This window comes from Osmerus eperlanus, chromosome 14 (assembly GCF_963692335.1).
Source record: "Osmerus eperlanus chromosome 14, fOsmEpe2.1, whole genome shotgun sequence".
Lineage (NCBI taxonomy): Eukaryota > Metazoa > Chordata > Actinopteri > Osmeriformes > Osmeridae > Osmerus > Osmerus eperlanus.
This window is the reverse complement of record NC_085031.1, coordinates 9502074-9637671: the sequence shown is the minus strand read 5'-3', so window position 1 is coordinate 9637671 and position 135598 is coordinate 9502074. Positions and strand designations below refer to the sequence as shown.

Below are 135598 nucleotides of genomic sequence, written 5' to 3'. Positions count from 1 at the left end.
GGAGGCGATCAGGGAATTAAGAGACGCAAAGCACTTCTCTGAAGCTGTGCGCAGAAAATACTGTCTAATATATCATTCAGTGATACAATTAGCATGGACTGTTTACTAATAAACAAAAGTTTTAAAGGCTGCATCTACTACTGCAGCTGTCGACCCTGATGCGTTTGGTTAGTAATAGAAAAAAAGGATAAGAGACAGGGGAAAGAGAAGTGAAAATCCTTGGAATGCTTCCAGATTGCCAATGAAGTGTAAAGCATTCTCCGAATATCAGCATATAAAGTATATATATACCTCAATAAGAGCAAAAGGGCTTAGACTAACTTAAAGAATTCAGGAATATAAACTCTTAGCCCATATGCTGAGTGTCTGGACTTAAACGGCTTAGTGGTGATTTATGAAGGAGCAGACATCATTTCTTTTCCTCACTACAGTGGTGCTGAAAGACAGTAAACAGATTACAGGGTCGGCTGTAAATCCAAACTCCCTCATTTATCTGTTCCTAATGTGTTTGACTGTTTTACTTGAAATACAACACAGATGTGTATATGCTTTGCGTCCATTCTAAGTTTGGTTGCATTTATTCTGAAACAACCTTTTTTTTCTCTTTTTTTTCCTAGGGAAACATACTTTCGCTGCGTGTACAGTATATGGTTGTGCTGATTTAAAACATGTATTCATGTTTCTCTAGATGCAATTCAGCCATTGGTTAAAATATTTTCAAACACAAAAGAAAAGGTACTTCCTCAATGCACTGTTGTACTGTGACTTCATGATGAGCAAATAAAACAACTAAAATGATCAACATAAAGGCTGTGGTCCTGTTCAAAAACCTTAACTCTTACCCCGTTTGAAAACAAAGACGATGTTAAGAGCCTTCAGTGCAACTGTGTTTATTTGAAAATCGGCAGGGATGTTTTGAGTTCGGCAGTATTTATATTCAGTATTGTGACACAAGACATTTCGCCAAGTTCTCCACTGATCTCCACAAGAGATCTGGCAAGCCGCAAAAATGCCCACAAAATAAACAGAACCAGACGGCACTGAAGACGACTCAAACTAATGTTTTGATGATTTTCACAATACAATGACGGTGGAAACTGTAATGAATATCATATACTACAAGGCAACACTACACTGTATTGCATAACACTGGATAATCATTATCTTGTTTGCATTTACATAAAGGTCTGGGTGCAAGCCCAGAGTCCACATTCTTAAAGGACAACAAACCATAACAAACCCTGGTTCAGTTTTATACAATTACATATAATCTAATTTAACATCATCCCAATGTTAAAAACTGGCAGTCCGACAATGTGTGTTTGTATTTTGGGAGACATGCAAGGCAAAGCATATTTTGGACTGCAAACGTTTTTGCATTTCTTTTTCAAAAAACAACCCGAGAAGGTACAGTATGCTGTTCTTTTGTGTCTCCTATGCTACATCTGTCTGCAGTTATCATTTCAGTTGAACAATGACAAATTACTCACACACTACAGCTGTTATGTCCAAAAATAGAATAAAGGGTCTGTAAGGTGAGAGCAATCAACTGTTAAAGACATAAAGATGCATGATCGGAAGGAGAAAAATACAGTATACTTAGGTACTAATCTACAAAGTAATGTTAGAACTTCACATATGATCATTGATTATCTGCTGTACTTCATGCACTGTCTCTTTGGTTAAAAGCATCAGCTAAACTAATACATGTAAATGTAATACAGCCCTTCTTGTCAAATATGATGCACCAGTTGCTGTTTTATAGTAATAAGATGCAGCATAGCATAACATATTTCAACACTGGTTTCAAAAAAGTTCCAGTACCAAAATGATTATGAAAGACTTTTCACCTTGACTGTCCACCCGTTCACCTCCCATCTCCATTGGTTGGCCAAGTAAACACAATTGAAGCCTTTACAGCATATGACTCAGCTGCTGAACCATGATACATTACAGAGTAGTGACAGAGAGAGCAAGACCACAACCCAGGATTTGTTTGAGAGCCAATGCATATTTCAATATATAGCGTTAGGGGATAGTCTAACATCGAAGCCAGGTTGGAGTACACAGCTGTCTTGAATTTGCCACATTGCTTCCCGTTCCAAGAGCACATCAGACCTGCATAACCATGAGCGTCGAGTCTGACGCAAGGCATTTGTTTTACAGTGTTCCTAACAAAAGGCACATTTGGAGGGAGGCTCATAAATCATTTTCCCTTTCTCTAAGATCCTCTAAGAACAACGTGGATTCAAGACAGCTAATATGTATTTCTGCTGATATATGCCTGGCTGCTCGGTTATGGCCTGGACTGAGAAAGCCAAATCACAGTAGACCCTACTGCCGGTGGAATTATCCAAAGGCATTATCCAGTTCATCCTCTTGCTACCTCTTGTAAATTGTTATCCACAATATTGCTACATTAACAGCTCTATCAGGTGAAAGTCAATGCAGCCTAAACAACCTCTTAGAATGACAGAGGGTCCCCAGGCCTTCTCACAAGTCTCTGTCCCAAACACTGTCCGTTGACTGACGGACGGATAAACTGACACAGCTATGGTGGATCTCGCACACAGAGGCTCCTCTGATTTCAACCTTTGGTCCCCTGACTGTTGAGTTATGTGCAGAGACTCGCAGCTGCTTGTTTGAGCAGAATCGCATGACACGGGAGATCCCGAGGCCAAGGACCCGCTGAAATCACAAACACGGAGCGACCCAGTCCAAACCCACCCGGCAGGCTCCCACTGACCTAGAACTGAGTCAATAAATAACGCACCTATCAGCGCCCTAAAATGCAGAACACACACAACCAAGCATGGCTTGCTGAGGACTGTTTATTAGCTTAATGAATCTATCTGATAAAGACTCAGACCTCTCCGGGCTTAGGTTCCTAAAGATATCGGGGGTTTTCTTCGAAGCGGAGCCATGTCAAATCGGCTGTGATTCTTTATTGGTTTTGGATCTACCAGGATACTGTGTTCAGATCAGTCATAAGACACTAAAAGGAATGGTTGGATGGCCGGGCGGTATGAGAGACGTGGCTGAAGGTTGACTAGAAATGCTGGACTTGGATGTCCGGCTTTGTTATTTCTCTAATGGTCCTTTACTGGTGGTTTTGGAGGCCCCACGCGGCCTATGCTATTATAGAGAATGTTCCAATTGAAAGTTGAGAATAAGCACATGTTAAAAAGGTTAATTTGATAGGAACAGTTTGAGACATGGCACCATGCGGTAACTGATAAACTTTCAACATTAACACCCCATTCATATTGAAGGTATTTGAACACCATAGCGAAGCCAAATGTGTGGGTAATGAGTCATTCTGTCATGTATTGCCAGAGAAAAAGACATACAATACCAACCACTGGGGCAAAAAAAAGGATTTACAGTCACTGATGGGGTTCACACCGTACAGAGAGTTCAGGACAAGTCTGTGAAGAGCTTCATTCTTTCAGAAAATGACGCATCATCACCTCACAAATGTGAGGAAACAGACCATTAATAGGAGAGATCTCAAGCCATGCGGCGTGAAACTCAAGTAGAGTGTTCAGTCCTCCAAGCTCACTTGGACACTGTTCATCCTGCCTTGGTCTGAAGCTTCCAGGGAAGACAGAGGCCAGCTCTTTGTGTCTTCCCTCTGACACTTACCTCACAGAGGTGAAGTTCAACATCTTAAGACCACCAAAACAATACAAGGAGGGTGTTAGGTACCAGATGAGGTGTCAGACATTGTCCATCAACCTAAAGCTACAATAATGGTGACAGCATATAGGACAGCTTAACCAGCGTCGCTACCTTCTGCCCTTTACAACATTGTTCTGTTAGCCAGGGGATGGTGGTTATAATCATCCTCCATTTGAAACGTAAAGTCTGGATCATATTAGGAGCTGATGAAAACCATTGTTTAACGTCAGGCCTTCTCTCCAATGCTGGGTCAAGGAAACACTCAGGGTGGCCATATGGAAAATGGGTTTGGGATAGAAGAATGCTAGATGGAACCAAAGTTACTCCTTCTATCCTGATCCCAACACAGTTCTTTTCTTTTAAGAGCAGGACTTCCAGTTTCTTACCAGCCATGAGCCTCCATGGGTAGAACAACAATAAAGGCTTATGGAGTGGTTCTACATGTGGTACCAATACGGTTGAGAAAAGTGGTGATTTACAACATTTTCCTTCTCACAGGAACCGTCTGTTGTAACTTTGTTAGTAGGAAAAACAAAGTCCAATATCTGTTGTGATTTGTTAGTGATTTATTTAGCACATAAAAAGGAATAAGTACCAAAGAACACAGATACTGTATATTTAGTCACAAATACTACATGCTCAGAACGGTTTTAAAATGTAGAAAAAAAAAATTCTGGACATAAGTCCAGTTTTCAATTACATATTGACATAATTCATTTTTCATTCATGATTTTTTTTTGTGTTAACTACAAACCATATTTACATAATTTCCAACTCATCAAAAAAACATAAATTCCTTTGAAATCGTACATCCTGTACAATAAAGTGCTGTTTCCAAAAATATCTTTCTGTAGTCCATAACCAGAGCACATCCACGTAGAGTTTACTCAAAAAGCCTTAGTTCTTTGCTGTGGCAGCCGACAATCACTTTTCAAATGGGTCTTGTTATAGGGGTATGTGCTTGTGGTTCACTCATGTATAGTACTCCATTTTTTTGCCCATTTCAAAGTTATAATGGACTGCGAAAGCGATGTGTTTCATTTTGGGAGCATACAATCCTGTTTATCTGAAATCTCTGCTGTAGTTCAGAGTTATGCAATAGTAGAGTTCAGGCTTTTCCAAATATTAGTTTTATTACAAAATGTGATTTATGAAATGTGCCATAATCTAATCTTTTACATAAAGGCTGTTGTGTATGCCACATTTATTTCCAATATTCTGCAGTTTTCACATATGACCCTACATTATGTAATGTCATTACCACAAGATAAAATACTTGCCAGGAGACTGGAGATATTTCTCAACTGTTCCAATGGACTGGAACAAATATGTTACACAAATGAAACTAGCTGTTGAATGCATGTTTTGTGTGCATGGCAGGTAATAGCTCCTTCCCCTTTTTACCAACACACGCAGTTTACACTTGAATTTCAGCTTCCAGGAGGCTGGCAGTGAGCGAGTCCAGTCTGACGCTGCCCAGCCCCGTCTCTGAGACCACCGGGGAGGCGTTCGGGGTCCTGAGGGTGAGCAGCGACAGGGAGGGGGAAAAACTAGGCGTCATCGCTGATGGAGTGAGCCCAGTGTTCCTGGCCAGGGGGGAGTAGGCATATTTAGGGTACGAGGGTCTCCTGCTGAGCGTGTGGGCACGTGAGGTCGGCTGTGGCATCCTGGGTGGCACCGCCCGGATGCCAGACTGGGCCACCCCTGTGATGAGAGGTGGGGGGTGCATGAGGCTGGGGACCTCGGCTGCCAGGCCTTCGTGGCCTCCCTGGAGCTCCTCATCGGGCAGGAGGCTAATGTCAGTGAAGACAGAGGCCATTGTCTGGTAGCTCGGTTCCCAGTCCAAGAGGTAGTCCCAGCTGTAGCTGCCTCTGAGCTGCTCCTCCGGACACAGCAGGGAGGTCATGGAACTGTCCACCGGTACTTGGCCCTTTGAGAGCTGCACATAGCCTCTTGTCCTCATGCCCTCCTCAATGTCCTTCACCCTGAGCACTCTGGGGAGCATGCCCTCGCCCCCGCCCTCTTCTCTGAAAGTGTGGAGGCTTTCTGAGCTCGCCGTGCCCATGTTAATGTTGCCGGGCATAGTTCCTTGTACCAAAACCGAAGGGCCCACATCTATGGAGTGGCAGGACAGCTGGTCAGAGTCTCTGGGCACAGCTGGGTCAGGGACCGTAAGCGTGGTCTCGCTCCGGTCAGAGTCTGCCCGTTCATGGCACGGATAGTTGTTGATCATCTTGATCTCTTGGTCCTCGGCAGTCTCACCTTCGGCAGAACCCCTACCGCTCGAGTTGGACTTCCTGTACAAGTTGGGCACCTCCCTCTTCGCCCGCATGTTCATTGGTCTAAGTTCGTGCAGGCCAATGACGTTGTGAGGCTGGCGGCCCGACCTGCCGAATGTTCCGCTGCCGTTGTTCAGATTGGCTGCGATTGCCGCTGCTTTTTTGATGGCGGCATCTTTGGTCTTGTATCTGAGTACAAGGGCCACAAAGCTGATGAGGATGAGGAGGAACATGGCCAGGGACACCGTCAGACTGATGGTCTGGATATCTAGTGGCACTCCTGTTTGAGCCTCAGCTGAGCTGGAGATGTTGATGGACACCAGAGAGGTGGTGGACCTGGAGTCCAGTCTGGGGCTGCTTGCAGATACCAGCACCTCCACCAGGTCTTCTCCGGCCAGACTGCCTCTCCTGCGGTAGACAGGCCCGGACGTGAAAATGGCGCCAGTTGTTTTGTTGATCGCAAAAAATGGCGAGGGGTCAATCAGGGAGTACTCCACCAGCCCGTCCAGCCCTCCGTCGTGGTCCATGGCCATCACGTAGCCGACCGTCTGCCCTGGTTTGGTGTTCCCCGGGAGGACAAAGCGGTAATGCCTCTGGGTGAAGACGGGGCTGAACTCGTCCATTCCCTTTACAGCCACCTGCACTCGGACCGTGGCCACCTTGTCGCCCTTGTCCCTGGCCTCAACCACAAAGCAGTACTCACTCTCACGCTCGTAGTCGAAAGTCTGTCTGGTGTGGATGTCGCCAGTGAGCGCGTCGATGGCGAACGCCTCCTTCCTGTCCGGGCTGCCGCTTCCGTAGTCCATGAAGCAGGACGAGAGGATGGAGTACGTGATCATGCCGTAGGGCCCTGCGTCGTTGTCCATTGCACGGACGGAGCAGGCCGGGGTGAAGGCTGGCAGGTTCTCCAGCACCGAGCAGTTGACCATGGGGAACATGAAGTAAGGCGAGTTGTCATTTTCGTCCAGAACCGTGACAAAGACCACTGTGAAGGCAACTTTGCGTTTACCAGAGTGGCCACCGTCTGAAGCCTGGACGGCCAGGGTGTATTTGGAGTCTTCTTCGTAGTCAAGGGGCTGACTGACCTCAAGGACACCGGTGTGAGGGTTGAGTCTGAGGTGACCTTTGCTGTTCCCCGAGATTATATCATAACGAACCACCCCATTGGTTCCTTGGTCAGCGTCATGGGCGGCCACCTGAACCAATCGTGTCCCCGAAGTGCTGCTCTCACTCACCTGGGCGTGGTAATCCGCATGTACAAACACGGGAGCATTATCGTTGACGTCAGTCACGTTCACAGAGACCACGACGGAGCTGTTCAGCGGTGGTGTGCCGTGGTCAGACACGGTAACGGTCACTGCATAGCTGTCTTTGGTCTCGTGGTCCAGCGGTTCACAAAGAACCAACCTCCCAACGGTCTTTTGCTGATTCTCCATCTGGACGGCACTGACCTCCATACAGAACCTCCTCTCATCATTACCGCCTGTAATCACATAATCCAGGTGGGTATTTTCGGGGGCCAGGTCTGCATCCTCTGCTGAGAGGGTCAGTAGTGTGGTGCCCACAGGGCTGTCCTCTGGGACAAATGTCGAGTAGGCGTCCTGTGTGAAGAGTGGGGCGTGGTCGTTGGTGTCCAGGACCTGGATGTCCATGGAGATGACGGTGGAACGAACGGGGTCTCCTCCGTCACTCGCCTCAATCAGGAGCTGGATCGTGTCGCCGTTGGTGACATATTTCATTGGTTTGTTAGTGAACACCGACCCTGAAGGAGAGATATGTTAGAAGTTAGAAGAAGCATAGAGTGTGAAATAAAATCAATCTTCTTGAATCTTCTTCAATGTGTTTATTGATAACTCGAAATGCATATCTTAAAAGAGGGAAGTTGTTATACACTACTTTGCCTTTTCTTACTGGCTATTGACCACAATACAAAGTCCTAACTATTACTTCACCATGCTTGAATATGCTTGATTATCTACACAAACTCTTAAACTTGTTACCTCTGTCTCATTAAATTGCTCAAGAGCGCCTCTTCCTGATCCACTGCTGTCACAGCTACAAAGAGAATCATCTGACTGTCGATAACCCACTCTTCACCTCTCCTACAGTTATGACAGACACACTTTCAGCGGAATACCCCTTTAAAGAAGAATCTCCAAGAAGATGGTGACCTTGAGACCTGAAAACAGTGTCCTTAGCTGTAGGATTCTTCAATTCCTGATGGGTTTGCATATGAGGCCTTGTATGCTAAATGACTAAATGTTGTATGGTTATATGAGCGTTAACCACTGACTGCAACTTTATTGGCATATTGTTCAAGATTCTTTTGAGAATGTATATTACAAAAATATGTTTGCTTATGATACAACTATGAACCAGAACTAATGTATTTAACTGGTCTTGAGTAAAACAATGCTTTGTTATGACTCCAAGTTATTAGCAAGCGAATGTGGGGTCTTTGGTTATACCAGTTTCTGGTTATATTGCAGTAACCTAGAAACATCCAAAAGATCCATGTGCACAGGGGATAGGAGACTCCAATAGCTCCAATATCAAATTTCTGGTTTCAGTTGGGATTAAGACGTGGCCGCTCATTTCAAATCTTGAAACAAACCCAAATTTCACTTCCCATTTGTTACCCTCACCACAAAACATGGCAAACACATTTCTCACATATTAAGCTCTGGCCCACGAACAAGACGCTGCAAATCATTTCTGAGTGAGAAAAAAAATCAGAACGGAGGGGGCTTTCCCAAATGCATTGGTCTGGGCCTCAACTCTAGTCTGGTTTTATTATTTATCTTCACTCATCATCATGCAGAGTGAGGACGTAACTCTGCCCTTCAAAGAGGAGACAAGAGGAGAGAGGTGGCTCCTTAGAAGACCTCTCTATCTATGATCCCTCATCCAACTCTCCCACTCAATCTTACCCTCTCTCACCCCCACCCCTCACCCTTCCGCACCTCACACATCCAGGCCTGTAAAAAGATAAACGATGAAGAAACAGAGAGCTACTGGCAGAGAGAGAGGATACTGGATCACCCCACTGGGCCTTGCAGAGCACAGTACATTTTCTGTTGGAGCAAGGGCCAAGCTCTTGGCCCAAACTGTAAAATAAGTTTAGCTACGCCAGAGAAATAGATTTTAAATGGGGGAATATAAAAGATGAATATGAAAATCAGACTGCCAGACAGTCTTAAGACCTCTGAACCTTGGAAAGCATGCAGAGATAACTCTGTCAATACTACATTTTTACAAACTGGCCCATATTAATTAAGTGGATCCCATTTCATAGCACTGCTAGGGGATTACAGCTATTATATTTGTTGTAGCTATACGCATTTGGACTTGGCCTTGAATGGTATATTTATAGGTTATTGCCTCTAAGGTTATTGCCTGTGCTGCTTCACACTTCAGGACAATACCTCATTTAAGCATACACATTTGTTAAAAGAAAACGATGAGTATTGATTTCTGTCTTGAGATGGACAAAGACAAGAGAACTGAGCTTTTGTCAACTGCATTCCTGTTTGTGAAAACTTTGTGACCAATCCGAATTGTGATGAATCTACGTTGCATAATGCTGTCTGTAACTCCTTCATGTGTCTAACCGTTGTCTGCGTGGATGTAGAATCCCTGTAGAGGAGATGACAGGAGCCTGTAGGTGACCTTGCCATTGAGCCCAGAGTCTCTGTCTGTAGCTGATACAGTCAGCACCAACGTTCTGGCAGAGGCCAGTTCAGGCAACTCCACCTGCAGGAGCAGACAGAAATATCATAACATTACTATTAAATATCTACTTTTAATGCAAAGCAACATCTTCAGAGAAACTAATATATATAATTCATATGATTAATAACATTGACGTTAGTATACCTGGTAGGATTCCTGAGAGAAGATGGGAGCATTGTCATTGACATCCAGCACTTGAACTTTGACCTCTCCTGTGGTCTTGTGGAGGGAGTCCGACGCCCAGACCCTCAGTGTGTGCTCCGTCTGCTCCTCGTGGTCCAGGGAGCGGGTCAGGGTCACGAGCCCCGTGTAGCGGTCGATGGCGAAGCTGCCATTGGTGGTGGAGTTGTCCGAGAAGCTGTAGGTGACGATGGAGTTGAGGTCTACATCATTGGCGCTCACCTGCATCACCATGTACCCAACCGGAAGATCTGAGGACAAGAACAACAAAAGTAAGAAGATCAAGATTGAATATTGTGTACGTGGATAACGATAAAAAGTTAAACAGATGGTAAAAATAAAAATATTTTTTTTAAATATTAGGACAAACAACAAAAACAGTGGGCATGCTGTCAACATACAGTGATCCATGTCAATTTTCAACACAGCTGAGAGCAGCTGCTGAGGGAGATTCATCAGAAGATTCCCAAATAGACTCCTTATTAATATTATCTGTGACAAAAAATAAGTGGGGCAACCGCTCAACCACAAACATGCAGCGCCTGGAGGAAAAGTTCTTACTCTCAGCCATGACCACAGGCTGCATGGGGGGGATGGCAGGACTGTTGTCGTTGACGTCCACCACCTGTACCCTCACAATGCTGGTGCCCGTGAGCGCAGGGCTCCCCCTGTCTGAGGCCTGCAGAACCAGCCTGAAACAAGATGGAGGAAGAACACGACAACATGGTACTCAGAAGAACATGACATGGTACTCAGAAGAACATGACATGGTACTCAGAAGAACATGACAACATGTAAGTCATACATGCCACATACCACAACAACCACATGTAAGCTGGACAGGACCAGTTTAAATACGTCATTCTTAAGACTGAACGGTAAGTGTTCCTACTTGTAGGACGATGTGATCTCACGGTCCAACACAGTATTGGTGGCGAGGATGCCGCGCACAGAGTCAATGATGAAGGCGTCGTTGTGGTTCCCAGACAGGATGGAGTATTCTACCTGGCTGTTTGTACTGCTGTCAGCGTCGGATGCCAACACCTGGAGGGGGGGGGGAGTGATTAGAAAGACCTTAGTGCCAATGTGACAGTCATGTCACATACTAGTACATCATTAGTATCAGATATATCAGCTCTGCTGGCCCCAGGCTGCCATGTTATCTGAGGATATTTCTCACTGTCTCAACAGGCATCAAAGCGAGGACATATACTTGTCATTCGTTGCCTAACCGGTCAACCCGAAAGCAAGTGACCTCTGACCTGCATGATGTAGGTGTTGTGGACCTGTCCCTCCCAGACGGCCGTTCGGTAGTAGCTCTGCTCAAATGCCGGGGCATTGTCGTTGGCGTCCTGCAGGTTGACCGTGACCCTGCAGTGGGCCGTCCTCAGGCCGCTGTCCCCCAGCACCACCAGCTCTGCTCGCCGGCTCTCCTCATAGTCCAGGATCTCCTGACTCACCGATATGTCACCTGGTAGGGAGGCAGGGGAGAAGCTTGATTCTTTTTTTTGTGTTGCTGTTGTCAGCAGTGGTTCCTTCAAACTGTTCCACCCCCAATGTAATGCTATTATTTGAGGACACTATGACTGTTTGTGTAAAATAAAAAAAAGACTACAAATTGGAATAATCGCTGGACTGTAATGTTGGACCAGCTGTGCCCACATCTCAGCATCACAGCAGAGTGAGGCTCTGTTGATAGCAGGCTGGAGCTGGCCTCTGTAAACACTGTTTACCTTGGACCGTGTATCGCCTGACGCCAGGTGTCATCTTGATATGACAATTGCTGACTGCTATATTTGGTGTGGAATATTGTCCAATTATAAAAATGGTGGAGAGAAGTGGAAAAGATGAGTGGCCGGGAGGAGAGAGCGAGGAAGAGAAGGAGAGAGACCAGAAAGATTTTGTGCAGGCCAAAGGGATTATGGAAGAATAGTCACCCTAATTGGAAATGAAGGAACAAAATACATTTTTGAAACAGGATCTAAGGGGTTGAAAAGCTAGGGGTTTAAGTCTGGATAGATGGATGGATGGATGAAGGGACGTTCTGTGTGTTCCTGGCATGAACATTTCTTTACGGACAAGTAAGAAAGAATTTTTGGAGTTCCTGCAAGCAATTAAGAAAAGAATGTTGGCTGATGGCAATGAGCACTGGAGTCTAGCTTGGAAAGCAGATAGACAGATATGTTGTCCAAGATGAGAGACAGATATGCTGTCCAAGATCAGAGAGAAATAGAGACATTTTGTTGAATCGGGCTGAATGGCTTCTGTCCACAATGTTTTTACCGGTGTGTCTGTTGATGACAAATGCTCCGTTTCTGTTGCCGCTGAAAATGCTGTACTCAACCCTTGAGCCCTCGTTAGTCTGGTCAAAAGCTTCCACCCTGACAACCCACGTGCCTAGAGACAAAGACAGGAATATGGAAAGAAGAGATTTCGATGATTGGTTAAATGGAGCAGGTCAATTACTGAGCAGATGATTCGATTGCGTGCAGGTGGAATGGGGATGGATGGGGCACTTTATACCAATTTGGCTGTTTTCCACAACAGTTGCCTGGTAGTCTTTCTGTGTGAACTGCAGTCCCTCCTCCTCTCCTTTCAGGTGGATGAGGACCAGGCAGGTGGAGGTCAGCGCTGGTTGTCCCTGGTCTTCCGCCAAAACCCGCAGCTTCGTCCCAGAGAAGCCCGCTCTGAGGGCCGTCTTCAACCAGATCCTCCCCGACGTCACGCCCACGTCAAAGACGTCAGAGTCCCCCGCGAGGCTGAACCGCACCGTTCCGTTCTCGCCCCGGTCGGTGTCCGTGGCGGTCACCGTGGCAACCGTGCGGTTGGCCACCGCCGTGTCGCCGCCGCCGATCCAAGCGTTGACGGGGTTGCGGCCGCAGACGGGCGTGTTGTCGTTCGTGTCCTCCACCAGGACGGTCACCGAGGTGGCCGAGCTCCGCGGGCCCCTAGCGCAGCCGTCCGTGGCCACAGCCCTGAGAACGTACTGGCCCCGGCTCTCCCGGTCCAGGGGCCTGGTGGTCCTGATCGCCCCCGTGGAGGCGTCCACAGAGAACACCCCCAGGGAGTCCTCCGCCAGGGAGTAGCTCACCTCACCATTGGGCCCTTCGTCAGGGTCCAGGGCGCTGAGCCGGAGGACCTCGGTCCCTGCCGGCAGTCCCTCGCTGACAGAGGCGCGGTAGCTCTTGCGGCCGAATGCGGGGCTGTGGTCGTTCTCGTCCAGGAGGAGGAGGTGGAGCTGGGTGGAGGCGCTGAGGGGGGAGGGCCCGGAGTCATGGGCCATGAGGATGAGGGTGTAGTTCACCCGCTCCTCCCGGTCCAGGACTCTAGTGGTGCTCACAGCTCCTGTGGTGGAGTGGATGCTGAAGCGGCCGTCATAGTCCTCACCTGAAGAGAGCACATGGAAAACTAGGAACACACAGAAACTCCAACTAACTAAATATAGGCTAATTACTTGATTAATCTTACATTCATCTTCACATCCTCAATCCACAGAAGTAAAATAACAAACACACACATACGCATAAAAGCATATATAACTAAATAGATATAATAATAATCATCTTTTCCAGTCCAGTTGGAACAACTCTCCTCACCTAGTATGGAGTAGCGTATACTTCCGTTGTCTCCCTGGTCGGGGTCGTAAGCCTGGGCGGTGTGAATGACCCCTGGGGGGAGGTTCTCAGGCAGGCTGATCTGGAAGGAGGACAGCATGAACTCTGGAGGGTTGTCGTTGTCGTCCTGCACCGAGCACATGACCACTGCCACACTGGAGAGGGGCTGAAGGGCGCTGTCCCGAGCCCGGACTGGAGCAGGGTGGGGAAGACAGCAAAGGCTTGGGTCAAATATTGGCAGGTTAAGTTTCCCAATGTATCTCCATTATTAGCTGCATTTCAGCTCAAGACACAGTTCAGTAACTGAACGGGCTCGATGCAGGGTTCTGTAGTTACCTAATCAGCACTAGCATTGAAATGCTTTGCGACAGCTTTGAATACTTATGTTCTTATTAATGACATTAAATGGAGGTCAGAGCATGGGCTTGTTCACTCAACATGTTCACCAACATTTAATCTTCACTGATATGAAAACGATTTTGCAGTTCTTTTTCCATATTTATCTGAGCTGGAAAATTGGCCTATTCTATTGGTATTTTGCAATCATCACTGCGTGATTCTGGCATCCCTTCAAAATATCTCAGCTTTCCTGCTAATATATTTTCTTATTAGATTTAATTGTTCATCATATTCCTGACTGTACAAATATCAGCATGGCCACATCTGTAAGCAGTTTATCACTAAATATTACAACATATTTTGGATGTAATTGTATTCGAATGTGGCAGACATGAAAAGACCCACTCTTGAGAAAAATTAAGCGGCACCGTCAATGGAACCTGCGTCTAGCTCCAGCGCTTAAAAGGTCTGGACTTTCCTTAACATAAATCAATCTGTGGAATAATGTTGTATTCATACCGAGAGTAGAGCCTTGAGTTCTTTATTCATCTGGCTGTGAAGCACATAGAGAGAGGGAGAGAGAGACAGAAATAGAGACTAGAGAGACAGAGAGAGAGAGAGACAGAAAGAGAGAGACAGAAAGAGAGAGAGAGAGAGAGAGAGAGAGAGAGAGAGAGAGAGAGAGAGAGAGAGAGAGAGAGAGAGAGAGAGAGAGAGAGAGAGAGAGAGAGAGAGCAATAGCTGAAAATGTTCAAAATGTTTTATGAAGCCCTATGGTGGAAACTGATGTGAGTGGCCGACCACTGACCTAAACGAGAGTTTGGACCAACAGGACTCTTGATCCAAGTTACGCTCGGTGGGCTTTTAAACAGGGCTTCAAGTCCACAGGCAAGCCAGTATGACCTAACCCCGTTCTACACAGCTTAGACTCTCTCTGTACCAGCAGTGTTACAGAGAGCTACCTCTAACTGCTCTATCAGACCGCCTTCTGCCTCCATGAATGGAAATGAACAGTGACCAGTCTTATCACCTGGTTATGAGAACACACACTCATGTTGAGCAATGTTTAGGTCACGTTTGGTGGGCCTAAGTAACTCATTCGCTTCATGATAATTAACTTTAAACTACCCGGAAAACTTTTTTAACCATCTGTCCTAGTTTAGTACACGACGTATGTTGTTGGTTGAAGACACATTGTTAGCGTCTGTGTGTTGCTGTGCTACCCCTCAGGGTGAAGTTTGAGTTGTTAGCAACGTGGTTTTTTTTCGGCGCGCTAACCTCTCAGGGTGAAGTGCTGCTGTTGCTCCCTGTCCAGGGGGTCGGTCGTGCTGATGAGGCCTGTGTGGGGGTTGATGGTGAAGAGCTCGTACCCCGGGCCGGGCAGCAGGCTGTACCACACCACGGCGTTTTCCTCTGGAGCCGAGAACACAGTCAGAAGTCAGGAGAAGCAGCAAGGAAGATTCTTTTATTCAACAGTTTAGTTTATCTGTTATCTTCCTATATAGAGCAGAGTCATGTTTTACAGGTACTGTGAAGACTGGAGGTAGTATTGTGCCTCCATGGTTTTACAGACAAACCTGGTCTAGACTCACCCATGGGTGAACTCTTCCAAGTCTTTCTTCCAAAATTACCGACATTAAGGTTCCCAATTTACTAGGATTCTAGTAGTACAGGGTAAGGCTTTGACAGCATCCCAGAAACATAGCCCCAGAGAGAAACAGAAAGAGTCATACGAGTGTTTCTGCAGGGCTTGGCACCCTCCTTGCATCTTATCGTCTCTCAGGGTCTTGAGAGTACGAAGTGCTTGTAATAAATAGGACATTGTTCAATAAACGGCAGGCATGCCCATAAAAATGATCCATTTCATATTAACAAACCCCAGAGGAGTCTGCGGACCTGTCGAGCTCACTGCCACGCCGCTCCCCCCCCCCAAAGAAACACTCATGCTTTCCATCAAAACCAATCAACTCCTTTCCACCCCCCAGTTTTAAACTGTGCAATATGACTGATGATAACCCAGGACATTCCACTTCGCTCCGGTTTTTCATCGTCCGTTTCGGCGGCGCGTTCATAAGAATTCCGTCTCAGTTTAGCACCTCATTAGGTCGGACCGTGGTTACGACCCCGTCTAGAGACGGGCCGCCTTATCTGATACTTAGATTGGAAACAGCGCTAAGAAATAAATCATTCCCAGATTACCAGTTGTCGCTCTTTCAAAAATGACAAGGGGTGGTGGGGTTGGCTGACCTTTACTGGAGTCTGGCTGTTCTGTGATCCAAGGCCGGAGTATCAACCAGCCACCCAGCCTTTCTGAAGTCCACATCTCCCCAGTTCCCCTCCTAGATCCACACTCTGCCCTCCTACCCATCCATGAATGCTTGGCTCCTCCAAAGCCTAAATTCAGTGGGCCTGCCTCAAGGCCCCTACCCTCTCAACACAAGGCATGTGTGTGTGTGTGTTTGCACGATCACAGGGGTGACGAAGCGCAGTGTGTTCACAGACAGACACGCAGACTGATATGTCTAATGTCCTTGACCTAGTCAAAACAACCCCCCCCCCTCCTCCAAACTCTGACAGGAGGTCAAGTGGCGGAGCGAAAAACGTCAAGCACCAGCCACTGAATGTCTCGCCACGTGGTTTACATCACGGCACACTTGCACCGGAAAATCCATCTCCACGGTAACTGTCAGGAGTGCAAGCAAACAATATGTGGACGACCCATGTTGGGCCTGCGTGATGTCACAGTCCAGGGATACATGGGAGAGACCAGCAGTACTGAAGAGGACAGAGGGACCATGTTGGGCGAGGATGGCGTCATGGAAAGATGTATTTCCAACACCAACAATTGCCACATCCAAATAACCCCTTATATTAGCCTAATAAACTGTAACTGTGTATGAGTGTGTGTGTGAGAGTGAGTGAGTGTGAGAGACAGAGAGTGAGAGAGAGACAGAGAGCAACACACCTCTCGCTCCAGGGATTTTCACTCATAAGCGAAACCGAATACCAAGATCAACATAATGACCATCTTCAGGGAGTGTCAGTCAAGCGGGGTGAGGGGGCTAATGATAATCAAATAACACAACGGCCCGTGGGAGGGACGCCCTGGTAACGCCACAAGTTCCGGACGAGCCGATCGGAGGAGACAGATGAAAACACGGGTTCTATTAACACAGATGGTACGGATTATGGGGAACATGTCGGAGGAGCGGACCTTCAAGAATGCTCCTGCAGGAGACAAGAGTTTGCTGTTATTGGACAGTTCTTAGCTCCCCCCTAAGAATGTTAAACTCCACAGACACCCAGAGCCCCCCCCCCCCTTCCCCGCCTCTAACATACACCACCTCCCTCCCTACCTCCAGGTGCCAGTGGCATTATAATATAGTAGAACTAAATTCAAACTGTCAATATTTGGACGAGAAACCAGCTTTCGGGGGGCCTCACAGCACGAGATGTGTTAAAATAAACAGACTTGGACGTGTGGATTTGCGAATGTTATTAAAGGTAGGGCGGAATGTAATTGGGTGGGATGTATGGTTGAACTAGCGTATGGAAAAGAAAACAAACACTACAAGCTGGATCAGGAAAGGGCAGCACAGGATTTAAATCAGTCTACTAATGGAAGGGGACAAAAGGAAGGATTGAACTTTGACCCATATGGCCAGTGAAGATCCACAGACACAGACCTACAGGGTGGGGCCCACAGAGAGATGTCAGTCCCAGTAATGGGTGATTGACAGGAGCGAAAAGTGCAAATCCTTCTCTGAGAAATGATTTCTGAGAAAGGGACAGGGAGTACAGCTTTTCAGATCAATTCAAACCAGCTCAACATTCTAACAGTCAGATTAACTTGCGTCAGATGATGGGGTCACTATAGGGATGACTAAAGCCAATCCTTGACTTCTGATTGCTGACTACTTACTATAGAGTTAATTACAATGACTACCTGAGTCGAATGGTGGAGAAAGTACAGAAAACATGTCAGCACTGCCATCTAGCGACTATTCTTAACAACTGCAGCAAATTATAAAACGGCTTGACATTGTAATCTATTGACACATGGGGATGATATACCTGAATCCATATCAACGGCCGAGACTCTGACCACCGGTTCCCCGGGCTCTCTGTTCTCAGCCACTGTGGCACTGTAGACCTCCTGTTGGAAGAGGGGGGCCTGGTCGTTCACATCCCCCACCTCCATAGTCAGCGTCTGGGCTGAGGACAGAGGAGGAAGACCATGGTCCTGCGCCTGGATGGTCAGGCTGTGGGAGATGTGCGACTCGTAGTCCAGAGGAGAGGCCAGGTACAGCAGTCCTGGAGAAGAGGAGAGAGTAGAGAGACAAGCAAGCTTGAGGGGACGTTTAGAACTTCCTCTAGCTAAAGGAGATATCTTACATCAATCAGTCCACAGTATTTCACATTCCACTTTGATAATATCGGACAGTAGAAAATCACTGCGGCCGTTTCATATGTTTTTTCATCAATATCAACATTCATAAATGATATGATTCATAATCATCTTTTTCAACCCGCCTACCTGTTCTCTCCTCTAAGGTAAAGAGGCCATCCTCGTTCCCAGCCACTACAGAGTAGGTGACCAGGCCACTGTTTCCCAGGTCCCCATCCACAGCCCGAACGTGATGCACCAGACTCCCCACCTGGGCGTCCTCCATCACCCGAGCCGTTTCTGAGGACACGAACGCCGGGCTCTCGTCGTTGACGTCCAGCAGGAACACCTGGGCCGTCACGGTGGTCCACTTCCGGTCGACCACTTTCTCAGCTTGGTCTGTGGCGGTGACCGTGAACGCGAAACTCTGGATGCTCTCGCGGTCCAAGGGGCCGGCCGTGCTCAGGGTACCGGTCAGAGGGTGGATGTGAAATGGAAGCGGTGTGGAGGACCCTGAACCCAGCTTGGGGTCAAGGTTCAGGGAGTAGCGGATGACACTGTTGGGTAGGCTCCCGTCACCGTCCTTAGCGTTGAATGTGAACACGGGTGTCCCGACCGGTGTGTCCTCCCTCACAGCGAACGTGATCACGTCGTCTTGGAACCAGGGCGTGTGGTCGTTGACGTCTTCCACAGTCACGCTGACGACCGCTGAGACGTTCACGCCCGAGGTCAGCCTCGTGTCTTCGGCCCGCACGACCAGGAAGTAGCCCACCGCGGCCTCGTAGTCGAGAGGCTGGTGAACATACAGGTCACCGGAAGAACTGTCGATTCCAAAGTGGAGGCTGCCATCACCCTCGGAGATGGAGTAGTGCATCCTCCCGTTGGCTGGGAGCTGGACAGAGCCAATCACAGAGCCAGGCTTGGTGTCCTCTCTCACAGAGAAGTGTCTAACACCCTGAAGGCCAGCACCATTGGACTGTCTTTCTGCAGCATTAACCTGTATGTTAAAAAACACATTTTAATCAACGTCTCCTCCATTCACAATTCAGAATATTTCTAATAATTGATTTCTAATAATTAATTAAAGTAATTAATAATAATGGGTTAACAGGACAGAGCACTTTATCACTTCCTGTTACCTGGAGGTGAATCACTTCCTGTTACCAGGGGGGGAATCAATTCCTGTTACCTGGAGGTGAATGAGTGCCCTCTCCTCCAGAGGGGTGTGGCCTCCGTCGTGGGCGACCACAGTGAGGGTGTAGTGCGTCTGACTGTTCTGGGAAAAGCGCCAGGTGGTTGTGATGTCTCCGCTCCCACTGTCAATCTCAAAGTGGCCCAGATCGTCCTCTACAAAATATACGAACAACACACACACGTGTTTACACAGTGTGGCCACACAAAGGAATGAGTCTATGCCAATAAGGAAAATATGCTCCTGTGTTTCATTATCCACTCTGCAGTGTCTGGTGTTACAGCAGGTATCTACAGGGTGGGTATATGTGCCTATAGTAGATACTGGCATTTACACACCAGATTTATCTGTTTTCTTCTTGCTTCTGTTACTTGGTTAGTAAACTGACAATTTCATGCCAGGCTGGAACATAAAAAAAAACCTCCCTCCCTCCCTCCTTCCCTCCCTCCCTCCGCCACACACACACTCCTCACACATGCAGCTCTCCTGGCACCAGAGGGATCTACTCCTGCATATGAACCCACCTGTGAGCAGAGAGAAGTGCACTGTCCCATTTTCTCCTGCATCCAGGTCTTTGGCAAATATGGAGGTGACCAAGGTACCAGCAGGTTGGCCAGCCCACACCTACAGAGACAGTCACAGACGTGGGGACTATGAGTGTGTATGACTTTTAGCAATTATATCAATCTGAGGTGAGTATGTGTATATGGAGATCTATATGTATATGTAACATGAGAACAAAGACTAGTTTACACAGACGAGAATAACAGAGGGAATGTTCCATAACCTGTATATCAAACTTCTATTATAGATGGAATGAATCAGTGCACTAGTGTAAAAAGACCTCTGCTGTAAGGGATGAAGTGAACAGGTGCATGAAGGCATGTAAGAACCTGGACGTTAAGCTCCTTGCCGGCAGGCATGTGGGTGAACTGCGGCGGGTTGTCGTTGACGTCCGTGACCAGGATGTGCACGGTGGCGGTGGCGTTGAGTCGAGGGTGACCCTGGTCCGTCACCATCACCTTCAGAGCATGCTGGCTCTGCTGCTCACGGTCCAGAGACACCCAGTTTATGATCTCACCTGTGGGCGTGTGTACGGCAGAAAGACATACACAGCCAAAGAAAGTGGCAGAGAGAGAAACAGACACACGGCCATTAATGGAAGATGCTTTCTTTTTTTTTCTTTTTACGTTGAACGCCCCGTGGAGTGTTCCAATGCTCACACAATTTCACAATAAAAGCTGTGGAAAACCATCTGTCATCTTCCCTGACCTGTCTTGGCATTGATGCGGAAGTGTTTCCCGTCGGACAGCAGGATGTAGGACAGCTGGGCGTTCTTCCTGGAGTCCTTATCCACCGCGTTGACTGTCCCGACCAGACCCTGAGGAGATGGACCCTCTTGGACGGAAAAAAAGTAGGCCTCATCGCTGAATACCGGGGTGTTGTCATTCTCATCCAGCACTAGCACAATGACCGTGGCTGTGGCTGTGCTGTTAGCCAACGGAGCCTCACTAGCACGGTTAGCTTCCTTAGCGGTGGCTAGCACTCTGAATCTAAACATGGGCTCCGTCTCGTAGTCCAGGCTTTTGGAGAGGTACAGCCAACCGCTGTCAGGGTGTACGCGGAAAGGAGGAGGGGGGAATCCCGCCTCTGGTTCCAGGAAGTAGGAGAGCGCATGCTTGGCGGCGTGCATGCTCCTCCCGCTCCTGTGGGCCCTCACCTGGATGACCCTGGCGTCTTTGTGGGTACCCTCTCCGATCTCCACCTGGTAGACCAATGTCTCGAACGTCACCGTGTCTTCTGTGGCGCTGCGGTCGATGTTGACCACAAGAGTCAAGGTTGAGGTGAGCGATGGCACTCCCCCGTCTTTAGCCAGGATCTCAAACGTGTACGTGGGCTGCATGTCCCGGGACAAGCTCCGGTTTAGAGACACCGTCCCCAGGTCGGCGTCTACAACGAATGCTCCGGTCCTGCTGTCGCCATCCGGTGGAATGCTGTAGCGCACCCTCCCGTTGGCGCCGCTGTCCAGGTCGTGGGCGTGAGCTATGAACAACACTGTGCCGGGCAGCGTGTTTTGCGAAACGGCAACCGCGTTGGCCGCCTTCGGAAAGACGGGGGCGTTGTCGTTGATGTCGGCCACTGTGACGTTGACTTGGGCGCTGCTGTACACGGGGGAGTTCCCAGAGTGGGTCTGGAGCACCAGCAGGGCGTAGGGTTGGGACTCGTGGTCCAGGGCCTGGCTGGTGCTGATCAGGCCAGACTCAGGGTCCACCCAGAACAGGCCCTGGGGGTCCCCGGACGAGATCCGGTAGGACAGGGACTCCACAGAGTCTAGGTGGGATGAGATAGAGAGTGTGTAAAACTGGATATTTACAGATGCAAGTGATTCAGTCCCATAATAAAAATGGTGACAGGTCAGTCAATTGCACAATGATGTGCAATTGTCAAAAATGGTCTACTAAGTATAAACAGAGGGTAGAAAACAAGAATATTGTACAAAGGCAATACACACACAAATGCACACACACACACAACTTAAGTAATTACAGCAGAGGGATACCCCACCTAATCCCTGACTTGTAGTGTGATGTGCTTTAGCTGTAACTACACACTAACACTTCATCAAGCAAGGAGCAGTGGGGGTACCAGGGGCTTAAGGGGGCTTGGCTCTCTTACTGAGGGGACATTGTTGATGTTTCACGGTCTTAAACAGAAGGGGTTAATCTGTTCATCGACAAGGTAACCTTAACTGACTGTCTAGTGCTGTGGATGGGCTTAGCCGTAGCAGGGGCGATACCGGGAGCGAGTGGCATTCTGCCATGTGGCCTCTGACGGTATAATCTGGAGAATACCCAACAGAATATCCGGGAGGTCTGAATTGATGGGGATTCCTACAGGGAAGTCTGCATGTTTTCCTTGTGCCTGTTCCGTGTGCTGCTCTGTATGTGAAGTTCCTTGAAGCTTGTAATACCTTAATAGCATTGGCCTCAAACAAAACACCTGCCTGCCAATACTAAACCTTATTGGCAGGTTTTTGTATAGCTGGAGTCTTGATAACATGTCCACTAATAGAAGTTAAAGCCGTTTTTAAAGAATATGTCAAAAAAACACAAGATGTAGGAAGTGCTTGTCACATGCAGTAACCGTCAAAGAAAAGCTCACATTGACGGATGGTTAAAATGCTAAAAGTTATGATTCTTCTAATCATTAATTAGTTTGATCTGTCAAATAAGAAGGTGTGGACTCGTGTTTGAGAGGACAAATAAGCTATGAGCTTCCACCTCAGGCCCAACAAGCCTGGTCACCTGTGTGCTATAGGAGACCAATCCCCATGATCCCGCCTTCTGGAGTACTTACAGTTTACCCTGCCTGCCTACATGACTCCAACTTCACCACAATGCCTGGCTTCCTGCTTGCCCTGCCCTCACATAACACCGCTAAGCCTGACCAGGATGTGGGCTAATAGTAAGACAGCTGACCTCCTGTCACTTACAAGATGACAACAGGCAAGATGTGTGCCGGGACCAGCTTGAGTGATTCAGCACACCTCAGGACACAACTAAAGCAATTAGATACGGTTAGGTAGACCACCCTCTGTGCTCAGTATACCACAGGTAGATGGTGACTCAGCCCATTTCAAACACTGTATTAGATCCGGTAGGCACACTCTGAAATCAGTTGAGTTACCATGTATTGTACTGGGTTGAATGTGTGTGTAGATGTGTGTGGTGTCAAACGCTCTCCAGCCTCCTGCAATAAGCTGTTATTCCTGTGCAAGTGCGTACTATATCTCGGGTTCAAACCCCACTCAGCTCAAGGAAGTAAGAGTTCCATCCTGCAACGCTTCACAGTGTATTGTAGGTTTGAGTCCCAAACCCTCTGCAGATTGTATGCACTGTTTGTAACTGGCATCAAAACGAATACATGCAAACTGTCTACGAGACTCACTGGCAGGGTTAAAGGCCTCCACGGTGCCCACCGAGGTGCCAGGAGGGGCGTCCTCGGGGATGGTGAAGGCGTAACGTGACCTCTGGAACACGGCGGGAGCCTGGGCACTGCTCAGGATGTTCACAGTGACCTCTGCGGGCCGCACAGCAGACAGGCCTTCGCCGTCGTGGGCAGTCATGACCAGCTTCACTGTGGCGGTGCCCAGGTGGGTGAGGGTGGAAGTCAGGTATACCACGCCTGGAAAGAAAACCCAAACTGTCTTGAATAAATCATGATTTATTGCATTAACTGTACCCCACTTGTCTTAAGTTAGTATAGGTCTTGTGTTAGGTTAGTATAGGTCTTGTGTTAGGTTAGTATAGGTCTTGTCTTAGGTTACCGGTAGTATAGGTCAATAAGGTTAGTATAGGTCACTATGTGGATTAGAGGTTTAGTATATTGTATACTTGTTGTATATTAGGTTGTTTATTATTATTTTATTTTATCATAGATATAATCTATGTTCTTAGTACTTATATGTTATGCTAGGTTGCTTGCGTTGTCTTGTCCCAAGAATTTCAGTGCCCAGTCTTCCCTTGTGTTGCTCTGTGCACCTGACAATAAAAAACTTGAAACTTGAAGGATTTTGTGTTTCTTTTAGGTCGCAATTTGTGTGTTCTTTGTAGCATGTAAAAGCCCTATGCTAGCAACTTTCTTCCCTTTTACATTCTAGCATATCTGAGGGTCTACAATAAGGTGACTGCGGTGTGTGCAGAGACAAAGAAAAGACAGATGGCTGTGAGATTGCTAACCCACTACAGTTTGCTACCTGAATTCACCCTCACAATCCCTCTGATTCCACAAGACATTGTTCTGAAAGCTTTGAATTAAAAGCAGGGGAAGTCCAGATGGCCAATCAATAACAATGCTAGAACTTAGCTAAGCATTAGCTTCTAATTGGCTAAAATGGCAAGTAAAAAAATAAATTAAAGTATTTTTAGATAATAACGGGTGTGAATTCAGTTAAAAGTGCTAACTTATTTGACAAAGTATTCACAATATACAGTCTATAAATCTTTGCTCTACTAAAACCAATCATGACTCATACTCGCTCTGGATAAGAGCGTCTGCTAAATGACTAAATGTACTTGATGGTAATGCCATTTGAAATGGTACAACCTGCGTGATCTGTACCCTTTCTCTATACCTGGCCACCACAGTAGTGATGGTGTTAATGCCTCTGTGTGTAACATGCAGTATACACAGCACACTACTAGGGGCATTGTGTCTCAACAGGCTTTCAATGGGGATTTAAATGTAGGTTTCTAAATCTGCCAGCCCCCTGCCGTGAGGTGACAATAACAATCATGTCCACCACAAAGGGCTTTTGCAGAGTAAGCACTTGTTTGTCATTCAGCCGGTGTCCTTCACTGAGTGACTAGCTGGGGTGTAACTGAGACTAGTGGGCGACTGATTGCACGTGACAGCGTTTAAACTGCAACGGTAAAAAAAAAAACTGTCAAAGGGAAAGAAGTGATGCAGCTTAAAATGACGTGACATTGACATTAAATACAAAATGAAAAGATGAATATGTAACGGAAATCCTGTTTCCTAAGAACAAAACCACATGTGTGCGTGCTTATAAGGGTCTAGGCTGTCTGTACAACTCACTTAGGCCATCTCCAACACTAAGTGGCTTGGAAGAGTGTGGGGGTGCTCAGAGGGGATTTGTTAAGTACTAGATGCAAAACACCACTCCATAAAACATGCTTCCCCCATTTAAGGATTACAGAATGAATACAAACTGCGGCACATTCATGATTTCTTCCATCTACGTATATGTTTACACAGTCCATAATCCACCTATTCTCCATGAAGCAGCTCTTGGTCAGCCTCGAGCATTTGCCAAAGAAACTTTGGATGCACCAAACACATCGTAAGAATGTGTGGAGTGCTAGGGTACGTCCAGCCAGACAGCCTACCCGATGTTTGCTCCACAGAGAACATTGAAGACAAGTCTCCGGGCAGCAGCTCATAGGAGACGCGGCCGAACGCCCCCAGGTCTCTGTCGGAGGCGATGACATTGAGGATCTCTGTGCCGGGCTGGGCGTGGCTGCTGATGCTGGTGGTGTAGCGGTCGGGGTTGAACACAGGCCGGTTGTCGTTCAGGTCCTCCACCTCGATGTGGACGTAGGTTTGAGCACTCAGGCCTCCCTGTGGAACGCAGAGATCGAGCTTGTTGATGTTTATTCACTTATTCATATGTTGTTGGTTACGAGTTCTGAAAATTATTTAACCTCTCACGGTCGTGATTCAACACTTAACTTTTGTCATGGCTGTAATTCAGCATATTTAACTTACGTAGCGACCTGCATGCTTCAACTCATACATATTAACCTCGTACATATGGACCTGCAAACTTCTGGATACATTTTCCAAATGTAAATAGAGCATAATACATTAGTCTGTATCTCAGTTAAGACAGTGGCTGTCACCTGATCCTCAGCTTTCACCAAGATGTCATGTGCAGCCGGGCCCGCGTCTCTGTCCATGTCCTGGGAGACACACAGCTCTCCCGTCTCAGGGTGGATGTTGAAAAGAGGGTGCTTGTCCTCCTTCTCAAAACCATCAGAGACAGAGTAGCGCACAGTCCCAAAATCACGACCGTCCGCATCCGTGGCAACGACCTGAAGGCAGAGGAAGAGGAGGGGACACGGTCATCTGTGACCTTTCTACTACAACACATGTCTATGACAGACACACAAGCACCAGTGCTCTGTGGCCTTTATAATATATTTGCATGTCTAAACCTTTATTTGGCTCTCTATTCAGTTCATGCCTCCCTGAACTTGTAAAGAATTTAGCAATAGGTGGAGGCCATGCTACCATGGCACAGTGTGAGGCGTGGCTGACAGTGACAGACGGGAGAGCGGTCGTGTTCAGGGGGAGCTCAGAAACACTGACCCAGGATGAGATGACGGTGGCCTGAGCCAGAGCAGATCCCTGATTGCAAACACAGTGTCCATGTGCCCATGACCAGATCGACAGTCAGATCAACCCAGATGTTGGTTGCCTACACCTGTCCGGCTTACGAGAGCCAAGTTGGGCTGTTTACTGTAATCTGTGTTGCCACAGAAAGCGTTTGTAATACGCTTTGTACCTGTTGGGAGACACAGCTAAGTATCTTAGTCAAAGGATGTAGGCACATTTTCAGGACAAATTGCCTCTGGTTTAAAGCTCTAAAGTCAGCCAGAGTAGACCCAAGCCAAGAGACCAGTCCTGTCCTGTTCGAATTGAGGCAGATACAACAATAATGCCTTGCTTTGGTTAGTGGCTGCGTGATTGTTTGTTTGACTTGGCTGTCAACGTTTTTTTAAATCCAAGTGTCCTAATGTGGTAGATATGCATAGTAGAAATCTCCACTTTCTAGACACTGCTTTCTATTTGAGTTGGCAGATATCTGAGCGTTAGTTAATGATACACATGTTTATGGTAGGGGAACTTTGGGCGCCCTAACCCTTCCAAGCCAACATCTTACCAATTGAGAAGGTACAGTGATCTCTGGAAGTGAAAGCATCAACTAATCTCTGCCACCCATCAACACAATTCCACAGAAGCACAATCAAACTACACAAACTTCATAGGGGCTGATACAATGCTGATACAGATTATCCCACAACATTTAACAGAGCATATACATTTGTTAAGGAAGTCATTAAGAATATGACAATGGATGAAAAACAATTATTTTACAGTATTAAGAATGATGGTGGGTATTTTTAGCTTAGACGCTAAAAATAGCCACACTTGGCTACCCCTCAGTGCCAAAGCAGCATGCAGGAAGGACATGGACCAAAACATTACTAAGAGGGTAAACTTGTAATACACACATCCAAGTGTGTATCAATCAGTATACACTACTGCACCTATTTTATTTAGGTATAAGAGAATTGGTGTTTTGAAAGGTCAGTTTGCATTATAGCCTTGCCTTTTAAAAACATTTCACATTTCAGAGGAACTCATGGAACGGAGCCAAGAGGCATTAGGTATCTAAAGACCGCCTTTGAACTGGGCAGACTGGATTGCGATGACAGTTTATAACTGTTAGTTTACTCGCAAACTTGCAAGATTGCAGGTGTGTCACGGAATATCTATGATATGGATCCATGACCTCATCGGCAGCATTTGAGGGCGGCCTCACCTTCCTGTCATAAAATTGATACCGCGTTGGTAACTTTATGGTTTCCCAACGCGGTGAGGTTTTAGAGGCAGATGTCAAGGTCTGACTAGTTTTCATCTCAAGCGCCAAGTAGCCAACCGCCATAATCTTATAACAAAATCTATCCAGCAATATGTAACCTGCAAACCCCAAGAGTGACATGATTATTTATAAAACCAGAGTTGTGAGCTTGAAATGTGTAAGGCTTTTCTAGTGGCATCTCAACCCCTCCCCAATTAGTTTGATGCCCAGCTTTTCACATAGTGGCATTGTAAACCATTTATTGTGCCCGCAATCAGTTTCACATAATTGGCTTGAGCTCTGTGCCATCAAGACACCACTAATGAGGGATGGTTCAATTTAGAAATTGTAATATTGGAGATCAGAACAGATGAAGCCGGTTGGGACCAGATGAATGCAGTACTATTAAGACCCTATAGTTATCACATCACTCTGAAACACTGATCTAAATATGTACTTTTTAAGTTGGTCCCAAGAGGCAAACTTTGGTCAACAAGCCTCAAGTTATGTTGCTACAAATGTATTTCAACGTTTAAACTACACTGTTCCTTAGTGGGTCAACAGACTAGGAATTGGTGATTAAGGCTTCTTTGTCGTGGTTTATAATGGCAGTCTGACAGTGCCAGGCTAGGAGGTTGGTACCAGGCGTCAGATCTGTCATATCACAGAAATCCAGCGCTGGGCCAGAGTGGGTCAGTATGCTGGGAGCAGCCAGGGCCTCTCAGGGCAACACTGGGGCTTTGTGAGCACAGAGAAAGCAGGCTACTGTCCCCCAGTGTGTGTGTGTGTGTATGGGTGCGTGTATGGGTGCGTGTGTGTCTGTAGTAGGGAGGTACTTTCTTGTTATACCATCATTGTCATGCGGTACTTTGTTTTTGGGCAGTAAATCTTCCAAGACAATTTCACCTCAGATAGATCACTTCCTTGGGAGTTACTTTGCTTTGGTCACAATATCTATCTTAGTCACAATAACCTGCAAATTACAGTATATTGAATTGTTTAAATGACAATAAAAGCAATAAAAGACAACTATACTAACTCAACATACCTGTAAGAAGCAGCTCCCAATCTCTGTGTGTTCTGGGATGGACACGTTGTACAACTGCTGTTGAAACACAGGCTCATTGTCGTTGACGTCGTCAACCACCACGGTTACTGTTGCCGTGGAGGACAAGGGGGGCTCCCCTCCATCGACCGCCACCACCAGGAACCGCACTTCCCCCTCTCGTTCCCGGTCCAACCACGTCGCCGTGGTGACCAGGCCGGAAGTGGGGTCAATGCTGACCAGGTGGTCCTGGCTTGACTTGAGGATGGAATATCGAATGGCAGAGTTAACCCCATGGTCGCCGTCTCTGGCCTGTACCTGGACCAAGGAACTTCCTGGAGGAACGTCCTCGGCTACGCTCACCGCGTAGACGCTCTTGTCAAAAGCCGGGCGGCAGTCATTGGCATCTGTCACCTTTAGCGCGAAGGTCATCTCACTCCTCAGAGGCGGGGCTCCGTAATCGTAGGCAACGACCTTCAGTTCGTACAGGTCCTCGTTCTCCCGGTCCAGCCCGCCGTCCACACACAAGGCGTACAGGAAGTCGTCTGTCTGCTTCAGCGTGAATTTCCCATCACCCCCTTCGAGGGTGACCCTGACCCTCTCAATCTCCCCCAGGTCAGGGTCAGTGACGGATATCCGGGCGACATACTCCCCGATGCCTGCCCACTCCGACACCTCGGGGTCGCCGCTCTCACTGAGAAACAGGATGTTGATGGTTGGGCTGTTGTCGTTGACATCCAGCACCTTCACGGCCACAAAGGTGCTGCTGTACTCTGGCTGGGCGCCGTTATCCCTGGCGCTGACGATCAACTCGTAGAAGGCTTGGGCCTCGAAATCTAAAGGTTTGTTGACGTGGATCACACCGGTGGTTCCATTGATGACAAACACCTCGTTTGGGTCACTTTGACGCCGGTTTATCTCGTATGTGACAAGGCCGTTGACCCCGAGGTCGAGATCTGTAGCTAAAAGCTGACACACAGGTGACATCACAGGAGCATCTTCATACACTGAGGCTTGGTATTCGGTTTGGTTGAACATAGGTGGGTTGTCATTTTCATCCAAAACATGAATATGAACCTGAAGTTTCCCAGTTTTAGGAGGGACCCCTCCATCAAATGCCTCCACAGTCAGCGAGTAAGAATCTCTTGTCTCTCTGTCTAATTTATCCATAAGGATGAGATCCAGGTTTAGAACGTTCTCTCCTCCATGGCGATATTCCACCTTGAATAAATCTCCAACTTCACTGTCAGTTATGTGGTATCCCTGGGTTCCAAAATATCCCTCATCCCTATCTTGTGCCCCCTCAAGTTCAAAGCGGGTTCCGGGAGGACATAATTCTGACACATTCAACTCAACCTTTTCAGTTGAGAAAACGGGGAAATTGTCATTCACATCATGAACCATTATTTTCACTTTTACCATCTCACCTGAGAGCGTGGCAGCCACAAATTCGTACTTGTCTCTACTCTCCCTGTCCAAAACTGTGGCTGTAGAAATGATTCCAGAGTCTACATCTATTTCTAAATCTTTAAAAACATAAGAATCTCTGCTTTCAGAAATAAAAAATCCACTGCTCGGCGTTGCTAAGCCTTCACTTATATCACCGACAATAGTTCTTGCAGGTAGTCCTTCTTCAATTGAGAGACTAAGGTTATACACCTGGGCAAGTGACTGCGTCCATAGGATAGAGAGGGACAGCAGTTGAAGAAGCGAAGTCGACACATTCTGTCGACTTTTTCTTCGTTTGTACATTTTAAATCTTAAATTCGAACAGAGTCACATATTTTCGTGTGACGCTTCGCTATCATTTCAGCCTCGGACAGCATGGCTGGCTACTCAAGGCTCTGACGCCAGGTACCAGTAAGCCAACGAACTGTTCTTTTTTTGCGCGGGGTTAATAGCACACAGAAACAAACGCTTATTCATTCAAAATAATTCCGGACAACAAAGTTTACGTTATTAAACATACCATTTCTTCCTTTTTTAAGATCCGTAGACTGTCTTCGACCACTGAGCTGCGCGTAAGGCGCTGAATGACGCTTCCACACCAATGAGCCACGAGCTCAATCAACTAACTTGCTGAGAGCACGCAAGCACACTCGTGCTAGAGTCCGCGGCCTTGACTGCCATATAATTCACTGCGCTACTTGAGGAATTGCAAATTAATATTCAAATTACAACAAATATTATTCACATTTCTCAGCAGCAGCAACGCTACACTATTTAACCAGATTTAATGTATGATTATTTCCTTAAATCAATTTCCCGGCTATAGTTTCTAAAAACCCTTTTTCAGTCAATGTGATGGAGAGAACACAATACGTGCAAATAGTGATTTGCTATCCACCATATGCATTCATACCTATATTCTGTCTATATTTGCCTTCCTTCAACAATGAGTCTAGCTGTAAATTCTGTTTAATAGCCAACGCTATTATAGACGTCATGCATTTATGTCTCACTCTGCTGACGAAATGTGAAATTGCACGTTTAACACCTTTGGCTCCTCCAAGTTGATGTACTCCTTTATTGTGCATATCATAATCACTACTGAATTGAATGAAACAGAAAATAGATACCAAACATGTACATTTGTAAATGGTACTGGATTGGAGGCACAGAAAACTGGTTGGACTAACATACTCAAATATGGAAAAAAATGAAATTATTACAGGAGTACATTCCACAGAAGATGACATTTTTGACAATGAATACCACTCATTCTTGCCTATTATTTTAGACTACATGTAGCTGTAATTACAACAGACATGGCAGACAAATATGATACTGACAAAAAAAACATTTTAAAAATCACTGAAAAAACATTAGAATCTTTTCCTCTTGAGGATCTCTGGTTTCCAGTTGACAGGGTGGCTTTCCTCCGTCTAAAGAGAAACAGAAACAACTTTAAAAAAAACAATAAATAAACGAAATAAACAACCAGTGTCAGCAAAAAAACAAAACATTCTACCAGTTAGTTAGATACTGTACATAAACCATTACCTACAGTAATACATATAGCCTTCACTGCACAATAACTGTGAATAACATCCCTGTTTATCTCAAAGCAGTGGAAATCAATCAAGAACCCCTATTAAAACGATACGACCGTCAGTCTGTGTTGAAAATAAGGAGAGCCCTTCTTACCGCTGTGTCGTCCTCCCTGTACACCTTAATAGTCTTGTCGGCCTCTGCAGTGATCAGCCTGCTCTCTGAGTGGTCGAACATGCAGGCGAAGATCCCTGATTCGCTGTCCAGTGAGCCGGGCTGCACGGCGGCGTGGATGCGCTGGAAGTTGTACCCCGTCCTCCAGTCCCACATGTGGATGGTGCCGTTGTCGGCTGAGGGAGACGGGTACAGGCGTGGTCGTGTTAATGAGCCCCCTCATGTTTATCAGCACGGCAGGTCCCAACGTTTTCTACTTTATTAGTTGCCATTCAAAGATCGTTTTTTGCTTTCATCTGAAGTGGTGGTGTTAAATGTACGTGTCAAACCACTGATGTAGTTGTCACATTGACTCCAGTAGGTTTTCTACCTGAGCAGCACTAGTATAGAAGTTCAAGAAAAGGCATTCACACACACACACACACACAATCAGCAACCACGTACCTCCAGACACCAGGACTCCATCAGAGTTAACAGCCAGGGTGTTAACGATTGCATTGTGCCCAGAGAGGTTCTGGATGAAGTTGCCTTCGGGGAACTTCCACTGCTTGATGTTGTCAGCAGAGCCGGATGCAAAGGTATACCTAATGAAAACAGTTAGGACATGAGTTACTGGGTGTTATCATACAAGCTGTTCATTACATTACACCTCCTTGCTGTACATTAATGTCAGGATTACGGCCAGAATGCAAAAGAATAATCGTCAAACAATAGAATCAGAGACCATTCACAGGGTTCCCGCAGCACTTTTCAGTTAAGGCGGCTGCCTAAGCAACAAACGGCAAAAAAAATTTAAGAGTGCTATCCACCGTGTTCCTCTGTCCTGTTTTTTTCCCCCTTCCATTCCAAAACGTCAGTCTCTCTTCTCTGCAGACCGCATTAGTCTATCGCACAATCTAGTCGTCGTCCCCCCCCCCTCGGTCTGCGTCAAACCCCACCCTACAATCTTAAATAACACATTTTCTGCGGGAAAACGTGATTCATATCATAAGTAACTTATGTCTTCCAGGTCAAATAAAGATAACCAGAGACAGTTCTGCTCATCATCATCTTCATGGTTCTGGACTTACTGTCGGGGGTGTAACACTACTGCCCTGACAGACTTCTTGTGATTCGTCAGGGTGGCTCTGGTCTTCCCGGCGATCAGATCCCAGAGCCTGATGGTGGAGTCATGGCTTCCTGTAGGCCCAGGCAGAGAGAGAGTCAATATCAGGGAGGAAAAAGGCAGACTCGACCAAAAACATCGGCCTTCTGTTACTGAACTTCAAAGCAAAAACCAAAGCTATGGCACTCACACCAGGAAATGAACCATAGATGAGTGTTTTAAGAAGCTTATACTGGAACGAGAGTTCACCTGTGATGATCTGAGGCTCTGCTGCCTGGCATTTCACTGTGGCCACAGTGTTGGTGTGTCCAGACAGGGTGTGTACGTTGGCCTTGGTTCTAATGTCCCACACCTAGCAGATGAAACTAAACTCTTAACTCCCAAAGTACATTATCCATGCAAGCATTTCTATAGGAAGAATAAAATGTATACAAAGTAGCTAGCACTAGCCATTTTGTGCAGGAAAAGTTTGTGTTAACTGGCAACAGGGCAGCGGAGTTGTGAAACTATTTTGTATTGGCGGTACCAAAGGATTAAATGATCATAATCTGTTGCTGTTTAATTTTTTCTGTTGCTGTTAACTGATAAATGGTTCTTGCAGAAGTGTTAAAAGGCATGTAAAAAGTAAAATTGCACGAGAGGGAGTACGGTATTGTTGAATATAGATAATAATGCTGATATTAATAATGATATTTAGCAATAGGGTACTCCTCATAGGGTATGACTAATTCATAATTCAATAATTAATTAATGTTATGTTCACATCAAATCTTCCATGCATTATTATTTTATTCCATTCACTGAGGAACGTACCCTAGCGGTGGCATCTCGACTGCATGTCACCAGGACGTCGATGGTGGGGTGGAGGTCCAGGCCGTAGACTGCACTGAGATGGCCGTGGTAGTGCCTGATGACCTAGAACACACACAGAACAAACAGCAACCGTTAAGTCAACTCAACAACAACAAAAAACAGACACTCAGACACCAACGTTCCCTGCCAACAACAATTGACCTCAGACACACAGACACCAAAATTGGCAGATGGTGGCATGGCCAAAGCCCCTAGTTTTCATCAGCCACTTAAGGTGAATAATCCAGAAGGACATACCTTGTTGTACTCCAGATCCCAGCACTTGACCTGCTTGTCTTCCCCACAAGAGAACAGGTAGGGGCTGCGGGTGCTGACGGCCACGCCCCTCACCGTGCTGATGTGACCCGTCAGGGAGAGCTTCAGCTTGCCGCTGGCCAGGTCCCAGATCTGAGGACACACAAGGGGGAAAGGAGCTGGAGTTAGGGGTGTTATGTATTTTGCTGTCATACATGAGCTGGTTTGGATATGCTCAGGGTTAATAATCTTTGGTTATGCAGTCTAGAGTTGGTCAATTGCCACTGACTCGGGAGGAATAAAAAATTAAAAAACAGACGAGTGAGGAAAGTATTTTTCAAAACAGTATGCCGAGTAAGCATAGTTCAACTGCATGTCCTACGGTATCTCAACAAGTACTTGTTGACTCCCAGGGAACAAAACATACTGTGCGTCCTCACCTTGATTGTTCTGTCAGCAGACCCGGTGACAAACCACTGATTCCCAGGCTCCACAGCTATAGACCTCACCCAGCCAAGATGGCCACTGATGACCTGCCATTGAACAGCACAGCCGATGAATACCAACGTCAAGAGTACAATACTTTACCCATGAGTGTATTGTGGCCATCACGTATAGATAAACACTGTTACAGTGTAGTGGCGTGTGAGAGAGTCCTTTAGAACATGTTCCAAGGCGAGGTACGAACCCGGAACAGTTTCCATGGAGGATGCCACTGGGGTTTGGGCATGGTGGGTGCTTTCCTCGCTGCCAGCGCAGAGTTCTTGGTGCCACCTCCTTCCATAAGTGACTACAGAGGGGGAACAGCATTTGAAATATGTACAGAAATTGCCAGGTCGAAAGTTGGAACGTGAAATATGATATGTTCACTGACCTCGTTGACAATGAACGAATGATTCAACATCGATTCAATGATATTGAATCGATGTTGAAATATCAAAAGGTACACATGATGGGTAAAAGTCTGTTGAATATAAAGAGTGAAAAATTACCATTGCGTGTGAGTGAGGAGGCATGGATCTCTCCGCTCCCCCTGCATGCCTGTGAATGTCCCCGACGCCGGCTGCAGTGCGACTAGCGTCCTGCCTTCAAGACATCACAGCATGACAATGTTAGATGTTGACAGACAAAAGCAGTGAACGCTCATATGTACCACTCTTTGTACAGTAAATAACTTGCTGCTAAAACCTTCTCTTTGAAGACCCTGTTGATCTATCCATCCATCCTACCTGGCTTGAGATCCTGGTAGAGTCAGAGCCAGGGCATGAACTCCTCCCTCACTTGGAAGCCTGTGCAGCTGGGTGTCTGCAGTCAACGCCACCCCTGAGGACATAACATTTAGTCATTTAGCAGACACTCTTATCCAGAGCGACTTACAGTAAGTAACGCCAAACCATCATTTAAAGAGGAAGTCAGAACTATTTTACACTCAGTTCATAAGATGATCTAGGAAGGGAAGTCTTACCAGGTCCAGATGGGTATGCGTGAGTTCCAGTGACCAAGTACTCTGGATCATCTCCTTAAAAGCAAAAGTGTGTAGAGGTTTAATTCAAGCTTACAGTAGTTATCTATGAACTTCAGGTGAGCAGGCTGGAACCTCACAAATGGACAGATAGGTCTGGAGACACATTCAAGGTATGTAACAATAAACAACTGTCCTCTTGGTATATCATGATGATGGTGATCTCACCTGACTGACTGTAGTTCTGGATGCTGAGCATGTCTGAGCCCAAGACTCTGTCCTTCCCTTCTTTTAGGACAGGCATGTGTAACACAGCGCCATAGTCTGCTCTCAGCTTGGCAGCCATCTTCACCTTGTGGCTATGGATAAATTACGCCAAAAAACTCATGTGATGTGAGAAGCTATTCACAATTAATATATGTTACAAGAAAGCACGGTAGAAGCACTTCTTTACCTTTGATCATCCAAGGCGACTGGTTTGGCATGGTCAGCCACAAACATGTCATGACTTCTCTTGAGGGACCTGAAGACCAGGGTGTGGACAGAGTGCTTCTGCACATCCTAAGGAAAGAACACGGACACGTTCGTTAAAAGCACTTTTAAGGACATGTACACAGGACTTAAGCATAGCTTGTAGAGCGCACAAAAAGCGAGGTAGAAAGTGTAGTATCTGGTCTACAAAATTGCTAATACTAAACGAACTTTTGAATTTAGAGGAGATACTAATTTAAGATTGGATATGCGCTGGAAGGGCTAGCGATTATCTGGAATACAATGGTCTACGTTGTGATCGTGTAATGCTAACGCATTAGCTTTGTGCGGCTCAGGCACCACATCAAAGAACTATCGATTTAACAAAATAACATACCTCCGTCATCTTTATCCCAAATTATCAAACTGCAATATTCGATTAAATCTGAGGATGAAAATAAAGAATTCAACGCTATCAACTGTGCTTCAAAACTAAGCACAAGTTCTTACGGCTCGAGGGCTGACTGTACCGGATGTAAACAGAATTCTGGATGACTATTCTTTCCGGGTTAGCGAATCAGACTTGAGACAAAGAGGAGAAACGCCGCCTACAGGCCAAAGTTCGTTCAGAAAAATCCATACATGGCATTTGAAATAATCATGGTACATCATTACACATAATTCTTTTTTAAGTTATAAAATATGTCTGCTAAATGAATACAGTAAATTATGTATTCTTTGTTCTACTTGATTCTATAGAATTGCATTCACTGGATACAAATAAAGCCTTGTGATAAGACCACAACCAGCTCAGAAGGAAAACAGTTCAAAGTGTCTATTTGGATTTCAGTATTTCTTGTTCTGTATGACACTATGGTGTTTGTCGAGCAAAGTTCATTGATAAAGTTGATATTTTTCAGTATGATGCAATCAAACAGACATTTCCATAGTGCAATATTGTTCTGATGGTTCGAATTGACTGATTTAATCAGTTCAAGCATTACTTCCTTATGGTACTGTAGTATTTTTTTACAGATTACTAAACACATCAATGAATAACATGATCAGATTTTTGGTTGACCTCAAACGAGCTTCTATTGGGATATAATTGACTTAAAAGAAGTCCAGTTTGGACACACATTTGATGTACTCGTTGTACACAAATACACCCCCATACATGCACACCAGGGGCGTAGCCAGAATAATCTTTTTAGGTAGGCCTAGAAAAATATGGATAGGCATCTTTTCAGTTTTTTTTACTTATTTACTTTGCGATGTGTACCCGGTGCATAATTTTTCGGAGATATTTTCGTTTTTGGGTAGGCCTTTGATCAACGCCCCTGATGCACACACCCACAAAAAGTCTCACATAGTGTCTGTGCAGTCCTTTACGACATCCATAGTGTCTTCTGGACAAAATGTCTCATTTGTCATAAAATTCCATCTGTAAGATTAGTTCAGAGGGTCACAATTACAATAGATGCTATTTTACTTTATGCAATGACATCCACAGACAAATTGATTTTAATGGATTTTAAATCTGACATATTTACTTTTGAACGGCTAGCCTTTTTCATTTCTTTGAAAGCCTGTCTGTGTGGGTGCAGACTAAGATTAATTAGTCTGTTGGTTCATTCGTCATGCAAGGCAGATATGCCATTCATCTTTAAACTAAAGGGAAGAAAATGTAAAAGTCAATTAATAAAAGCATAGTGTACTATGTTTTGACTTTACTTTATTCATGAAAATGCTTTCCACTGTAGAGGATTGTATGCTTAAGTTCTGGTGCAGTGAATCTGACAAGTTATTAGAAATTAAAAGAATCAGTATACCCTTGTTTAATTGTTTGAATATAGCTGTAGTATCACCACAAGTGGAAACAAAAATGCCCAAATCATCATACATTAAGAAAAGACGACATTTATTAAGTCAAAATCCAACCAGACTTATTACTAGAAGAACATGCAAATACAGCATTCACAAGTTCTCAACACGACACAAAGGACATGTATACCAAAGTTGGATTGTGTAATTGCAGTGTGATGAAGAACAAGTCCAAGTATTCACAAAAATATATTCTAAGACAGCAGAAACGTGAGTGTATTTAATGATTATATGAGTGTATGTATTTGGCCCAGCTACAGTGAGAGGCATGGCAGTCAAAAAACCTGTCATGTATTTCTAGATGTCTCCCAGTCCTCCAAACTGTTTGACCCCAGACTGTTGCCCTTCACCACCCACAATCCTGTTAATGGGGATGATCTTCATGGTGGTCTCCTTCATAGAGTACCAGCGAGAATGCCAGGTGGCCCATATGATTCCGTTGTCATAGCCGAACTCGCCGGCATCCTTCTCTGTGTACTTCCCACCTGGGACAGGAGCAAGGTTGTGATATTATTAAATGGGAGATTCCATAGTCCAATGTCCTTTAAACCAAACTACATGAATTTCACATGTGCACACACGTTACATGTGATTAAATCACATACATTTTACATGAGCACACGCATGTTCATGAATTTCAGATGTGCACATGTAAGTTCTTGTGTGGTTAAACTAAATCACATTGTATTCCATATAAGGCTGTTGTCACCTGCCTGTAGCCTTCATTACTGACAGTGAAACATCTTTGACAACAGACTATTGAGGATGAAGTATGGATGTTTACAAACTGGAGCCATGTGGGTAGAGTACCTACCTATGTAGTATTTGCCATTGAGGTGACCGGCGTGGCACCGGTTCATCCACCAACCAGACCCGTCCTGGAGGGCACAGTTGCCCTGGAACTTGTCGTTGTCCTTTTCGGCCGTACTGAACTGCATGCCATTGTGCGAAGTGTAGAACTTGTCGCTGGGGTCATCGCCAAAGTCAAAACCGTCAAATGCATCGCCAGCATCACCTCCGTGGTAGTAGGCATAGGTAAGGCGGTACATGTCAACCTCTGGCCCCACTTTGAACATAGCATAGTCGGCATACCTGATGCAAAGACGAAGACAATTAAATTAAAGAATGGACACTGCAACTTAATTTAAAGCAACTGGAGGTTGGAAGGTAGCTTTTCATCCATGTAAAAACAAAAGAAAATATATCACAGATATTCATGGTACATGAATACAATAAATAAAAAATCCAATGGTACACTGGTGTACAGATACTATGATAGCAGTACATACTTTGTGTTCCCCTCCCAGTCAACAAGCTCTATCCGAAGCACATAGGGGATGGAGGACTGGGTGGAGAGTAGATGGATCTTCTCATTGCCAAGCCAGAACTCGGTTTTGTCATCAGGGGAGAGGTAGCCAAAGCCCTCCTTGTACTGTATCCAGTCCTTGCTGAAGTCCAGACTTCCATCACGTCTCTATAGACAAAAAGAGGGTGAACATATGGGTTACGCTGTTATGCTTTTGTTCTTCAGCCAATACATGTTGGTGGAGACGTCACCTACCCTCTGCAGGACAGTGAAGCCCCGTCCAAAAGAGTCAATCTCACAGTAGACCACAAAACTCTCTGTGGCCTTCACTGGCTTCACATAGTACAGCCCACTAGCAGTGGCTCCTTTGTTGGCAATATCCTGACAATCTGGAGTCAAATAGACAATGTGAGTTGTGAGATTACTGATGAATAGTTCAGATTAAGATAGATCAGATTTCAGACTCCAACCACTGTACGTTGTTACTTTAAATGGACCCTTCTGCCATTTTAGAGCGAATCCTCTGGCAAATGGCGTGCCATGCACAAAAGAGTGCATTCTACTCATTTAACAAGGAGCAAATGATTTTGTCCCCAAATAGATAAAAAATATCAATTGGTTCTCGAAACATTTATTTACACCAGATGTAGGGAACTCTAAGAGAGCTCTTGCAAAATGGAAGTGACCTGTAGGTTGTTGCTGCTTTTACCTTTGCCAGTAGTAGGCTTTATCTCAACTGTGTCCTTGCATGGCTCTTTGCATTTCTGTTCCAGTTGGACAGACAGCTGTCTGAGATCCAACATCGCCCTCTTGTTGGAATCTAATGCCGATAGAAGTTCACTAAAAAAAGATGAAATAGATTTAATTATGCTAGGTAGCACTTTATTTTTTGAGTGGAGGATGCAGGATACAGCTCTGTCATAGACCATTTGATTAAGAGGTCTCAAATCCCCTCCTTCACATTACTTTAGATAAAAGTGTCTGCTAAGTGAATATATTTCTTACATTGAATTTAATATTGTGGGCGAACTATACTTTTTTTAAATAATCTAAATTCTGTTGCACAGTACAAATTATGTACCAGTATAGCCTGTTCAGCCATTCTATTGTTCTCGAGGCCTTTTAATGCATTCAGATTAATACTTGAAAGATACACTCAGATGAATACTGATGAGGCTTACTTGATTTGCAGTTCTTGTGTTATGATGCTCTTCTCAAAACGAAGGACATCATCCAGCATGCTTGATGACTTCTTAAAGTAGTGATCTAAAAAAATAAGCAATGCAAAAGTTAAAATCTATGGTTACCGCCAATCTGCACACACACATATACACACTCAAACACACCCCACCTTATGAGGACAGATTGAATTTAAGTCCAGTACAATTAGTCTCAGTTAGAAAAGTGACTTTCAGCTATGTACATGCCTATTCCACATTTCTCTCAATTTCCACTATCCAAGCACAGTCATGCAACCCTATGAAATGATACATTTCTGTTACCTGGCTGAGAGCTCTTCTGGGCTGACATGACCGAGTCCTTCATGTAGATCACTGTTGCCTCGGCTCCTTTTGTCTGATTGGTTATGTCAGCCAGCATCCTATCCATGTCGTCCAGGTCCCGGTCCACCTCTGGCTTGTACTTGTGAAGGTAGTCGGCTACTCCACATGTGGTGGGGCAGTACGTGCCCTATGAGGAACAGAGGAGACGCGGTCTAAGGCGATGGGACCCACCTACATCACCTACATGTATGTGTTCTGACAGCTCATGGGGATACATTTCTGCACTCCTGATCATGTGGTGTTTTGACAAGTCGGGAGCTGTCAAACTGTTTGATAGTTGGACAGTTGTTAGTATTTTAACAGTTAGTGTGGATATATTCCTGCATTCGTCTAAAGGCATAAGGGATGAGAGGGCATTGTACACTACATGTACGAGCATAGTGTCACTCTAGAGCACCTTCTCAACACCAAGTTGAGAACAACATATGGGAAAAAGTCAATTCACATTTGAACATATCTATTTAATTCAAGAAGTTTTGCACATGAAATTGGCACACAAGGTGTGTGAACATACTTACAAATTGGTCGCTCTGCGTGCATGACTGGGGACATGCCAGATTGGAAATCCCATCTCCTCTCATTTGCTACAGGAAAAAAACAAAAACAGAACTGAACATCATTTTAGACTCCCACTGCTGACAACCCGAAAGTGCCCCCCAGACAAAAAACCCTAACACATTTAACTTACAGCAGAGGAGAAGGAAAATAGCATTACAATTCCCACTGCTGTTGACAGAAGTGATGAAGCCATTTGTCCTTGGCCACCGTTAGTGGTGTTGACCTGTTGCAGAATGAGCGGTTCTCTGGACCCTCCGCTACTTTTATCCGATCAAGGTCCTTGGTCCTGCTGATAAAGAGTCCATGTGTACACATACCTGCTCATCCCACTCATAACCTCCCCTGCAAAATGTTTAGGACAACGTTATGACTCATCTGTCCACTATCCAACATTTCCCCCATGTTGCGGAAATAGGAATCAGAAATAACAAATGTCACCCAATCAGCAAGTCACCTGCTGGTCTTGATGTTTCGTGACACTACAAGCAAGTCTGAAAAACATTACTAAGCATATCTTACAATGTATTCCATAGAACTGATGAGAAACCTCCACATCAATATATGACCAAGCCACAGTTTGTTTCAATCATAGTCATTTGCAGGGTGTGCAATATACATTTAGTCGTTTAGCAGACGCTCTTATCCAGAGCCAATATAACATCCAATATAACATCCTTATTTGTATTTATCATGTTTCCCTTCGTTGAAAGGACCGATCATTATTAATTATGGGTACTCAAAGCATAAACAGACCTTAAGTAATGTTGAAAGATTCTGTGGTAATATACTGATAAGGTATTCTTAGAGGTATCACTGAATACTGTGAACAATCATTCTGCTTGAAAAGTCCTAGTTTATAAAGCTTAGTAAGTGAAAATACTCTTCCTATTTAACTTGAGTCATTGGTTGAACAGTGAATGGCTGTGCCACAGCCTATCTCTTGAGCTAATCATTACCATCAACATAACATCTCTATTTCAAACATGGACAGACGTTTTATCAGTCTGTCAACAACATAAGAACACGAATCAGAAAAGTAAACTGTTCCTGGTCTCCTTATGTCTGGCATCATTTTGATCTTTGATACCATTAAGGGTTCTACCTAATTCTCATCTTAACATTAATAATGCAACAATGTGTATGTTAGAGGACATTTTACATTTGTGGTTCCTTTCTTTTTGGTCAGTCAAATGATTTTATAGGTCTTATTGAATCCTTACAAAGCTAACACTAAGAATGCCATGATTACACTTAGAAACCACTAGTGGGCGTTGAGCTTTCACTGCTTGCATGATACTGAAGTACAAGCTGGAAAGCAAGACGGATTAAGATCACAAACTAAACCTTGACCCCCCCCTTTTTAAATCATTAAAATCCGCATCACTGCTCTTTCTTCTTCTCATCTCTGAATTGGTTGGCTAGTGAGTTTGTGTTTCTCCAGCTCTGCTACACTCAAACCACAGAGATCAACGAGGAAGGTGGAGAGGATGGACACTGTGTTAGCCATGGAGTGTTTGATGTACATACATCAAATTTGATTTGGCAAGAGCAGGTCATCCCTAAAGGCTTTTGGTCATGGTGCTTTTGATTGACAGGTTCCACATTCTCCCTGACAGAAGGAATGGTCCTTTCATCCAGTAACAGCATGACGAGAACTGCAGGCTTAAGATGAAAAGAAATGATTGAGGCCATATACTGTACCAACTTACAGTTCAACAGCACTGTTTGTTTGCCTTTTGAAAAAGGCTTTTGTTTGTGATGCATCGAGACAGATATTGACAGTGAATGTCAACAAAATCAATTAAGTGATTTGATTTGAAATATGTTATTATATGCAACTGCCCTAAAGTCCCACTTATTATTGTTTCAGTAAAAATGTGTCGATTTGTTTGTTTCCCTTTGCCTAGGGGTTGAACACGTTTCCATGTCCTGCTCTGAGAAGGAACGAAGCAGCTTTTTGACAGGCTTAAGCTTTTCTCCTTCATTCTTGAATAACTCTCTCACAAGAAATTAACATTGTAAAGAGAAATGGAGAGAGAACACTCTTAGCATGGAACTAAGAGGAGAAAAGCAACATTTCTATTTTCAATGGAACCCTTAAACAGTGCTTGCGTAAGTGGCACAGTTGTCCCCTTGTGGAGACAATGCACTCTGTCCTGAGTACTTTTTCTGACGTCAAAGTGTGGAAGAAAATGTTGGCGTGGTATGCAGTAGCGTAACTCCTACGTCTTTATACCCAGACAAAAGGACAATAAAAAAAAAGATATACATACACTAGTAAGAAGTCTTATAATGGAGTACACTCGCCCAGAGCCCTGGACTGAAGTAAAACAACATGTGTATCCTTTGGTAAAAGGCTTAACCTGTCTTTAAGAAATCCAGACCTGTATCTATCAAGAATTGTAATCCCTAGCCTACATAATTGTTTTCATCATAAACTTGTAATACTCTTTGTGTTGCTCAAGGCAGCTTTGTACAAATCTTGACAAACTGATAACTGTGATTACACACAAAAGCTTTCGGACAAGACATTGGGCACCCAAGCTTCACTCTAATTGGCCGTGGAATGTATTTGCAGATAAATTCTAGGATAGAAACAGATGGCCATTTGCATCTGGCAGTTAGACAGTGAACATTGTCATGGATTATGTCCTCAAGCTTCGGGGGAAACTAATAGTTTATTTAAGTTCACATGGAAAAGCACTACTGTTTGTGTTTATGAATCAAAAACCCACATTGTAGGAATCTGAGGTCCAAGAAGTACACATGTCTTTAGACTGTAAATCTGTATTATTGTTTTGTCTTGAGTGCTTTACCAGTAGCCTATCGCTATAGCTCCTCTGGGTCTTGCTATGTGTGACACAAAGGACAAGATGCCATTGAACACTTGGCACCATAACTTGGTGTGACATGCAGAGACACATTAGAGTTATACTGATACCTCAAATACATTGTTGTAAATGTACAATGCATGTGCACCGTAATGAGAGGCTTGCCGTATTCAGGTTACAAGTTCAAAGTCTCCAAAACCTTGTATCAGCCAGTATTTAAGCCGTACCTAAGATTTATTTCCATGGGTTGAGAAATCGCAAAGACTGAATTGGCGTCTGTACCATTCAGTGCACTTAACTGCTTTGTGTGCAATATAATGTGGTCTACAACAGCATAATACAATTATTGAATATTCAGTTTTGGCTGTGGATCCTGGTGTGCCACCCTAAGATTTTCTAGTTCAAAACATCCATGAAAAGATCAGTGCAGCGTTTTTTGCTTCAGGCATAGAGGCCTCAGCCCTCTTGGTCAGACCTGGAGATGACTCTGCCTTCAAAGGAACATATAGTTGCTGGCATTTTTCAGTACACGTGGAAATCCCAGAAGGTTGTGGCATTACACTCAGATTTCTGTCTTTCAACCCCTTCAAACTATGTTGGAAGGTCGACCCTCACTAATATCCCTTGCCGACTGCCTTTGGCTCTCCACACCAAAACAAACAGATGAGGTAGACTCGGTAGCATACAAGGTTCCATCTCTGGAACCTCCTGTGGGCACCTGGGTGATAAATCTCACTTGGCTACCTTTCTTTGACCTAGTTTTATTATGGGAGAGAAGTAGGCGCAAGGCAGATATAAGGCCAGGCTGACCTCAGACTGAACTGCAGGGTTTGTGAACCAAACAGTGCTGAACTCTGGCTGAACTGCCCTACATCTCCTTCTTCTCCTCCTCTTCTTCCTTGAGACACACACCAGATGGAAAACACTTCCCTTCCCTCCTGTCTCTATGAAGTGCTGTGAGGACTCTCGCTGGCTAACCAATCGTACTCTGGTGTGCTATGGTGTTCTTGAGGTTCTTGAGAAAGATATTGTAAATACTGCATGAAAAAATGGCTTGTAAACAAACAGGGGCCTTTCTATGTCCATTACTGTTCACTCTGGCAATCCGAATCATGAGAGACAACCTTGAATAAATAAATAAATAACGTTCTTTTATTTTTCACACATTCAGGGGTATTGACTAGTCTTGTCAATACCCACCGCCTCTAACAGTAAGCTGCTTGACATTTACAGTGTTTTGACAGCCAAAAAAGGTCAGGTGGAAAAAGGATAAAATCAATGTTCATAAAATCAAGCACTATTGAAACAAGATGCTATGATACCATACAACTTGTAGGTGCCAAATTAAGCCCACTCAGCAGTAAATATGAAGTGCATACAACACAAAAGGACGTGGACATAAAGCACAGACAGTACAGACAAAACACAATGGAGATACTGTTAAATAAACTGTCTGGGGATTCAGATGCCAATGCAGGCGAACAAACCTGCCAAGCCACAATGTGCAATGAACCATTTGACGTTTAGCCATGGAGGACACCTAGTGCTAAGAAAACCTTTTTAGCGTTGGTTAAACCGTTGGCTTTCACCTGCCATACGTGTGTTTCTTAGTTATTAACTCAAGTATACAGGGGTCAAGAACAAAGCTGACTAAGAATACTATTGGTGGCAATGGTGGAATTTAAGTTTAGAGTCCCCTTGTTAAAATATCCTCTGGTGGCCACAATGGGTCCATTTGACCATGGAATGAATCTGGCAGGAAGAAGGTCAAAGGTTTGTTTTAATGCCGCTGAGAGTTCAACTGATGGTCACAGACTGTAAGCCTGTTCAGCTGAAGGTGGTATGACCAACATTATTGCCGTCAAACATAGACTTACTGTTGTTTTTGCATACGAGTAATACGAATGACAATGGCAAAATGGCCGCCCTCATGTACTCTGAACACCATATTATGTTAACATTTCATAATACATTGCTTTTTCCATGTCAATAGCCAGTTGGAGTCAGCTCCTGACCTGAATTGGATGTGACTGAAGAATGACCTCTCCTCTCCCATGTAATTAGCATCTTACAAATTCCAAGATGGTCAGTGACCATCATATCCCCAACCATGTGTTTTGGTTACCAACAGGGGTTAGAAGTTCATGAGCAGGCCTGGAATTCAATTGGCCCCTTTCTTTGTATACTTTAGGTTGAATCAAGTAAATAATGTGGTCTTTGTTAAAACTGCAGGCCGGCTTGAGCCACTGCCAAACACTATTGAAACTCTGTAGCTGTTGATATCAAAGTCCTTATGATTTTTCACCTGGCACACCTGCTTTGTCAACAATGACAGTTCATTAAGACATCTGTTTCTGGTTTCATCTCTCCTTCCATCAGTAGATGGAAGGAGAAACTAGAGAGTTTTTGCACTTCACGTGCAAATAGCTGTTAAATCGTGTGTCTTTTATGTAGGTTGATTTTATGGACAAAGCTGGTCCCTGGGCACTAAATGTTTAAAGGCTTTAATTTAAGGTGTCACAAAAGGAGTTTTTTAATGTAAAAATATTCATGATGTAAAATTGAATCCTACAGGATTACAAGGTAATCTGCTCTGTGGAATGTTACTTCTCATCCTATGCCTGTCTAGAGCACAACTGGGTCATTTGGCTAACACTCTCTTCATAAAGGTCCCAGATTAGAGACAGAACAGACTGACCACTGTGGGTCCACACACAAGGGCAAATTGTCCACAATGTCTCTTAGAGTCAATGTGCTTATTCCACCTACTTAGACTCTTACATTTCACAAACCAGACCCAACATGTTTTTCTGCTCATTAATATATCCAGGTCAAGGACTAAACATTTAAATATAAATATTTGTTAACCCACTGGTATAGGTTCATAATAGGAAATACGCTTAATTGACGTTTATACAGTAGTAATTACAGTTATTGTCTGGACTATTACTGGAATTATGTTCAGTTCCGTGCAGTTCTGTAGAAACCAATAACACGTGCAGATAATACGTAAACTAAATTCCCTAGACAGTTTATGATGGATAAAGAAAAGAGCCATGCACACGTGCAGAATAAATGCTATGGGAATAACAGTGGTGGCCAATCGTCTATCCAGGATTGACCTCTAACATCACTGCTCCCTCCTATGGTGTACTTGAGGATATAAATCCCAAGACGCCTCCACCCTCCCACAAAACTTTCTCTTAAACTTGCACGATGCTTGACTCGTTAACGTTCCTGGTGGAGAAGCTATCCATTATCTCACACTTTAAACTTGTTGAATTTTGGTCGTCGGGCAGGCAGCAGAGGGAACACAAAGAGTGCGAAACGCACGGTCGGGTACCGACTCTGAGAAGAGGAGACCTATTAGAAGTTCCGCGAACATTGTTTACCCACTTCGGAATCTATCTTGGCGACAACAAAGTTGCCCATCTGATTCCTGACATAATGCCCGTGCTAACTAAAGATGACGCTTTAATAAAAACAACTATCACAAACAAGAGACTGATCCTTGGTTGCATTTACAAAAGCGCCACGGTGCGCATGGACACCTTGGAGGACTTTGTGTACGGCTCAAAAATCAGGGTTAACCATACGGATAAATCGAGAAAGGTGCAACCGTTTCCAAATGAAGGTGTTGCTAAGAGGGCTGAAGAACTCATTGGGTCAATTCCTTACAGTTTGCTATGGAATAATTGTGAACATTTTGTCACGTACTGCAGATACGGCACAGCGACAAGTCAGCAAACAGAGATGGTAGCTATACTTTCCAGAAACATTTACACTTCTGGAATTGGTTCATTCTGAACATTTCATTTAACTTTATTGCTTCTGTTGCTGATTTTCCTTCAGATTTGCATATACATTCATAACCATTATTAGGGCTTAATCGACATCGAAAAACAACGTGATTTCAAAGATTAAAACATAGGTCTTCATTTGCATAGTCTTTAGTCAATTTCCATGATAATGCAAATCTTAGGAATGTTTTGGTTTAAATCGAATGATAACATTTGGAAATTGCGATTGATATGAATATATATATTATATATATAATATATTTGCCTACAGTAGGCCTACATAATGCATGAGACTCATGCGATGTACTTCCTTTGCAGTTCTGCAAGTGTCTGAAATCAATCATCAGAGACCAGAGAAGTGTAAATCTTACAGTCCTCCTGGGAATGATTTCCATCATCTGCTTCGGCCTAGCGCCCTCGACTGCATTACCCACAATTCTTATTCCATTTATCCTGTGGATGGCGGGCTGAAGAGCAGAGGACTCCAAACTCAATGGACAATTAATGACACTATGACATGACGCTTTGTCATGGGTAAACCTTGGAATCCCTTACAACACCTATCTCTTTCCCCAAATGCTTTTATAGATGACGGCTGAAACATAAATCAGCCTATATTTCTTTCATATTTTTATTTTTGCATCCTGTACTAGAGAGAATAAATGTCATATATAATTAAAGTTTGTTGTTAAAACCAGGTTGAATACTTATGCACAGCTAAAAACATGAATCCTGATCTTGTTTCTGATTATCTTTTACAAAAGAGCTTTTACAAAAGCTCTGAGGCTAACCTAAACATAATTGGCCGTGTTCATGTATCAATGAGTATTTCAGGAAACCATAAACTGAATATTCACGAGAAGCATCAAAACATGTCCCCTTGACAGCAATTTATTTTATAAAGGCTAATTGAAGTAATTGGTTCAGGCAGACATTTTTTATTTTAGTTACTCTTAAAGTTTGAAAAATAATGTCAATGTTGATGTAGGCCCAATGAGCTACTGGGATCCAAGTATCACCCCTTTATGCACATGTTTTTTTAAATTGTAAATACATTTTATTTTTATATTAGGCTACTTTCTGTGTACTCACTATAAAAGCCTATCAATTATGACAATTCTATATGATACAGTGCAATGTGTAGGCTATAGAGCAAATACAATTTTCTTTACATCAAAATGCATTGAAAATAACTGAAATGTAAATAAAAATGATTATGAAATGAATCTTTGTTGCATTTCATTCGGTCCTTACTTCAAAATAAAAGCTGATTTGGCCACCTAGGGTTTCAATATCTCATTCAGAACCACATATCTGTACAATAAGAAGTGTCAGTAATGTTTTCCACATTGCAGTCATGATCACATAGGCCTTTGTTGCCTTCCCTTTCACAATAATTTATTAGGGGGTCACGTCAACATAATTAAACCATTCAGACTGTTCATACCTACAAATCTGAAACCTTTTAAACTAGGATTTTGTTTCATAAGAATTACACAAGATTTATTTTTGCAAGATTTCCCAACAAATTCTTTAAATAGACCACTTGCCCTATTTAAATGGTAAATTGCATCTAGGTTGTGAAATTGAGTCCTCCAAGCAAACATGTGCAATTGAATAAGCACCTTTATTTGTGAGAAAATCTCATAGAAAAATTGACTAATCTCTAATCCCAGCATACAAGCTCCTCCCAAAACTCGGCCAAATAAAAACACAGGAGGAAGCCTAAAATTCCTTGTATTTGCCATCATGTTCCCTCTTCAACTCCTCAACCTTTTCTTCACGGCCTCCACACTGGAGGACAAGAACCTTCCGACCCCAGATCCAAGCCTTTTCAAGCGTGGGGATCTGCTGGAGGTCCCTAGGACCATGTTCACTCACTTCGGTATCTACCTGGGCGATGGCCGTGTGGCCCACCTCATCCCAGACATCCTACCTCTGATCACCAAGAACAAAGGTGCCATCAGCACCATGGTGTCCAACACCCGTTTGATACTGGGGTCCATCGCCAAGGTGGCGAGTGTCCGAGTGGACTCCCTGACCGACTTCGCCTACGGCTCAGAGATCCTAGTCAACCACACGGACAAGCTATGCAGCCAGCCTCCCTTGGACGGGGACGAGATTGGCAGGAGGGCGGAGAAGATGATGGGCTCAGTCACCTACAGTCTGCTGTGGTACAACTGTGAACACTACGTCATGTACTGTCGCTACGGGATGGCCATCAGCTACCAGACCTACCAGGTAGGCAGGAGAGGGACACAGGAACTCATTGTGCCATGGATCTTTCTCATGTATTCCGGACAGCATACAATACCTTCTATTTCTGTCAGGTTGTATTTTCTATGACAGATGTATTCTGTGTTAGTGACTTCAAGTGAATAGCCCTGGTCTCCTTTAGTCTTCTACTGTTCCCTCCATTCTATTCCATTGTATTTAACTGATGTCCAAATTAAGGACAGCTCCATTTTTAATTGGGTTGAGTAATTGGGGGTGGACTAGAGCGCCTAGTTGTAGAAGCTTTTTAAGGTCTTCAAATATAGTTACAGTATGTAGCAAAGGGATGAGTAAAGTAACATGATGGGAATTGTTCTTAAACGTTTTGACTGTGGGAAATCTTTCTAATACTGTGAAGGATTGTATGGGAAAATTCTCTGCTTATGTCACAAGCTAAATAAACTAATCTCAATGTAAATTCCAGGGAATGCAGTTGATGCAACCTTCTTTCAGAAGCCTATTGCATGTTGATCGGACAGGATTTAAAGTGCTGTTTCATGCTGACATTGATTTATTATTTTTGGTGCAATAGTGTTTTAAACAATAGTTTTGTTTGACTAATAGCATAAAACACTTTAGTGATTATCAATATATATATATAAAAACGTTTTAATCCTATTTTATGGGTAATATTTTTCAGAATACTGAAAAGTAATGTAATCATGCATCTCAATTGTCATATTACATGACCAATAGCAGTAAATAACCTTAACTTTCAGGCCTCACAGCCAAAGTAAGCTTGGCACTGAGAAAAAAGGTTTGTATTGTACTTTAGGGCATACAAAGTTACAAACTAAGTTGAACTCACAAAGCCTACAGCACTGGTGAGCAGCACCATCTAGTGTTATTTAGCACCTACAAGTAAGTAGGCATAAGTAACTGTCTCAAAGCAGCGGGATTTGATTACATAGTTATAATAAAACAGTATAAATATGATATTAATTATCACCGCCCTTTAGATTAAGTTTCACATGTCTATACTGTATAAATACCACTAATTATAATAAATTATCCAACTAGGTTAACAAAGTAATAATTCTGTCTCTTGCAGTTCTGTACGGCAACCAGGAAAATCTTCTGCAGCAGGATGAACGCCTACCTGACGGCCTTCTGTAGTATGGCCACACTGTTCTACCTGGGCTGCCTGACGCCACTCACCACTCTACCCACCCTCGTGCTCCCTTTCACCATCTGGATGGCATCTTAAAAGGACTGCAAACAAAATGGCTGACGTCAAAAGACTCTAGAATAGAATGGCAGAATGTTTACTAAGAGTGGAAACTAAGCTCTATGGGAAAGGACAGATTGAAACTGGCCGTGGAAGATAACAAATTGGTGTTGAATGCATTAACTAAACTTTGTTTTAATTATTATTTAGTTACAGTGGAAGTTACGAGTTTAACTTTTAGTTCCATAGGCTTGGGTGCATCCTTTTAAATAGCAGAACATTCACTGTGGTCCTGGTAATGACACAAAGACAAGCCATGTTTTCTCTTATGTGGAAAACTGTGTAAATGACTGTAAAAAAGAAGAAACTGATAATATTTTTAGTTGGCTTGGACAACGTGCAATACATTTTTGTATTCCCTGTAACATGGCGTACTGATGGTCACTGACTTTCAAGTAAATTGCCCTGGTCTCCTGTAGTCTTCTACTGTTCCCTAATGATCCCAATACTGACAACAAGATGGTTGGGTGACAAGAAAGACTGTCTCCTGCTTAATGCATTAATTTCTAGGTCTCTTATTTACTTATGGATGAATTAGTGGTGCACATCCTACAATTCTCTGAAAAGTAATACCCAGTAGCTTGGCATCCATGGCTGAATAAAACAATTACTCAGTGCTGTCCATGATTGGCACAGATAAACTGCAAGATGCATGGGAATGCTGTGAAATACGTCACGCATGTTAAAAGGCACACCAGGGATTTTCTCAATTATATATAATATAAAATCAGTTCAATTTCTGCCCATTGGGCTCCAGTAGACTGTAAATCAACAGAAACGGCCACTAACAGACAACAGAATTTTGCCAGTAGGCAATGTCAGTTTGTTTGTTCCTGCAGATAATTCAGATGCAACGGACCAATAGCTCTCAGAGCAGGGATGGAAAGAAGGGGAGGATATAAATTATTGCAAATCGTCAATGTGATCCTAATACTTTGGTAATTGACCGTACACTTGACTTTGACCTTATATGGCTTAGTGGATAGAAGGAAAATAATGATTTCAGTGGTGACACGTAAATTATACAATTAATTTAGATGATTGAACATGCGATTAAAGTATGTGAAGAATCTGTTGAGACAAATGTAAACATTTTACAACACGTGGTTGCAGGCATTTATATCCCACTGCTAGAGACAATTTATGTGCAGCAGAGCCTGGCTTAGTGCATTGAGGACAACATTCAGACAACATTATCTTCTAAGGAAGATGCTCATTAGAACCTCAAAACACAGTTCATGAAAATAATTAAATTTCATAATACACTGACCAAAAAGTGCACTGTACTTGTGTGTCTAGGTCAGGCTCAAAATACATCAGAACCATATTACTTTTACCCAAGCGATAATGACAGAAAAGTGCAGGTGGTTGCATGTGAGTGCAGTGGGCACCTTGCAATCTTCTCATTATAGCAGTCTGGGTGACATAAATGCAGTTCAAAATTCTGTCCATGTCTAATGGACCCAGGTTTTCCTTCCATTCTCTCCACTTTCCCTCGATCTCAATCTACCTTTGTCTACAGCCCCCCACCCTCCTCCCCATCTATCTCCAGCTCTCCTTCTCTTCCATTCGACCCTCTCATCTCTCCTCTCTCCCACCATACCTCCATATCGAAGAACAGGTGGATGAAGCTACATGGACTATAAAGTAGATGACTGCAGGAGGAATAATCAACCCTCCTGCCCTTGCAGGGTATTAGCAGGACACACCACAAAAGGATTCCAGCAAGGGGAGATGAACAGATAACAGTCATAACAGTATATGGAATGGTGGCCAACAGTCAATAACTTGGCCTATACAGTCTGTATCCAATGTCTAATTAGTTTGTACTCAATTGTAGCTATAATTGTAGTACTCCTAACTGTATCTGTACGTAAGAAAATTAGATATTAGAAAGCTGACCAGCTTTGATCAGACTAAACATCTCCCTACCACTTCTGAGCTTCACAACAGATTGAATATGCCTGACTTTTACAACTACAAGTATGTAGTGGAATAATGTTATGACAAACATTGCCGTGGACGCGATTGTAGTCCTTACACTTCATTCTGGGAAAAAACACTTTATGTCAGGTTGTCCTTCCTTGCTCCATAAAAAACCTGCCAGATTCATGCCCTGTTCTGACCCTGGAAGAAGGCAGCCTGGCAGAGAGTAACTATAATGCATGATCGTTACCTAGAAGTCACGTTGTGGCAATCATCCAGACCAAAGAGAGCGGTATTGATTTTGTAGTAGAGGCAGTTCATGTCTATGATTCACTGGATCCATTAAGAAAGGAAGGCAGTGGGGTAACAGTCCTCCTGCTGAGTTTGAGGATACATCTCTGGCTTTGCAACAGCACTTCTATCTTGCAATGCGAATGTGTCATTCAATTAATTGCAGTCATTACAGGATTGGAGCTTGCTAAGCACATTGTCAAATCTGAGGCTTTGTCATTCCAGTCTAAAGGTAGCACTTGGAAGGATCCAAGATTTTGAAACTTTTACACGGAATAGACCAATGGCAGTGGGACTCACAAATGAGTTTGATTTAGGCCACTTCTTCTAAAGACCTTCTGTCTGCACACCATCTGTTACTGTTGTCCAGGCTGTTTGATAACACATGCTACGCTATGCATGATTCTGGAAGGTTCTAAAAGATGTGTTCTCTGTGTTGAAGACTACATATTTGCCAGGACAGGACCTATCTGCCATCTATATCAGAAATATGTTCACCTATTACAAAGCAAAAATGTGTTTTATGCACCTACAAAAACTGTATTACCTCTGTTTCTCAAATCCTAAATGTTTTGTGTTATGAAATGTAAAATGTAAGCCCCCAAGCCATAGCCCCTTGTACAGTAACCTAGATTCATGCACCAAACGCAGATATACCAAATGGTCTTCTCATTGGGGTGGTATAATACATATTCATGGAAGAAACCTAGCAGAAATTTTGAAATCCCCTGGCTGCCTATTAGTCCGACTGAACAACTAAATTGTTCCCCTCACATGGGAGGACACGAGGCAGGCAAAAAAAATAGAAAACAAAAGTGAAAAACGCGAGGGCAATAAAGGCCTCTCGAGTGCCCTTGTGCCCACATTGTTCTTGCTGCCTGGGTAATTTAAAATGGAGACAGTGCAGCTACAAGCAGCCTTGGCTTTATTAAAAGCGACTAGTAAATTCTGTGCGCCGGCATTGGCAGTAATTGTGATGGATTTTGTGGTGGAGATACGGTTGACCACACAGCACACAGCACAGGTCATTAGTGCTCGCCATGAGAAAGTGTGTGTGTGGTAATGTTAGGCTAAACTAATTACACGTGCGCTGGCAACACAGTGTAAGGCGCTAGCCATGCTACTTCTTCATCGTGTTACAAATACAAATGTACCTTAGTTATTTGCAGATTATTATGGTTGTGTTGATTTAATTTAGGGTTAGACGGAAAATGGAAATTGGAGGCAAGGTTGACTTGAGAAGATCTGACCCTTTACCTGGCCTCCACAAACAGTGGGAAGAAAACACCTGCATTTATTTCAGTTGGAGCTGAGAAACTTAAAATAGTTTAGGCTACAGGGTCATAATAAAGCGTCTGTCACACATTACAGTACAGTCTTATATTTTTAAGCCGTAGAAATGCAGTGGCTGAGAACACATGTATACTACAGAGACTGGTTCTACATACAAAATAATATACACATACTGCATGTTTTAGGTCCAAGTAAATGGCCTTGGATCTTTGTATGCCTCACCGTTTTGACCAAAACCACAGGAATTAACTTCAAAAAGAAAACATATCCAGGCCAGAAATAAGTCTTCAATTACCAGACCAGAAATGAAAAAGGACGATACTCCATTTGAAACTATAGTGACAATACACTTTTCTATTCAGACAGCCCACCTGAATGAGCTTGGTCTATAATTGACAGGTATCTCAATTAGGGTAGACACAGAGAGGCCTAATTGTAAAACCCAGGTTACATTTGGGTCTTTGTGTCATTTAATAGACTAGATGTTGATCAACACTTCCTGACACTAAAGCTCTGTGTTGCTGGGAACATAGTTAACCCTCGTGCTGCCTTCGGGTCACATGACCCAAAGGTTCATAACGAACCATCGTTGTGTTTACCCAATTTTACCCAATACAAAAACAAATTAAAATAATTTTCTTTTAACCTTTGCAATGTGGGGGGTCTGAGACAGCCCAACGGTTAAAAGAAAATGCTTCACTTTGTCTTTGTATGCGGTAAATCTGTCGCAATACGACGGTGGGTCACAATGACTGATGGGTCAGAATGACCCGAAGATAACACAAGGGTTAATTAGGGTACTTGGGAATGCTAAATCTACTGCTGGTGGGTAGTACAAAGACAGATGAGAAGTGAGCTATAAAAAATCCATTGTGGGTATTTAGGCATGCATCAGCCATTTCAGCCATAGATGGAACTTAATTACCGTCTAGATGGAAGAGAGAGATCAATAACAAATTACTCTTCTGTGGCCACCGCTCACTCCGAAAGGCCAAGGAATGGACATGGTAGAGCATTGTGCTGATATTAGTATGGATATCCTTTTTGTGTGTGCATGCTTTATCAGTGCAATATTCCTTTGAGACCTGACCCACAAGAAAAATACTATTTAGACTCAAGGAAAAAAAAAATTCTCAGAGTTGCCCTGTGGGTAGAAAGAAATGCCAACCCACTAGAAATAAAGGGCTTTGTATTAGCAAGATCAGAGCATGGTCATATATGGTTGTTTTGCACTCCTTAAGGATATTTTCAATCCTTTGTGTTTGACAGACTTGCAGTGCCACTCGGGTAAATCAATCATTTAAAGTTATTGGGATACAATCCAAAAAGTTAATTAATAACTGAATATAAAACATAAAAATTTATGTTTTGAACTGAAGCATTGCTATTTGATGCTTTGAAAAATGCTGTCATCCTCAATGCTACATCATATCTAGTAACATGCAAGTATGAGTAATTTCAATGGTTAGAACCCATGCTGAAAAATTAAGCCCGAGCAGTGAACCTTATCAGTAATCTATGGGGAGCTTTAAAATCGCATTTATATGACGCTATCCAGACCAATGTGGCTTGATTGTCTAAGGGGTCCACAAAACTCTCCTTACCGGACTGAAACCGATGGGGATTTCTCTGATCTAAAATGAGAAACGGGAGCTCCTTATTCCAGCGATGACATTCCTTATATACGAAGGTCAACTGGTCCCTAGACTTGTTGGAGTTGTATGCAGGGGTAAGACCTGCCTGAGCCTTAAGGACTAATGCATGTTATAATTGCCTTGGGGACCGTGCAAGCTTTCAACAAAACAAGGAAAGCTCTGAAGAAGCCTGTGAGCACTGTGCTTCCCGGTTTGTGCCATTATATAACCATCTGCCTGTTTGCAAAGAGGGCATATTGGCATTAAGTCAAGGATGGAGACTGCTGGACAGTAACTTAATTTGGAGGATCACGTGTGGCCCTGGATGGTAATGGTGGCAACAGAATTAGCCAAACAATTATCACCAGTTAAAACCTGATATGAATCAAAGGCTCCCCATTGTTAGATAAACAAACTGGCATTGTCTTCCTAATTATTGCATTTCCTGAAACTGAGAAGAACTAACAGACCCCTCGGCCCCAAACACAAACACCTGTCCTCATCTGACCATTTTCCCATTGACAGCAGAGAAGGAAACAGAACATCTCTCATCTTGTTTTGTCCATCAATCATAATGTCCATCATCATAATCTGAGGATAGGGTGGGTAGTAAAAAAAACACCTTCATATCGATAAGTCTCTTTATAAAAAATCTTAAGACACATACTGTATGTATAACTACTGAACTCTGTAATTAAAAAAACATTGAAATAAAATAACATTAGGTGTGCCACAGTGAAATAGTATTAGGATAGCAACGTTTATCACTATAATTTACATTACAAAAAGAAAGAAAACTAATTTGCACCAGGTAGCTCACCTCATACGGTATTGGCTCCCTATGCTACTCGCTACTGGGTATTTGTTTGTTCATGTTGAAAACGGATATAAACATTATTTATCACGAGGCATAAAATTTCTCTCCAGAGGCTGGGGTTATTTTCGTCAAGAAAGGACGCCCCCTCTCTGTCATTCAACACGTTCTTCCTCGCTCAGCCTCTCCATCATCTGCTCAGACCAGAGCAGAGCGCATCTACTCAGACGCCGTGCGCCCTCATTGCGCGCGTACCTCATTGGAGAAAAAGCATGGCCCTTTGTCAAAATAACTATCTAGCCAGTTATTCAAATCAGTTATTTGTCGGGGTTCATATATACGCAGATCTTTGAAACTAATACTGTCCGATGCAATAAGAAATTTGCGCGAAATTATTGACAATGAGTGCTACTTTATAACTACAACTAAACTTGCACATATGGATGCTTGTTTTACAGTTGACGTAATTGGAAGCAACGGAACTTATTGCTCATGGAAAAGGAGGATGAGTCTAAACAATTACTAATTTTGTGAAACAAGGTGAGTGGATTTTGGTACAGGTTTCTGTTTGCTACTGATTGGTTTTGTGTTTGAGTTGAAACATAATACAGCCTGCTTGAATACTAGTAACTAATAAAACAAAACACAGATGCTGCTCGATTGATTGTGACAAATTCGAGTATACCTGTGGTAAAAACAGACATAGAGCAGAGCTAATTAATCTCAAATGCCATATAGTTTTGCCTTTTTGTATGGCCGCAGTGCAGTAATTTTCGTCAGTATTTACTATGGGAGAAACAAAAACGTGACCTTTCAAACAAGACAGATTTTTTATTTGACAACGCTATTTTTGGCATAAGTTGTTCCCTAAATCCAACAAACTAACAAAATGCAATGCCACTCCCTGAACACACTTCACGATAAGCCAGGAACAAGAAGTTATTAATACCTAGAATGAGAAAGACTATTTGTTGGCGCTCTACACCCACGCGGATCATTTGTGCATCAGGTTTCATTTCTACTTTAAAATCAAAGGAATCCTTAACTATTTAGGAACCTTGGCACTAGGATATATTGACAGTCAGCAAACCCCTGCATCAGTGTTGGCTATTTCCACTGATTGATAGTGTCTTATAGGTCACGAGATGATCCTGAATTCAGTGTGCAATAAAAAACCACAGAAAGGCGGATAGGCCTTCACCTGCCAATAGTATTCAGCGCCTTGGGTGAAGAGAATGACTTATAGACAATTTAAGATCATATTTAATGTATCCACGCTCAAATTCTTTTTTACAGTGTGCTACTAAAGAATGATATGTCAGGATTTTAACCTTGGCTTGGCAGCTTCATATTTCCACCAAGATGGAGGGTATACCATGTCATCCCTACATAGCAGACTTCAGCGCTATATGGTTCAATGTAGTCATTTGACTTGAAAGGCCTTTTATAAAAAATTATAATCCATCCTTTATTTTGCAGAATTTGTGAGCCCCAAAGGGGAATGATATCAATGGATATTGTAAGTCAAGTAAACATGACCCTGATGGAGGATTCTGGACTCAGAGAATCCTCCAACTGCTCCAACTGCTACTCTTTCAATGAAGAGAACTTTCTGGAATTGGAGGACAGTACGAAGATAGTCGGAGTTCAGGTGATACTCATCCTCGCTTACAGCACCATCATACTTTTTGGAGTCATCGGAAATTCTCTGGTTATCTTTGTAGTGTACAAGTTCAAAACTCTTCGTACCGTGACCAACTTTTTCATTGTGAATTTAGCCGTGGCTGACCTGCTTGTGAACACGCTGTGTCTGCCTTTTACGCTGATCTACACCCTTCTGGGGGAATGGAAGTTTGGCCAGGTGCTGTGCTTCATGGTGCCCTACTCCCAGGGTCTAGCTGTGCACGTCTCCACCATCACCCTGAACATCATCGCCCTGGACCGCCATCGCAGTATCGTCTACCATCTGGAGACCAAGATGTCCAAAGACATGTGCACCTTGGTCATCGCCATCACTTGGGCCACCAGCGCCCTCCTGGCAAGCCCTCTGGCAATATTCCGCGAGTACGGGACCTTTGCTCTCTCGCCCGAGCTGTCCATCCATGTGTGCACTGAGGCGTGGCCACAGAGCGGCATGGATGGGACCATCTACAGCATCTCCATGCTTCTGGTGCAGTACGGCCTGCCGCTGGCCATCAACTCCTTTGCTTACATCCGCATCTGGAATAAGCTCAAGAACCATGTGAGCCCCGGCGCCCGGAACGACCGCCACCGGCGGAAGAGGAAGACCACCAAGATGCTGGTGATGGTGGTGGTGGTATTCGCCGTCAGCTGGTTGCCGTTCCACGCCATCCAACTGGCCATCGACATAGACAACAGTGTCCTTGACATGAAGGACTTTAAAGTGCTCTTCACAGTCTTCCACATCATGGCCATGTGCTCCACCTTTGTCAACCCCATCCTCTACGGGTGGATGAACAACAACTACAGGGCAGCCTTCTTATCTGTATGTAAGTGTGGCGAGGCCGTCAATTCAGGCTCACGGAGCTCCATGAAAAGGAAGACCCAACGGGAAAGAGACTCGGACTTCAGAGCCACTAATGTTTGAGTTTATGATATGTGATATCTGGGAAATGGCAAGCACATAAATTCAGTTCATTTGTTGAGATTGTACAAAAAAATAATAATAATTGATGTGAAATTTCATAACTATTAAGGTGCAAACCACTGTGAGGGAGGTTCTTTTTAAAGATGTTAACTTCATAGTGTTTATCAGTCATGCTACCGCTGCCAGCCATTTGGTAATTGTATTGTCATTGATGTTTAGATGATGCTTCAACTGCTACTTCGCAACTGAGAAAAACTGGAACAAAATGCAAATATGTAGGCCTAAATTCTGATAAATGTTATATTGTCTTTTTAATGTTACATCTGTAAGTTATGAGATCTTTAAATGATCTACTAAAGCAGCTCCCAGGATTGTTTTTTTCAGAATGGGTGCAGGGGCCTAAACCTGACAGCAGTGATTAATCAAGCAGTAGTTGTAATCAAAACATTATTTACTTAGACAGGTTGTCAACAAATTAAAGGTCAAACCAGTAACTAAGAAACATGGCAGAAAGTTCATACAAACATAACAAATGACTTTATATGAAGTTGACAGCGAAGACATTTCCCAAGTACACATTACATGTATGTAGGGTATTTATTGGAGACACTGACCTGAGCTCCTGAACAAGGCTCTCCACTCGTTTCTGGAGAGCTACTTTCCTGTAGGTTCATCCAAACCCCTAATTGTTACTAATCTTAATCATCGTATCAAACATATAATTATTAAGATCAAGTATTCTTGATTAAGTGAAATTGATTGGTTAAAAAATAAAACAACGGCACAGTAGCTATCAAAGAACAAAACTTGTCAGCCCTGCTTTAGACAGTCTAGCTTTTTTAAAAGGTCCATGTTTACCAGCTATACCATTCCGGACCCCCACCCTCACTTGCCCTAGGTGGCGGCTAACACACCAATTAACGCTATACGTTCTCAGAATGACTCTGGCAGAGCTAAATCATTGAAAGAGACTGTCCTTTCCTGTTGTTGTTAGGTTTATTGCCATTGCTGTGGATTTGGAAGTAGCGGTGCGACAAGAGGGGTTGGTTCAATGCGTCTGTTTTTAGTAACCCATTCATGGTACATTCAGCACGTACGCCAGTAATTGTTCATCGCTCTGTCGAAGGTTTATTGACGTAAGTGGCTGCTGTGACACACACCTGTGTTGTCTGGGCTAAACCATGTCTTTGAAGGATATGGAAAATGGTTTATAACAAGTGCCACCACCTTAATCCAGAGGAGCAAGCTCACTAACTAGTGACTTGATTAATAGGTGACGTTCCACTAGTTCACTGGCAGTGGAGTAGCATGCATGCATTAATCCATCATATCAGGTAGAGAGTGAGCATTAGTATCAACAGCAACAGTTGAAAATAGAACTGATCATACCGCATACTGTAGGAAGTCAATAGCCGGCAATTCATTAAGAAGAGGGCTTTGGGAGGCAACAAAGAAAACATTGATCCGGTCTCGTCTGTTCCTCGGCTGAAGGTATCAGGCATTAAAGAGGCTGAAGTTGACCTTATTCTTGATCTTCCAGTATGACTGCTATTGGCCATCTCTGATATTGCTGCACTGACATATATATTTTGAGGCTTAAAGCCTGAGGAATGTGCACTACTCATCCATCAACATGATCAAATTAACAGGGGTATTCAGAAATGACTTTTCAGCCATCTGGGCACAGTGAACACATAATGGGATTATTACTAGTATTAAGGATGATAAACCAATTGTATGCCATTTGGAAACCTGCCAGAGATCAAGACTCAAACCTTACTAACTGGTTGTGTGCCGTAGATGACACATGCAGTAAAGGCACTATTACATTCAAATTTAAATTTCAGAATAAATAAATATAATGTATTGCGAAAAACTATAGTAAATCCTTGTTTTGATGTATAGTACATCACAGCCTGTTGGATTAAACTGAATGAAGATGACTAAAATCATCGCAGCGTGAAGGTGACTTGAGAACAATGCTACAGCTCCCCCTACTGTTGTGAAATAGTCTAACAAGATACAAAAGGAGAATGGGTTGAGATAATCCAGGGAAATTTGATACCATTGTGTTTTGTCTTGGTGTATCAATACTTTGGTTTTTAACTGTAGTAACCACTTGGTCTCATTAGTCACGTTTTATGGTATTCACTCATGGCATTTGTACCAGTTGTATGTGTTTCATAATTATCTGATTACATACCACAATGAGACTGTGGCCTATCCTAACAATAAAATCAGCACACCAACACATATCCACATAAGAAATATAATAAAATGATCCAAACATAAACCACTGGTTAGGCTATGTTAGCCTAACAGGCTTGGCAATGGACAAAGCTCTACGTTGTATCCCCTTTTGTACTTCAGAGTGTAGTACCACAGTTGTGGTAGTTCCATGTATGGAGAAGGATCAGCTGGGAACATCCTGTCTGGGACTCAGCTCTACCTCATTCATTCTGATGGATGGTGTTTTTGTACCTCTGCGCTCCCCTCTGTTCATCCTCCTCCAAGCGCTTCCTTATCTGGTCAATAGTCTCCCCGCCTAGACAGTTGAAGAGGACAATGTAACACTGTCAATCAAGGCAGTTTGCTGGTGATGTTAGTCATGTCAGCATAATGTAATCTATAATAGCATTAACTTTACATAGTAGGCATTCAACTGTATTGGTTTACATTTTTTCACCATACCAATACTGCTGTCCAGCATTTCTCTGGTGATAGGGCTACTATGCAGAGGTAGCTTTGGACTCTCATGTCTAGGTTCATCATCACCGGTCCAATCTGCCATCTTGTGGGATCCAGCCATGATCCTGGTGGATGCAGGGCTTCTCTCCCTCAGCTGTTCAGAGACATTGCCACTGAGCTCTATGTACTCCTGGTGCAGCTTGCGCACCTCCCCCTGCAGAAGATCCCTCTCCATCTGCAACGTATGGAGGCAGTTCTCCAGAAGACCCTGTTCTTCTGTCAACCTCCTCGTGCTGCTCTTCATCTCTTTGATGTACTTTGTGTTGGCCTCCAGCTTCACTCTGAGGGTCCTGTTTTCCTCTTTTAGCTGAGCCACGGTGCTATGGGACTCTTGTTCTTTCCCCACACTGTCAAGAATGCGTGCGGATTGGTGTTTTCCAGCAGGAGGGCTCCTGGCAGTGCCCTCTATAGCGCTCCTTTCAGCCTCTAGTCTGTGGATCTCAGCATTGCTGAAATCCAGCTCGTCTTTGAGATGACAAACCTCTCTGGACAGGGATGCCACCTTTTCCTCCAAATGGCCCTTCTCGTGGCTAAGGTTGGCACAACGCTCATTGGCCATCTCTAGCTGGACACTTACCCTGCCTTCACTTCCCTCTTTGGGCTCCAGAGACAGACTGGGATCCTTGGGTCTGACCCCTGCCTGCACAGTGTCCAGGGTGTCCTTCAACCAGCGGTTTTCCTTAGCGAGATTCTTGCTCTGTTTATTCAGGATTTTGTTAAGGGCTTTAAAGTCCTCATACTTTTGAAGGAGCATTTTGAGCTCATCGGCACACGCTTTGGAATAGTCCTCTGTCTTTTTCAGCTTCTTCTCCAAGTCCTGTTTCTCTTTCGTCAAGATGAGGTACCTCTCCTCATGGGACTCCCTCTCCCCCTTGCATGTGTCTATCTCACTATGCTCAGACAGTTTATCTTGCTTCATGCCATCTTGGTGGGTTGTGTCAAAGTTGAAACTGACTTTGAGTTCGGAGTTGGGACTGTTATCCAATTCATGTGACTTGTTAGTGCTTCTTGTGTTTACGGCATAGGGTGTGTGGTTGGACAAAGAGCTCACGCGTTCTGACTTGATCTTTCTGTTAAGACTCAGGTTTTCTTCCTCCAGTGAAACAAGTGCATTTTTCAATCTGGCAACAGTCTGCTCAAGATCAACTATCTTTTCTGACTTGCAGTCTAACCTCACAGCTCGGTCCCCTGAGCCACTGCTTCGTGGAGTGTCAAGGTTACACAGCAAAGGTAAATGTCCAGAGGAAGATCTCTGTGTTTTTTCTTCATAAGCGACTGCTCCCATTCTGACATGATCAAGGTGGTTTGAGTTTTCTGCCAAGATCCCAGGTTTGCTGCTGGGACTGCTAAAGACCAGGCCTGTTTTCTCCATATCATGTGACTGGATATTCTGTTGAGTACATTGAAACAGTGAGTAGGCCTACATAAAGTCACTATAAAAGTAAACTATATCGTCAGTTACTATGGAAATACGTATTATATAAATACTTTGATATAATATTGACTTTAGTTTAATTAGTTTCGACCAATCATTAGTTCAGTCTAAACTAATGATTGGTCTAAACTTTAGACCAATCATTCTCAAACGATACAGTACAACTACATGCTAGTAGGCCATGATTTGCTAAACTGGTAGCCTACATTATATCTCTTTGGGAGAGCGGACAATCACGGTCACTGTACATGAGAAATTGTTCCAAACATGAACAAATGGCGAGAAATGTATTTTGCATTAACGCTCAATTGAACCTTGATAAGAAGCAAAGCTCCAGTGCACAGCATAGTGTGACGCCGACTTGAGGCTAGCTAGAGGCTAGCTAGAAACTAGCTAGCTAGTTTGAGACTTATAGCAAATTCAGGTCAAAACTAGACATTGCACTACATTGCACTTTATACAGTGCACTTTAGCACTGAATGTTTTTAGGGATGCAAAGCGACGTCTTAGGCTAATTTACCGCTAGTCTACCCCTATATTTTGTCCACGAATCGACGCGATGTTTCCTCTCACCGTTGCCATGGAAATTCTCAAATTCCATAAATGTTTGTGCAAGTCTGTGGTTGAAAAACTGGTCATTGTCTTGCGTTGGTCTCCTTGCCCTTGGGTCCACCTCCTACACTCACCCTTGACATAATGATGCTGAGGTGAGAAACTCAATTGGGATCTGAGAAATGTAGGTAGGCTACCAAAGCCACTTAGATCTAAAGTATTAACAATAAAACATGCATGCATTTAACCCAAGATTATATTATATACATATTAATTAAATTATAATTTAAAATATATGTGTTGTTGTTGCATTACATCTAGTTGATCTGGATTGGCAGGTTGATATCAAGATGTCTGCCAATCAACAGAACATGTTTGGTCAAAGGTTATTTAATTATTGTACATCACCACCTAGTGTCACAATAATAGACTGCAGCCAGCAGTTTTTCTGTCAGCTTTTACTTAGACATTGATATTTTGATGTCTGGAAGGGGTTTTGTCCTTATGTGACAAAAATGTATCTCACAACCATAAGTCTACCATTAAGTTAAAGAGTATTGGCCACATGAAGGTGCTTATACTAACCCAGTCTTCCAAATATAACTTGCCCTTTCTTTACCCTACTATTTTTGAGTATGCAGAGCCATATAAGTGGTATTTTAAATAATGTCTATCCCATTTGCCCCACAAGGAACATACCATAGAGGGGCACCCCTTGCTGTTTGGCACCAATGTCACATGCAAGTTGAGATGCGCGTTGAACCACAGACGTCTTGCACTAGGAACCTAATCCTTTTTCTGCTGGACAAACGAGGGGCCTGTCCTTTGAAATGTTGGATGTTCATTGTACTCAACCCCCCCCCCCCCCCATTCCCCACTTATTCACCCACATCCACACTCCATCATCCCTTGCCCTTCCAAACTCAGGGATGATGGTCTGATAAAAAAGACAAGATAACTATCTAATAAATTATTACATCTGTGGTTACCACAGTATGGGCCAACACCCTTTTATTTAAAAGAAGACAGCAGAGACAAGTGTATTCACAAGTGCACTTCAGGATTATGTGAAAAACACAGCATTCAAATGATAACAAAATGCAAGTACAAGTAAAAACAGGTTTTCTCTGGCAACCTAGTTAGACAGAGGGAGGGTATGCAGACACAGGTAGGGTGTTGGTGTGAGTCAAAGAGAGAGTGGAAAGGTATGTGTGAGGGCACTGCAGGTGTGAGAGTACAGGATGTTGAGGTTCTATGCCGAAGGGTAAGTGGTGATGAGGTCGTGACCCTCCGGGGGTCTCGTACGAGCTCGGGCATGGGTCTCGCAGTAAAGCTCCCCCTCCACGAAGAAGTAGCCCTTCTGTTTAAGGTTGGCGTCACAGTCAGTGCACACAAAGCAGCCGGGGTGGCGGTATTTGTCCCTGGCCTTCACTACTGTCCCCCTGTGGACCAGGAAGAGATAGAGCAGAGAAAATAGCAGAGCATGAGCATGGCTGTCAGATTTCCTGAGTTGGGTTGCCAGATTACAGCACAAATACAAGCAATTAGTCAGGATGTCAGTTCAAATAAGAATTGAGATGGATGACATATTTTCCGGATACTGTACCTGAAAACATATCTGTCAGTATGTGATGATAAGGGAGAAGGGATAAATGTAAGAAGCAACCTATGAATTTAATGAATCACTTGATTTATAAATGGCATAATAAGAAGATGCTTGATTTGATTACAAATGACACAATGCATTTTAGTAAGTATTGTATGTTATTATGATTCAGTTTATTTCCCATGATTTTCCCGTGGCTAAATGAGGTTGTACTAACACAATGCCGTTCCCACACTTGTCACAGAGAGGCAGCTTCTGAAGGTTGCCAATGGGTGGAGCTGGCTTAGTCGTGGGGGCTCTGACTGTCCTTGTCACAATGGGGCGGGTGCCTGCCAAGACATAAGAAAAATGCTCAATTAAATTCTCAGACATTACAGCTGTACAAAAAAAGGTCTAAACTCAATTAGTGCCTTTCCCAAAACAGGCTGTCATCTATCAGAACTGTGAGTGTTGTGACTGTAATTGCTAGAAATGGTTGGTGGGCTGGACAGCATAAAAATATATCGAAAAATGATCTGAATGCCACTTATTAAGAGGGGACATTTATAACTTTCCATCACTGTCGACAAAGTCCTGCAGGGCCTTGAAGGAGCCTGATTGTCGTGGTTCCTGGGGTTCCTCCTGGTCCTTCTGCAGCATGCGGTACACATCAGACTCCTCGATGGAGGTCAAGGTCCTGCTGCTACAGGGAGAACACATCTCCAGGTCAGCAAGGCTGGTCATATAGTCACACGCAACCACACATCCTCAGGTGAGTAGTCATACAGGGCTGGTCATAAAGTCACACACACACACACACACACGCAGACACACACACACACAGAGGTAAACAGACCAACACTCACACGCACATACACAATGTTAACTCACATCGACAGCTGTGACTGCCGAAAATCCCTGTCTGTCTACAGCAGCAATGTTCACAACAACTTCCCCTCATATCTAATTTATCATTTTGAGCCCTGAGGTACCAAAGACCACCCAGTTCACCTCCCAAACCCAGGAGAGACTGGCTTAACATTGTACTGAGCAATGATGCATGCCAGATGGGATGCTCTTGACCACCATGCCCTGGGGCTTGTGGTAATCGTGGGCATCAGATCAGAGCAGCCAGCCTGAGATGACACTGATACAACACCGGAGCAGGCATCCATAAAAGGAAATCCAGGGAGGACAGAGGGAGGAAACAGAGAGAATGGACAGTTGAGGAAAGAGAGAAGATCAGAAGACATTGGCGGTTCTTGTGTATACCATATGTATGCAGTGTTATTTATAAATTAACAGCAGATGCTGTATGTGTCCAAGACATATTTCCATCCTTCCACTTTCATTCCCATCACATTTATGATATCTTAACTACCAAGCAAGTCTTTTTTGTTTTTAAAGATTGCTTACAGACAGAGACTACACAGTAATGTGCGATTATTAAACACTCTCAAAGCGTTATTAGAAACTTCTGCAAGATTTTTGCTGAAACTTGTTCAGCTGGATAACATCGATGCAGAGCACAATCTTGTACCAGTAGGATGACATATATCTGAGATGAAGGAACTTTCAGAAGCAGCTCTAAGTGAACCTCATGGGAAATATCATTCCTGTGGGCTGGGGTGATACACGACTGGTGAAACCCCATGTATCTGGTAGTCTAATGAGATCCACTTTATTTACTGGGAACCTGACATATTGGAATACTTGAAACGAGGGGTGTGACAGAGGGTGCTGATAGAGAGGCAACTGGTGGGCCTCGAGTCAACAAATGGACAGACAGTAAAACAGACATATCTTTTTGGTGGTTAAAAGTCCTCCTATAAATAGGACCGGTGGATGTGTAAGTAACTATGTGTGACTATATGTGAGTATATGTCACTGTTTGTGTGTGTGTGTGTAATAACACAACAAAACGTCACTGACCCCTCAGGTTTGTCGAGGACAAGACCCTTCATCTGTCCCTGCATCGCATCTTGGATGTTGCCTGAGGAGTACAGTCCTATGGGCGTGTTGTAGGCCGTACTGACCACCTGACGCTTGTCATCGATGTTGGCCGCCGCCACGAAGGGCTGAGCCTTGCGGTTGTGGCCAGTACCGATGGGTTTGAACTCCTGCATGGTAGGAGAAGGTAGGGAAGAAGGATGATTGGTCAGGAAGTTGTACTATGGTTGGTCGTTTTAGGTACTTTGTGATTACCATGACCATTTTGACTGGTGGGTCCTTAGGGAACTGGGGTCCCCCTCAGTCACTCTCTCTTAATCTTAACACACACACACACCTGTTGCTCTGCTTCCAGATTGACTTTGAAAGGGTTCACTTTGCCATCTTCTGCGACTTGAGGTGACCATAGTCTGACTTCTGGCCTGGGAACAGACAAACAGAAAGATCACAGGGAAGCGGTCAGTTTTCCCACAACCGCAAGTGGATTCATGATCACCCCTGCAGATTACTTTTACGTGACAACTGGGCCGCTGAGCTGGGGCCTGTTGTAATTGAACATTCTACACTAGCTCTCAAGGACACTATGATTGTGTGTGTGTGTTTCTGGATATATGTTGTACTGGTATGCACCAGGGTAAAAAATATGTGTGTTTGTGTGTGTGTGTGTGTGTGTTAGATCCTTCACTTCAGATGATTTTAGCAGGGTATGAATCAAAGTTAAGGAATGTAACAGCTATGGGAGTCAGATGGCTGAGCGGTGAGGGAGTCGGGCTAGTAATCTGAAGGTTGCCAGTTCGATTCCCAGCCGTGCCAAATGACGTTGTGTCCTTGAGCAAGGCACTTCACCCTACTTGCTTCGGGGAGAATATCCCTGTACTTACTGTAAATCGCTCTGGATAAGAGCGTCTGCTAAATGACTAAAATGTAAATGTAAATGTAACAGCTCATTGTAAATCTATTCTGGAAGATTTTCCAGTAGATTAACTTTACCTGGGAAACAATTATCTCAATTATCTTCCTTATCTGTGAATCATAGATTCACAGATAAGGAAGTCACACAAATAATGCTTTCGCCACCTAGTGGTCACTGTGCAAAGTGCACGCCTGAGTGTATGGTAGATGACAGACAGATATGATCAAAAGTGAATATATGTACATCATGTCCGCCCGCACAGTATGGCCCAGTAAACACAAGAGCATTCATACACGTAAATGTCTGTCCCCTGTGTGTGTGTGTGTGTGTACGTCTCAGACTTGTGTCCTGTGTGCCCAGACCCCGTGAGATACCACTGCTGACCTCTCCACGCTGAGGTTGAGCTGGTAAGTGGCCTCCTTGATTTTGTTCTGGGCATCACAGTGCAGCATGTCCACAGCCGCCTCCCCCTCAATGGCCAGGATCAGGTCTCCCGGACACAGGTTGGCCATGGACGCCTTGCCGCCCGGAGTAATCTGAGGGAGCGTGGGATAGAGAGAGAGGGAGTTAGATGGGATAGAGTGGAAGGGATGGAGAAAGATTGAAGCGAGGTAGGAGAAGGGGAAAAATAAGGTGAGATGGGGACAGAGAGAAAGGGACAAGCGAGAGATACAGTGTGAAGTCTGAGAGAGGAGAGAGGAACTGAGAAAGAGAGAAGTGAGAGAGAAAAAAGGAAGAGAAAGAGAGAGAGAGAGAGAGAGAGAGAGAGAGAGAGAGAGAGAGAGAGAGAGAGAGAGAGAGAGAGAGAGGGGAAGACCAGGTGTCTAATGCAGCAAATAACCTATTAATAGGTCTAACAGAGCTGTATTTGTCACAGTTACACAAACAGCTGAGGACAGCCTTCTGACTAAAATACATAGGCATGTTGTCTCTCTTTCCCTCTGCATCCATCCTCCTTCTCTTTCTCTGGTTCTTCTTGCCATCTGTGTGGCTTTTCTTGTGTTTTTTTTGGGCATCCAGGCTCTTTAAACATGACTGGCAAAATCGTGTTAATAGAGGTCTATTTAAGGGCATAACTTAAATTGTATATAGTACCACTCATATCTTCAACGGTGAATGTCAATCAATATAGAACAGTAAACCTGTAAATACATGACAAGAATGTAAAAAAAAAAAAAAAGATTGTAGATTGTCCTGTGGCTGAAAAGTGTGTCCAGGACTAAGGCCCAGAAACATTCTCTGTGAGTGTGTCTGACTCCATTGCCTTCCCTGGTATGCCTGCATGTAAACTGTTTCTCCTACTTTGTCCAGGCTGAATAAACAAAGATGACTTCCCACCGAAGGATACTTTCCAGACAGAATGGGGATGGTGGAAACTGGATACTGGGTAAGGAACAATTGCATGATAAGTGTGTTGTCCTGATAAACTTCTGTGCAGAATACAGTAGATGATAGACACTTGTCTATGTCTGTTTCCACAACAATGTACAACAATTCCACAACAATGCACAACAAAAACACATCAACAATGTATTCACATTATTCTTATCACATTGTCAGATAACCTACATTGTGTTGTTCAGGGCAGCCCTGTTCCCAGAGAGCTACTTTCTTGCAGGTGTTCACTCCAACCATAGTTGTAACATAACCAGCTTATTGTTGCAGATTCTTGCCCACCAGATCAGAAGTATACCGTCAGCCCTTCTTGACAACTATACAGAACAATAATATTAACATCTTGTGAACCAACATAGAACTCCAGCTCAGACATAAGTATGAATGGAAGGGGGAAAGATGATATGACCTCACTTTCCCCTTGACCAATCACCTTCTGACCTCAGACACAGGACACTCCTTGTGCTCTGAACTCTCTAAAAACCTGTCTTTGAGTCCAACTATGCCAAGATGAGCAAGGCTTGTCAGAATTTGCATCATGAGGATCTAACCTGGTCTGCAATTGGAATTTGGTTAAGGTCTGTTGCAAAAGTAACATACATTGGACCAATTAATACTGCTACAATTGTAAGCAGTATCAGGCTTGTTCTTCTACTTGTTCAAACGTAAAAATAGCCTGACGCTCTTATCTTCCGGTATCATTGGCGTAAGATAGGTTTATTATCTGTAATTTGTAAGGAAATTGGTAATTGACTGCCAAAAAATCAGATTATTTTTTATTTCAATCTTCAAGACTCAAAACTCAGACTCCTCTTTCATTAATTAAGACCAGCCCATTTTATTATTTTCACTGAAACCAAACCATCTCCCATATCACAGTCATAATCTGCCTTTTCTACATTTCATCAAATGATCTGCATTATTAATGAACACATTCATAGTAATTGACACACCACTACAGTACATTATCAACCTGCTACTAATAGTAATAAGGTGGGTTAGTCAGTTTAGGGTGGGAGTGTGAATCTGCTGACAGTAGCTTCACTGGGAAGAGGGTAATACTGCCTTGCTGGATTGCGATAGCAGTACGTAACAGCAGAGTTGAACTTTAAGAGAGACTGAGGCTGACACAGGGGACATTACATTGAGGTTTGAGTTAGGTCATCTGATTATAAATAACGCAGCAGAGAGGGATAGAGAAAGCTGGTGGGATGAATCAGATCATAAATGGAGGCTGTGATTTACATTTACAGGCATGGATTCCTTCTGAGACTTTTTCCCCATTGCATTTAGGCCCTGGCCTAGAAAACCTGATGATTACTTACGGAGCATACTTGTCTGATTCTCATCACAGAGATCATTTCCAATTTCATATACAGTACAAGGCAACAAATAAGAAAGTAGTCATTAACAGGTCCATACTTCTTTATCTAACCTCCCCAAATGTGTCCTCCCTTCCCATCTCCACCCCTCCTCCCCCCTTCCATCTCTCCCTCTCATCTCTGTCTCATCCTGCCTTCATAGCTCAGTGAAGTGCAGAGTGTCTGCCAACACAACAGGTGTGAGGTGGTCCCACAAGGCCTGTGTTTCACACAGCTAACCAGTAACGCCTCCAGCCTCAAATCCTGGTGTCAGACCCCCAATATAGACACACACACGTACACCAATCAGGGATTACTGTAACTCCACATTTCTGGTGGGAAGTGGACACACACGGCTAAATGTGAACAGAAATGCCCAAATGAAGGTAATAATCAAACACACAAACACACACACACACACACACAGAGAAAACACACACACACACTGCTAAACAATGACTACACACTCGTCAACTCCAAATCCTTCTTTATCAGTGTGTGCCGATGCATTATGTTCCAGTCCCCACACGACTGGAAATCTATGTAAGTATGTTTGATGCAGATTTCTATTTCTGTATGAGTGACCAACTGATTATCAGGTGTTTGTCCTCTGTGATACAATTCAATTTTCAAACCCTTTCCCAGTAGTCTCTGTTGATCCAGCTGCTTGGGATTCTCTGTGTGTGTGTGTGTGTGTGTGTGTGTGTGTGCATGTTACTGTGCATGATGCAAACTGCTAACTGCTAAACTAACTAACCAAGTTGTGGACATTTGCTGAAACACAGGTGTCAGGGCTGAAGTATGCTAGCAAACAAACATGAACGATCTGCTGGGGATAAGAGACTCAGCAGGCCAGACCCAGGATTCTAAACCCAGACCCAGGATCTAAACCCAGACCCAGGACCTTAAACTCAGAACAAGGATTTTAAACCCACACCCAGGACCCTTAACCCAGACACACAGGGTCTTAAACCTAAACTTGACATGGCAGATAGCTGATGACAGCTGTGCCCTGCTGTTTCTCATCCCAGATCAGACAGTCAACTGAGGCTAACATGGAAGTGAGCCAAGCATGGAGGACTGGAGGGAGAGAGGGAGGAAAGCAGACAAACAGAGATAGACAGAGACAAAAGACAGAGAGAGAGAGAGAGAGAGAGAGAGTGAGGGAGGGAGGGAGGGAGGAAGAAAACAAGATGGAAGAAAGATAGAGACAGGATGAAAAAGTGAGATGGAGAGAGAGTTAAAGATAGGGGTGGTGAGAGCTAAGAGAAAGAGGTTGACCATGGACATTTATTTCAATGTGCTGAACTGCACAAATAAAAAAGCTCCACACAATCACACACAAACTAACACACAACTCACCCTGGATACGGTCAGGGGCTGGTTGAAGTCCTTGCCTCCCGTCAGTCGGAACCCCCATGGGGCTTGCCCTTCCAGTACTACATTGAGTGGCATGTCTCTCTCCTCTGCTTCCTCCTGTGTGTGTGTGTGTGTGGTGTGTGTGTGTGTTTGATCAACACGGGGTCCACAGTAACGAACAAGGGGGCAGGACAGCCATGCACCCTTTTAACCAGCGAGGGGGGAGATAGGGGGGAAGGGGAGGAGAGAGTCCGCCCCCACAGTGAGGTCATTGGACAGATTCAAGGGCCAGTGCACTTTCTCTCTTTCTCGTTCTCTCTCTTAAACTTGCTGCAACTCACTGTTTCGTTCCACCACCCTTGATGAAACTGACATCTCTCTTTCTTACTCCAACTCGTGAGCAGTGATCTGCAGTAGCTCTGTCCTATTCTGGTCCTGTCTCCCTTCATAAATACCTCCTCTGGGATCTCCACAAGTAATGTGGAGGGAGGCCGGACTCCCAGAGAGTTCATCCCACGCATCTCTTCTCATCCCCGGGCAGCTGCGAGTCGAGGGTGGCCTCCTCTGGTAGTGGACCGGTCTTGTTGCTCCTGTCCTTATTTGGTCTGGAGGAGCAGCTTGGTGCTGAGGCCCTGCAGGTCCCCCAGGCACATTCCACCCCCTATTGATCTGGCCCGGGCCCAGGGCTCAGCACTAGGCTCTTTCTTCCTCTCTCTCCCTATTCCTCTCTCGCTCTCCCTGTCTTTCTATATCTCTTTCTCTTACTCTTTCTCTCTCTCCTCATTACCTCTCCCTCTCTTCCCCAGTCTCTTGCTGCCTCAGTCTCTCTCCCCTCATTTGGTTTTCAGTCTCACTGCCTTTTCCCCCTGAACTCCTTTCCGTCTTCCTTCTTGTTCCTTGGTCCCTTTGGTGTTGGTGTGAACTGGACCTGAACGTGTGACATTCTGCTGGGGTATTGGATCTTTCACACTTTTTCTCTGTGTATAACAGAAATAAGGTTGATGAAGTTCTTGTTACATTAATAAGGCAATTCTTCCCTGACACCTCTTTCGCTCTCCCCCCCCCCCCCCCAAGGAAAATTGACTTTCTGTCTGCATCGCTCACTGGCCTGACTGGGACAAACAAATTCCCATATTATGAAAACATCAAACATGTGCAAGAGTAAAATGTAAACACACAACGAGCAAGACCTTTATCATAATTTTGAAAGCTTTCTTTTTTCTTTTACAGGACCTCTCCATATAATCTGTGCCAACTCAAATACAGGGATAATGATTTTAGTGCAAATTCCCATAATTGAACTGTTTAAGTTATGCGTTTTTCCCTTAGTGTCAGTCTTCTGGAATGACAGAGCTCACCACTTTCAGAAACATGTGTGTTAGCAGAGCTCATGGTTTGTTTATATGGTTGCCATGGCGGCAGGTTATGAACAAGGCAACTCATACACTAACTGGTAAGCAAAGGATGGAGTCACTTTCTAACACACACACACACACACACACACACACACACACACACACACACACACACACACACACACTTAAACCCTTTGACAACAAACAAACCTAACACCCTCCTGAAAGAATTTGACTCCAAATACTTATTAGTTCACAGACTATGCCATGTTGGATATACATTGTTTTACCTTGGATATACATTGTTTAATTACATATTATCAGATCAACAGAATGTGTATGTGGTTAAACCTTGGATAAATTATTGACCCACTTGTGTTAAACCTGCTGAAGCATAACTATCCTCGTTTATGAATGCAAGATGAGTGAAAAACATTTGATCAGGCAGATTTTATTAGGAATACAGTTCCATAACCCCCCCCCCCCCCAAACAAAAGTGAATAGAGAAAGATTGTAGAAAGACCCTTGTGTACCAGCACCAGTGTGTTTAGTCCACTTAAGCTTGAGACACAGACACACTGAGTGTGGGAGCTATTTCTATAGTCAATACAAACACTATGAAGAGCCTAATCCTCCTCAGGAGTATACAGCTCTGGAAAAAAAGTTGAGAAGGACCATTTAGAGTGAGGAACAGTGGGGTAAAATTAGCAGTGGCCTCTTAAATTTCACCCTTCTGTTCCTCACTCAAAATGGTCTTTCTCAACTTTTTTAAAAAGGAAAGAAAAAGGTGCAGTGGTTTCTTATTTTTTTCCAGAGCTGTAGTCTAACATTGTCAATCCACACCTCCAATGTAGTAGCAAAGACTGACTATAAACAGTTTGTTAAAATGGTACAATTCATATTTCCTTAACACCTTGTCGGTATGTATTCCAAACACTTTTCACTGTCCCCTGAAAAAACTTTTCCTAATAACTCTAACTATATTCATGACATTTTGCATAAATGCTGTTTTTTTAGTTTTTACTGTGTCAGCTGTGTGTTGAGGGGATGTTTAAGGATGTTATGGTATATGAGTGAGATGAAAAGCCAGCAGTTACCAAACCTTCTCCTGGACAGTTCATGAGAGAGCAGACCCAACCTTCAAACAGCCCAGTCTCATGATAATGGTGTTGATGAGTACGATGTACAGTACAGAATTAAGACAAGAGTGTGAGAACTGGGCGGTTGATTGATCTCTCTCTTTCCATTAAAAGGTTTGATCACAGCTGGTGAAGAACGAGGTACGAAAAAACGGAGAAACTGCAGAAAGAAAGGCAACCCAAACAGATGGTGGGTGAGAAACAAAGAAGACTTTATAAAGTAGTGAACGTCTGCCATTTTACAGCTCTCATACAAAAGGCATACAAAAACACTGTTACACACAGCGTGTTTTCAAACCCAGGGACAGTGGTGGATAGAATGAGTGGTGGAGAAAAACAAAGAACTAAACTGAGACAAAAAGAAAAAATGACATATTAAGGTGCTTTAACGATTGTTCTACTGTCAGTGTCCATCCTTTGTGAATGCATACTCATTTAAACGCAAAAAAGGCCAAAGAAAGTCATAAATCATATTCGCTGAACACAATAAAGCCAAGTTGACAATATACCTATTACCACAATACATTATTATACTGTCATTCTATCATTCATTCAGGCAGGCAAAAGGGCACTGTCACAATCTAATGAAAAAAAATCTGTCAGTGTAGCTGTCATATTCAAATAAATGCTATTAATTTATCCCAAATCATTCTTAAATTAATACAGAAACCATGACATTTGGACACAGGCAACTAAATGAATGTTCATTAGCTACAGTAACCTCATGTCATATGTAATATTCAACAACAAACCTCTCAAATAAAACCTCACAGGAATACATTAATACAATTTCCCAAAAGGAAAGGGTCTTTTTTTGCTGTTGGTTGCAAAGTACACTTCACCTTAGGGCACTTCGACAAGAATATAATACACTGAGTATACAGAGATAGTGTGTATACCTTGCATTACTCTGTGGCTGCTGGACACTTCAAAAAGATGTCTAAAACTATACTTAATACATTTTCTCCCATCATAAATATATTTTACATATAAAACTGGGCAACCATTTTGCATACTTTGTTCCAACATTTTCAAACAAAATCAACAATAACCATGTCTGCAGTGGTGGTCTGCTCAGAAAATGCTTGTGGGAAAAATGCTCAAACACAGATAATTACCAAGTCTATCAACTCCAGGTTAAAAACTATTTGAACACTGCTCCGCCTAATATTTCAAATGCTGTTTCTCACACAGAGCAACACAATTAGACTTCCACTAAGCATGTTAGAAATATTACGTTAAGGTATTATCTATACGCTCAACTACAAACATCCCTCGAACAATTTCCTTATGAATTGACCGTGATATCTATATCCATCCCCACTAGTCTTCTTTCTTAGGGAATGGCTGCAGGTTTGTGACAGTGGTGTGAATCTCTCTTTTCTCGTTCCCACTATCCAAGGTGATTCTCACCCATTTTTTATCGCGTTGTCTCGCTAGCTTCCTTATCTGAATTCACCTACTGTAACAGTGTCAGATAAACGTAAATAAGAACAATGACCTTCTGTAGAGACACTTTTTCCAATACTTCACTATTCAAGAGTAAATACACTTTTTTAGAAATATTTGTGTGACGTGTAGGACTATTATACTGGCAAGATGGCATCACGGCAGCCTTTGAGTGCCATCTTCACCCTCCAGTGCAGAACGGAACTTACAGTGACAGTCAGAACAAACGTATAGTTATTGCCTGTGAAAGGAAACCATACAATCCCTTTTCAATCAATGAATTGATGAAGAGGATGTAACAACAAAGGGTTGACCCTTTCTTCATGATTGCTTCATAAGTGCACTGTCCAATTGTTTTGCAGACACTGCTCGGCCATCTTCATTTTACACCCCCCCATAAAACCTAAGGTTAAAGGTCACTGGTTGGAATACAAAAGCTGCAGTGTTAAAAATAAGTAACTGCATGAGGAATACATTTACATCCGGTAAAGATGGCTAGTTAGAGCTAAGAATCCTTCCATGTGAAACCAGCAGGCTGTATGTGTGTGTGTGTATGTGTGTGTGTGGGAGGGGTGGGGTGGTGGGGTGGGGCGTTGTTTGTCCCTACTAATATCTGACAGATTTATGTGGGTCTCATGGAGGGGAGGGCAGGGGCAAAAAACTCTTCATTATAGCTGCTTCACATAATTTCCTGGGAAAGTGCCAAACAGCTTGCTCCGTCGAGAAGTCCCTTGTTCCAGAGAAAGAGAGGGAAGCAGAGGGGTTGGGAGGCAGAGAGATAGAGGGAATGAGAAAGAGAATATGTACTTGTCATTGAAATAACAATTTGAAATACCAGTCACAATCTTGTATGACATTGTATGTCAGTTTATGTAAAGATATACAAATGTTATAGCCGATTAGCCTAGTTATAAATCCCACTTATTACTGTCATACCATGTGGACTAGGCCGTGAACCATGGGGTAAGCATACTTTAAAATGAATCCAAACTGCAAAATGACTGACAAGCCCCATCAGCTCACATAGCTTCCACATTAACCGGTCAAAGTTAAAGTTTCGCCAGCTGTTACCAGTGGCTATTATCACCATTCCAGCAGCAACGTAACCTTCCCGCCAGCTAACCCAGGATATTAAGATACATTCAATTTGGCAAAAATTCACAAACGCAGAAAGAAAATATCCTGAAGAAGCTGGAAGGAATAACAAGGAACTGGAGGGGTCAAAGTTAAAATGCTTTAGCTGAGGATGGTGCACCCTGTGTGCGATAAACAGATTAAGTGGACATTTCCAAGTTTGAGGGAGGAGGGAGTTATTTTAGGACACTGGTGAACAACAGAACTAGAAGCTTCAGCTCTACCTAGTGGTAGAGGTGTCTGAGTACCGGTGTTGGTGTTTTCATAGACAATTTCAGCATTTTAATATCAAATATATACAGTCGGGTCCAAAAGTCTGAGACTGGGTGTATTATATGCGAAATAGAAGTATCTAGACTCGTAGCCTCAGACTTTTGGACCCGATATAGCGTTCAAATATATGTGTCATTAGTCATCTTTAAAATAGGGAGTTCCCATGACTGGATAGGTGATAACAGCAGTTGCTTTGAAGAACGGACCAAGCGAGTGACGATCAATCTATTTTTTACTCCGAGAAAAGAGAGGGGAGGGGACGAGACCGACTCGTCTTACCAACAAACCAGCCGTCGTCACACTTCTCCATCACGTCGACCACGTCTCCTTCTCTCAGCTCCAGCTCGTCCTCGTTGCGTGGCGTGTAGTTGTACAGGGCCTGGAACCTGCCAAGACACCGCCGTTAAGAAAGCTGACAGGATGTTATTGTTGCATAACTGTGAGGTAAAAACACTGTTCTTTGGCTCTAACCACTGAGAAAGCAGTTCATTTCTGATCCTTGATTATCTGCTGCACAACATGTACCATTTGTCTGTCGCTTTGGATGAAAGTGTCTGTGAAAGTTTTTAGTTTTTCTGAATAAGCATGTTATTGTATTGAAGACAAGGATAACGAATGAGGTGTGTTGACGAGGTTCTTGTTACTTACGGGTCTCCTCCACTGTGATAGGCATCCTGCACAAAACGCTGAGAGAGAAAAAGAAGGAGAGAGAGAGAGAGAGAGAGAGAGAGAGAGAGAGAGAGAGAGAGAGAGAGAGAGAGAGAGAGAGAGAGAGAGAGAGAGGAGAGAGAAGAGAGAGAGAAAGAGAGAGAGAGAGAGAGAGAGAGAGAGAGAGAGAGAGAGAGAGAGAGAGAGAGAGAGAGAGAGAGAGAGAGAGAGAGAGAGAGAAAAATGTTCAGTATATGTATGCGTGAAACATTGACTTGGGGGCATAATTCATCAAAACCTATAGGGTTGTTAGGGAAAAATCCAGACATTTATCCTCTCTCGTTTGGTTTCATGACAGCAACCTTACCAAGAAGACAGGCCCACATACAACACACAAGAAATGATAGGCAACCAATCAGTAAACAAAAGACCAAACCCATTCCTTAGCAAAAAAGGATCCCCAATTAGGAGGACAAAAAACATCTTAAAGAAAGTTAATCAATGATCAGTCAACAACTCATGCAGTACACACCAGCATAACCAAATTGGGAGGGAGGGATGTATTAGAATACTCAAATCCCATTGGCTCTGTGTTACACATCCTTCACTGCTGCTAGTGTCAAACAAAATGGGGTAAGAAAGCCACACCCCCCTACCCTTCGACCTCTAACAGGTGACAAACAGGACCTCCTGGTTGTGACGGGGCTACGGGGGGGCTTACCCTCAACCACAAGGTCGTGCTTAAAAGCCGGCTGAAAGAAGCACAATCCTTACCTTAGCCATCTTACCTTGGAGAACCTTAAAGAACCTTAGAGAATCGTAGAGGACATAAAAAACCTTAGAGGACAGACACAAAGGTCCATGCAGCCAGTCTATCCAAGCAGAAAGACAAACATACCCACACACGGTCTTGCCTGTGGTTCTAGATGCTACGTTAGACACACAAGTACGATTCTGACAACAGCCAACTAATTAGCTTATAATATGTCACAGCATGACAGTTATTGTTTCTGATAACACAGAATCCCATTCATGCCTAAAATGCTTGCATAAGCACCTTCCAACAGTCAAGGGACAAAACATGACACACTATGGAGTGGATTTACTGCAGTGTTAAAAGCGGCCATCACTCTGTCAATCATCATCATCATCTCCACTCTCAGCACGACTACGTTCCATTTACCTTGATCTTAGGAGACCTAGGCTCTGGAAGGGGTAGAGGGGGAGTGGGGGAGGAGGCCGGGAGAAGGGGAGAGGTAGGGGGAAAGGAGGAGAGAGGAGGAGAGGAAAGAGGGGGTGGAAGAGTCTGTTGTGTAACAGGGGAGGAAGGATGAGGGGAGGATGGCGGAGGGGCTGATACTATGGGAGGAAAGGTAGGGAGGGGTGAAGAGGTGGAAGGAGGAGGAGAGGAAGGGTGAGAGGTGGGGAGGGGTGAGGAGGAGAGAGGAGATGAGTGAGAGAATGGAAGGGGTGAGGAGAGGGGAGGAGGAGAGGATGGGTGAGAGGTGGGGAGGGGGGAGGAGAAGGGAGGAGGAGGAGAGGATGGGTGAGAGGTGGGGAGGGGGGAAGAGGAGAAGGGAGGAGGAGAGGGCCGGTGAGAGGTGGGGAGGGGGGAGGAGGAGAGAGGAAGAGGAGATGAGTGAGAGAATGGAAGGGGTGAGGAGAAGGGAGGAGGAGAGAGCCGGTGAGAGGTGGGGAGGGGTGAGGAGGAGAGAGGAGATGAGTGAGAGAATGGAAGGGGTGAGGAGGGGGGAGGAGGAGAGGATGGGTGAGAGGTGGGGAGGGGGGAAGAGGAGGGGGGAGGAGGAGAGGGCCGGTGAGAGGTGGGGAGGGGTGAGCATGGGAGAGGAGGAGGGGAGGATGAGTAAGAGGTGGGGAGGGGTGAGTACGGGGGAGGAGAGGGGATGTGTAGTGTCTCAAACGTCTGTGATGAGCCCAAGGTACTGGAGGAGGAGGGAGGAGGTGAGACAGGAGGAGAGGTAAGGGGCGGGGGTGAGACAGATGAGGTTGATGGGGGGAAAGTGAGGGGGATGAGCTGTGTTGGGGTGCACGTGGTGCCATGAAACTGGGAATTGGAACGAGCAGCAACCTGGAAATAAACATGGTGAATTATGTCAGCCTTGATGACCATCAGAACCTGCCAAACTGCCATGACAGTAGCTCAAACATCAACAACAATACGTTGGTCCAAACAAAGCAAGACACAAAAGTTAGGTGAGTTGAGATACATTAAATGATTAGGAGCGATGTCCTCTTTGACACACAATGATGTGCCAGTGTAAACCCTGAATAATCCCATGGAAAGACACTCACACACTGGGTTAGGGAGGGGTCTATATTGAGGCTATTAAATTTGCACAGAAAAAATGTCACACCACACAATCTACCTCTGTGAGCCCTTCACTATGGCCTGACGTTACAGCACCACTTTCTGCAGCGACCTGTGTGTTTTCTCCTTCCTCCATCCTTCCTTTCTCTTCGTTGGCATCCTCCTCTTCCTCAATAAACAGCTCAGAAAATCCCACCGTTTTTACTGTCTGTAGCCTATAGGATTCTGTCTGTTCCCTACTCAGTGCTTTTGATTGGCTGTCCCACGACAGGGGCTCCATCGACAGCGGTCTATGAAACTCCGCCTCCAACGTAACATTGCTTTGTGATTCATCATCCAGTGTGATTGGAGAATGAATCTCTGCCTCTAATTTGACGTGGCTCTGTGATTCATTGCTTAACATGGTGGGGATAGGTTTCTCTGAAGGCAACTGGATAACTCCCCCATCTTCGTTACTTAATGGGCTGTCCAGGATCATGGACAATAGCTGGTCATAGGGATCCACTACTTTATGAGATGGGGGTTGTTTTTTTAACTGTACTGGCTGTGTAATGGACCTGTACCATTCAGGCACTTCTGTAGGGGAGGCCACTGGCTCAGGCTCTGTGCAGAAGAAACCCCCTCCATCTGTCACGTAGAATGGTCGAGTCTGCTCATCGTTCCCTAGTCCCATACCGCTGTCATAACTGAGGTAACCGCCGGGCATAGGAGAAACCACTGAATAAGGCGGGTCAGGGGGCGGGGAGAAAGAGAGGCCTGTGGGGTAGGGGTTCAAATCAAACAGTCCCTGTTTAATTAGAGGGGTCCAGTTTCGAGACAGGGTGCGCAGTGGAGGGGTGAGGCCTCTTTTGGGTGGGGCGGGCGGGGTCACTCTGGACCCCCGGGTGTCCAGATAAGGGAGGTAGCTGGCGGGGAAGGGGGGAGGCGTGGGGGGGATGGGGGTACTTGTGAGGGAGGGCTGGGCGGAGAGAGAAGATGGGACCATAGTGAGGGAGAGCCACTCGCTGGTGACAGCCTGCAGGGAGAGGCCCCTCGGGGGGAGGAGGGGAGAAGAGCAGAGGGAGGATGGGGCCTGGATGTGGTGGTGGTGGATAAGAGGGGGTGGAGGAGTGCTGTGGAAGGGCTCCAGAGACAGAGAGAGAGAGAGTGAAAGACAAGAGCGGAGGGGGGGAAAAGAAAAGTCTTACACACCTGGAGAGAAGAGTGTTGAGAGGTGAAATCAAGCACCACACATCCAGTACCTTACGACTAGCATTCTGGGAGAACATTGCAACCTTACACTCCTCACTCCTAGGAGTTTGACCCCTGGTCAGTCAGTCCAATGTGGTCAAACCAAACCCATAAATTAACCCCTCTACTAAAATACCAACACCCCTTACATAGTCTCAACCTTGCAAAAGCAATTAACGCTCAGCTTATGCCTCCTGTTAGGTCAATTCCAACACAGCATCTAATCTGCAGTGCCTGTTTAGACCCCTGCAGCAGCACACCCCCTCAGGCCGTGCGTCTCAGACAGCAGGCTGCAGTCCACCCAGGCGACAGAATGCCATCACTGTCCACTCCCTCCACTAGGTCTGTAATCAGTGGAGACCAGCACCAGCTTCTTGTTTTCAGCCTTGTGTGTTCTTGTCAATCACACGCAGCATGAGCGCAGGTGTCTGGGTATCAGATTAGATCCAGACACTATCTATTAGCCTTGCTATGCTGAGCTAGTCTCCATTCATATGAGTTTCACAAACCTGGAAGTGACAAAGTACGAGACAAGCAGAAATTGCAGGCGCCAAATAATTTAACAATAATAAACAACAGAGCAGAAGCACCTAGAACACTGAACAGCAAAGCCAACGTGGCTTGCCAGAAAAAAAATAAAACAGATTTCCAGTTATGTCTTATCAGAAAAAGCATTGTTCAAAAACACTGGTAGAATTCCAGTAAGAAGATAGATACAGAGATATACAGATATTTTGTCTGTGCCGGAGAACCTTTTTTTTGCTGCCCTGCCCCTACCTTGGTGGGTGTGGAGCCCTGTGTTCTGTTGCCTGGGGAACTGTGGGCGGAGCTCTTGGCAGGGGAGCGTTTGAGGATGTCTACATAGGAGACTGGGAAGATGCCTTGCTTGTTAGTGTCTGGGATCTTCCCCTCGTACCAGTTCTGGTCCACCTGCCTCAGCAGAATCACCTTCTCACCCTGGGGAGGACACACACATACATTACATGTGGACACACACCCTATTCATGTGTTTCAACACTCAACACACATATGGGAAAAAAGCACACACACACACACACACACAACTCAAGCTGACTAGATGTCACACGCACGCACGCACGCACGCACACCCACACCTCTTTCCTGTTTACCTTTCGGAGAGACAGCTCCACATTAGTGTCAGCGTTGAAGTTGTAGCGTGCCACCGCCTCTCCTATCTCTCTGACGTGTGCTGGAGGAGGAGGCCTGACTGGCTGCTGCTTCTCTGTCGACGGCATCTTCTGGAAGGGTGTGTGTGTGTGAGGGAGAAAGAGATCAAGAGGACATCCTCAAGGTAAATTGCAGGTCCAATTGCTCGAGGACAAACAGGAAGCCCTTCCCACACGCGGGTGTCTGTCACCCACCTCGACATAGGAGATGGGGAATATCCCCACTCGTCCGCGATGCTCTCCCTCGTACCAGTTACTGTCGATCTGACGGATGATTTTCACCGCGTCGCCCTTCTTGAAGTTCAGCTCCCTAAAATATGTGAGTGTGTGTGTGTGTGTTTGCAACGGTTGAGTTGGTTGAGTAAAAACGTTTGTCAAAGTTTCCAAAGACCTAATAAGGTTGAGTTTCATTCAGTAAAATAAAAAACGTTACATTCTCATTTGATACCATAACATCGTCCAATGCAATACTTCTGATAATTGTAGACCATCAACCAACAATGGCATCATCCATGCGTTAACTTTCATTAAAATTGAGCATCAAGCCATCCAGATGTAAGCGATTGAGATTAAATGTAAGAATACAAAACCATGACTATGGACAACTTTTTCCAAAAAGCATGTGTTGTATGTACAGTCTGTTTCAAGCAGTTGCCATGACAAGCATGCTTCCATCATACAGGGAGAGCTTATGAAGTGAGACAGACAGTTCTGAAGATGTGATTAATCCTTCATGCATTCACACACAGGGACGTTTCATTGAGCTGTGTTACTCACTTAGCTGTTTGGGCCTTAAAATCATAAATGGCTCTGGCCGGCTGCTTCTGATGGAGGAGAGACAAGAGAATGAGTTGTGTCATCTGCTTATGGGAGACCTATTGGAGATGAATGAGAAAGAAAAAAAAAGAGGGGGAGGGAGGGAAGCGGCATGCATCATCAGAAAGCGAGTGGTCAAAATACACGGCCTAAGACAACAGGGTTAGGAAGTGGAGGACAGAAACACTGAATGTCACGACCCTCGAGTTTCATTGGAGGTTTTCAGGGCTTGATTTCAGTATGAACAGGAAGTGCGAGTTTCTGTGAGAAGTGTACCTCTCTGTCAGGAGTGGATCTTCTGTTCTGAGGGGTGTGGCGACCCCCATCCATGGTTGAGTACCCCCTGGAGGCATCCTGGTCTGTGATTGGGTCAGACAAAGGGGTACGAAGTCACCAGAGGGATACCACGGCGATGGCACATTCATGTACAGTAATATACCAGCAGGCGATGATGTCATTCAAGGAAGTGACAAAGTAAATGAGAGACAGGCGGGAAGTGACAAAACGAAATCATTCAGGAAATGATGTCATTCAGGAAATGAACAACTGGAAGGAGATGGCAAAAAAGAATGTTATAAGGACTGTATTTCTTTTTTCTTGGGATTTCTTTTTTGACATGCATGCATATGGAAATACAGAAACCAGGCACATAATGAGAATGAGGTCACATAAACAGAGTCCAAATAGTACAAAGGATATACGGCACCTACAACACTGACAAAACTGGTCAAAGGACAAGAAAGGAAAACATTGGGGATGAAAACGGGAACTAAGTAAAGTCGCAAAATTTGGAACATAAATGAAAGAAGAAAGTAAATAAATATTTGCCCAAAATGGAACCAAGCTGTTTTCACAATTCGCTTCCGTAAAAGGAAAAAGAGAGTTTCATGCAGTTGCTGGGTAGAGTTGTTTGGTTCTATAAACAAGAGTCACAGCACAGTTCACAAGTGCACACTGATGGATCAATGAGGACGGGGGGAGGTGGTACTGGAGAGGCCAGGGATGCAGTGAAGGGTTGTAGCTGGTGGGGGTATGTGTGTGTGTGTTCCACCTGCGTAGCAGTGAGCCTGCCCATTGCCCTGCTCTTCAGCATTGTCATTGTTATTGGAGGCGTCGGCATGGCGGTCGTAACAGGCACTGAGCGGGGACTGCAGCCTCGGCGTGGAGCCGTCGGGTTTATAGGAGCCATAGCCCCCTGTGGGGCTTCCGTCCTGGTAGGACGACATGGAGGAGGGCCCCCCCTGCCGGCTCCTCCCCCGCAGCGAGGAGCTTCTCTCAGGCACGTCCGGCAGCAGCTCGGCCAGGAGCCGTCGCAGGATGCTGTCGTCCGCTAGCCTGGTGCTGCCGTGGCCCCTCTCCCTCTGGATGTGCTCGTAGATGTCCCTCAGGGCAGCGTCCAGTGCTTCGTAGATGGCCTCTTTGGTCTTGGGCCGGCCGCCCCCGCGGCCCCCAGTGCCGCTCCGCCCGGAGGTGGGGGGGGAGCCTTTTTTCCTGCGGAAAGGCACAGGGCTGACCAGGAAGGCCAGTTTGGACATGCTCTGCTGGCCCTGGGCCCCCGAGCTCTGGGGGGGCTGGTGGGGGCCGCCGCCGCCACTCCCCCCTCCTGCGCCGCCACGGCCAGGCTGAGGGGGTCTGGCCCGTTCCTGGCGAGCGCGCTCCCTCTCGTGGCGCAGCATGGTGGTGAAGCGGGTGTAAGACGCCGGGCAGCGGCCCTTACAGGAGCTGATGAGATGCCGGTGCTGGTAGCCCTGGGCCTGGCCCAGGCTGGGGCTGGGGCTGGGGTGGTGGTGGTGGCTGGGGTGGGGGTGTCGGAGGTGGTGGTGGTGGAGCGTGGACGAGCCATACAGGCTCTCGGAGGAGGTGAGCGAGCAATGGTCGAAGTCGCTCTCGCTGCAGAAGGACGAGCCCTCCACCTGGATGAAGTCGCTGAGGTCGGAGGCCGCCGCGTCCTGCTCGCTGTCCGAGTACTCGGGGTTGTTGTTGCCGCGGGGGCTGGAGGACGGGAGGGCGTGGCGGAGGTGTGAGGTGGGGAAGCCTCGCCCGGGGTGCGGTTCGGAGCGCGGCTGGCCTTCCGGCGGGCTCCGTGCTCGCTGGTGGCGGGGCCGGTCCGTGGCGTGTGGGGCGCCATTGTTGTTGTCCTCCTCCAGGAGAGACTCGATGGAGAAGCGGCGTTTGGGGCACCCAGGCGTGCCCACCCCGCTGCTGCTGGCCCGGGACGAGGAGCCGCCCGGCGTGGTGGCGCCCGAGGGCGCCTCGCTGTCACCCAGGTTGGGCATGGATTTGGACTTCTGGATAAGGGTCTCGTACTCGGAGATGCGGGTGGGCACCACGTCGCGCGGCACCTCCACGCCCCATGACGGCGTCCAGGGGGAGAAGCGGTGGCGGTGGAGGTGCGGCTGGCGCTCCAGCTCCAGGATACGGGCGCGGACCGAGCGGATGACCTCCGAGGGGATCAGCTGGGCGCGGTCGATGTGATGCATCTTGCGGTAGAGCTGCAGGAAGCCCGGGGCGTCGTGCGCCCGCCGGCGATGAGGGCGGGGCAGAGAGGAGGCGGAGCCCGTCTGCCCGGACGCGGGGTCGCCGTCGCACACCAGCGACCCGGCGCTCTCGGAGCGGAGGGCGCCGTGCCCGTCGGCGCCCGCTGGCCCGTCGTTGAGCAGGTCGTCGCAGCTGCGTGACTTCATCTTCCCTGGCGTGGCGGGCGGCTCCTCCACGCTGCTCCACGTGTCGGGGTCCTGGCGCTGTGTCTGCCAGCCAATCTTAAAGCAGGCGGCGTGCTTGGAAGAGGGGTCGCCCCCCGTGAGGGCGTGGCCCCGGTCGGAGTGCACGGGGGACAGAGAGGGGCGCAGGTACGGCCCTGGGGAGCTCAGACTGGGGGAGTACGTGTCACATGCATCCCCACCTTTACAATGGACGTCCGAAAGGAGAGCAGCGTGGTGAGAGAAAGAGAGAGAGAGAGAGATAGAGAGAGAGAGGGAGAAAGAGATATTAACCCAGTACAGATGGAAAGAATGAGAGGGCCGTGAAGGAGACACAGGCCAGGATCGAGAAGCTTACCATCCCGGAAAGACTTTTAGAAGACAAGGGTGAAGAAAGGGAACAGAGCGAGAGAGAGAAAGAGAGAACCGTAATCCACGCCGTAAAATAGACAGAGATATGCATTTTGAAATCTTAACGCCCTTCAGGCCTCTGCCAACTGCAGATAAACTTGGAGCAGATTATGAGAAAGCACCACTGACTGTCTTTTACAAACATAACAAACAACAACACATGCACACACAGTAACATGGCCTCTTACATAACAGTTAGTTAGAACAATCACATTAGCTCTATTGACTTGGCTCGTTCCCACTGTCAACAAACGCCTAGGGGAGTGGCCACCCCGCTCCTTGACCTGGAAGAGATCCTCAGCGTAGCGTGAGAGGCTAGCTGGATCATTGTGTTTGTGAATGGGACTGCTGCTGGGCAAAACCTCTGTCAATGTGCAGTACATGTGCCCGTGCGCGTTGATTTGTATTTTTCAGAAAAAAAAGAACAAAAAGGATGAATATTTGTGTGTGGGATGTCAAGAGTGAGTAAGAGTGTGTAGACAGAACAATTCTGTCTTTCTCTCAGATAGACCGGGGGAGGATAAGCATGGCTCTTTTGTGTGTTTGTGTGGGTATGTAAAAATAGGTGCATTGTATCCATATGTGCGTGCGTGCGTACGTGTGTGTGTGTACCTTTGGCTCTGGAGGGGGAGGAGGGGGAAGAGCGGATGACAGGTTTTCTCAGGGTGCTGCTGGCTCTGTAGGGGTCCAGGGGTTTCAGGGAGACCGGACCCTGGCTCTGGTCCACCCCCGGCGGGGCGTTGGGCTGGTCCACCCCCGGCGGGGCGTTGGGCTGGCTCACAGAGGGCTCTGACTTCCTTCTCTTCCTGTAGTCGCTGGCAGCGCTGGAGCACACAGCGGCAAGTCATGTGACTATGTCATTTCCCCTGGGGGATGAATACAGTACCTATACAAAGTATGGATGTTTCTACAGTATGTATGTATCTATCCCAAAGGTTCAAATACATTTATTGTATTCACGTTCATAAGATTAAGTTAATAAGAAGAACTCTGCCTGTGAGCATTTAAACCTACAGTGATAACAACAACGAACCAAAAGCAGAGGAAAGCTGTCAAATGTAATCAACCGATGAATTAAGCAGTGGTCATTTGCCATAAGTATTACTTATTCATGACATCAGTGTCATCAATTCACTAGAATCACTATGGAGGAAGGTCTTTGTGATGAAAATAATGTCCTATACTTGCCACTCTCCCACACTTACTACACGAAAACAAATACACACAATGTCACCTCCATGAATGACATTGATTATTCAGAACATCCCACAGCTTGCTTTTCCATTCACTTAGAGCTGATGGGATGGAGGGATTGAGCAAGCATGGCATGGAGAACGAGAGGGAGGTTTGGAGGAGGGGAGAGAGAAAAGAGGTGAAAGAATCAATTTGATCATTTATGCGGGGAGGAGGGTTATAGAAAGGGGGGGGGGGGGTTCCACTGGTAACCAGGAGCACACACAGTGGAACACACACACACACAAACACACACACACACTCGTGGGATGAAGGGAGATTGTGATTTCCATTGAACCACAGGCCTACAATAGGGCCTTAGAGAACAGGAGGGGACAGAGAGATGACTGAGCGATGGAGGGAGAGAGAAAGAAAGAAAGGGCAAGAGAGAGAGAATGAGGGATGGGCAGGGGATATAAAGGCAGGGCTCACCTGGCTGGCCTGTCGGGGCCCCTGTCGGCCGGGGCGATGTGCAGGGAGGTCTGAAAGAGGGCGGAGAAGAAAAAAGAAGAAGAGGAGGATGAGAAAGCGCCGTCGTTTGAACAAAGACCGGAGGAGGCACAGCAACGCTGCACAAAGCCCAGCTTCAGAGCCGCCGCGCAACACTCAAAACCTTCCCCCGGCTCCCGCTGAGACTGAGGCGGGTTCCACATGGCTCGTCCGGCCCTGGGAGGAGAAAGGGGGAGGGGGGGTAGCGGCGGGCACTATGGCGATGAACTCTGACCTCTGCTCTGTAAGAGGCTCCACAGGAGAGGAGAAGGACAAAAGTAGAGGACTGAGGAGGACAGGGGAGCGCTTATCAGGAGCAGATAATCCTCTGGCAAAACCTGGTGTGGACTCCACGGAACAGATCCCAGTGTGTAACAAAGGAGACAAGTCCATATGTGTGGTTACAGACCAGGGCTGAACCTCTATAGGCTTTCACTGATTCCTCCTCTCTTCACGCCTCCTCCTTTTTGGCCATTGGTGGAGGAGGTTCAGGGGGATGTACCTAGGATGTCATCCTCCAATGGGTGTGCTTAGTTAGGGGAGGAGAGAAGAGGCAATAAATCTCAGACAGCCGTTTGAGGTTCAACCCTGCTCTAGCTGTACTGATGCTATTAGCTACACTATTATGTTTGTTTTAAGTGTCCTAACCTGATATAAAGGACTGGTAGTGACCTTCCCCAGTTATATTCCGGAGGATGATCTGTGGTTTTGGTTTTTTGATGAAACAGTAGCGAAACTCGAATCATGATATCAACACAATATGTGTCCAATAATATATGGACTAAAAATCAACTGTGAAAGGAATTGCCTGTGTATCTGAGACAAATCCAACATACAGTATCACAAACAGCAGTCTTATTCCACAAAATCTTCAAATTTCAAACATAACTGACAAATGGAAAATGGTGTTGAAAATTTATGAAATCTAAAAATATGGGGTTGAAATACAATAGGAGGTCTTATGAAAATGACCTGAACAACACCTGCTGGAATTTTCAGCATGATACACTTTATCTAAACTGGGCATTGAGGAAACACAATCTCACGAATAGTACTAGCAAACTGAGATTAGTTAAATTTTTCCTATCACAGTCTAGGCTAAACAATACTAGCTCAATACTGACAAATGTGTGTTTACCTCAGTGAATCGGCGAGCTGAGCTGTCTGGATTATAATCCAGTCTTTTTTTAGGAGGCTTCAGCCCCAAGCAGCAGCAGTGAGCAGCAAGAGGAGGAGGAGGAGGAGGAAGAGGAGAGGAGGAGGAGGAGAGGAGGAGGAGGAGGAGGAAGAGGAGAGGAGGAGGAGGAGAGGAGGGTGAAGATGTGGTGGAGGAGAGGCGGTAGTGTTGACGTCATGGGGAGAAGTATAAACAAACATTTGGAGAGAATGACATCAGTTAGAAAAACAGAGGAACTGGAAATGGACGAGATTCAGAAACACACACACTCACACACACACAATGTTTATCGTTTTCTGTAGAGCTATATTCAGTTTCCGTTAAATGCATTATTGCTAACTATTGAAATAAAATCTACGTACACACGGCAACACACAGGTACACACACAGTGACTAACACACACACACACACACACACACACACACACACACACACACACACACACACATGCAGATTGTGAAGGCAAGCAAGCCAGAGACTAAACACTACAGTGGATGCATGTGAGTGTCTGTGGAGGACTTGAGGTTTTAGTTGATTGTGTACTGCAGTGCATTAATGCCATTTTAGTTGTGCTTCAATGTGATTGGAATGTTTTCTGATAACATCAGTTAACATCCATTCTGCGCTAAAACAACCTTTTCAGTCTTGCTGTGTGTGTAGAAATTGTGAAGGCAAATACCAAGCACCTGAGGACTTATTCGGTGGGGTGTAACATAGAGAACATTACAAATAGAAATGCAACCTCTAGATTAGACAAGACTCTTTACGCTGTCCCACAGAGTTCAATGTCAGTCGAAATCCCATTTCTATCTGAATGTTTGGAATAAGCCTTTTTAAAAACCTTATTTGCACAGACATGGAAGCAGACCAGCTCTGGGGTTAAACACTGACCTCTGATCAGCTTCCTCCTCCACCTCTCACACCTAGCATCATCCCAATTGGGACAACTCGCTGATCAGAAATCAGAGCAACTTTCCCAAGCCCCACGGAAATGAAATTGCTACCTCTGTCCAGCAGAGGGTGACAGTGTTTCAGGATTCTCTACCCAACAAGACAACTGGTCAACCGGAAGTGAGAAAGGCAGACGAACAGGCAGACTAGCAGAACAGAAACCACACTGCTACCACAGAGAGCAAAGGGGCCAGTAGGACTGTGCAGAGGGTCACATGGTCCAGACAGACAGAGTTGAAGATGGTCATCTCATCTGTCTGTGAGCCATTGGCCAGATTTGACCACAATGTATGGATTGATCAGGGGGTCCTACTCAGCCCTACTGGTACCTTTTCTACAGCAGGCCACAAAAACACACTGCAAAAGAATCGGCCTTGCCAAACAGGAAGAGCATGACCCTCCACGCCAGGAAGGTGATGGTCAGGAAGAATACTCATGTTGAGGAATGCTTTTTGGCTTTTTTTTGGGCAGTGTTTAAATGTTTGTGTGTTCACCTCTAGCAACGCCCCCCGCTAGCTGCTAACAGACAGAAGCTAACGTGAGACCACACCACCTGGCATTGAGGAGACACAACACTACCAGTTGTGGAGGAACCTGGCCATGACAGACATCAAGGCCACGGCCCCCCACCAAGGCATGCCCCCCACAAGCAGCTACCCCCCCCCCCCCCAGACAGCACGGTGGGTAGGGGTGGAGGAGACGAGTGTATGCCCTAGCCAGGGTGGTGCTGGCGGGAGGGGGGACGGGGCGGGGGGAAGGGGGGGTGCAATGTCTGAGCCCCCACTTACCGGACGACCAAACTCCAGCTCAGAAAAGAACTTATACCAAGGCTCGTTTTCTAGATCTATATCATCTGGGTTTAACACATATATCTGGAGGAGGAGAGGGAGAGAGAAGGGGAGAGACATGAAAGAGGGAAGGAGAAAGAAAGATGAGGAGAGGAGAGAGGGGAGAAAGGAAGCACAGAGAGGATAAAGAGAGCGAAGAGAGAGAGAGAGAGAGAGATAGAGAGAGAGGTTAGGCTAAGGGGCAGTAGCAGGCTTTGATAGACCAACAGTAGTCCACAAAAAAACTTTTTTTAAACAAATTTAGTGTATCAATGATTTTGACTAACAATCATATTTTCTTTGTTTGGGACATAAAATATATAAAGGTAAAATGTTTAAAAAACACTGATGTTGGAAGTAAACTTAGAAAGAGCACTGAGGCCTCTCAAATCAGTACAGCTGTAGTAACATATTGTGTCCAGAGGGGGGCATACTATACACTCATACTGCATAATTATAACTTCAAAATATTCTGCATGCCGGTTTAGAACCCAGGAGAGAAAACTGATGTGAACCCAGTGAAGATAACTCTCACCATCATTCCCTCCTGTACTATCAGTAGATTGAGCTCTAGAACATCCCACAACACACACCTAAAGCTGGTTTGTCCACTCAAGTCTCTCCTAACGAAGCTAACTTTGGGGAACTGGGCAGTGATTCATGGCAATGCCTGACCATAAAGGTACACTTCCCATCCTCATGCCTATTGGGAAATGTAGTTTTAAAATCAGCCGGCATCCTGTGGCGCTCCTCGCTGGCATTGTGCATCTGACTTGCAAAGCAGCCACATTAGCTTCAGGAGGGGTGAGTCATATTCTCAGAGGACGACAGCTCAACACAACTGGAGGAGCTAGCGGGTATCAATACTGCTTTTCATCACATACACACACATACACACATACAGGCACCACACATACGCTCACACACACACGCATGCACGCACGCACACACACACACACACACACACACACTCACACACACACACACACACACACACACACACACACACACACACACACACACACATACACTTACACACACAGTAGGACTCATATCTCATCCTTAAGCAGCCGTGGTATGCTGGGAGCACTAGAGGGACAGGGTCAGCCTGAAGAGAAGAACTAAGAAAGAATGATGGCACCAAGAAGAAGAGGAGAGCGAGGCATCCTGCATCCTGTCCACTACAACAACATGCGTCATGTGTCTAAGGCTGTCAAGCCAGAGAGAGAGCAAGAGAGACAGATAGATGTAGAAAAGATATAAAGAGGTATTGAGGCAGAGAGAGAGAGAGAGAAAGAAAGAAGGAGTAAACTAGTGAACTAGCCATGAAGGACAGATTTCTAGAGGAAGACAGGTGTTTAGGGATGAAGTGGCTTGTCTCCCATCTGCCCAAGTAGGTTAGACTGCAGACTGGCTTCATTAGTATTCCCCAGGCCTGACTCCATCTAGCTGGAATTGAGATGGATCACTGCATTACAGGATCCCGTCCATGAGTATCACACTTCCTACACCGAATGGTTAACCTCACTGCCTTCCTCCCCTTCTCTCTCACTCCTCTTTCACTGCTCTCTCCCTGTTCTTTATCTGCAGCATATCTCTCTCTCTCTCTCTCTCTCTCTCTCTCTCTCTCTCTCTCTCTCTCTCTCTCTCTCTCTCTCTCTCTCTCTCTCTCTCTCTCTCTCTCTCTCTCTCTCTCTCTCTCTCTCTCTCTCTCTCTCTCTCCTATCCTTCCTTCCTTTGTCCCTCCATCCATCCATCCTCCACACAGTTCTTCATCTCAGTCCAGTGGCACGAGACCCATAAATGAACTAACTGTTGTAGAACAGATTGTGAGAACTAAAAGAGCTGCATTCTGTACTGTAAATAGAATGAGCATGCTCATTAAGCTGCCGGAACTGCCTGTAGAAAGCAAACAAATGGGAATGGATGAACAGATACGTGGATATTTTGAAAATAAAGGACATGAGTTTACTCCAGGATGAGTAAACATTTCAAACTTGGCCCATTTAAATGTTTTAAGATATTCATTAGCAACACTGGGCAGCAATAAAACACACTGCTAGTCTAACGCCAGGATTTTCTCATTCATATTGATACAGAACTGCTTTCACTTAATCTGCCATTACAACTTTCTGTTAGACTTAATAACTGTTACAGTAGCTTTTTAAAAACACTCAAGGATTGCTTCAAGGATTCCTCAATCCCCCCTCCCCCCCACACACCACCAGAGTGATATGAATAAAGTACAGTTATATAATTGCTTTCTCATTCAACCTTACAGTGCCAAAAATAACTGGCAACTGAAGCAGACGGAAGATAGAAGGGTTCAGTTGAGGCCTTGAGACACTGACCTAAGGCCAGTCCTTAACCTCCCCACAGTAGTTATTCAGACAGACTGATCTTAGAAAAGTACTAAAGATTGACTTACACCTGCTGGGAGCACCAGGAACAGGCTGGTAGCCAAAGTGATTATGGGTAATGGCGTTTTTTAATGACTCGGACGTGAAAGTGGGATTGAAAGTGTGACAGCGAGGAGGGGATGTGGGTGGGGTTTCTCCTCTCCTCAGGGAGACTCACCGGCCTCTCCTGCTCCAGGATGGAGGACTTCCCCGGCTCATACTCGAAGATGCTCTTGGGCTCGGCTCGGTACTTCCTGGTGTCCACTTTCCTGTCGGGAGGACCCCACTGGTTCCTGGGAAGGAGAGGGGGGCGGAGCTTAAGTGTGTGTTTGCGTGTCTGTCTGTCTCTGTGTGTGGGAAAGGCAGGTTCACACAAATATACCAGGGTTATGTACAGTTCTGAGGGCTTCCCTGTGGAAGGTAACTCAATCGTCAGTGTGGTTGTGACTGGAATGATGATGCTGTACTTGGATAATACAGTCCAGAGACACACACACACTCATGGACAGACAGCCAGACACACATACACACCTAATCTCCACCCCCCACTGCCCAGATCCCATTCAATGTACGTTATCTTCTATTTTTGGGGAGAGAAAGACGTTTCTCTGTTCAGTGGGACCAAAGGAGAGGTCTTTTTTCGAGAAGGGGACTGGGCTGGTCTTACGTGTCGGGCGACTCTCGTTCCCGGTCGCTGTCTCGGGTCCTCAGCTGCAGGAGGGAGGGCATGGGCGGGGGCGGCGGGGGCACGGGGGAGGGCGATGGCTCCCTGTGAGACCCCAGGGGCCCCCCGTTGTCCGAGGGGCTCTTGGCTAGGGGCCGGTACGTGTGGGTCCTGGGCGGAGGGTGGGCCATGGTGGGGTCTCTGGGCACGCCATAGGAGTCTAAGGGACGGAGGGAGAGGAGGAGGCGCAAAAGGGAAGAAGAGAGAGAGAGAGTCAATGCGAGAGAGAGAGATAAAGAGAGAGAGACCATTTGAAAAGGCGCTGAGTGAACCCGAAGGGAACACTGCTGTGTGTTGACAGTAGCACCAAGCTCACCGTTGTTTATGACGGCATACGTGGCGTTGTACGTGTCTGCATAGTCATCATCTGTAGAAACAAAGATGAAGGTTGAGTAGGCAGCACACACACACACACACACACACTGCTGAGAGCTGCCCTTTCTCAGCCTCTCCTTTGAGTTGATGTCGTCTAGCGCAGCAGAAATATTCTGCCCGTCTCAGGGAAACTTTCAGACAGCAGCAGGTCACTTCTCTGACAACGAAGGGGGCTCGTCGATATTTATGGAGTATGCCAGCCTATTCAAATTAAAAGAGCATGTGTGTGTATTTGTGTGTGTGTGTAAGAGAGAGAGACAGAGAGAGAGAGGGGGATGTATTTGTGCATGGATATGTTCTTGTGTCTGTGTGAGTCAGAGAGAGAGTAAGGTTGTCTGTGCATATGTACGTGTGTGTGTGTGTGTGTGGGCAGTGGAGTTCAAACAAGCCTTATATTGACTATGTGATTTAGAGAAGACCACACTAAGGGCGTAGAGCTCCTGGCACATCCGTGTGTCCATTAGAACTTTCTCCCACTCCTTCTGCTCTCCCTCTCCCTCTCTTCTCTCTCCTCCCTCTCTTCTCTCTCCTCTCTCCTCCCTCCTCCCTCTCCCTCTCCCTCTCTCCTGTTCCTCTTTCCCTCTCTCCCTTTCTCACTCTCTCAGCACAGAAAGGCAAGTTAATGAGTTCTGGCTCTGTGGACCTACTGTTCGGATTTAACGAGTTCTGGCACAAATACAGTTACACCCACACACACACACACCCACACACACACCCGATGCATGACCAGACTCATAGAATAGGACTGAGTAACAGTCGTGAAGACCCAGATGATGGGACGAGTCTCCATCCCCCCAGCCTCACCTGCTTTGTGCACCATGTGGATCTGCTTGAACATGGTCTTGTACCAGTCCTTCGGTCTATCCACAGTCTGTAGGGAGAGAAAGAGATCAACCCCAATCAATATACGGACAAGCACATCAAATCACTGTATTACACAACCATTAATACATAACCAAGAATGGAAGTTATGTGTAATGTAAAAAGATATTAGAGATACACAATTCCGTTTAGAGGCTCCCATCTCACATCCTACTGAGGCCCTGCAGTCTGGGACTAGCAGACAACCAGAGAGGTTCATCTGCTGCTCTCCAGGTACTACACTGTCGGCAGTGACTACACTCTGAACCCAGAGGATTAAGAGTCTGTGTTTGTGTGTGTGTGTGCGTCAGCCGAGTGCGTGGGTGTGTGTATGTGTGACTAGGCACAACGCCGACGGTGCTGCTTAGACCCCATAAGGGCCAATCACCCGGTAAAAAGCCATGGTTACCAAGCGGAGGACCCTGAAAAATGTTCTCAGTGTGTCCACAACACTGAGCATCTGTTTCTTTCTCTGCTCCTTCCCCCTTTCTCTCTCTTTCTCTCCCCCCTCTCTCGACCTCCCTCCTTCTCTCTCTCTTTCTCTCTCACCACTTCCATCCCTGTCTCTCACTCCCTTCCCCCTCTCTCTCTACATCCATCCATCCATCCCTCCCTCCCTGTCTCTCACTCCCCCTCCACTCTCCACCCCCTACTGCTCTTCATAGCCACACTACAAGCCAAGGACAAGAGAGTGAAGGGCCCTTCAGGATGAGACACACTCAGACTACTGCAGCTGTGGGTGCTACAATACACATAAGCAAACACACAGCACATCTAACGCAAAGTGCCGACGGGCACACACACACACACACACTTCCAACCCAACACATCTAACAAGTGTACTGTAGCCAGATGCCACTGAGGGTAACACACTAACACTCTAGGATGGACTCTAGTTGCTGAGAGCCAACCAGTACATAGAGGACTTTGACTAGGACCCTAATCACAACAAGCACACAAGGAAAGGAGCAAGGGATGGAGACAGAGGAAGAGAAAAGATGCTTTGAATTGGGGGTCTAAAGCTGCTGACAGCTCAAAAGCATTCCTCCCTCTCTGGCCCGCTCACATATCAGAGGACAGTAGCGGGACTGGGCCCGGACACAAAGGCCCTCAGCATTCCACCCCCCCGCTCCCCCCCCCAGCCCCAGGCAGCACAACAACAACACAGATACCTGGAGCATGAGTCAGCTGAACACGATGGCCGGCATTGCCAGGAAATGACATGAAGACTGGGCCAACGTGTGTGTTTGCGTCTGTGTGCAACTGTGTGAGTCTGCGTATATGTGTGTGTGCGTGCGTTCCTCACCGTGCGGATGGCGATGGGGATGCCAGTCTCATCCACGGGGCCGATGCCCTCGTAGTGCGGGGCCTTGATGACCGAGACCCTCTTCTCCTCCTCGGTGAAACGGGCGATGGGCACCGTGCTGCTCACACTGGTGTGGCCTGACACCACCGACTCCCTCATCACTGACTCACTGCCCTCTTTATGAGTGTGTGTGTGTGTGTCATGGGTCAAGAAGGGGAAATGGGAAATAGCTTGAAAATACAAATGTACACACACTTTGGTCTCAGCTAGCTGTCTCGACCACTGTTTCTCTCTCAGACAGACATACACTGACACTCACACAGAGAAAAATGCTTATCCCCTTCTATGAATGACAGCGTAAGCCAAGTGCAACCCTAAGCACTCCTGTCTACTCTACCACAACTCATATTACATTAGGTTCCACCCTGCATCAGGCTACCTCCATCTCTTTAACTGGACAGGTACATTAAAGCCCCATTATGTATTGGGGGGAAAAAAGCACGTGGTGGATCAATGAAAGAAGAAATTAAATATGCCCAGGGTAAATCATTTTACTGGCCAGCTGGCTGGCGGGCTGAGAGAATTCATTCATTCGGAACATGAATAAGCAGAAATGAGGGATCTGTTGTGAGAGAGATTTACACATGTTCTTTAGATGTTAAGTGCTTTGAGCACTTGGTAAAATGGGTTAAGGAAATGTAGTCCATTAAAGAGTGTGACATGCCAGGGCGTTTTTTGACCCCAGGGGACATTACTCCTGAAACAACGCTGGGCAGCATTTTGTGATCTGGGATGTCCAACTACTTCATCACTGAGCACACTGTCTAAGTCTTTTGCATTGTAATGTAATCATCTAAGCCTGTGTGGTGTGTGTATGTGTGTTGTGTGTGTGTGTGTGTTAGGTACTGTATATTTGTGTGTGTTGCTTTCACCTGAGCTGTGGTGGATGTGCACCCCAGGGCTGAGGGAGGTAGGGGGAGGGGGGTAACCCGGGGGGGAGAGAGGTCTCTGCGGGGGGGCGGAGCTTCCATTCATGGCTGATTGACCCTAAAAGAGGCGGGGCGACACGGAGACCATCAGAGTTGCCTCTATGGTGAGGGTATCAGACCCAACAAAACAATGAAGCATTCCTTGAGAGAGTGTTAACCAATGACTGCTTGCTGCCTTTTGTAAAGGTTACAAAAGTTCACGAAACAAAAACATCAGGTGATCACAAGAAGCAGGTGCAATGTGGGCTGAAATGGTTCTAGAATCTCCTAAGAGAAGTGCCATGTCATGATTTGTCGAGTCATGCTGTTTCAGAGGAAACAGTGAGACTGCAAAATGAGCCAGTTAGTGAGGGAGAGACACATATCGATAAGTCACATACAAACACAGACAGGAGGTTAACACACAGGAAGTCAACAAACAAGACTGTATTTTTCACAAACGTCATTATTAATTAAGTGTCATGTTAGGTGACTATTGTTCCACATATTAACAAAGCGTTACTCTTAAAAATGTGCTTAAAACAATGTATTTCCCCCCAAATTAGAAACAGCAAATTTAGTATCATTCATTAAGCAAATAGCAAAAAGGGTTGAATGTCGAAACATCATCAAGAGGTTAATGACAGTTGAACACATACACAAATATATAATACATATATATTGATATGAAAGACAAATCAATTACAATTAAAAACACATTTCAACAGGAAAGGTTGATACAGTGATTAGCTATCCCATTGGAGAACACAGAAGACAGACATTAAACAGGAGAAGGAGCAGTACACACAGGGGCTCCACATCTGGTCAAAGTAAAGCAGCGTTTAGTTGGAGGCCACGCTCAAGCATGAGAACACATGTCGGTGTGTTTGTGTGTATGAGCCTCAATCCTCCGAGTCGGCTTTCGAGGGATGGGGGGAAGGGGGAGCGTGAAGGTGTGTATGTTAGAGCCGTGAGCGGGGCGGAGTGGCGAGGAGTGGATAGTTACGTTAGTCACTGCGGCGGAGGTTAGAGCATCATCGGTGCCGGCAGTGGAGGCGTGGCTGAGGGTGGGCGAGGGCGTGGGCGAGGCGCCGGGTGAGTCCAGGCCACAGATCTGCAGCTCCTCCAGGAGGCCCGCCGTGGACGACGAGTAGTGGCTGAGCGCCGACACCGTCACCGGCGAGGCCGAGGGCGATGGCAGCCCGCAGACCGCGTCGCCTGCGTTCGTCCCCGCCCCCCCACGGCCCGTGCCCGTGCCGGTGGCAATGCCACGCTCCAACGGGGCGTAGGGGGTAGGCGACAGGGCCTTGGGCATCAGGCCGGCCAGGTAGTCTAGGGAGTCGTAGCTGTGGCGGTGGTAGGGGGAGCGGCGGGAGGCGGGGTCAGGGGAGGGAGGGCTCTGCCGTGGGGAGGATGGGGAAGGAGGGGGGGGGGTGATGGAAGGACGGAGGAGAGAGGTAGAGGGAAGGAGGAGAGAGATGGAAGGAAGGAGGAGAGAGGTGGAGGGAAGGAGGAGAGAGATGGAAGGAAGGAGGAGAGAGGTGGAGGGAAGGAGTGTGGAGATTCAGGGAAGGGGAGGAGAGATGGAAGGGGGGAGGGGAGAGATAGAGGGTTGGAGGGGACGGAGGAAGGGAGGGGAGAGATGGAGAGGTTTTTAGAGTGGAGCCCCTCTAAAAGCCAGCTAGCTCGCCACAAAGGAAAGACGCACACAGGAAGTGAGGACAGGACAGGAAGTGACTCATGTCACGCCGTGAAAATTGGTTTACTTCCCACTGTGGAGGTAAGATGTCTTGTTAGTGAACCAGTGAAACAGGTGTGTGTCTTACACAGTGCGGGGAAAGCTGTGAAAGTAGGTATTTAAAATTACGTTTTACAAACTCACAAACACACACAGGTCATAGTAACTGTTAGTCTGTTGGTTGGTGGTGCCTTGTAAACAACAGTGCTGTTGGAGAAAACAAGGTTATCTGTCAAGGCTAATTAAAAGTTAGAGTATGTACCAACACATCTGCTGGGGCCGGTCTTGGTGGGACTGGAGGAGGAGTCTTCACCACCTTGATGTCACCTATGGCTTGAGCTGAGATTAGGGCTGGGGCAGAGGCTTGGGCCAGGGTAAAGGCCGGAGCTGGGGCAGAGGCTGAGGTTGGGGCTGGGGCCAGGGTTGGCGCAGAGGCTAGGGTTGGGGCTGGGGCAGAGAAAGGGGCTGGAGTTGGTGCTGGTGCCTCAGGTGTCGGGGCAGGAGGTTTGGGATCAGGAGACTGGGGGCTCATCAGGATGGAGACAGAGGCAGTGTGACCCGGGGCCTGGGGGCCTTTTGACTCCTTACGGGGGGGAGGGGCTGGGGGGGGAGGGGAGGCCGGTCTTTGGGCCTTGGGCTGGGGGTGGAGGTGGTCGGGGGGGTTGGGGATGGTAACCGGGGTCAGCTTGAGGGAGGACACCTTCCGTCCAGCCTGGCTGGAGGAAGCGTGTGTGGTGGTCGCAGAGGCGTCGACTCGCCATTCACCGATGTCGTTGGTGAGGAAGGGCGGGTTAAGGGGAGGGCTCCGGGGGTCGGGATCAGACGGGGGGATGGAGGAGGAGGTAGTGGTGCTCTCAGAATAGGAGAAACAGGAAGAGCTGTTCATGGCATAGGATTCCTTCAGGGTGGCCTGCTCCTTGTGGGCTAAGGCCAAGGACCCAGAGTCTGTCCCAAACACCTCTGCCAGAGCGGAGAGAGAACTGTAGGAGGGGGGGCAGAGACCGGCGGGGGGGAACTGGTAGCTGTCTCTCCTGGGGGGTGGGAGAGGAACCTGATTGACAGCAGGGACACCCAATGAGAGTGAAAATAACAACAATAAAAGATATGTTACCTGGGAGAAAAATCATATTAGTCATTGTAGTACAAATCAACTTACAACAAATGTGAGGAATCATGTTTTCCAGGGATATGGGACAAGAAACAATACATTTAGATCAGTTACAAAACGTGGGGCAACCAAAGTGCCCAACTGACATGGAAGAGGTGGCATGGAATCAAACTGAGGATAGTTTTAGAAGACTGAGAAGATCTGATGTACATGGCTTGCTTCACTGTTCCCAAATTACGTGCACACAGATCCATACACACAGGGCTCTGGGGAGGGAAACATGAAGGTGGGGTTGGACACATCCAGAGGCATGGACAGAGTTGTGACAGGAACTGGATAGAATACATACTCTGGTCCTTAGATCAGACTGGTCCTGTGTCAGTGTGTGTTCAGCACAGGGTGTGTGCGTGCGTGTGTGTGCGTGCACATATGTGCATCAGTAGAGTATGTGTACACAATATGAGCATGTTCTTGGATGTGTAAGCATTTCTGTTTGTGTGTGTGTGTGCACATGTGTGTCAGTAGAGTGGCTGTGTGAAGTATGAAGGTGTGCTTGCAAGTGTTTTGTGTAAGCATGTGTGTGTGTGTGTGTGTGTGTGTGTGTGTGTGTGTGGGGGGGGGGGGGGGGGTCCAGGGTGTGTACCTGTGAGGGGGACTTCTTGTCCTGCAGGTTGGGCCTGACGCTGCGAAAGCCTTTGGCGGCCAGAGAGGAGCTGCTGGCATCTCCGTTCCTCAGGCCATCAGTGACGCTCCGTGACCTCCAGGCATCTGAACGCAAACACACACACACACACACACGCACGCACACACACACAAACAAACAGTCAATGTCCCATGTCCTCCAGTCATTACCTCGCTTTTGAAAGACTACAACAATGTAAACAGTGCAACTTGGTTACCTGAATCAGACGAGTGAGACTCACTGCCTGGGGAGGAAAAAGAACAAACGTGTATCAACACACAACACCGGACATGAAACACTTCCCCATGGGCCACTGCAGGAACTTTCACTGAAGTGAACAGGAAGCAAGGAAGAAACGGCTGAACGAGGGTTCTGAAGAAAAGTCTAAGTGAGCACTGAAGTACAGAAGGAGAGGAACATGAGGGACACATTTAAAAACGAACACAGGAAACATGGAGGGGCAGAAGGGAGGGATGTGAAGAAGGAGAGAGTCTTGAGGGTGATTAGGTGGAGCAGATTTCTCTCATCATCTGAGAACGCAGTCAGCTCAGCAGAGGAGTAAGAACAGTGGTGGCTGGTCATTTTAACAGCTCTTTGAGGGTATTAAACATCCCACAAACCACTCTGGCAGCCAAACTATAGATTAAATCCTGCATTGAGTACCAGATTACAGATGCTTACTTTCCGTCCTTGTGGGGGGGAATGTGTGTTTGGAGGAATACACGACTGACCGTCTGGCATTCGCAGAACGTCCTCTGCATCTGAGCTTCAGCCACTAGGGGACCTGACCAGTACTACACCCAGAGAAGCTTGAAGACAGACACGAGGCCCCGGGTGAACCCTGTACCCTAGTTCAGTAGCCAATTGTAACAAGTACAGGTAAATTGGAATTTAGTTCTGCTCCTCTTGACAATCCCCAGTGGCCTATCTAAACAGTGTCATAAATAGGGTCAATCCTAATCTATTTGAGCTAGTATACTTATCAACAATATCAGAAATACATAGAACAAGGTAAGGATATGATATGATAAGGATTTGAATTTGAAGGCCAGAACTACATTACCAGACACACAGACACATGCACACTCCCCTATTAGTAACACTGTACACTCCCCTATTAGTAACACTGTCACTCAACCAGGAGATTAGAGTCAAATAGCATAGGGATTAAGTACCAATTATCAGAGCTGAGAGGGACTAGAAGAATTAAAGGCACCAAATGGGAAAATGCGAAGGAGAGAAAATGACAGACTATAGCTTAGAGGGACATTTAAATAGGTTTGCGTGTGTTTCGAATCAAAAGTTAAAGTGAGGCCGTATAGACACAACCGGTCAGTTTTCCAACATGGCTCCCCTCACATTCTCATAACTGTAGGTCAAGTTCGCTAGAGTTGTCCTGGAGGCATCTATTTCTGAGCACCACAGCTTTGACATCCGGTTTCCCTCTAAGAGAGGGAGCGATGACAACGCAGACCAAACTATAAACCAGCCAGAGTACCCGTCCTGAAAAAGAACTCTCTTCAAGTTGTGGAAGAAATTGGGATTTCCTGCGTGCTTACATTATTCAATAATCAATAGAACTAGTCATTGGATACTAGTTAGTACGTTGTCATGTAAGTTTGATATTAATAAGAGTATATTGTGTCTATGTGTCAGGGTTAATAGATGTTCGGGGTCAGGAGAAAGTACTGGCTAAACGTTCCTTGTCATGACTACAAGGAGAGCTCCAACTATGAACTCTCTAGTCTGAGAGTTGTCATGTGTTGGGAGCAGTGAATCTCTTTCTCTGAGACTGTTGAAACGTCATTACTGCCTGACTCTATGTTTACATTCTTGTGCCCTATAAAAGATGGTCCTGCGGCTTTCAGAGCTGAGAGAGACATGATTGAGACCTAAGCCTGGTGTTGTGTTGTTATTTTATTGTCAGGAGAAGTCTCACTGAACAGAGAAACTCAGGTCTTTCTCTACCTAAAAACAGACATAAATATTTGAAATGAGATCTGGTGGTGGCCAAGATAAAGGAGTGTGAGAGAGAGAGTGAGCGAGTGGGCGTGCAAGAGAGGCTGAGTGGGCGTCCGCCGGCCGGAACGCCGTTGAAAATGTGATGAGCCTGAACCAGTGTTTTTATATCCCTGACAAGGCCTGGTCGCTTCCTGCTGGTCTCCTGGGGAATTCTGGATGTCTGAAGATGCTCGGCACTGACAGACGACAGCATTCTTAAAGGATGCTGCAGACTTCTGTGAGAAGGCCTCCATATACATTTGGATATCGTCTTTTGACTCATATATCCATGAGACCTGGAGCCACATAAAAGCCACAGGGGGTGAGGTTGATTACTTTGACGACAGGGGGGGATTTAAACTTTCAAAATGACTGTGTCCACTACGCAACCACCCTGGTTCATAAAGCCAACAGTAGGCTGCTCATCCAATTCCCACACAAACAAACAGTACTGACTTGAAGAATGAGTGTGTGTATGTGTGTATGTATGAATGTGCAGAAACCAACAAGTGAGTCCCCATTGCCATGGTTTCATATCACAACAGCAGAATTTCTGAAAATGCAGCTTGCTTTCACGGCAATGCACTCTGGTATACATTCCTCTCTGTCTGAACAATCAGGTCTCAGCCGACACGAACCATCTAGCATCCAGCTTCCCAGGATGAGAGGGGAAAAAAGCAAGTGAAAGCACTCCTCTGAGAAGGAAGAGGAGAGGGAGGAAGCAGAGGGAGAGACTGCATGGGAGAGGTCTTGAGGGATGACGAACGAGGGCCGTCAGAGGAAAAGAGTCAGACAGGAAGTGAAGGATGTCGGGGAAAGGGAAGTCAAAAAGAGAACAGAAACAGTTACACAAAAGGCAACACTGATGTCTGGAAATAGAACAACATCTCATGGTCCAAGAATCTTTCCAAAAGAGACTATTTAATCTCAGTAAGACAAAACATGCATTTCATAATCTAAGTCATGTGCATTTTCCATAGTTTACGTGGAAGCCAAACTCAACTGAACCCAGTTTAAACTTACCTCTCTCCTTGAACATTTTAACATACAATGCTGTACTTTACACAAAGAGTTTTTCGTGTGGGTCTGCGTGCATACTACACATTCAGGTGGGAGTCTTTGTCCACACAAGCAAGCATGGGTTGGTTATACTGTATGTTAAAGCTGTGTATGTGTGTGCATGTGTGTGTATGGTGTGTGTGTATGTATGTGTGTGTGTGGGTAAAAGTGTTAGTACCTGTGGCCAGATTCGGTGAGCTCTGTACCCTCTTCATGGGTGAGAGGGTGAGTGACAAGGCAGCGCGAGCACGACCTCCGCTATCTGGGAAGCATAGCCAGGCAGCAAAAGCAGCAGTGGGAGCAGTGCACACACACACACACACAGCAAAGAGGGGGCAAAGCACATGCATTACAATGGTTTCCTTCTCGCAGGCTAAGCATTGGGGGGCGGGTGACAGCTCGTATCAAGCAGGACTTAGATATCACATTGTAGTATACTACTAGGTTAATACTCACTGTACAAACAGTGTAGTATTACTGATACGTTGAAAAGTTCATGCCAAGTTTACTGGCTCATTTCACACACGACTACGCAATAATTGTGTAAGAATAATGTGATACACATACAGAGTCCAGATACGTAATTTGTTGCTCTGAGCTTGAATGCGTCATGTGTCCACCATTTTGTCTTTACTGTTTAACTTTATACAGCTCAGTGCTGACCAAGCAGTAACAGCAGCCACAACACATGAAAAGCACCTTCCCTATGACAGCTTCCTGTGAATGTCTAGGTTGGTAAATAGGCTTTTGGGAAACACAAGGTGGTTCCACCTTGTGGATTCTTATCCAATCCACTTTGATAAGAGCCGTCGACAGAGGCAGGACTGCGGCCATGCTGGCTTGCTCATCCTCAGGGTAATGAGACGCTGGCGTGGGGCTCTCCTGAGCAGAGCTAACTCGCTCAGCATGCAGGGCGTTGCTGAGTCGAGCAGTTGGGATGAGGTGTTGCATCTCGGTGCAATGACGTCAGACCTCATTTCTCAAAATTCTACCTGATAATTACTGTTGATTTGAGCTGCTCGACTGTGATTTGTTTTTTTAAATTTTATTTTGTCACTGGCTGCGTCTCCTCAATGTGTAGTAATGATGGTGATCTTCTGTGCTTTACCATAAATACAACCTCAGTTTATGCATTCTCAATAAATAAGTCAGCAATAATTTCTGAACCTTCACAAAGTACTTAAAAGACCGTGGACCTTGCACTCCTCTAAACATTAAATGTTAAACAACCGCTACAGAAGATTAGTATTGGAATAAATCGTAACCACCACTGGCAGCTATGACTGAGTGTGAAGGAGGGTGATGAAGCCTGAATGAGTCATTGTGGCTACAACGCTGAAATATTCACTACAGTTCAGGATGCGTGCCAAGTCTTACAACCTAAAGAAGCTATGGAGACTTCTTTCATAAGCGAGAGTGTAATAAACAGTACACAGTAGCTTAATATGGAAGAAGTTCATCTGTGATGACGGGAACAGTGTGTGAATTGAGCCACATGCGAACATGGTTATTCAGCTTTTCTTAAATTGTTGATCAACTGAACTAACAAAGCTGTAATAAAAATATATTTACGGTGTATGGTTAAAATGAATTTATAAAACTGCTGTAAAGTTTGCAGAATACTGTAGTTGCAGCAAGCATTACAACATCATAGCCATGTAGAATGGAATACAAAATAATAAAATAAATAAACAATTATCATATACCGGATCTGGATATGCTGTAAGTGCCATGCCATTACGCTACAATTCCACACAATGCGTGGCACATTCGTCTCCATACCTGTATTCATGTTGAAGGGCACTCCTTGCAGTTCGACCGTAGATGGATACACTTTCCTGTAAGATATGATCAAGAAGTAAATATTAGACTAGTGCACAGTGCCCGTGATGCAGTCGGTGATTAAGATGTCGGTGAGACATACACACACACAGATTCCTGCCCGTGACGTCACATACTGTACAAACTAAGATTTGCGCCACGTCTAAAGGCTATAAATCTCTGTTGACAGAACTCTGTGTCTGGCCTCGCACTATTGAATTCAATTCCATTGAATTCTATATGACCATTAAATGATAGGCTGGTGGTGTGCCTACTTCCATTAACTGTACTCAGCATATGTTGTGACAGAGAGTGCTAGAGAGAGACAGAAAGAGAGAGAGAGAACGCATGTGATAGATGAAGGGAATAAATTGCCTCCTGAAATACCCCTGTGCTTATCCATCTGGCCCTGTTGTGTTGCAGAGGGAATGACGGATATGGCCGATATCGACGCTGGAAACGTTGCATCTCTCTCTTGCGTTTGTGTGTGTGTACTGTGAGAATGGTGATGTGTGCATGTCTTTGGGTACCGTGCTGAGAATGGGGATTGTGTGTGTGTGAGAGAGAGAGAGAGAGAGAGAGAGAGAGTGAGAGAGAGAGAGAGAGAGAGAGAGAGAGAGAGAGAGAGAGGGGAAAAGAGAGAGCGAGAGAAATTGAAAGAATAGCGGTTGTGTGTGTGTGCAGGGTTTTTCCTGGCTCAAAATTATGCTTAGGTGCGTATAACGTAACGATAGTCTAGCGGGATGGTGGGATGACTGAATTGCAGCAATAAATGATGGGGTGAGAAAAGCCTTAGGCGGGCCGCCCAAACCTTTTCAATGCAGGAAAAACTCTGGTGTTTGTGTGTATGTGTGCACAAGAGTGTGCGTGTCATAATCAGACTTAGCGTGCATGACAGATGCTGTAGGCGACAGCTCGCAAAGACTGCAGAGGGGGATCATGCGAGTCTGGTATGCTGAAAACTGTGAGACACACACCCACACACACACAAGACAACCTGCTGTGAGGTGTATGTGACATGTCTACCTCACATGTTAATGTGGCTAGTGCCTGTAGAACTGTGTGACACTTTCCCCCCTATTTTGACGATCTGAAACGCAAGTATCAAAACGCAAAGCGCAAGTAACTTTGTGGGCGGGACTCCGGCTCGGTTGCTATTTTGCCGGCGGGATAAATGACTTTGCGCCTGGCGCAAATCTAAAATGGGTAGGTCCGAAGTAGCTACATTACTAATGGGTGTGGTTTGGGCGTAACGTGCAATAAACCAATCAGAGCGTCATCTCACATTCCCTTTAAGAGCAGCGCTTGTTCCATGGCGGATTGCTATTATAACGGCGGATTTGCCAGGCGCACGCCAGGAGCGGTTCACAGCCAAGGAGACCGACGTTCTAGTCAGGGCCGTAACAGATAGATAAGTGACATTGTATGGGAAAGGCAGAGCAGTTTTCTCATTGCACGAAATTGCCCGCTCATGCTGCTCATTCAAATTCTTATTCTTATTTTTATATAGCCTACCCTATATTTTATTTTTTAAATTGTTTAGTTCTTGGAATTAGTTTAACTATTGTACTTTTTTACTTAATTTAAGACCCGTATATGTTTATTGTTTGCACCTTCCTGCCACAGTAAATTCCGTGTTTGTGTAACATAGGCTACATGGCGAATAAACCGAATTCTGATTCTGATGGAGATGGGAGAAGAAACCCACGCAAATTAGCTTTGTTTAAACAGGCGTGGGAGAAAATTGCCACAATTGTTACAAATCATGTTCACATACATAGAGATTTCTCATGAAAATCTTTTTATAATCATTGAAGAAATGTAACACGCCATAAATCAAAACAATGTAACGTAGCTTTGCAGAAAGAAGACCCTGGCCTCGCCAGCAGTGTGCAAGGACCAAGCTTGCGCCCTTAAAATAGCATCTGAATAATGCGCCATTGACTTTAGACCACGTTTTTCCTGGTCAGTGGCGGAATTGTTTTTCGGAAACTGCAAAATAGCACCAGGGAACGTTTGCGCCGGAACACGCCTCCTTTTTCGCTGAACCGCCCACGGGAGCGCAAGGTCATTTCGACGTGCGTCTGTGGAGGGAAAAGTCTGCTTTGCGTCGAGTGCAAACTAGGAATAATACTTGCGTCGTTGACAAAGTCAATTGCGCTGGGTGCAAGATCGGGCCCTTTGACTGTGTGACACTTTGATGACTTAGACAAGTTAGATGACTGGCAGACATGTAATTAGACATGGTAAGAGTAGTCAGGGCAACCATACGCTTGATGTCTTCAAGTATTTCCATGTGTTAAGTCTTTTAACATCTCTTTCAAGCACATGCCTACAGTTTTCAGGCCTTAAGAGTAAAGTAAGTGACGCTTCTATCATACCCAGTCGGCGTTGACTGTAAGGTTAGTCATGACTGAAAATGACACACAACCATTTCAAACAGCCGTTTACAGTGAACTGTCCGGGGACACAAACAAACAGGAAGTGATAAAAAAAAACAACAAAGATCAAGCGTAGGATTTGTTTACAAATCGGCCCGACGTGTGCGGCGACACTGCTCTCTCTGTGGACCCCTCAGCAGAGGGCACAGGAGTGGCACATGGCAACGCCACCACAACACCACAGACTGTTTACCTCCAGAGAAACACAAGTCTCTCCAGGGCTAAATTACAGAGAAACATTGGTGAAGGAGGATGTGAATATACGTACGTGTCCATCAACGAGTCAAACTTATAACCATGTCGCTAAAACCCGTACAGTATGTTGTACTTGAAGTTGAAAATGTTTCCTTTCATTGCCATTTGCAAGTGTTTCATTCAATGTTGTGTCTAGTCGGGTGGTCTGTAAAGAAAGGTCTAACTAAAGTGTGTACATTTACAGCACTCAGGATCTGCAGGATCTGACAGAATGGACATTGGTCAGACTTGTGTTTGGTATGTGTGACATGCTGTCGACATGTTGTTCTTTTCCGTAGTCAACAGCTGATGAGCTTAATGCATGCTCCCTTCCTAACACCTGATGATTGCTCAGATCAATTACACAGGCTTGTTAGTTGAACACAAGCCCTTTTTGAAGTCAAATTGCCTTGGGGAAATGGATATGAGTGGTAGTTGAGATGAGATGTATGACACAATATGAAAGTGTCGTTAACCATGTTGACAGTTTTACAACTTAGCCTCTGATGGTAGGACCCAGTAGGGGGCTAGTAAGGATTTGTATTCTGTCAGTACTGATTATCCTTATAGTCATCCCACAAATCTAGCCCTGGACAAATGCCTTTGTGTCCATGGTAGGATACTGAACATGTAAAGAGTTATAAGGATGAGGCCTCTAAGTGCATACCCTTCACATACCCACACATCTTTAGAGCCACAATGCATTGTCTTTGTGTTTCTCACAGTACAGTACTTTGCTGGCAGTGTGTGTATGTGTGTGTGTATGTGTGTGTGTTTGTGCCAGGGCAAAGGCAAACATCACTTTGCAATCCCGCCCTCAAAAAATAGGAGGTCTAAAAATACAGCAGGTGAAAATGGACCGGGGCATTGCAGAACTTCCCACAACAGGAAGTTGTTGCCACAGCCGACTCCCTGTTTGCTTGCCTGTTTGGTAAGTGTTGCATTATGGGTTGTGGCAGAAGCCAGCTGGAGGGAATGTGCTGCATCCCAATCCTTCCTCTTCTCCTCATACCGTTTCGTTCTGTACAGTTCAATCACTTAAAAACTGGACTGATGTGGGTAAATGTTGATTGTCAATAAGCATTTTTAAGTCAGTGGAAATGAGGGTGAGGAAAGGACATAAACAATGGTGTTTTATCACCTACAGTGACCTAAAAGTAACCAAGCCACTTCTGGGAGGGAAGGAAGTCATGCTAGCCCAGAGAGACCTCAGAAAGCTAACTTCTCATAAATCTGCCTAAGGGAGCAGAGGGGGAGAGAGAAAAAGAGAGAGAGACAGAGAGAGAGAATATGAGAGAGAAACACACACACACATACACACCGCTCAGCTGTGCCTACTGGACCCACACTCCACTGGGGTAAATCACGGGTCCGGTGTCTAAGCCTGTCGCCGTCCGAACGAGTGCTGGATTATGAACCCGATCATGTTTCAGGGGGCCAGACCAGCGGCGACACAGCAGCTGTGGGGTAACGCTATGGCGGGAGACTGGAACCAATCTTGCCCCTTCTGTACGCTGTCTGTAACCAACCCTGACCCTTCTCATAGTTGTCTGAAGTGAAAGTACTGAACTGTCAAAACCTGCCAGCGATCTTTCAGCTAAACTCTCTTCACAAACCCTAAACTGAAACGCACATTCGGAAACATAGTAGGAAACACAGTAGAGGACGTACTAACATACCAGGAAACACACTGTCAGAGCAACCAAGCTCAGGGATGACATCAAACTCTTCAAACCTGCAGTGTACACCAGGCATTGGTCCAGTAAAGTACAAACCGAGTGGGCCGGGGATAATGGCCCCTCTGCTCTCATGCCTATAAACCCAGCCCGGGTCTCGTTTCAGGCGGTTGGAGATCCCGTGTGACAGGGGCCCTAAATCTAGCATGGCGGCTGGCGTAGCAGTGATTTATAAAGGCGAGTGCGCTGCTATGTTTGTGAGGCATTAGCTGCCAGCACCTGATGAATCCCTCGACAAGCCCTCGCCACCGATCAACAGAATAATCACTTATGGAACAGGGGGGGAAGGATGAAAGGAACAAGAGGAGGGAGAAAGGGAGGGGAGGGAGAAAGGGAGGGGAGGAGGAGATTGGGAGACTACAAATATCAACTGATTCAAAGAGAGTGAATGGCGATCCTGGTATGGGGGATTTGGTGAGACCTTCCTGTCAGAGAGCACACAATGTTTAACAATTACTTTAGGAACCGAGCAGAGACTTTGACTGATGAGGGCATTCCTACTTGAGGCGACGCACTGGAATCTAAGTGTCTGAGGCTGTTTGATATGTAAAGCACACACAGACATAACAGGGGCACAAACAATACAGAAACAGACAACTAATTCCATTAGAGGGAGCACTGGATTAAAAAAAATTACTCTGGTGCACAGTCCCTCTTCCAACAAGCAAAGAAAACCATGTCTTCAACCAGACACACACACACACACACACACACACAAAGGTGTGGCACGATGAGAAGCAGTATAGGATGTCGTAGCAGGGCCATAGCTGGAGTGTCTCGCATAGTGCAGCGTGCGGACGAGGGGTCTATGTGGGGTCGTAAACGTGAAGTTGCGTGTCAAGGGACGTGATCTTGACACCGTTGAAGGCATTACTGAGAGATAAACAAACATCCCAATGAAACTCAGTAAGAACAGAACCATAAAACATTAAAAAAAAATGCAACTTCTGTTTGGTTTGTCTCTTTTGGTCTCTATATTGTGCTGTTTAAAGCCCAAAGCCCTAAACACAGATTTACCCTCTTTTTTATATGCCGAGTACAGATCTGCCAGCACTGGACAGACATAAGCAATATGGTGGGATTTCTTGCTTTGCCAAGCAGGTCGGCAGCTATGCCAATAAACCTTATGTGTGTACATTCTCTCAGATGTCCATGGAACAGAACAAGGCGCAGGTTTAAATATGATTGGGATTCTTCCTAATTGGTGAGCAGAACGCAGTAAACAGTCAGATGATATGTGGACAAGCCATGCCTATGCTGTGAGGTAACAGGACAAATATGTCTGCAAGATGATGCAAGGCGGTGATCTTATTGGATGAGTTGTGGGGTAGGGTAGCCAGTCCATCATTGCGGATTGACACTGTCCTTTAGCTGTATCTCAGTATAAACTGAGTTTTTAATTTATTAAAGTCAGCTTAGCAAGACATTAATCACATGAATTGGTTCCTGGAACACGGAAAATGATCCTGACAATCATCTATTTAACGGTTTAATATAACGGTTTAAAATATGGCATTTACAGTGCACACATTAATCAGAATGTAATGTGATTTTTTATGAAGCATGTATGAAATGTGACTTTTACTGTACATCCCTCACACAATAATAGCCATCTGCCTTATCAGCCTTTATCAAAGTCAAATGGATGATAAACTTGCCCGAATGTTTTTCTAGGTCTAGTATTTGACATCCAGTTCTGTTCCCCTAAAGTCAGACAGAAAGTGCTGCAGGCCCCAAGTTCACATAAATAACCCTTGTTTTTATGACCTCTTTTCAGGGGTGGGTTCATGGGCTTGTGAAATAAATCCTATTTCTCTGGCACTTGTGGTGTCACGCTCAATGTTTTGGTACCACAGAGAGTCTAACAGATATAAAAGCCAAGTAAATTTGAGCTAATGCAGAATCCCTGTATGAGTGAATTATTCATGGTTTCAAACTCAATAAATATAGGCTAACTTTACATTGTATTCTCTCTGCTACAATTTTCTCTCCTTTGCGTTTTCTTGAATTTCCCCTGAGAGTCAAAACAAACAGCTAAAACACAATGTAGGATTACAGTGGTTTATCTTCCGATTGTAATTTAGCAGCTGGTCTAGGCCTTTGGTTCCTTGTGTGTGTAATTACTTAAAATAGTCTGCAGTGGGCATCCAGACACTCAGCTTGTTGGTATCAACGTCCAAGCCACAGCTAGCCACCAAGTCCAACCTCACGAGACTCATTAGCCCAGTCCATTGAATGACCAACAGGGACTTACTATCTTGTAGATTGAACCACTTGAAACAGCAAGGGGGTGTTAATGCACTTAACTGATTAGAAGATACCTGGAGTGGTAAATGCTTCTTTCCCACAGCTCTCCACTTGATCATCCTCATCAATGCACATTGATGGACTGCATTTATACAGAACTTTTCTACCTTAAAGGCACTCACGGCGCTTGAAATGTTTTGCCTCTCGTTCACCCATTCATACTCACACTCATACACCGACGGCAGTGGAGCTGCCATGCAAGTTGCTGGCCTGCCCATCGGGAGCAACTTGGGGTTCAGTGTCTTGCTCAAGGACAGTTCGGCACATGGCCTGGAGGAGTCGGGGATCGCCAACCTTGCGATTAACAGACAACCCTCTCTACCCTCTGAGCCACACTGATAACCAGGAAGTGACATTCTTCCAAATACGTCCCTTTGTATTTTTGCTCTCTCTCCCCCATGACTTGGCATCTTTTTCAAACTGTGGGAGCAGCCAGCTAAAATAATGACGACCTCAACAACATAAAAAACATTAGTGGCAACAAATGTAATTAGGAAAGATTGGGGGTAGAATTGACACAGTTTAAATGGGTTAGGAAAGATTGGGGGTAGAATCACGGACAGTTTAGATGGGTTTCTCAAAAAAGTGTCAGCATGCACTTTTAGGCGAACATGCAACATAATGTGGAAACATAGCGTGGAGACATGCCAGTTGTCAGTTCTAATGTGAAGTAGCAGCCATGTGGGGTATAACAGACCTTGCTGACGGCTGAGATACAAAAATGTAATATTATGCCAAAAATTACAGCAAGCCATGGACTGCTAGCTCTTCTCTCAGACAGTAACTGCTGTGTAAGTCTATTGAGAACAGACTAACGTGTTAAAGAGAATAGATTTCCAAGAAAAGAAGAAAACCCACTGTTGGGTGAGAGATCGACATGTTGAACTACTTCCAGAATCCAGTTACAATGTTGATACAAAGCAGATGCTTTAGACATTACAGTTCTACTCCAACCAGAGGGCATTGGTTGTCTGCTTGATTATAGGTGGTTGCTCTAAATCAGTGGGAAACCATGATGCACCAACACACAGTGCACCAACAGAAGCTGTCAAGCTGATAACTGCAGTCCAGCTTCCATATCAGAACGAAAGATCTAAGGCCTGGTATGAGTGTTACTGCGAACGACTTGGTTATACTGCAATGGTGAAGGACTAGTTCCTAATGGTGGTTTCTTATCTGTAACACAGATAAGACACACACATCAATGTGGCGTGTGTCTGTTCCAGGTTAGTAATTGTTCAAGGATGATTGCTGTGTGTGTGTGTTCACACAGACAGCAGCACATCAAAGATAAGCTGACTATGTTTGCCCCCGTCAGCATGATGACCCTAGAGAACAGTCAGACACACACACACACACAGCATGTCAGCACATCTTTAGAGAAGTTATTTAAAGAATCATCCTAAATCCTCCCAATGGCCCTTTTTAATATAGGCTTCAATATTAATGCTGAGGCTGAAAGAAAATCAACACGAAAACCATCGAAGTGCTCTGTAAAAAAATGTTTTTGGCTCTGGCGTTAATGGAGGTAGACAATACCAATATTCTGAGGTGAATAGGTAATGACTTTACTTTGAATTAAAGGTAATTGGGGAAGTGGGGAAGTCAGATGGCTGGGCGGTTAGGGAATCGGGCTATTAATCAGAAGGTTGCTGGATCGATTCCCGGCCGTGCCAAATGACGTTGTGTCCTTGGGCAAGGCACTTCACCCTACTTGCCTTGGAGGGAATAGGGTTGCAAAGGGGCGTAAAGTTTCTGGAAAGTTTCCTCGGGAATATTGGCTCGGGAATTTGGGGAATTTTGAAAAAGAAAAAACGTGCCAAAGTTTTTTTGCAAAAGCATATAACAGGGAACTTCAATGTAGTATGCACGCCTAGCTCAGCTGGACCCTGAATGCAGCTGGTTGGGAACATTGTCTGCCAGAAACATAAACCTAAACGTAAAACGTTCGGTTGTTTTTGAACGTCTTTGTTGTCAGTGTTGCGTCAGGACGTTTCAGCCCTATGCCTGGCAAGTGTGAGAGCGCCGAATTGCGTAGAGGCCAAGAGCGGTATTGCAGACAGATAGAGATTTCAATTATAGCTTGCAACATATTGAAATAATTTTTTGGAGCTGTGGACTTAGTTAAACATTTTGAATTATGACTTATAATTCACTTATAACTATGAACTGAACTAGTTTATTTTAAAATGTGTGAACTATGAACTGAACTAGTTCATGTAGAAAGTGAACTTTCCCAACACTGTTTGTCATTACCTAGCATATTGATTACTTGGTAAACTGAAGCCATGTTCATTTTAATACCAAGTTTATTTGTATACAGTAGACTAACTTTTTACAGCAGTGAGAGTAGGATGTATGTATGTCCACACAAAAGTTGTATTATAAATGTTTGCATGCATGTCTGCTTATGACAAGGTAAATACAGTTAAATTACCCCAAAACTTCCAGTTTATTCCTGTTAATTCCCGTTAATTCCTGTATATTCCTGTTAATTCCCGTGGAATGTTTCCAACTTTGAATATTCCCAGAATTTTGCAACCCTAGGGGGGAATGTCCCTGTACTTACTGTAAGTCGCTCTGCATAAGAGCCTCTGCTAAATGACTAAATGTAAATGTAATTGAGCCCTGAAGAAAAACAAAAATAACGTAGTGTGGAGGACATTTTTGACTAAAGTTGAAAACCTCTGACCCAAGACTCAGTAGAAGTCTGAGAAAATAACTGAATGTCTCTCCAAGTCCAAAGTAAATTTCTGTGGAGACATAGCCAGCCAGAGTACTGATGGACAGTGCGACCCCTCCAAAAAAGGCAGAATCTGCGGTCTGATGCCTTCCTCAATTACTGAACTTGGGCCAAGTTATTTTAGTTGTGCATTTTTGTGGGAAAGAATTGGTGGCACAAGAAGAGAGAGGAATGGAACTCAAAATACAAACTTGAGGAGGGTAAACCGTGATTGGTCTTTGTGCCTCTGTGGGTAGAGTCCATTTTATGGTCTTTAACTGAGGGCTCCAGAAACATTCCTTCCAGTCTGTTCTGTCAGCTCGAAAGCATTGCCTTTCAGCTTCAAAAAAAAGTCAGAAAATAATAAACAAAATGCTAAATATTAAAGCCTTGAGCTATGTAGAACAACAAACAGGAAATGCAGTTGACTATATTCTGAATAATCCTAGATTATAACAGTTTAGCTTTTGGCTGATCCTCCCTCTGTGGTCCACATGTCCATAGACCAACTTAATCTACAAATATTAACAGGAAGCATGTAAAAGTCCTACAATCATTAAGTTAAAGTTAACCATAGTCTGCAAGCCAATCTGGATACCTGAAGACTGATAGCGTAACACCAAATATTCGTTTTCTGTCTAGGTCCCTATTCTTCTTGGTCTAAAACCACATCCTACTTACAATTCTAGGACCCACTCCCTGGCATTATAAATGGTCCCACCACAACCACCATCATCATCTCTCTATGCCAGTCAGTCCAACAACACCCCACTGTTATCTTGCAATCTGTTTATTCAACCCCCACACTCATTAGGCGACCCCCCTCTGGTGAGATGAAAGGAGATGAGGTCTCCACAGTGACCTCCTCAGGCCTGCTCGGTGCCCATACTGGGCACAACAGAGGCCAATGTGTCCGGCAGATTGCGTCACGATGCTGCCCGCTAACGAGCGTGGCCGCTGGGCTGAGAGTGCTAATGCAATTACGCAATGCTGGGGCCCCGGCTGTTTGTCGGAGTTGTCGGGGAGGAAAGGAATGGGATGTGACATGGTGCGGCGTGGGTGGGGGTTCCTCCCCAGCCAACTGAACTGAGGAGGAATAGATTTGAGGGAAGAGAGGACATCTACTGACAGGGTGAGAATATGGGCGTAAGAGAGAGAAGCGGGACGTTGGCAGAGAAAAGAAGGAGCGAACTGATGACGGGAGGCGTAACGACGGAGGGGAGTCACAGGGAAATCAAGCAGAAACAGACTCTGCTTCACCGTTTCGCAAGACGAGAACCAGACAGACTGACGCAGAGAACAATGGGGAGAGGAATCACAAGGTGATCGGAGCGGGCATAACCAAGATAGAGCATGAGCGGGGTTGATCCGGCGCTGCTATTAGCATTTGGCGCTATGTAAGCAGCATGGGGTTCTCTGGGGACGAGGCATCCGCATCGAACAATACCACAAGAGCTGCGGAGGCCTCCAGTGCCCTGCGACTGGAGCCCCAGCAATTAGAGCTCAGCGATAATGGCCGGTAATTACAGCATGCAGACGCTGTGACCATGGAAGTTCTATCTAAAACCAGAGACCAGAGTACCAGAGTCAGACAACTGGCTTGGAAACTCTTGTTATGTCACATCAGCATTGATCATCTCCCTCCCAGAAATGCAGTGCTGCACTGCGGTGGCATTGAGCGGTAATGGAAAATGATTTGTCTTTGGCTAAGTGGGATGACTCAGTGACGTGGGTATACAGTAAACCCAGGTTTGACACGATTGATCTGCCACAGTTGTCTGGCCTGAAAGTTTTTACACCATTCATCTAACCGAGTGTCTGGAAACAATCTACCTGGCCATCTGCCTCTTGACATGGCTGTGTCTGTATACCTGTCTACAGGTGTCCCTGTTAACTCTGCAGAGAGCTCTGGGCCCGCCGGCTGCCAGCACCCAGAGTACATCTGTCTGTGTGTCTGTGTGTGTCTGTGTTTTTCTCTGGCAAGGAAGCCTTGTCAACGGCAGTATGTCACAGTCAGCAGACATGTACATTCTACTGAACAGGCTGTCTCCAAGTCCTTTCGCTAGTGGCATCAGCTGAACCCAACACGTGACACGTCATCCCCAATACAGCAGATAGGAGCAGTCCATGTGAATAAGAAATGCCCTCCAACATGAGAACTGAATAATGAGTCACACCAACTGACTGCAGTTTTCAAGTGTTGACAAACCCCTTTCAAACCGAAGCTTTGATTCTCCAGCTCCCTTTTGGAGAGTGACATCACACAAGTCTCCCCATGAAGAAAACATAAGACAGGGCTGACTGTCGGCGGACTTGACAGACGATGACTTTATGGGAGTCTTTCTTCTTGAAAGAACATGTCTGCCAGGGCCACAATGGTCAATGGATCACTGCTTTGAATGTGCTTCAATGCTGAGCATCCGCATTTACTGTACTTCTACAGGACTTTCAGTATGCAGGGTTCAGGGTGCAGAACCAAGAACACCGGAAAACACCTCTGAGGCACTGAGATATAGAAGAGATGAAACCTCGGGAGGTCTGAGCTTCAGCTATTCTGTGAGGCTGACCCTCCCTCCTGAAACAGTGAGGATCAAAGAACACGCTGCTCTGCGCTCCCCGAATGTCTTCTTTTCTAAATCCAACCCGATGCCCATGTAAAAGACCTGCCATTTTCTATTCCAAAGTATTCCGCAATGCTAATAGAAGACGTTGCGGGGGAGGTAAACGAGGAGGAGGAGAAGACGGTGAGCGTCTCTCTTTGTTAATTGGGTGTTTAGCCTTGGAGAGAGGCCTGCCTGAGATGCATCAAAAAGCCCTGAGGGAACAGTAAGTCCTTGAACAGCAGGACTCTGAGCCTCATTATTGAAGCTCTGATGCTAACACTAGCACAGCTATAACTGCATGTGGGTTTGAAGGTGAGGGTTTCAATATGCAGTGACGTGGTGAAGGAGGTGTGAGACAGCTTCCACTGTGGGATGCACCCCAGCTAGAAGCTGAACTCCAAGGGTAATGCTAACGCTAACGGCACAGAGTCCTGAAGGTGAAAAATGCTATACACAGGACGAAATGTCTCAGGAGACTGAAGTGCTAAGGGCATAGCCCTTTTAACTGCAGCTGCAGAGAAGTCAGCTGCTTTCCTTGTGAAGGACAAACCAGCTGAGTGGCTAAACAATACTTCCCCTCAATGAATTAATTTGGTTATCAATAATCACCAGACTGATGTAACATTACTGAAAAAAATATTAAGAATTCACCTGCATGTAATTGAGGTACTAGAGATTCAAAGTCATTGCAAAGGTATCTTATATTCATCACCAACAATAAAAACTTCTGCTATAAAAAAATGCAAAATACAGTAGTATAGGCAGGTTTCCAAATGCCACCAACAAAACATTAAAACGTGTGACGCCCCTTAAATTTGTCACTAGACTCCGCTATCAGCCAAGACTAAGATTACATCCCCAAACATAGCCTGGATTCCCCAGGTGCCTGTGTTAACTGCATGGAGCCAGATGATAAGAGGGGCTCTATTAGCGAGGGCGCTATATTTACTGCTCCTAGACAAGACCTTTCCCCTCTTAGGGCGGCTGGAACAGAAAGAGAACTCAACCAAAGGAATCTTTATGGGTCTCTTTTAGTGCTAACCCCAAGAATTAACATGCGTCCGGCCCTAAAATGAGGGTTTGGCGCTCTGCCAACTGAAAATGCTGACGGTGGTGGTTGCAGTTTTGCCAGGCTATGGTGGGATCATGGTTGATGTTAGCTTACATATAGCTTCATCACAGTTCTTGCTTTTAATTAGAGAAGGAAGAAGAAAACTGACCTTCCGGTAGTTTCTAAAACACTAAAATGGTGGTCAACAGTGCAAGCCACATTTGCAGGTCAGAGGAACCATGGGATGGCTCAGGGAAGTTACGACCCTTTTATTCTGACCACATGGAAAGTCAACACAGGATTGAAGAAGGATGCATAAATGTAAGGAAGAATGCAGAATGCAGATGCCAAGCACTCTTCACAACCCTGTGGATTCGGAAGGACTTTTTGTTTTTGTACCAGCTTCAGTTTCACTAGAAGATTCTGTTCCAGACTAGTCAGGACACCCCTCCCAGTGATTTTGGCTCCTATTACAGACAATTACTTCTATTTTCATCACAGCCATTAAAAAACAAAACAGCTGAAGTTTGAAGAGATTGGTCTGTGACAGAAGCCTACCTTTTGCATTGCACTCAAAGTCAACAATGGATTGTGCTCTAACTTGTAAGATTCTACTCTCAGTCAATACTGAAAATGTGTGTGTGTGTGCATGTGTGTGTGTAGGACTCCAAGAGAGAGAGGAATTTGTCTATGTGCGTACCGTACCTGAGCGTGAGGGATTACAAATGTGTCAGAGAGAGAGAGAGAGAAGGCAGGTGTGAAAGTGTATGTGCCGAGTTTCACATTCTCACACGGCACTGTAACTCAAGAGCCTAGTTTTCCCTCCCACCCTGCAAAGCCAGCTTTTGAATCTCTTTGTCCTTGTATTCATCAGGGAATCTCAAGCAAATGACCACAAACATGATGGAATGAGGAACAAGAAGAGGAGAAAAACAAACAAGGGTACCAAAAAAAAGAAGGGATTTCACCTTTCAAACTTCAGTTTATCAAATGATAGCCATGGAAACATTTCTATTGATCAGAATCAGCCCACATAGCTCTCAAGCTAAACAACCTTTTTCCACCGAAACTAAACCTCAACCAAATTCCATCCATTAGCACTCCACTGATCGATCAATGAGGACACTGTGTGATAAAAAAAAACATCACCGGACACGATTGTCACCCTCTAGGAGAGAGAAAAAAATGAAAACGTCCCAGTTTCCCCCCGCAAGGGAAGCCAACAAAGCACCACTGTGTGCGTGAGGTCGGGGGGGTGATGATGGCCAAACGAGCCGGGACTGGGGACCGGAGGAGGGGTTAGTGGGAGGGGGGACTGGGAAAGACCCCATGCCGTGTACCCAGGGGGTCAAGGTGACATTCCACAACACCTCCGAGACCGGCCTAATGGAGTGATCGTTGTGCGCCTGTTGTTTGTGAATGAAAAAAGAAAACGAGACGGGGAAAGAAAGAATGGAATGAGAGGAGGAAGTATGAAGAAGTGTGGAGAAAAAAAATAGGTAATGTTTTTCTGAGGCACTCAAGGAGAGTAAATGAACTGGACTGGACTGGATGGAATGAAAAAACAGAGTAGGGGGGATGTTGGGGGTCTCCAGTCGATTTTGGTTCTATTGCAATATGCTCACCCAAGATAGGAAGTCCTGTCTGGGCTCAAGTTAACATATCATGTGCAATGTTTTCTCTCTTTCTCTGACTTTCTCCTCTGGGAGATGTTAGATAGGTTTGTGATACGACACTGAGTTCCACAGCAGTGCAGTGAGGCAGAAAACACTGTGAACTCTGACAGAACTGCAGCAGCAACAAGCCTCACAGACAGATCAACCTGAAACTGCAAAAAAGCCTTATTGTGACAGATTTTAAGAATTCATTTGGGTTTTTATTTTGGTTGTCATTATGAAACGAAGCGTGAGCCAATAATTTGTTTGTCTTGTGTTGTTGTGCAATCATTTTTGTGTTTTAGTGTGTGCTTTTCCATCTCTTTTCTCATATAAATAAAACATCTGCATATAATGATGGAACACACAATGATTACTAAATAACTGATGAACTCTTATATCCACCTAAGACTAACCTCTGACCTTTGTCTAAAATGTGTCAACATCATGTTACAATGATCAGTACAAGTGTAAGTGATTAGACAGTATTATTTTGTTAGTAATGAAAGTGTAAGTGATGACAATCTGGGGTAACATTCCAGGTACGAACCTGACATTACATCAGCAGGTGGGCATAGACCAGAGTAGAATAAAAGCATCCACATCTTACCGTCATAAACTCTAAAGACAGGAGCCGGGTCAGGTAGAGATGGGCATCGGTGAGCTAAATGTCCAAAGACCCTCTTTCTTTCTTATTGACACTCTTTCCTTGGTTCACTGTTCCAGAGACCTCTCCAGTCTTCCTCAGGCTTCAGCTCCAGATCCTAGTCCCTTCTGTTCCTGGGAAGCACAGTGAGAGAGAGTTAGAGAGACAGAGAGAGAGAGAGAGAGAGAGAGAGAGAGAGAGAGAGAGAGAGAGAGAGAGAGAGAGAGAGAGAGAGAGAGAGAGAGAGAGAGAGAGAGAGAGAGAGAGAGAGAGAGAGAGAGAGAGAGAGAGAGAGAGAGAGAGAGAGAGAGAGAGAGAGAGAGAGAGGGAGTGTGTCCCCTGTTTGGGTGAAGCAGTGATCAGATAGGGTTATTTTCAGACACAGACGTGCTCGACTATGGGACTGGAAAGTTACCCCCCCTAGTCTAGGGTGGCAGGAGAGAGAGGGAAGTATACACACACACACATTCACACTCACTCTTACTGGACGCACACACACACATACACGCACAAATCTCTCCATCCCTGGCATGAGCTATGCCAGCATGACCAGGTCAGTGGCAGGCGGGCATGCCTCTGGCCCGATAAGCAGCATGCTAAAAAGAAATGATGGATTGGGCGGGGCACGGAGAGACAGGAGGCGAGGTGCTTGGGAGTTAACACACACACATCACTCCTCTCGAGTCTTCATGTAACACACACTGGTGATGAAATAACATTTTTCATGCCGTTCAGGAACACAGAGGGGAGCAGGTTAAAATTGAGTTTTTCCAGACTTCCAGAGTCCCACCCCCGGCTTGTCCTTTAGGTGACATACATTGTGCCAGCTTTCCCTTTCTGCTGATGACAGTTTGAAAATCTTTCAGAAAAGTCTGGCCTGGCTTACTAAGAAACACACACACACTCTCTTTCCATCCCACTTGGTCACGTCTAACAGCAACCACATACAGATATATTAAGTGTTCCCTCACCCGTGTCATTAATTATCTGACTGCAATGCAGTGTCCAGGGTAATTCATATGGGAATGTATATATGGGGGAATGTGCTCTCTCTCTCTCTGTCTCTCTCTGTCTCTCTCTCTCTCTCTCTCTCTCTCTCTCTCTCTCTCTCTCTCTCTCTCACAAACACTCTCACACACACACGGGAGGTCCACCAAAATCCCCTCTAAAGCCTGACCCCCCTCTAACACCCAACCTATTCCCAGAACGGTGATGTAACCACTGCCATTCTGCACCTTTCATTTCCAGTTTGGCCACCCAGTCATCCAGCTACTGTAAAACAGGCTATCTGCACCTTCCCTGCACAAATAGATGCAACCGGTGGCCCTTAATGACACAGGACCAGCTCATCAGTCAAGATATAGGGGTTAGCTACTCTCACTCCCCAATACGCTCATAAATTCTCTTTAATGAACCCCTCAATGGAGAACTTTATTAAAGTTGCCTGCGGTCACTGATGAGGCACTACACTGTCCTGATGAATTATTCACTCATCTTGAAGCACAGACTCTGTAAGGGCCGCCTCCCAATCCAATCCAGCGCAATCTGTCCTGTGACCTTCAACGGCTTGCTGTAAGAGGTTTTTCACTGTGCTCGTCCCGATATGCTAAATGGCCTCTTGCGGTTTCCTCTTCCCCTGTGTTCACCAACTGACTGAAAAACTCGAACGGTTTTCCTTGAGTGTAGGGTTTGGCCAATTCCTGATATGCGATCTAAAAGTCCTTGTGTAGGATAGAGCAGAAAATAAAATCCAAAATAGGTGTTCAGTTTCACAAGAGAGAAACACTACCTTTTCTTGTGGATCTGGTCAAATCCTACAACAGCCCACAAAGCTCTGCTTCTCCTCACTCAGATGCGTGTAGCCGCGAAGCGAGGGTTCAAATTTGAGTCTGCTGTTTGTGGAAAGTCACGATGATGTACTGCAGACTGCATAGGACTCACAAATGCACAGACTCACTAAAGAAGAATGGCTCATATGAATTTCTATCTGTTGCACTCAGAACATAATGGGTCAACGAGTTGCTCCTCCAGCCTTGACTGTCCATGGTTCGACTTGAGAAGCTTGACCTTGTGTCTTCGAAAGAAACATCTCAGAAAAGGACGTCTCAGCCTCCGTGTTGCATGGTGGTAAGTTAGCTGCTAACTACAGGAACAAGAGAGACGTAAAGTCCTGATCCAGCAGCAGGCAGGTTCTAGATCTCAAGCTAACGATGCTAGTACCAGGTCTATTTCGCTCATTCAGCTAGCCAGCAGCGGCAGCAGCACCAGAAGCAGCAGCCGATGGCAGAAGCTCATAAACAAGGATGAGCTCAGCTGTTCTGCTCCTGGATCAACACCGTCTGAGGTGCACGGGCACCGGGCCAGTGAGGAGGCAAACATCCCGGATAGAAAGGCACAGACGGCTCCCATGGAGACTAGTGCCCTGGGCGACATCATGACACCCCTCCAGGCCCTGCCCCCTCAACTCAGGACTAAGCCAGCATAGAGCTCCAGACCTTGAGGTGCCCTGCGACCACACGAATTGGCCGTTGGGTGGCCTAAAAAACACTGCCCAGTCACGAGCCGGGGATCAGTAAGGTATGGTGACAAGCTGAGAATTGACAGGTGTTAATGATGTAACCTTGAGAGGGGTGTGGGGGAGGGCAAGAGGAGACAAACCTCAGGCCACAAACTGACAAGTTTATGTCGTGGGAGATTGATTATGGGGTGGCAAGGCAAACTAGAGATAATCAAGGCCCAGTAAAATAGGTCGTAGGCAAGAATACGATTCAGTTCTGTTTTAACAAAGACTTAACATTATTATTGAATAAACTCTTGTTTATGATATTCAAAACACTGAACAACCAATTGTAAGTATCCTACATACTGTTGACACTAGTTGCACATTCTTGCTAATTGGCTAGGCTTATCTCAGCAACTTTCAGTTCACTTGTCTAATGGTGGGAAAAAATCTATTAACTGAATATGGCAAACCAAATGTTCAGGAGTACCAGAGTTGACAATTTTTATTATCACTGGCAGACGCACACACACACACACACACACACACACACTATTTTTACTATCACTGGCACACACACACACTGACCTATGAGCCACTCAGTACTGGACAGGCTGCGTCAACACCCTATTCATTATCAACTCCACTGTGATCTGACCAGTTCAAATGGTAAGTAAGCAACGCAATGGAAAAAACGGAGAGCTGCATGAATGCAAACGACAGCAGGTTGTACCTGGACGTTTCTTAACTACAGTAGGGAAGCAGTACCCCAGTATGCAAAACATACATGCTCATAAATCAGTGGTGGCGTGATCATGGACCGTCCAGATTACCACTCACGTATACTGTAGTATAAAGTAAACATTGTGGAGAGCTGGCCACACGGCTCCAGTATTATTTTGGGGTTGTATGATGTATGCCACAGCCTCAGCTATGAATAGGGAGGCAGTGAGGATCAACCTATATAAAGACAGCTACCTGTTTGTTTAGAAGACTTATTCTGTCCATGTAGCAATAGATCTGATCTGTCATGTGACTACACAAATGTAGTTGACAAAGAGCCCCATCAATTACTTGCCTAAATTCAGCAGTATATTTCACATGGATACGTCAATAAAAACATAACTATTTTATTCCGATTTTTGATTAAATTCTGATTCTCTCTCAAATGTATCCGGAGGAACCCCCCCTCTGACACGTAACCTGTCACCTTGCTAAGATTGCCAATCAGGCTCCCACGCCTGACTCAAACGCAACTCTGCCCGGTAACAGGATCCAAATGTTGGCTGTGGCGCCCCGGCGTTGTGGTTTAGACAGTGTCAGACGGGGGATTTGCACATCCTTGGATGGTGTAGGATTTAGGGACAAGGGGGCTTTCTTTAGCTCTACACCTCTTTCATCAAACGCTTAGACAGAGGAAAGGCAGGGTGTGCTGGTGTAGCATTGCAGCTGGCTGGGTGTCTCATTCTTGGAGGAGGGTGGGGGGGGGTGTTGGTGTGACTTTGAAGGCATAACCTCAGGCATCTGTATGACCTTGTCTCTAAATGTTTGACTGTACATCCAAGGTTCACCCCAATTTAGGAATCTACACTCTGTACCTGTATGCCTCGCTACAGGATGTGACATCACTACCAAATCCTGCTTTATGTTCCTTCCTCTGTCACGGTTGACCCTCACCCCACTCATCGGTGTATTGCCGCGGTGACGGCACACGGCTAGTGAAAGGACGTGGATCGTCATGAAAGCCTTCCTGGTTGGTAATCCTGTCGACTCAGTTTCACAGTCACCCAGGGCCCTGTAAAGGTCAACCAGCTGCATGCCACTCACAGGGGCAGAGCCTTGTATATTTTCAGAGAGTGTGAATTTTGACCCCTATGAATCACTGCCACTGGCACACATTTACCTACTTTTACCTTGCTCGCGGCCAATAGGACATTCCTTTTTGAATTAATTGATTCTTTTTGACATACTTAGTTGATATTGCATACAATGTTGGAAAATACTTCCAACAATATGACTGATATAGAATATTTTTCTATGAGGAATAATTGTATTAACTTCATTAATAATGCAATGCAATTCCCCTAGAAATACATCTGATATACTGTACACTGCAGGCTGTTATTATCTCCAACAGAGCTTGTAGCCTGCTCTACAGCAGTGAACTCAACAAAGCCTAGAGCATTGGGGAGAGGAATCACTTGACTCAGCAATAGTTGTTTCTAGTTACGGTGTAACCAACAGTGAAACCAACTACAGGTCTCTTTTTTTCTTTTTTTTGTTTGCTTGCCTGGTGTTTTTACAGAAGAACAAAAGTTCTGTAGCAATAAGAGAGTGACTATTTTAGCTCTATTGTATTTCCACTTTGCCACAAGGGTAGGTTCCGGCAACATCCGCTCTCTCTGCCCCACTGTGGGAGTAGCATTTCATTTACCCAAAGGCCAAAGTTCAGCTGTGCCTGTTTTGTGAATTAGTTCAGTTTTGATGCTTCCAGTATTCACAGTTCACAGCTGCACAGACTCACTGCTCTTTCGCTTCCTGTTTTCCAAGTATAATAACTGCTTTTTATTTTCCTCTGTTAATCTGCAAGTCACCAAAATGTATCAGAAAGATAGCGGAGATGCAACTCATACAGCGACGTCAAATCTCTCTATTCTTGTGCAACCGGCTAATCCCTATATAGTGTACCTAATCAGAATCGGGGTCATGGGCCATCTTTGAGCAGCTTACTCTAGCCAAAGTCCCCCATCCATGGCGTGCCAACTCCAACTTATAGGCCTCTCCATTACCTTTCTATTATCCCAGCACTGAAAGACTACGCAGGACATAAAGAAAACAAAAACGCCAGGAAATACTATTGGACAGGTCTTCTACGAATGAGGCATGGGAATGAGAAAGTCAGTGAGGTTCTGTAGGGAGTCAGTGAAAAGGCCTCTTTTATGAAGACAGGCACCAATAAGCAAGGCAACTCTTTTCAGACCACTTAAGCCAAGATCAGCTCTGCCCTTTAAACAGGCGGGAGAAAGAGAGAAAGAGAAAGAGCGAGAGAGCGATGATAGAGAGAGACAGGGGGGCAGGCAGAGGGAAAGATTAGAGTAGAGAGAGAGGTAGATAACAGGGGGAACAGAGAATAGCAAGTGCATGAAAAACTAGAAGGCTATGAAAGTAAGCCAGACAAGTAGAGAATGAAACAGAGAAAGAGAGAGAGTGGGAGAAAGAGAGAGAGGGACAAACAGAGAGTAACCCCTGTTACACTCTGTACTTTCGAGAGAAACTGTATCGCATTCTCCAATTCCCTGATGGCACGATGGTCTGCCTCAATCCTGCACCACCCCCTCCCTCCCTCTCTCCCTACTCTGTAACAGGCAGGTAGCAGGTGCAACCAAATAGTTGTGGAGACTTTCCTGATATCCTCCAGCCATCAATCACATCAAAATGTGACATTTGTCTCTTGTGATGTATGTTTCTAGACTGTTTGGGTGGCTCATTGCATAGAATTACAGTGACGCCAACAGTTCATTACCCCCACAAGGTTGACACAGGCTTCTCTGAGACACATACATACACATACACGAATCAAATCCAAATGTATTTATATTTATTTACTCTTGAACCATGATCGGAAAACATCAAGAAGCAGCTGGTTATTTGATCTAAGAGATCTCTTGGAGTTACGAATTACTAAAGGTTCAGAGATATTTCAGGAGCCAGACTGTGTAAGGCTTTAAAAACATACAACAACAACTTATAAAAGCATGAACCACTTTCTCCAAATCATTAAATGATAAGACAGATTTAAGTCTGGAAATCTTTTCCAATTTAAAGAAGCTGTTCTTAACCACATTATTGATCTGCTGATCAAATTTTAAATCCGATTTTAACTTAAATACAGTGCAGACAAACAAAACGTCCTACATACACACAAAAGCAAGTACGCACACACACATACAGGTGTGGCTGGGAGGCTACACTCAGGCTCCACAGTATGAGGTTCGCAGGACGGGTAGCATTACCTCAGTATCCATTTCAGACGACTCCCCTCCCCTCTCTTTCAGAAGGCTATTCACTAGACACACAGGAAGTTAGCATCACCGCTGCTGGCCCTTTCACTTTCCCTCATTACATCACCTCTTTATGACAGGTGCGATCCGCACCAAGTGAACAGGAAGACCTTTCCTGTTGTGTTCCCCGTCAGATCTAGGATGTAGCCTAGCCTCTGGGCACTGAGAGGGAAGAGAAGTGGTAGTGGTGTGTCTCACCCTCAATTTAATTTGTGATACATGGAATAGGGATGTGGCACGGTATGTCAATGTCTTTGAAATCAAATTCATAGAACAGCAGTTATACACTACTATGTTTTAAACAGCTTTTAAAGAGGTTTATGTCTGATAAACTAGGGCATGAACATGGATCCATATTCCAAACAATGTTTTGCATGAAAGCTTGACGGCTCAACAACTCAGCTGAAAGAATGGAGGAAACGTCATTGCTGCAACAATTGGCTGGTGTAATCTGCTTAATGTGCACTAAGCCTCAATGCCTTTATAGCACATGGTGTAATGATACAAACCGAATCTGCTAAAGACTGGCGGTGAAGTGTGCATTTAGAGTCCAACAAAAAGCGACCGCAAGCTTTACACCTCTCTGATCTGACGGTATGACAGCCTATACCTCCCGTCTAGGTACAATAGCAGCCTAATTTTATGATGGGTTAATGAGGCTGTACCATTACCCATTTTTTATACCTATTGTAACCGGCTGTTACCCTCTGTAATACAAAACATGCAAGCACGACAATCCGTTATTGTATTGAACAGGGCCACTTTTCTCTCCGTCGCTCCCGGACTCTCTCTAATGACCTCCTAATGAAGGCCTTGTTAATTGTTATGTTAATTAACTTGGCCAAATCTTGATGCAAGGGTTGACGCGCGTTAACAGTGTCCTTTAATAGCGGAATGTTGTTCCGGAGGTCACACAAGATTGGGTTACAGTATTTTTTCTTATTCATTGCCATGAACACACAACTCAAAATGTCATCAAAGAGATTTGCCTTATGCTATCCCACTGATGTAAACTGTTACGCAAATTGAAAGATAAAAATGTGTAATAAACCCATAAATAAACACTGGAAAAACAGCAAAATACATGTGTGTATCTCGGTGTGTATCTCGTTGTTGCCAATAGTCTGTGATATGTAGCGTGCATTTAAACAGTGTTGTTTTCGTTGTCGTATGCAATCGGGAATTCCTAACGCGCTTATTCCTCATTCTCGGTCATACAATGTTGGCGACTCTATCCTAGTCGGCTGTAAATGGCCTCTGCTTCAAATGAAAGATCCAGGCTCATCAAACATTGTCTGCGTTTAACAAAGTATATCATCGATTCTCCTACTACGGATCGAACCAATTGCTTACCTCAAAGATAACGTCGGGTCAGAAAAAATACTGCAACGCTGTACAATCCCGTCCAGATAAAGACTGCTGTAGGCTGCTTGCCGAATTAAAGTCCGTTCACATCTGAGACTGGAAACAGACAGCTTATACCAAGCCTTTCACCGGCGGAATTTCCGAATGAAATCGCACACCTGCTTCTCTAAGCCCTCTCTGCTCTCTCTCCGGAGCTGTCCACTAAGCAAACGCGCATGTTGCAAGTCAGTGCACTGGCAGCAAAGGCAACACCCTCTCTTTCACATGTCAATTGCGCGTTACTCGCGAACTATTGATAGATTTACTGTAAAACTGTCCCTTCACTCTTGACAAAACGCCGTCCCTCGACATTTCTTAATAGCAGAGAAAGAGGGGGTGACACTGCAATCTCACATTTTCCGCATGCTGGGCGAACTACGCGCACAGAGGTCACGAGCTTGCCATCTCTCCGACATCCCTTGAACACTTGCTTCATCAGATGTCATCCAGTGGATTCAGCTTGCCTCGTTATTTCACAGCAAAAGGATGGCTTACTACGAGGATAATGCGGCGCGTCTACCTCCATGTGCAAGATGGCCTCCAGTCGCACTCAGTGCCGCGAGCCGCTCATTGGGTCTCGTGTAGTCATGGCAACGACCGCGGTTCAATTTGTGCTCTTGGAGGATAGAGAAGGATGTACAGGTCGCCACTAATAGGGCATATGTCATTTTGTATCCATACAGCCGACTAGTCTGTTTCAGCCTAGTTTGCAAGCACTGGCCCATATTAAGAATCAGTATGATAGCTTACGTTTCTATAGAATATGATTCATTTATTGCAGCAACCCTTGTAATTGACATAATTTATATTGTTGCAATGCATGAGACATCTGGTAATGAAATGCTTTATAACGGAAGTCACAGACAAACGCTATGCAAACCTCTTCAATTATTCGGAAGTGGTGTTAGTCATAGGTTGCCCTCCATATATGTCCCTATATGGACCTGTGCCAACATAGGCAACAAACTCTCATGATCTGTTGTGTGGAGCCAGACTTGTCTGGCACGTGCTGCATTCACACTTGCAGCCTGGTGATCTCTATCTCAACCTAACTCATATTTCAAGCAAGTTCCCAGTCCAGCACTTTGATATGCAACACAATCCTTTGGAGACAGCTGCACGTGAAGTAGGCCTTTATTACGTTGCACAAGAATCACACGTATTAAAATACTATGAACACTGATTCACAAAGACCTTGAGTCCATCCCTCGACTGTATCTTGCCTTCCCAGGTCTACTCATCCTGAAAATACAGCTGTTATTGAACTTGAACTCAACACATAAGGACTCCCTTCCCCTCTGTACTTCAGGTGCCAGCCTGCACTGGATTTTTGGTTATCAGTTGTATAGCAAGAACTGGTGCTTCGCTACCTCACCACTCAAATTGTTGTAAAACAGTTGTTGTATTGGATACCAAAAAAAGACCTGACCAGATAATACACTAGTCATGGGTAATATTCAGAGCTGACACAGAAATCAATGGGCCAAAACGGAGCAGGAAGGACACACAGAAGAGGAGGCACCCTATCCCTCATGAATACTTAAAATGTTTTTCCACAGAAGACTGTTATTAACAGTCTAGTGAACATTTCAGTGGATAGGGAAATCAAGTAGATGGCCAGTAGCAAGTAACAACATTACAGAAAAGAAAAACACGAGCTCTCTTGACATAAATACAGTCCTAATGACCTTGTTTTCATTTAGGGAGCTAGATTCTCACTTTCTGTAGTGGGCGAAAGATGTTGTGAATGGAGGGGGGATGAGCTATTGTTACACCAGCATAGACAGTCATGTTTTTATCCTCTAATAGTACTGAGGGAAAGATAATCTGATCCCAGACCTAGGGGCCAAGTGGTTTGAAGTGTCTCTCATGTGTGACACACACACTCTCTTGCTCTCTCTCTCTCTCTCTCTCTCTCTCTCTCTCTCTCTCTCTCTCTCTCTCTCTCTCTCTCTCTCTCTCTCTCTCTCTCTCTCTCTCTCACACACACACACACACACACACACACACACACACACACACACACACACACACACACACACACACACACACACACACACACAACCCTTCCTCTTCAGCCTACATCAAAGATAGACCAAATATAACCTGGCTTTGATAGCTGACCTTTGAAAGGTGGCTACAACGTGTGCTGGTGAGTGTGTGTAGGTGGTTATCCGCAAGTATTGTGATGGTCTCTAATTTAGCCTTCCTTATCCTTTCAGTCGTCTCTGTGGGGACAGCCAGAGCGGCCCCTTGCTGTGTCGGCTGGTGAGGGGGGCTGGGGGAGGGTGTCTGGTATGCTGAATTCCACCTGAGGCATAGACACAGGCACAGATACATTTAGGACTAGCAGGCAGGACAGTAGATGTAAGGTTTTTGGAAATAAAAGCCTGCTCATTTGCTAGGAACATGCAAGGGAACTTGCAGGGAAGCCTATTAGTTTGTTATGAACATATGTGTGTGTATATTACCTTACTGTGTGTTATCTCGTGCACAGAGAGTCAAAATACAAAACGTAGGTTCTAATTTTCAGGAACACCCAGGGCCATGTTCAAAGACTTTACGACGTGTCCTTCACCTATACCTTCTGTTAGGTACTGGATCACCTGGCATTTACTGTAGGTGATATAGACATCTTTGTTCTTGCTTCAATACTTGTCCCAAACCATTTAATGGTTATTGATGACGATGATGATAGGTATGAAGTGAATATGAACATGTAACCTAAACAATGAACAACACTCGGTGTGACATCATCATGGATGCAGTTTTGCACTCCCCCTCTCCTCCCCTAACATCACTCCATTTTGACTCGTCCAATCAAGTCTGTATAATTATCTCATGTCTAAGAGTCTAAAAATACAGACACACCTTGTCTGAGGCAGTTCTCACACACCCCACAGTAGGGAAGAGAAAGTTCTGACGCATAGCTCACTGGTGAAAGAATAACCTTCTTATCTTAGCTCAGGCCTCAAATGGTCCCTACTGTTAGCTCCTAGAAAGTTTCACATTCCGTATCGTCATGTGGTGCCTTTATCACCGCTACAGTAGCCTGGCTAACGTTAATGCTGAGTCGTACAGTTGAAGGGGTTTGGTAGTTGGCATCTGGAGAGTTACAACAGCAGAGACATTGTTGGGGTATGACAGTGTGCCACTTACACTGGCATCCTGCTGGACCTGCTCTGATGTTGGAGGGGAAAACATGTTGAGTGCCCAACCAGAAATGCAATATAATTAAATTTAGTCAGTTAAATTTAGAAGCTATCCTATACAGCTAAACTACATATTCTTTGATTTCAGCTTCTGTTTATGAAAAGACTAAAAAGAGGCCAAAACATGACGTGGCCCCTTCTAAGAGACACTGCACTCAAACACCTTGATCTTTGAGGTAGAGTTCGATTTAAAAAAATACCAATCTTATTTTCCTGACATGCCCTGACCTCTCTCTACTGCTCCCTTTCTGCCTCATCCCTCCGCAACACATACCACATGGAAACCCATCATTCTAAAGTGCTATTGGCTGCTGCCAACATGGGTATTCAACCAGGCATTGATCTCCAGCATGCTCCTGATGGAGTGTGTGTGTGTGCGAGTGTGTTTGTGTCTGTGTGTTTTTGATTGGGTGCACAAGGTCCACCTCCCACTGAAACCTTGCCCGGCCCTGTTCAAATTCAGCCCATCCCAAGGCTGTGCCCCATCCCAGCTCACCTGCTCTGCCAATGCATTACTTTATGCAACGGGCCCTCCACAGGAAGGTCCCAATCGTATACATAGCTCTTCATTTCATCCAAGACCAGCAGGCATATACCTCCGATTCAGGCTGAATCAGAAATACAGCAATGAGAGAGAGAGAGAGAGAGACAGAAGTACAAAGGATGGAGTAATATTGAGAAAGTTGTCGAAAAAAGGGGTGGTGACGCCCTCAACAAGTACAACCACAAGACCACATTCTGTCACATCGGAGCTAGGTTATTTCCTCCTGGTGACTTCATCCCACTCCAGAGTGTGATGCGATCGGTCTGAGTGGGTCCCAGTTCCCAGAACAACTCAGTGGTACTGAGAGATGTGCTGAGGTTGCTGTCTTCACACAGCAGGTACGCCTCCTCGCAGCCAGAGTTCACGCCTAGCATGCAAAATGTGCCGCTTAGTCACACACAAATTCTATGCAAATGTACACGATAATAAGAAGTGGATCTGACCCCCCACCCACACACAGATACAGACACACACACACAGACACATTGTCATAATATAAACATAGCAGATCTTTTCCTGGTCATACAGAGATAGGATCATGACACAATCATCTTCCCAGACGCATTATTATCTCTGCACTTTTACACACACACACACACACACACACACACACACACACACACACACACACACACACACACACACACACACACACACACACACACACACACACACACACACACACATACACACACACACACACACACGCATCATATCAAAAAGACATTTCCTCTCCCAAACCACCAACTGACGGCAAAGGTTGTACCCTTCAACTATAACACTATTTCATAGTCTTTACATTTCCATAGAGACTGTGGCTGTGACAATGTTTTTGAATGGGATGTTTGATACACACACA

At 45.2% G+C, this 135598-nt stretch overlaps 9 protein-coding genes and 1 long non-coding RNA gene across 12 annotated transcripts in view; 3 read left to right on the top strand and 7 right to left on the bottom strand.

The window, feature by feature from the left end:
- Positions 1 to 4229: 4229 nt before the first annotated feature.
- On the bottom strand, positions 4230 to 30641 carry dchs2 (dachsous cadherin-related 2). Its single transcript, XM_062477261.1, has 20 exons — positions 28620 to 30641; positions 25827 to 26018; positions 25314 to 25545; positions 23353 to 23589; positions 20677 to 21735; positions 20298 to 20485; positions 19929 to 20028; positions 19402 to 19559; positions 18363 to 19209; positions 17900 to 18139; positions 15104 to 15238; positions 13469 to 13678; positions 12396 to 13259; positions 12156 to 12269; positions 11135 to 11343; positions 10765 to 10916; positions 10434 to 10564; positions 9837 to 10123; positions 9572 to 9713; positions 4230 to 7722 (listed from the first exon to the last, which is right to left on the bottom strand). The coding sequence occupies exons 1-20, from the start codon at positions 30366 to 30368 to the stop codon at positions 5099 to 5101; spliced, it is 9870 nt and encodes a 3289-aa protein (XP_062333245.1). The 5' UTR covers positions 30369 to 30641; the 3' UTR covers positions 4230 to 5098.
- A 482-nt stretch (positions 30642 to 31123) lies between these two features.
- On the bottom strand, positions 31124 to 36480 carry plrg1 (pleiotropic regulator 1). The gene is made up of 15 exons (XM_062477344.1): positions 36324 to 36480; positions 35910 to 36016; positions 35684 to 35814; positions 35459 to 35512; positions 35223 to 35316; positions 34986 to 35079; positions 34682 to 34783; positions 34434 to 34526; positions 33997 to 34146; positions 33700 to 33801; positions 33136 to 33238; positions 32852 to 32960; positions 32226 to 32365; positions 31764 to 31957; positions 31124 to 31501 (listed from the first exon to the last, which is right to left on the bottom strand). Exons 1-15 carry the CDS (start codon positions 36330 to 36332, stop codon positions 31442 to 31444), a joined length of 1542 nt encoding a protein of 513 aa, XP_062333328.1. The 5' UTR covers positions 36333 to 36480; the 3' UTR covers positions 31124 to 31441.
- A 1346-nt stretch (positions 36481 to 37826) lies between these two features.
- fgg (fibrinogen gamma chain) lies at positions 37827 to 41523 on the bottom strand. Its single transcript, XM_062477353.1, has 9 exons — positions 41367 to 41523; positions 41197 to 41262; positions 40619 to 40805; positions 40298 to 40382; positions 39826 to 39956; positions 39372 to 39505; positions 39100 to 39284; positions 38625 to 38902; positions 37827 to 38295 (listed from the first exon to the last, which is right to left on the bottom strand). Exons 1-9 carry the CDS (start codon positions 41427 to 41429, stop codon positions 38108 to 38110), a joined length of 1317 nt encoding a protein of 438 aa, XP_062333337.1. The 5' UTR covers positions 41430 to 41523; the 3' UTR covers positions 37827 to 38107.
- Positions 41524 to 47275: 5752 nt separating this feature from the next.
- On the top strand, positions 47276 to 48564 carry lrata (lecithin retinol acyltransferase a). Its single transcript, XM_062477383.1, has 2 exons — positions 47276 to 47823; positions 48186 to 48564. The coding sequence occupies exons 1-2, from the start codon at positions 47284 to 47286 to the stop codon at positions 48336 to 48338; spliced, it is 693 nt and encodes a 230-aa protein (XP_062333367.1). The 5' UTR covers positions 47276 to 47283; the 3' UTR covers positions 48339 to 48564.
- A 1049-nt stretch (positions 48565 to 49613) lies between these two features.
- On the top strand, positions 49614 to 51911 carry si:dkey-30k22.5 (lecithin retinol acyltransferase family protein). Its single transcript, XM_062477388.1, has 2 exons — positions 49614 to 50108; positions 51193 to 51911. Exons 1-2 carry the CDS (start codon positions 49617 to 49619, stop codon positions 51346 to 51348), a joined length of 648 nt encoding a protein of 215 aa, XP_062333372.1. The 5' UTR covers positions 49614 to 49616; the 3' UTR covers positions 51349 to 51911.
- A 5660-nt stretch (positions 51912 to 57571) lies between these two features.
- Positions 57572 to 59955, top strand: npy2r (neuropeptide Y receptor Y2). Of its 2 annotated transcripts, XM_062477356.1 has the most exons (3): positions 57572 to 57867; positions 58624 to 58696; positions 58807 to 59955. In XM_062477356.1, the coding sequence occupies exons 2-3, from the start codon at positions 58638 to 58640 to the stop codon at positions 59933 to 59935; spliced, it is 1188 nt and encodes a 395-aa protein (XP_062333340.1). In that variant the 5' UTR covers positions 57572 to 57867; positions 58624 to 58637; the 3' UTR covers positions 59936 to 59955. The 2 variants fall into 2 exon arrangements, with proteins under 2 accessions (XP_062333340.1, XP_062333341.1); XM_062477357.1 differs by lacking the exon at positions 58624 to 58696.
- A 2233-nt stretch (positions 59956 to 62188) lies between these two features.
- On the bottom strand, positions 62189 to 64951 carry si:dkey-256e7.8 (probable DNA double-strand break repair Rad50 ATPase). 2 transcript variants are annotated; one of them, XM_062477328.1, is made up of 3 exons: positions 64692 to 64951; positions 62612 to 64073; positions 62189 to 62480 (listed from the first exon to the last, which is right to left on the bottom strand). In XM_062477328.1, the coding sequence occupies exons 1-3, from the start codon at positions 64911 to 64913 to the stop codon at positions 62386 to 62388; spliced, it is 1779 nt and encodes a 592-aa protein (XP_062333312.1). In that variant the 5' UTR covers positions 64914 to 64951; the 3' UTR covers positions 62189 to 62385. The 2 variants fall into 2 exon arrangements, with proteins under 2 accessions (XP_062333312.1, XP_062333313.1); XM_062477329.1 differs by having other exon boundaries at positions 62627 to 64073; positions 64692 to 64950.
- A 680-nt stretch (positions 64952 to 65631) lies between these two features.
- Positions 65632 to 73412, bottom strand: LOC134033267 (PDZ and LIM domain protein 3-like). The gene is made up of 7 exons (XM_062477364.1): positions 73237 to 73412; positions 69503 to 69654; positions 68543 to 68627; positions 68188 to 68375; positions 66832 to 66958; positions 66494 to 66606; positions 65632 to 66112 (listed from the first exon to the last, which is right to left on the bottom strand). Exons 1-7 carry the CDS (start codon positions 73327 to 73329, stop codon positions 65923 to 65925), a joined length of 948 nt encoding a protein of 315 aa, XP_062333348.1. The 5' UTR covers positions 73330 to 73412; the 3' UTR covers positions 65632 to 65922.
- Positions 73413 to 75917: 2505 nt separating this feature from the next.
- sorbs2a (sorbin and SH3 domain containing 2a) lies at positions 75918 to 131331 on the bottom strand. Its single transcript, XM_062477404.1, has 30 exons — positions 130933 to 131331; positions 122983 to 123152; positions 107585 to 107640; positions 105981 to 106060; positions 102960 to 102986; positions 102704 to 102828; positions 101215 to 102003; positions 100221 to 100613; positions 99179 to 99293; positions 98247 to 98422; positions 96884 to 96950; positions 96021 to 96071; positions 95648 to 95864; positions 95159 to 95273; positions 92543 to 92626; positions 90764 to 90820; positions 89569 to 89618; positions 88516 to 88727; positions 85845 to 87695; positions 85070 to 85152; positions 84755 to 84852; positions 84173 to 84287; positions 83921 to 84049; positions 83568 to 83747; positions 81619 to 82683; positions 80415 to 81320; positions 79888 to 79983; positions 79232 to 79269; positions 78863 to 78969; positions 75918 to 77906 (listed from the first exon to the last, which is right to left on the bottom strand). The coding sequence occupies exons 2-30, from the start codon at positions 122986 to 122988 to the stop codon at positions 77845 to 77847; spliced, it is 7350 nt and encodes a 2449-aa protein (XP_062333388.1). The 5' UTR covers positions 122989 to 123152; positions 130933 to 131331; the 3' UTR covers positions 75918 to 77844.
- A 1709-nt stretch (positions 131332 to 133040) lies between these two features.
- LOC134033308 (uncharacterized) overlaps positions 133041 to 135598 on the bottom strand; it is an 8675-nt gene continuing 6117 nt past the window's right edge. The window contains exons 3-4 of the long non-coding RNA XR_009932110.1: positions 134692 to 134803; positions 133041 to 133294 (exon numbers count right to left, since the gene is read on the bottom strand). This is a non-coding gene — a long non-coding RNA (uncharacterized LOC134033308). The remainder of the gene's footprint in view (positions 133295 to 134691; positions 134804 to 135598) is intronic.

Coding starts and splice junctions, on each gene's coding strand:
- dchs2 (XM_062477261.1), bottom strand. CDS start 30,368: ATGTACAAACGAAGAAAAAGTCGACAGAATGTGTCGACTTCGCTTCTT. Junction 20,486..20,676: donor CCGCATCAATGCCAAGACAG/GTCAGGGAAGAT, acceptor ACACGCCCACAG/GTGAGATCATAAACTGGGTG. Junction 10,565..10,764: donor GAGATCACATCGTCCTACAA/GTAGGAACACTT, acceptor ATCTTGTTTCAG/GCTGGTTCTGCAGGCCTCAG.
- plrg1 (XM_062477344.1), bottom strand. Junction 35,815..35,909: donor GTCGCCTTGGATGATCAAAG/GTAAAGAAGTGC, acceptor ATTTATCCATAG/CCACAAGGTGAAGATGGCTG. Junction 33,802..33,996: donor GGGATCTGGAGTACAACAAG/GTATGTCCTTCT, acceptor TGTGTGTTCTAG/GTCATCAGGCACTACCACGG.
- fgg (XM_062477353.1), bottom strand. CDS start 41,429: ATGGCTTCATCACTTCTGTCAACAGCAGTGGGAATTGTAATGCTATTT. Junction 39,957..40,297: donor ACACAAGAACTGCAAATCAA/GTAAGCCTCATC, acceptor ATCTTTTTTTAG/TGAACTTCTATCGGCATTAG. Junction 38,296..38,624: donor CAATGGCAAATACTACATAG/GTAGGTACTCTA, acceptor CTCCTGTCCCAG/GTGGGAAGTACACAGAGAAG.
- lrata (XM_062477383.1), top strand. CDS start 47,284: ATGCTTGACTCGTTAACGTTCCTGGTGGAGAAGCTATCCATTATCTCA. Junction 47,824..48,185: donor CAAGTCAGCAAACAGAGATG/GTAGCTATACTT, acceptor CTTCCTTTGCAG/TTCTGCAAGTGTCTGAAATC.
- si:dkey-30k22.5 (XM_062477388.1), top strand. CDS start 49,617: ATGTTCCCTCTTCAACTCCTCAACCTTTTCTTCACGGCCTCCACACTG. Junction 50,109..51,192: donor TCAGCTACCAGACCTACCAG/GTAGGCAGGAGA, acceptor TGTCTCTTGCAG/TTCTGTACGGCAACCAGGAA.
- npy2r (XM_062477356.1), top strand. CDS start 58,638: ATGATATGTCAGGATTTTAACCTTGGCTTGGCAGCTTCATATTTCCAC. Junction 58,697..58,806: donor TATTTCCACCAAGATGGAGG/GTATACCATGTC, acceptor TTTATTTTGCAG/AATTTGTGAGCCCCAAAGGG.
- si:dkey-256e7.8 (XM_062477328.1), bottom strand. CDS start 64,913: ATGCATGCATGTTTTATTGTTAATACTTTAGATCTAAGTGGCTTTGGT. Junction 64,074..64,691: donor TGAGAATTTCCATGGCAACG/GTGAGAGGAAAC, acceptor TGTACTCAACAG/AATATCCAGTCACATGATAT. Junction 62,481..62,611: donor TATTGGTATGGTGAAAAAAT/GTAAACCAATAC, acceptor TCAACTGTCTAG/GCGGGGAGACTATTGACCAG.
- LOC134033267 (XM_062477364.1), bottom strand. CDS start 73,329: ATGCCACTCAATGTAGTACTGGAAGGGCAAGCCCCATGGGGGTTCCGA. Junction 68,628..69,502: donor CTCAACCTCAGCGTGGAGAG/GTCAGCAGTGGT, acceptor GTCTGTTCCCAG/GCCAGAAGTCAGACTATGGT. Junction 66,113..66,493: donor AAGTGTGGGAACGGCATTGT/GTTAGTACAACC, acceptor CCTGGTCCACAG/GGGGACAGTAGTGAAGGCCA.
- sorbs2a (XM_062477404.1), bottom strand. Junction 90,821..92,542: donor AGCTGGAGTTTGGTCGTCCG/GTAAGTGGGGGC, acceptor TTGGGGCTGAAG/CCTCCTAAAAAAAGACTGGA. Junction 78,970..79,231: donor TATCACAGTGGAGGAGACCC/GTAAGTAACAAG, acceptor GTGTCTTGGCAG/GTTCCAGGCCCTGTACAACT.